The following is a 144,179-nucleotide window of genomic DNA, read 5'->3' as shown; positions in this document are numbered from 1 at the left end:
AAATGGAAAATCTGGGTAAATGATAAGGAACTACAGATGCAAGCATAAACAGAGTACAAGAGACAGAAGAGAGAATCTTAGGAGTTGAAGATATCATAGAGCAAATAGATTCAAAGAAAATGTAAGATCCAACTAATTCTTAACACAAACTATCCAGGAAATCTGTGACACCTTGAAAAGACCAAACCTAAGTATAATAGGGATAGAGGAAGAAGAAGTCTAGTTCAAAAACACAGAAAATCAATTCAACAAAATCATAGAAGAAATCTTTCCCAAGCTAAAAGTACTTACCTATATAAAACACAAGAAGCTAATAGAACACTAAATAGACTGGACCCAAAAACAATTCCCTCAAAACATAACAATTAAAACATTAAACATACAGAATAAAGAAAGAACATTAAGAGTTGCAAAGGAAAATGCCAAGTAACATATAAAGGCAGACCTATTCAAATTTAGCCCAAGTTCTCAGTGGAAACAGTGAAAGACAGAAAGTCATGGTCAGGTATTATGCAGACACTAAGAGACCACAGATGCCAGCAAATACTAACATATCCAGCAAAGCTTTCAATCACCATAGACAGAAAAAACAAGATATTCCATGACTAAACCATATTTAAGCAATATCTATTCTCAAACTCAGCCAAACAGAAAGTACTAGGAGAAAAACTCCAACCCAAGGAAGTTAGATAAATCAACAAAAACACAGGCAATAGATATTGCCACACAAGCATATTCCTAAGAGAAACACACACAAACACAATATCACCACTACCAACAAAAACAAAAATAACAGGAACTAGCAATCACAGGTCATTATCATCCTTTAATATCAATTGACTCAATTTGCTTACAGAAAGACACAGGCTAAAAGATTGGATACAAAAACAGAATCCATTCTTCTGCTGCATACAAGAAGCAAACCACAACTTCAAACACAGACATTACCTCAAAGTAACAAGTTGGGAAAAGATTTTCCAATCAAATGGTCTGGGGGGGGGGGAGTTGGTGTAGTTATCCTAATATCAAAATAGACTTTAAACTAAAATTAATTAAGAGATGAAGAAGGTCATTTCATTTTCAAAGGAAAAATCCATCAAGATGAAGTTTGTATTCTGAACATCTATGCCCTAAATACAAGGGTACACTCATTTGTAAAAAGAACCATTGCTAAAGGTTAAATCACACATCACGCCCCACACACGAATAGTGGGAGACTTCAGTATCCCACTCTCACCACTGGACAGGTCTGCCAGACATAAAGTTAATAAAGAAATAAAAGAACTAACATGTTATGGATCAAATGGGCCTAACACACATCTCTAGAGCATTCAACCCAAATACAAAAGCACATACCTTCTCAACACCCAATGGAACCTTCTGTTGAAAGTGATTTCTGTCCCACCTGGTCCCGCAGCCATTCAGTCCTAAATAAACATACAGAAGTCTATACATTTGTTGACAGAGATTTCCATCCTGCCGATCTCACAGCCAATCAGCTCCCTCAAAACACAGAGGTCTACATTAATTATAAACTGGTTGGTCTATTAGCTCAGGATTCTTAGTAACTAGTTCTTACATCATATAGTAACCCATAATTCTTGTCTATGTTAGCCATGTGGCTTGGTACTGTTATTAGTGAGGCATTCTCATTTTGCTTCCTCTATGTCTGATTTCCTCTGTGACAGTGCAGACCGTTTTTCCTCTTCCCACAATTCTCATGTTCTTGCTGCCCTGTTTCTATTTCCTGCCTGATTGCCCCACTAACAGAGGTAATGGATCAAATGGACTATAGAAAATTCCACCCAAATAGAAAAGAATATACCTCCTCGGTATCTCATGTAACCTTCTCGAAAATTGATCACATACTTGGTAACAAAGCAAACTTCCACAGATATAAAAAAAAAGTTTAGTAACCACCTGTGTCTTATTGAATCACCATGGAATAAAGTTAGAATATAACAACAATTCAACCCCCAGAAAACCTACAAACTCATGGAAACTGAACAGTCAACTACTGAACCACCCCTGGGTCAGGGAAGAAATAAAGAAAGAAATTAAAGTCTTCCTTAAATTCAATGAAAATAAAGATACAAAATACCCAATCCTATAGGACACTATGAATGCAGTGCTAAGAGGAAATTTCATAGCACTAAATTCACAAATTAAAATAAGATGGAGAAAACTCACATTAGAGACTTAACAGCACAGGTAAAAGCTCTAAAAAAAAAAGAAGAAGAAGAAGCAGACTCACCAAGGAGGAGAAGAAGACTGGAAAAATCAAATTGAGGGTTGAAATCAACAAAATAGAAACACAAAAAACAATCCAAAGAATCAATGAAACAGTGCTAGTTCTTTGAGTAAAATCAACAAAATTGACAAACCCCTATCCAAACTAGTTAAAAGGAAGAGAGAGAACACGCAAAATAACAAGATCAGAAATGAAAACGGAGCCATAACAACAGACACTGAGGAAATTCAGAGAATCATTGGGTCTTGTTAAAAAGCCTATATGTGACAAAGTTGGAGAATGTAAAAGAGATGGACTTGTTTTTAGATAAAATACAAATACCCAAATTAAATCAAGACCAGGTGCGCAGCACACAATGCCTGTCTGCACTCTATGTGCTACCATACAGTTTGTGAGCTAGGAGCAAGGGGCTAGAGGTTAAAATACAGAAACACACACAGAGAGAGACAGATATGGACCTCTAGTCACTGGTAAGAAGCCCTTTATTCAATCTCACCCAGGAGGCTTAGCACCTAACAGTCAAGTGGGCCAACAGGTGAAAACCTTATCCTCTGATTCTCAAGGCCAAGAAGACAATGCGTGCTTGTGAAGCAGAGCTGGTAAACAATTTTGACACAGCCTATAGTAACTCAATTCAGAAGGAAAGTAAAGCTCTCTAGCAAGAAAGAGCAGCTCGAGGCCAGGACTCCTATTGGTCCCAACCACAGGTGAACAATTTAGATAGACCTATAAGTTGTGAGGAAACAGAAACTTTTATTAAAAAAACCTCTCATGCCAAAAAAAAAAAACCCAGGACCAGATGGTTTTAATGTAGAATTTTACCAGAAATTCCAAGAACAGCTGATACCTATACTCCTTAATGTGTTTCACATTATAGAAACATTAAGAGTCTTGACAAACTCTTTTTTTGAAGCTGCAGTTACCCTGATACCTAAACCACACAAAGACTTAAGCAAGAAAGACAAATACAGACCTATCTCACTCATGAACATCAATGCAAAAATTCACAATAAAATACTGGCAAACCATCTTTAATGAGGTCTACTGCCCTCTTTTGGGTACAGAAAGAAGAGCTGGAGAGATAGCTCAGTGGTTAAGAGCATTGGCTGCCCTTCCAAAGGTCAGAAGTTTGATTCCTGGCAACCACACAATGGTTTTAATGCAGAATTTTACCAGAAATTCCAAGAAGAGCTGATACCTATACTCCTTAATGTGTTTCACATTATAGAAACATAAGAGGCTTGCCAAACTCTCTTTTTGAAGCTGCAGTTATCCTGATACCTAAACTACACAGAGACTTAAGCAAGAAAGTCAAATACAGAGCTATGTCACTCATGAACATCGATGCAAAAATTCTCAATAAAATACTGGCAAACTTTCCAGGACAGGCTCCAAAGCCACAGAGAAACCCTGTCTTGAAAAACAAAAACAAAAACAAAATTCTGGCAAACCATCTTTAATGAGGTCTACTGCCCTTTTTGGCTACAGAAAGAAGAGGTGGAGAGATAGCTCATTGGTTAAGAGCATTAGCTGCCCTTCCAAAGGTGAGAAGTTCGATTCCTGGCAACCACATAATGGCTCACAACCATCTACAATGAGGTCTGGTGCCCTCTACTGACAACAGACGGGAGAGACAGGAGAGATAGCTCAGTGGTTAAGAGCATTGCTTGCTGAGTTCAATAAGGACCAGGGCCAAAAGGACCAGGACCAGGACCAAAAGGACCAGGACCAAGACCAGGACCAGGACCAAAAGGACCAGGACCAGGACCAAAAGGACCAGGACCAGGACCAGGACCAAAAGGACCAGGACCAGGACCAGGACCAGGACCAGGACCAAAAGGACCAGGACCAGGACCAAGACCAGGACCAGGACCAAAAGTGCCAGGGCCAGGGCCAGGGCCAGGGCCAGGGCCGAAGGGGAGCATCAGGCTACTGAGTCAGGAAGATCAAAGATTTAAGTCTGGGCGCCCTGGTCCTCACCATACTCCCCCCTTCTCTTCAGTGGATTGATTAAGTTAGGGGAGAGTCACTGTGGCAGGGCTGGAAGGGACTGGATGAATGAGGAAGGCACAGCAGCGGAGGGGAGTAGCTAGTGAGGCCCTCAGCACCACTGGGGTCCACTGAAGCCTAAGTCCTGTCGCCAGTGCTGACCCTTCCAGGAGGCGGTGTCAGACAGCTGCCCTGCACCTAAGGCAGTCTGTGCTCTGAAGACTGCCTTCCCGGGGGTTGCTCACAAGCCTTCCACCATTCCAGGACCCCTTTGTTCTTGAACTTTCTTCCCCACCTTCAGACGTTATTCTCACAGGCAGGCACAACCATACAAATTCCTACTTTTTTTTCCCTTTTATTCTTTTCCTTCTTTCTGTTTTTGTTTTTGTTTTAAAGCAGTATTTCACACCACAGCCCACAGTATAGAATCTCCAATAGTCCCATTTTACCTTCAGTCTAAGCTCAGTTTCCATCCCCATGGGACTCGTCCTATGGCTCCTCACTTTCTGGTCCTTCTTACCTTTCCTGCTCTCCCATAAATAAAATGCATTTACGTTCTCTTCCACCAGGTGGCAGACTGCTCATGCCTGAAGACTCCTCAGCTAAGCAGGGGCTAGCACACCTTGTCCACTATGGAAGACTCTGGCGATGGTCCTGGGTGGGGTGTTTGAAATCTTCTGTCCTTGCTCCCAAGCTCGTATAGTCTACCTTCTGGGGAGATGACATCAGATACTGGTGTTCATTTAGGAAGGTGAAGGTTTGCTTCTGTTTTTGATATTTTTTTCTGTAAATGGCAGGCACTATTCTCACTATATCAATCTTTCATCAAATACTCGGGTCTGCATTCAGTGTGACAGCAGCAGAAGGAAACAGGCTGATGAATGGGACAGCAGATTTGTCTTCTGCCCTTCTTCTGACCCCAGATTAGGGCATATCCATGTCCTAGTATTGGTGCTCATCCCCACAGGGCGCCATCAAATGCACTGCCAAAGCTGCGTGTTTCCCATCAGCAGAGGGTTCTATGCAGCCTGTGATGTCTGGGATATCTAGAAATGACATAAGAAAGGCTCCTTTGTCTCTCCACAGCTGCCCAGTGGATTCCTTGGATTTTAATAAAGTCAGGTATGGTGCTGTATGGTTTTACTGTCAGTACTAAGAAGGGAGATGCAGGAGAACCCCGGAGTCAGTGTCAAGTCTGTCTGTCCTGCTTGGTGAGTCCCAAGGCTTTTAGAGACCTTGTCTATCAATACTGCTGTGACACACTTGGAATAAGGTATAAAAATGTTTTCCTTCTCAAATCTGGAAGTGTGAGTTTAAATACTTTCTTCTAAGACATTTATAGTAGTAGTAGTAGTAGTAGTAGTAGTAGTAGTAGTAGTAGTAGTAGTAGTAGTAGTAGTAGTAGTAGTAGTAGTGGTGCATACTTGGACGTTATTACTTCAGGGATGCTTTCTTTCAATCACCTTCATAAATCCCTGTTCCTGCTTTAGCAAAAACAGTTTCCTCTCATCAAACTTCTAATTGGATTTTTCTTATAGACAACTGATACATATTGTATCTGATCCACCAAACTGCTGAGTTTGTGACCTTTGGTTCACAACCACAGAGCTAGTTTTCAGCTCACAAGGGCTCAAGTTCATGTCCACCAGTCTTCCAGCAGGGGTACTTAGTGAGAAAGATTCCAGGCATTAAAGGACAGATTCAAGTCTTAAAAGTGGTAGAAAGGAGAAAGTTGGGGGAAACCACAGTGATGGAAGTAACAGGTGGTAGAAGAGGCAGAGAGGAGAAGGAAGAAGAAACTGGTTGAAGGGGACAGGAGAGGATGTCCCCAAACCCCCAACAGCCCACCTCAGAGCAGAAGTTTTGGGATGAGAGTAGGGAAGGGGGGGAGGTTCTTATTTTTTTCATTTTTTTTTACTTTAAAAAAACATTTCTTCATTTTTTAGTATAATTACATAGAAAACGTTTTTAAAACTTCCTTTAAAAATTATAATTTTAGATTTCAGATCTGCACACACAAAGGAGAGTACATATGTCCATGCCCCTCTAGATCTTTCCTACTTGTTTGTGCAATCTGCTGAACAGAACAGCTCTAGGATATTGTGTCTTCTCTTGATGTTAATCTGGGAGACCAGGGGCCATACATGTGCTGGGGAACAACTTCCTGAGGAAGAGGAGAGAGATCAGGGCATAGAGAATGTCACAGGCAGAGATCTCTTCTTGAGAATGACTTAGGGATGTGGTTTAATGGGAGAGAATTTGAGATATGATGTTCAAAATTGCTGTGTGAAGCGGCCCAGTGGGAACATGGTGAGTACTGTGCTCACAGGTGGCAGCTCCCTTCCAATGACAAGTTGCAGCATAGTCCAGGAGGCCTTTCCTGAACTCGAGGCTCCATGTGAATTTACCACGTGTTCTATGATACCTCCTTTCCCTGTGTTCAGTAGATTTTCATTTTCAGGAACAGATACTATCTGACAGATTTAATTTCTCAACACTTGATAAAATTCACTAACAGTACTTGTGAGATGAATTCCCCCTAGTGTTATGTTGTGCATCTGAGGGGTCCTCCCACTCCAAGACAGTCAAAGATGGCACGGAAATATGGATCCAGAAGCTGAGTGATGTCTTGACTAGAGGCTTCTCTTCCTGCCTATTTACTCTTCATAGGGATTCTGAGTGTCACAGAATCTTGAGTCCTGTGGCTTTCTGCTCCCTCTTTGTTCCTCACCTACATGTTTCTCTCACAGATACACACTCTCTTAGTTGTGACATCATTGTCAATGCTCGGACCACACGTGGGCAGTCCTGCTGTGAAGGGCAGTGCTCAGTGGATGGAGAGCCTTTACTTCAATATAAGGATAACAAATTCACACCTTTGGGTGACCTGGGAAATGCAGCCAATGGAACTAAAGTGTTGAAAGATATGAGACAAAGATTGGAATACTTGAGACAAGAGCTCAGAAAGATGTTGGCTAACTCCAAACAAGAGATTACCAAGATCGGTGGTAAGTGTGGGATCGAGTACTGGGGCAGAGACAGGTGGCAAGAGAGAGGAAGGGGAGAGCACATGTGGGAATGGGATGGTGAGTGTGTCTGTGTGAGGGAGCTGAGCATTGGTCCAACTTTGGAAGCATGTGGTACCCAGTGGGTAACAAAGGACAAGTCATATGGAGATGACCCTGGCTCATAAGCCAGTGGGAAAATCTTGACCTATGGAGAAGTGATGGATCTATGAGAGTGAAGCATGATGCTATTGTGTGTGGTTCACAGGTCAGCCCACTTTACAGGCCACCATGCTTTCTCAGTACGAACACGGACAAATTGTTGGTGCCTCCTGGAGGTTTAACATCAGTGGAAAGTACTGCTTCATCTTCAACACAATGAATATGAATTGGATACTGATTGGTCGTGAAGCTGGTGTTATCATGAATACATGGAAGGATCATGAACAATTCATAAAAGATCTCAAGATAATCTCCACAGCAGACTGCAGGCAATGGCTCAATGAACTCTTAAAGTACCAGAAGGAAAAGCCAAGTAGGTATTACCAAGATTATCAGGGGCCAACTCCATCACATTTGATAGACTGGGTGAAAGATTTCCTGGCTGTCTTCCTGTCTGAGATTCAGTGATGACCACAAGGATTCCTCTTCCTCATCTCATGCCCCTGTATTTCTCATTTCGCACTAACTATTGGCCCAGATACTACATTGCCTGCTACTAGGCCTTAAGTCAGCATGCATCACTATAAACTTACATCTTTTTGTGTATCACACATAATAAAAACCAAAAGACAGATATTGGGGTTAAAGCTAAAGATCAAAAAAAGCAAAGCAGCCAAGACACTAGAAAGATCTTACCTCTATCAAGACTCAGACACACAAGGACCCTCCTGCAATGCTCTCCACCAACCTCAGACTCCATACTCCCGTCAGTTCCTGTCTCTTCTTTGTATTCCTCTCTCCCCACAGCCATATCATTCCTGTCTCCACCTCCTGAGTGCTAGGATTAAAGACATGTCACTTCCTGGTACTGGGACTGAAGATGTGAGCCACCACCACTTAGATCTGTTTCTGGATTGATCATGTGTAGCCCGTGGTGGCCTGAACTCACAAAGATCTGTCTGCCTCTGTCTACCAAATCCTGACATTAAAAGTGTGGCTTCCCTTTGCCTGCAGATCTTCAGGCAGCTTCATTTGTTAAAACACATATACTATACAACTACACTTTCCTTCTCACTGATAGCTGACCTTGTACCAGCTCCACATCACTGTGAAAGGCTTCACCATCTTTCTCTGGAACAATTAAACGCCACCAATTGTGCCACCATCCAGAAATTTCTATCACATTAAGTATGTCATATTGTTTAATGCTTTGATAGACATTTGCTTTCTTTGGTAAGGAAATAAACTCTGCAAGAACATTGTCCACACAGCTCCACTCCTCTATCTACTCATGAATTATGAACAGTTATTACACATGAGGCCCTCAGACTCAATGGAAAGAGAAGGTGCTGATGGAGTTATGTTTTTAGCTTATCCCAAATATTCCTGATTTTTTTTAAGGACCAACATCAAGGGCCATGGATATCACCCAACTTCCATCCATCACCCAGCTTCCATATACCATGACCACCACCCAGATTCTGTCTTCCAATCAGTTTTCCAATAAGAAAATATTTACCATCATAGCTGTAGTCAGTGCCATCATCGTCCTACTTGTCATCATTGGCATTTACAAGTATGTGAAGAGGAAATCTCATCCCCAAGGAGGTAAGGATCAAACTGGGGTCTCACTCTGGTTCTTGGTAGGGTTAGTCTGCTGAGGACATGGAACAGGTGTCCCACTGGGTATTGGGGATGTGAATACCGGTCTTCATTCTTCCATAGAAAGACCCTTACCTATTGGGTCATTCTCCCACGCCCTTAACACTGACCTGTTGACTGTCTGGTTATCAGTTCAATATACTGTCTTCTGCTCAGACAATGAGAACTGAATGTAACAAGCTTCTGAACACATCACTTGCATGCACTCCTGTCCTGGCCCCTAGAGGGACCCTTACCATGTACTCATCCCAAACACAATTGCAAAGGAGTTTTCACACAGTCAATAGGACTGCCCATATACTCTTTCTGCCTCACTTCCCTCTGTGCCACATGCAACTGAGAGGGTGCTGACCCCAAAAATGGGTCTGTCTGAGAAGAGCTTGGGTAGTCTGTACTCAAAACCCCTTCATCTGTCAGGGGTCATGGGACATTGAGGTACAAGTTAATAGGTGACTTGCAGCCTTCTCTGTTGGGGTAAAGGGGTAAATGCTTTCAGAATCTCAGTCTGGAGCTTTGAATCTCACTGCAAAACCTTTCCAGACAGAAATTTTCAGCTGCCCATGAACTGTCTTGTCAACCGCCACAAGCCACAGATTCAAGAGAAGACAATGGAGCCAAACAGAGAGTTCCCAAACCAGGCCACCAAAATGTTGTCCCAGGAGGATGAACCCAAGACATGGGAATAAAAGAATTTACTAAAACTTACATCTACATCACCCCATCTAAGAGTCAGGAATCTCATTTAAAAGGGGGAAGAAAGGATGTAAGAGAACCCTGTGTTCCAGCCATGACAGGGCTGCTGCACTGCTGAATTCTCAGCAGCTCTGAGCACTTGCATGATCCCTGCACAAGAGCAGACCTGTCAGCCTTCCCTTCATGGAGAGAGAGGGGCTCATGAGTCTCCAGAGCTCCTTAGAATTTATCTGCAGTTAATGGTGCAGGAGTGGAGGTAATATTTTATCAGTGGTGTGGCCCCTATTTAGGAATCCACATTCTTATAAGTAGCTGATCACCGAGCTTCTACAAATAACCCCAAATGGAATCATTGGATAAAATAACTTGTAAGAAAACCTCATATGAAAATAGAGGTAGTGCGGGAGAATTGTCTGTATCTGTCAATCATGTTATAAATAAACGCTGATTGGCCAGGTAGGAAATATAGGCAGGAAAAACCAGAGATACTGAACCTGACAAAGCAAACCCTGACATGGTCTGGTTTTATTTCTTTTATTTTTATCTCCTTTTATAAATTATCTAATCAATATCCTAGGGGTCTAAACACTCCATAGTGAAGGAAAGAATATGTACTTGTCAATTTATTTAATCCTGGAGTAACTGAGAGGTAGTTCTTGAGTAAACTCCATATTTTGTTGTTGTTTTAATATTATGCCCATTAGCGTTTTGCCTTCATGCATGTCCATGTACCACTGTGGCCTAGGGAGGTCAGAAGAAATCTTGGAATCCCCTGGAACTAGAGTTACAGGTGATTGTAAGCCACCATGTAGGTTCTGAGAATAGAATCTCCTAACCACTGAACCATTTTTTTGTTGGTACTTGATCTGTCCACCTAATAAGTCAAATTTGGTCTCTTTTAAAGTGGTTCACTTTTAATGTTTTTAAGTAAATTTTGATTTTATGTGCATAAGATCTTGACTGCACTATGTATGTGTATGTGTGTGCTTGGTGCCCTGTCGTGAGCCACTCCACGTTGGGCTGCCATAAGTCAGGAGCCATCTTTTAGGGGTGACTTCTGCCACAGTCCAAGTCATGGTGGATTTGTAAATTCCAGGGCAGGGATGTGAGAATTAGAAAAGTTAGGTAGGAAGAACAAAGATAAGAAATAATCACAGAGACATAGGACAGCATTGAGAGAGCCACTCAGTCTCCTGCATACTGAGTTCTGAGTCCTGAGTTCTGAGTTCAACTGTGTTCATTGTTCCATACACTTTGTACCCCTGGGCCAGCCACTTTCACACTCCTGTTCATCTCTTTTGTCTTTAGCTCATAAAATGCAGCCCACATATGGGCTAGCTAACCGTCTATCTATATTTAGGATTTTTGTATTCTATTAGCCATGCTTCACCCTCCACCTTAAGCAGTTAGTGCATCATCATCCCTCGTCTTCCAGCTATGCTGGTGCCCTTCTCCTGGGTTCTTCTCACTGTGCTTCCCAACAGGGCCTTTCCAGCATCCACAGACAGCATGGACTCTGCATGCTTCCCCTGGAAATGTTTGCTGTTCCATCCATTTTGGCATATGCACTTCTCTGAGATTTTTGATCCTCGCTCTTTTGCTACCACATTTAACTAGTCTAGATTTTTCTTTTGTACTTTAGTGTATGCATGGTAATCCTCTGACCAGGTTCATGAAGCCATCCTTGGAGCAGTATGTCCAGGGGATCTAACATGTGTTGTTCTGGCTTCATTCTGCAACTGTGAGAAAACATTCTGAGCACAAACAACTTTATTATTATTAATATTAGTGGCATTAATAATAATAATGGGTGCATTCTTGGAAGTCAGTGTTGCTTTCCTTAAATCATCATAATTCACTGTTCCTCCTTCAGCAAAATCAGTTTCCTTTCATCATCCTTCTAACTGAATTTTTCTCAGAAATCCATGATGCATATTCTATCTGACCCATCTAAAGTGCCCAGTCTGTGACCCTTAGCACAGTCACACAGCTAGTTCTTGGCTCCAGAAGGCTCATGTTCATGTACAACAATTCTTCGGTGAGTTATACTGAGTGAGACAGAATCTCAGCCATTAAAGAACAAATTCAAGCTTTAAGAATGGGAGAAAGAGGAAAGTAGAGTTGGGGAAAGTGTAGAGAGAGAAGAAACAGGTGGTAGAAGAGGCAGGGAGGAGAAGGAAGAGGAAGATGACAGGAAAGGATGTCCCCAAACATGCAGCAGTCTACCTCTGAATTCAAAAGTCACAAAATAATCCCACACCACTTCAGAATTATGAATAATAAAAGGTTATTTATTTAAGGGAAAACTTAGAGATCACTGTCCTAGATAACAGTCCTCTGTGCGCACAGGAACAGAGTCTAGCAGCTGGAAGCAGGAGATGAAAGCAAGAGAGCAAGCACACATTTACAGCTGCTTTTACAGTATCAGAGACCATGCTCAAGCGGGTTGGTGTCTTAAAGGCTATTGGCTGAAGGAGCAGAATGTGCTCCCACAGCACCTCCCCCCTTTTATTTAAATAAGAGACACCCAATACAAAACTATATACATGAAGAACAGATATCAAGCATAATTAGAATTAAAACCTAATGAACCATATTAAGTAAGGAATGTATGCTAAATGTTTTAATAAACATTCTATCCTAAGGAGTCTAAGTCTTGTATAGGAATTGGCTTGGTTAAATCATAAGAGTACAGTAACTACAACTATCTAAACTTCAACCCCACTGAAGGCCTGAGAAGGGAGAAAATATTACTTGAGCAGACAGAAAGTACAATCAAGCAACTTCCAAAGAAAACAATATATGACAGAGATAATCAGCTACCTGAATCAGCTACCCAAAATGTAGAAGGAGCTGCGGGCTGCATTCCTGCTGCCTAGCTCCCGGCTGCCTGGCTAGCTTATGCCCTGAAATAATTACATGGAAACTGTATTCTTTTAAGCACTGCCTGGCCCATTAGTTCTAACTTCTTACTGGCTAATTCTCATGTCTTGATTAACCCATTTCTAATAATCTGTGTAGCACCACAAGGTGGTGGCTTACCGGGAAAGATGCTAGCCTACATCCATCTCAGGTCGAAGAATCATGGCGTCTGACCCTCTTCCCTTCTTCCCAGCATTCTGTTCTGTTTACTCTGCCTACCTAATTTTCTGTCCTATCAAAGGGCCAAGGCAGTTTCTTTATTAACCAATGAAAGTAACACATAGACAAATGACCTTCCTCCATCACAAAGTCTCATTTGCAACTTTGAAGCAACCAAATTTAGCTAAGGCATAGCATAACTGACAGACCTTTTTCAGAACCATCTTGCTCTGTCTTGGCAAGATTTGAGAGTCCTGCTTATCCATTTCCGAATACTATGTAACTTGTCAGTGGTTGAGGTATGGGAAGTTCCTTGCCCAAAGGCCAATTGTGCCAAGAAGAAAATAAACTCTGTGTGGAGTGTCTTCAGAGCTCAACATTCTCTTGGAAATAGAATGGTGCTGTCCGGAACAATCATATCTCATGTAAACAGAACCCAAAGTTATTTAAATGTTATGTTCTATAGATTCTTGAAGTGGTTGAAGATTGTCTATCTAGACAGACTATAATTTCTATGTATCTAAAGAACCTAATTGATCTGACTGTAAGTACAACAAACATGAATAATATTTGACCTATAATATTTAATACCTGTATAAATTAAAGTCCAAAGCTTCATGTCAGGATATTAAATAATCTGTAAACAATTATGCAGCAAATGAGGACAATGACCTCAAAATGTAAACAATGTACAAGTATCTTGATCAGAGGCAGGAGTAATATATAATGCAATAAGAAAATATATCCTAAAAGTTGTATCAATATACATAATGTCCTAAACAGAGGTAGAAACAAGCATATATACAATCAGACAGAATAACTTTGCATAGGTGTACAAATAATGTAAACAAAAATAACAAATATAATTTGAACTTGTATCAATATACAAAAACTATACCAATGTAAATTACATAAATAATAGCTCACAAGTATTCACTCTATTACCTACTATTATTATCCTTTTTTTTTTTAAGAACAAACGTAGTTTTTACCCCAACCCTCTATCTTGTACACGTAATAATCAACAACCCCTTAAAGGGTGTTCCCAACCATAAGGACAAACTTTTTTGGGATAAGGAGTGTTATCTTCCGGAATTGCTTCCCACTATCATGGGGGTGGTGTTCTATTAATGGGAACCTGCAAAAGTAAAGTGATAGTTAAGTTTCAAAATTATTGTCTAGTATAGTTGCAAATTATTTCCAAGCAATCAATAGGGTTTTTCCAAAGCTCTTATTTGGCAAGAACGTCATGAGAAGGTACACCATGTTAGCAGCTGGTACCCAAATACCTGGTCTTACAGTAGCATTATCAACATATGATGTTATCTCAACCAGATGGAGTTATTGCTGTGGGGCCCAAAATTCTTCCTGGAAACTTCAAAGATTACTGCAGTAAAAGGATCTGTAGGAAAATCTACTGTTCATCATGGGAAACTTAAACATCATTCATATAAACATACATTCAACAAAGAATATGATATAGATGAAATAGAGATGAAGAAAGTAAAATTTTTCCTACAGTCTTCCTTCTGTCCCATACCATATGGCTCCCAATATGAGACAAAAACTCTGAATGTACCTTTTAACTACAAGCTTGGATTTAAATAAATACAGAGCCATTGTCCAACACCAAAACCATCTGAATACATCTATCTCTGTGTGTGCACGTGTGTGTGTGTAAATGTATGTGTATCCAGTACCTGGCCTCATAATCCATATTCTGTTTTCTAGATGATCCTTAATTGATAGTTGTTTTTCCTTCTGTCAGCATTCAAACATCCAAGATCTCTTGAATTTTTGAAGATGTGTATTCTCCTGTAAGGACAAGAGCAGAACCCTGCCCCAACCCTATATGCTTTTCTTACCACCTGTATAGTTGTCACCATTGTGGATGAGCTGCCATTTCTCTCTTTCGAGAGGTTTCTCCTTTTCAAAGTGAATCTTTATTAATTTTGATGGTATACATAGTTTTTCTTCTCCGGTGGGAACAAAAGCAAAACCCCTTTCTCAATGTAGCACATCTCCTGGTTTCCATTGTGAGGTCAACACATCCTTGAAATACACTGGTTGATTCAATTCAGAAGTTTTTTTCCATTACCCAATGCCCCTCTGCTGCTGCTGTTCCTTTCTCATTAGTATTAAGAAAATTCAAGGTTAATAAAGCATTATTAACCTATTATAAACCTATTTTGGGGGGTATTTTCCATCCCTTGTTTGTTCAGCATATCCTTTATACTGCAAGTTGACCTTTCTATAACTGCCTGAGCCATAGGATTATTTGGTATGTCTGTAATGTGCTTTATATTATAATAAGAAAAAAACTGTTTCATTTTTTTAGATACATATGCCAGATCATTGTCTGTCTTCATTTGTGCAGGAATGCCCATGATGGCCATAACTTTTAATACATGCATGATTACTGATCAGTCTTTTCTGAGCTCAAGGCAGTTGCCCAATGAAAACCTGAGTATGTGTCTATGGTGTGGTGTACATATTTTAATTTACCAAATTGTGCAAAGTGGAACACATCCATCTGCCAGACTTCATTCCTTTGAGTACCGTTAGGGTTACTCCCTACAGGACAGTTTGGTTATAGAAAGAGCAAGTAGGACATCTCTTTATGATCTCCTTGGCTTGTTGATATGTAATGGAAAACACTTTCTTTACCCTTTGCTATTGACATGATGGTTTTTATGAAATTCAGAGTTCTGCAACACACTTCCAATCAATAATTGATCAATTTCTGTATTACCTTGTGCTAGAGGACCTGGCAGACCCATATGGCATCAGACGTGTGTTATGTATATAGGAAAAAGCCTATTCCTGATTATGTCTTGCTCCTGGATGAATAATGAAGTCAATTCCATATCATCTGGTATAAATTCAGCAGTTTCAGTTTCAATATGCAAGACAACTCGTTCTGCACATTGTGAATCAGTAACTATGAGAGGTTCTTTAAAATCCCTTAGTACCGTAAGAATAACATATAATTCTGCCTTCTGAACAGAATTATAAGGGCTTTGTTTCATCTTACTAATTCTTCTGATTTGTAACCTGCCTTCCCTGATTTATTTGCATCAGCATAAAATGTACAGGCTCCAGTTATTGGTGCATCATGTACAATTCGGGGAAGAATTCAGGAAGTTCTCTTTATAAGGTAAAGTCTAATGAGCTCCCACAGCACACCTCAGCAGAAGTTTTGGGGAGGAAGGTGGGAAAGAGGGACTTTTTTTAACATCTCTTTTTTGTTTTTTAGTATATTTATATTACAAACTTGTTAAAGAGATCCTTTAAAATTACTGTTTATTTTAGATTTCAGTGCTCTCTCTCTCTCACACACACACAGGAGTGTTCACATGTTCATCCTCACTAGGTATTGCCTGCTTGTTTATACAGTCTGCTGAACAGATCAACACTAGGTTGTGGTGTCTTCTGTTGATGCTAGGGAAAGTCTAGGAGACCAGGGGCCATAAGTGTGCTGGGAAACAACTGTCTGAGGAAGAGGAGAGAGATCGGGGCTTCAAGCAGGTCTTTCTAATGCTGTAAAACTTTAATACAGTTCCTCATGTTGTGGTGTCTCCAACCATAAAATTAGATTCATTGCTAATTTATAACTGTAATTTTGCTACTGTTATGAATTGTGATGTAAATATCTAGTATAAAGAATGTGCAACCACAAATGGGTCATGACTCATAGGTTGAGAACAATTGCTACTATGCAGAAGGTTAATGTCTGACTGCATGACAAGGTATATTGCACAAGAAACTAGTTTTTAAGACAGACAGCCTCTCACTCAAGTTTTAACACAAACGAGATTTTCTTCAGAGTAATTTGTAAATCAAGTTGCCTTGCTTGGGAAGGGCTTTGGGAGGTTTCAGTTTCTAATTACTGAACCATTACTATTATGATGACTAACAAGAGAAAAGTTTTAAAAAATAACATAGTGAAAGACAATTCTTAAAAGCAAGCACTGCTGGGTGTGGTGGCACAGTTGACCCAGCACTCAGGAGGCAGAGGCTCCTAGCTCTATAAGGTTAAGGCAGTCTGGACGACTGGCTTGGACCAGCCAGGGCTACATAGCTTGCTGAAAGCATAACATTTCTGATAAGCATAGAAAAAGCAACAAGAAAACTTCTGTCCACTTGAGCAATAATTAAAAGTCACTTCAGCCACAAACGCCTACTTTTCTTAACTGTGAAGAGAGCTGAGAACACAGGTCAGCCAGGTAGGTGAACTGACCTCAAAGAATGAGAGTCTCCTCTAGGAAGGGTAGGGCCACTGCTTCACTCTTTCCTGAGAACAGAAGAAAGGGGTGACCATCCTACGTAAAATCAGAAGCCATGATGTTTCAAGACGCATATACCAAAGGTAAACCAAAATACACAAATGTGCCATTGCAGCTGAGGACCTCAGTACTCCTCTCTCGGTAATGAGAGAAGTTCATAACAAAGACAAAAACAGGACTGGTACAGGCCAAGCCACGAGTATATTGCTAACATTTCTAAAATTAGTTTATCTTGGAAGAGCAAAATAAAAGCTCTGATGCAATACATGTGGGACAGCCACCAAACAGGCTCTTTATTGTTCTGGGTATTGTTGTTGCTGTTGAGTCAGAGACTCACTACATAACGCTAGCTATATTGGAACTCACTATTGTAGACTAGGCTGGCCTTGAATTCGAAGAGATTCACCTGCCTCTGTCTCCCAAGTATTGGGATTAAAGGAGTGTGTCGCTATGAAAGTTCATTTTTGAGTCATCAAACAGAGTTTAAAAAAATAAAACGTAGGAGGCATAAAAACCATAAAATAATAAAATAAAACAAAGCGCACTATCTGAACACAATGGCAATAAATATGAAATTAATAGTAGGAAGATACTTGGGGAAACTTCAAACACTTCAGTCTCAGAGAACATGCTTTCATATAGCTGTGTGTTAAATAGGAAATTGATAGGAAAACTAGGATATATCTTTTAAAAATAAAATTATTTATTTTTGTGTATGAGAATTCTATTTGCATGAATGCCTCCATGACAGAAGAGGGTATCAGATCTTATTATAGATGGTGTGAGCCACAGTTTGGTGACTGGGAATTGAACTCAGAATGTTTGGAAGAGCAGCCAGTACTCTTAACAGCTGAGACATCTCTCCAGGCCTGGAAAACTAGAAAATATTTTAAAATGAGAAAAAAACCACCAGGCTTTTAAAAAAACAGTTAAAGGCTTAATACTATAGCAACTGGGTAGAACAACTTAGCAATTATCTTGGAACAGTTCTGGTAACACAGACTTCTGATAAATAGATGATAAAATTTTTCAAAGGTGAAAAGCTTTCAGATTGAACATTCTCTAGAGCCTGATTTGTAGGCTGAGTCCACTAGTTCGATGCTGGCTGCCCAGACTCGAAATAATCACACAAAAACTATATTAACTGCATCACTGCTTGGCCAATGACTCTAGCATATTCTTAGCTAGCTCTTACATTGTAAACTAACCTATTCTTATTATTTTGTATCTTACTATGAGACTTGTAGTTTACTTGTAAAATTCTGGTGTCTGTCTCCTTCAGTAGCTACATGGATTCTCTCTGACTTTACCTTTTTCTCCCAGCATTAAGTTTAGTATTCTGCCTAACCCTCTTCTACACTGTCATGGGCCCAAAACAGTTTCTTTATTAACCAATGATAATAAACATATTCACAGCATACAGAGGAGAATCCCACATCATGTTATTATGGCTAAAACCCACCTGACATGTCATGAGAACTCACACCTTCCTATGTGTCAACAAGCAGAGGAGCAAAGTGACAGGAGCCTTCTGGGTTAGGGTGACAATAATTTGACCACAGAGACAGATTGATTGGAAACTCAGAGAACATTTTCTAAAACTGAAAGTCGTGTTGATGAAGTCATTTCAAATGTAGAATGGGTAAAGCTAAAGAAAACATAGAATCTACAGCCCAGAATTAGTTCTAAAAATAAATTGAAGAGACTCAAGAGAAAAATGAACACCATGCTGTAGGGAAAAATAGAAAAATCATTTTCTCACATCAAGAATCAGAAATTTATGATAGGGAAGCAACTGTAATATATCACTGGAGATAATTGTGTAATTACTATATTAGTACATAATATACTGTCTATTAATATAATAATATATAGCTATATAATTAAATAAATAATATAGTGAAACTATAACATATGCCATTTGAGAGACTGGGGAGAAGCATGAACACTAGGCTGTAGGTAATGATGGAAAAACCACTTTCTCACCTCATCACACTGAAATTTCTGATCGAGAAGCAACTATGAAATATTACGCGACTCAGATGAAGGTGAACATAAAAAAGACAAATGTACACATATAACTGAAGTCTATACTAAAAGCAGAATTTCCCCGTGGTGGACAGATGCAGTAGTGGTCCCCATGCAGAAACTAAGAACTCAGTTCTGGACACATGAGCCATAACCAAAGGGCATCGATTGAAGTATGGGGTTTCTGGTGAGGACGAGCCCATTCTTTTCCCACGTTCCTCCTCATTACACAGTGGACGTCTCAACAGAGGCCCAGCAGCATTGCTAGACAGCGCAACTCGTGGAGGCAGGTAATGTGTTCTGAAAGTTTTCAAATTATAGGTCCTGGAGAGGGGGCAGATTACATACAATGATTGACAGGCTTTCTCCTCATGACTCAAAAGAGGATAGGTGAAGTCATCTCTTCAGTTTCAGTGCATGCTTGTCTTTCTGTCTGCCTGTCTGTCCATCTGCCAAAGGTAATTTTTTTTTGGCATAGAGAAGACAAGCACAAAAGTTGACTGGTCCTCTAGAAAAAGCAATGAGCTGTGACATTCCACATGCTCAGAAAGTTTTAAACATTCCCTGTTTTGTGTACTTAGTCAGCCCAGATCTCAAAAAAATTCATGGAGACTTATTTTTCATTATAAATGCCCAGCCTTAGCTTGGCTTGTTTCTATCCAGCTTTTCTAACTTAAATTATCCTACATTTTGTCACTGGGATTTTTACCTTTATTCTGTATATTTCACTGTTCTTCTTACTCCATGGTTGTCTATGTGAATGGCTGGCTGGCCTCCTCCTTTTGTCGCTCCTCAATCTTTTCTCTTCTCCTTTTTATTCTCTCTGCTTGTCAGCCCCAACTTTCTAACTCCTGCCTACCTATTGATCATTCAGCTCTTCATTAGACCAATCAGGTGTTTTAGACAAGGCAAAGTAACATAGATTTACAGAGTTAAACAAAAGCAACATAAAAGAATGCAACACATCTTTGCACCATTAAGCAAACATTTCTCAGCATAAACAAATATAACACATCTTAAACTAATATTCCATTACACCAATCATGTGCATAGCAAAACTAATGTAGTTTTCAAATCAGCAAGGAGTTCATTGCCAAATCTCAAAAGTCAACGGGCAACAGAGGGAAGCTGTGCATTCATCTCCTAGGTCTGCTAGAACTGTAAAACAAAAGTACTAGAGCTCTGTTCAGATGGGGACTAGTTGGCTGGGCTCCTCGAGGTTCTAGCTGAAGCAATGATGCCCGTGTATCCACCTGGTGCCTTGTGGAGCTGGGCAGGTGGGCCTCATTATGATAAGCAAATATGGTAAGCAGAATGGTTCATGCACTGTGGAAAGAGGCAGAAAGGAAGAAATGAAGATGGTATGGAGTGGGCTGATGTTGGAGGCCTGCATGCCACCTAGGGCCATGGTGAACCTGGTGAGAATTAGACAAAAGTGGGAAGTCTGCTCGCATCCTGGGCCATGGTGATGTATGGGACAAGCTGTGGCCAAGAACCATGTCTGGGTCTCTTATAAATGGAGACTGCTCTTGTATTTCCCAGCTGCCCAAGCCCAAATAATCAAACAAAAATTATATTGATTATACCACTGCTTGACCAATGACTCGGGCATATTTCTAGCTAGCTCTTACATCTTAAATTAACCCATTTCTATTATTTTATATTTTATCATGAGGCCTGTGGTTTACCAGTAAGTTCCAGGCATTCTTTTCCTTTGGCAGCTATATGACTTCTCCCTGGTTCCACTTTCTCTCTCCCAGCATTCAGTTTAGTTTTCCTGCCTAGCTCTAATCTGCCATATTATATGCCAAAGCATCTTCTTTACTAACAAATGGTAATAAACATATTCACAGCATACAGAGGGGAATCCCACATAATCACTCCTTTTCTGTCTAAAAAAAAAAAAAAAAAAAAAAAAAACAAAGAATGCCAGACATTCTGCATGACATAGAAAAAAGTGACTGACAAACTGCCAATACAGGTAAAACAGTCTTTCATAGTTCCTGCTTCATGGAATAGTCTATAAGATACCATTGGCCTGTGGGTTGGAAGATTGATTTCCCTATGTTACAAAAGCACTCTGGGTAACTGTGACACACCACACCCATCTGAGCTCTATGCGCCACCATACAGTTTGTGAACCAGGCAAGGGGCTGGATATTGAAACACACAAAGACTCACAGACAGAGACACAGAGACATGGGTCATCCTTGATGTCAGAATGCCCCAAGAATGCCCCCTTTTTTGTGTCCAGGGGCAGCTTATATGGGGATAGCCATGCCTTAGCCAAATGCACCAGAAACCACTCCCCTGCCATCAGTAACTCCTGATGATCTTGTGCTCAGAGCAGCTGCAAGCATTACAAGTTGTTTAGCAAAAATTCAGGATCTGGGGGTTCACAGCTCCCAACAGGTAACTGTCTAGGCAGCAAGATGCCTCTGTCATTTCTAGAGTTTTGAAAGTTGCTTACCAAGCACTTCCTGCTTACCTAGGTAATATTATATCCTTCTGGGGCCTTTGATGGAGTTGAAGACAAGATGCTTCTGATTATAGTTCTCCTTAGCTATAATAAAACAAATTAGATATCAAACTTTAGGAACAAAAGATAAGATAATTTCCTTAATTTGCCAAATAGTAAATGAACTAAACACTATAACTATGATTTTTGGTTGATAACTGTTCTGTTATATGTAATTTTATTATGTTATACTTAAAACCTTCCTTTTTAATTAGACAGAAAAGGGGAGAAGACGTGGGATGTCCTTGATGTATTGCTGTTATTGATTGATAAATAAAGCTGTTCGGCCAATGGCTTAGCAAAGTAAAGCCAGGCAGGAAATCCAGAGTTATAGAGGTAGAGTAGGTAGAGTCAAGGTGACCCTATACAGCTCCCAAAGAAGGCTGCTGAAAACTTACCAGTAGGCCACAGTCTCGTGGTGACACACAGATTAATAGAAATGACTTCGTTTAAGATGTAAGAGCTAGCTAGGACTATGCCTTAGCTATTGTCCAAGCAGTGCTGCAATTAATATAATTTCTGTGTGATTACATGAGTCTGGGCTGCCAGGAAATGAACAAGCAGTCTCTGCCTGTAGTCCGTGGTTCTGCAGTACATCCCTGTGTTGAGGTCCATGACTCCTGTTACCATCGAGGGTCATGATGATTTCCAGTGGTCTGGGCCATCTCCTAGAACTGTGTTAGGGCCCATGGTCCTGCCACAGCTGAGAGGTCTATGTTGATATACATGGCCTATGTTGCTATCAAAGGCCACATAAAGCCTGGGGTTTGGGCCCAAACCTGTGGCCTCGTTGCTGTCCAGGGTCATGATACTTCTAGTGTTATCCTGATCTGAGTGACTAGGGCTACCATTTAGAGCTAGAATGTTCCCAGGGCCCAAGCTACTACCAAGGGCCATGTCTGAGTTTGTGATTCAGATGCAGCTGGGGTCTGTGTTGATGTCTGTGGCCTATCTCATCTCATGGGGCCTTAGAAACCGAGTAAGATGAAATCAAGAGGGCCATGCTGAGTCAGGCCCACCCTTTACTGACCCTGGGAAAGCTGGCCTTGCCTCTCTAGACACTACAGCAAAAGAAATGGCCCTGACCTTAATAGGAGAGCTAGCCCCTGCAGTCAGGGGAGACGGCTTCACCCCTCACCCCAGGTAAAGCTGAACTGACCATGAGGGCATAGACATAGAGGAGCTAATTCCCCCATCTCACCTGAGGCAGGCAGCCACAGTGACCTGGACTTACAAGCTCAGCTACTACTCAGGCCCACAAACAGATCTTGGATTGACCCACCTTAATATCCACCCCATCTAGGAACTGCTGGAGCTCATGAAGAGACAAGTCCTGTGGAACAATACCTGCGGGATCCCCAAGACTTGGGGCAGCCACAGGATATCACAGAGGAGTTCTAGAAAAGTTGCCAATGATAATGGTGTACCAGAAACCAGAGGCCTTGAACCAGACCAGTGACTCATTGCAGTGAATGTTTGTTAGGAAAGCTGATAGGACCAAAAGGTCTACTGTGTGACACACCGAGGCCTCCAATACCACCAGGGTAAATGAAGAGATGTTGGGGATGTGGGAAATGAAGGAGAAGCAAAGAGAACTTTGTGCTTGTTGGTTTTGTTTTGTTTTGTTTCAGTTTGATTTGTTCTTGTTTTTGTTTGCTTATTAGCTCACATACTTTGTTTTGTTTTCTTGGGGATGTGTTGGAGGGGTTATGGCCAGATGTGTAGGGGAACAGGAGGTGAGTGGATTGGGGATACATGATGCAAAACTTCCAAAGAATCAATAAAGAAGTTAAATTTAAAAAAAACAGTGCTCCAAATAGACCCAGGTTCTATTCTGGGTCTGCTGAATGACCTGACTAAATATGATTGTCTTAGGCCTTGTTCTGTTGCTGTAAAGAGACACCGTGACCATGTCAGCTACAGAAGTCATTGCTTTATTGCTGTGAAGGAACACCATGACCATGGCAACTCTTCAATTTTGTGTGTGTGTGTGTGTGTGTGTGTGTGTGTGTGTGTGTGTGTTTGTCTGTGTTTGAGGGGTAAGTAAGGTTCAAGACTATGTTGCTCTGTGTTACAGCTCTGGCTGTCCTGGAATCCACTTTTGTAGATCAGGTTGGCCTCAAACATCAAGGAGATCCACCTGCCTCTGCCTTTCAGTGTGCTGGAATTAAAGCTATCACCCAGCTCAACCTAGGAAACTCTGATACAGGAAAACATTTCAGTGGGGCTGACTTACAGTTTCAGAGGTTTAGTCCATTATCTCATGGTGGGGAGCAGGGCAGTTGACAAGCAGATGTGTTACTGGGGAGGGAGCTGAGAGTCCTACATCTGTATTGACAGGCAACAGCAAGAGACTGAGACACTAGTCCTAACTTCAGCATTTGAAACCCCAAAGAGCACCTCAGTGACACACTTCTTCCAACAAGGCCACGCCCGCTCCAATAGCGCCAAACCTAATAATGCCACTCCCTTGTGACCAAGCATCCAGATCTATGAGCCTCTGTGGGGCTATGTTGGTCATTCTTATTCAAGCCACCACAAATATATACTGAGGTCTAAAAAAGAAAACATGAGAGGCTGGAATGATGGCTCAGTAATCAAGTTCGCCAGCTGCTTTTCCAGTGGACCTACTACATTCAAATGCAAACACCCACATGGTGCTCACAACAACAGTATGTATAGCTGGAGTTACAGAGAACTGCAGTTCTAGAGAATTTGATACCCTCTTCTGTCCTCCAAGGGCACCAGGCATGTACATGGTGTACACACATATATTCAGGTAAAACAACACACATACACATAAAATTACAAATTATTTTTTAAAAATTGTGTGAACTTTTATCCTAGGCAAAATCCCAAGGTCTGATGGCCAGTTTTCTTGTGTATAAATGTTATTTATTTGAAAAAACATTAACAAATGAATCTCCCAAACTCAACTGAAAGGATGGTTACAGGGTTAAAGGGAACTGTGAGGCAATATATGCTTACATTAAACTAAGGAAGGCGTCCAGTTAACAATATTAATTTATACTCTAAAGACAAAGAGCAGAGCAAACTAACCTATGGAAACCAGAAGAATAAAAATAAGAATTAGAAAAGAATCTTTTTAAAAAGTAGAAAATACAGATACACTAAAAAAAAATCAATGAAGTAATAAAACTCAATGAAGACATTTGTTCCTTTATCCCTTGTACTCCCTGCCCTCACTTGGACATCAATGGGCCAGAAAAGTTGAATGATACTCTAATCAATCAATGTGATGCACTAAATGAAGAGGATAAAAGGCAAAAGCATCATCATCCCGTCAACAAATGCAGAAAAAGAAAAGGTGTCAAAACTCAACACACTTTCTGACAAAAATCTGTCAGGAAACTAGGTATGAAAAGAATGTACACACACACACACACACACACAAAGACTTACAGTAAAATACAGAGAACAGTATAGTTAACAGTGAAAAGCTGTAGCCAGGAAGGTGCCTATTTTCACCTGTACTCATTATGGCACTATAAATCCTAGCTAATTGTGCAAGAAAAATAAATAAAAAGCATCAAGACTGGAAATAAAGAGGTTGAGGAATCAAGATAGTAAACTTGGGAAACCCTAAAAAGTTTAGTAAACGATGCCAGGAGTAATAAATTGTGCATAAACTTGTAGGATAAAAAGATCAGCATGGAAAAATTAGCTTCATTTACATAGACTAGCAACATTTAATCAGAAAATTAAATTAGAAGAACTGTTTTGCTGTCGGTAACATCAGCAATCTCATCCAAAGGGGTAAAAGAGCTGAGGATGGAAAACTGCAGAAACTGAAAGGGACACAGCAATTTGGAGACACACTGTATTCACTGATTGTAAGAAATAGAGTTACAATGTTCATACCAAACAAAGTGACCTACAGACTCTGTTATCTCTCACAAAATCCTAATAGTATTCTCCATAGAAATAAAAAACAGCCAGGCATGGTAGCACACATCTATAATCCCAGTACTTGAGGGGCAGAGGCAGATGGATCTCTTTGAATTTGAGGCCAGACTGGTAAACAAAAGGAGTTCCAGGACAGTCAGGGCTACACAGAGAAACACTGTCTCAGAGAAAATAAAAGAAGAATGCACTGCCAGCGAAAGCAAGGACAAGCAGACAAAGAGCAGAGCTTCCTTCTTCCTGTCCTTTACACAGGCGGCCAGCAGAAAGTGTGGCCCAGATTAGAGGTGGATCTTCTCACCTCTACCTCAAAAGATCTGTATTAAAGCGGTGTCTTCCCACCTCAAAGATCAAGACTAGAAGTGGGATTTGTCAACATCAAATGATTTAATTAAAAAATTAATTACTCACAGATATGCCTAATCATTTGTGTTTTAGTTTATTCCAGATGAATTCAATTTGCAACCAAGAATAGCTATCACATCCACCAAGACATTTTAAGAAAACTTTTAAAAGTAGAAAATCAGACACCAGCACTAAAGCGCCCAGGCTTAGGCCTCTCTTAGTCCATGTGTCCTTCATCTCAAACACTGATGAACCACTGATGCTCTGAAGAAACAACACAATAAGAAAAGTATGGAAGATGCTGCAGAACATTCTAAACTTCTGCCCAAGAAAGGGAGGGGGGCTCCAGTAACAGATTGCTATGAGGTAGAGCTATTCTCACTGAGAGCTTCTACTTCAATGTCTAAATTCAGTTGCAACGACCAAGGTAATGCTATCTCATCCCAACTTTTCTGTGTCTGCCTAGATACTTCTCACTCTTTCTCCAAGAGCTACATCCACCTTGGCAATGCTTTTCCACTGTCCATAACCCTAACTATAGTCCAGATATATTAACCAAAATAATTGGGGTTTGTGCAAGACTAAACATAAACCTAAAACAGTTAAAATAAAATCAATGATAAACAGTTGTGGAGTGTCTGGGAAATACTGCTGAGCTTTGAAAAAAACTAATATTACTAGGCCATGTCAAATACCTTACTGCAGTAATCCCGCACCTTGAGCACTGATGTCATTGAGATTTTGTCTTTTTAAAACACTGTACACTTCAGCTTGGCCATCAAGAGTCTTTGGATGAATGAGCCCACTCTCGTTCTGTCCATTACTTAAAAAGACTCAGAATTTTTGATTGATTTAATCATCGTCATTGTCAATGATTAGCTCTCATGGATCATTTCATTTAGAGGCCCCAGTTTGACCTCTGTGGTGTTCAGCCTTGTTCCCTGCCTTCCCTCCCATGAGGAGGTTACAGGGGAGGTATCCACTGACAAACCTTTCAGGGCAAGAATTCTGGGGTGATAGCAATTTCCCCAAACATGAAAACGGATAAAATCCTTCTGAAACACCTAGGAAATAGGTCTCTGTACTGAATTTAGTTCTGGTTCTGATTACAGAGGAAAGGGACAAAGAAGACTTTTTGGGATTAGGAAAGAAAATTGTGAGGAGAACTTCTTCCTCCGTCCTCCCATGCTAAAATGGTTCACTATAGTGGGGGAAATCTGTTAGTTTGTCTCCGCCTCCCATGAGAGACAATTTCAGTTTCAGTTTTCTTGAATGAGTGGATGGCAAACTCTGAGTGCTTGAATGCATGGCAGGAACATTTGGCTCAGAGAGCTGTTGGATTTCTTCATTTTGTTGATGGTGTTTCTGTTCTCTAGCTCTAATTGACTGGGATTCTGATGAGTTTTCTAGACTCTGTCACTAGGTGGCACCGTCTGCACACTGTTGTTTGCTCTGTTTGGTTTATCTTTTAGTCCCTGGAGGATACAGCTGGTTTCTTATGATTCCACCACAAGGTGGCACCCTCTATAGTTTGCTCTTTGTAATAATCTCCCTTCCTCTGGGGGACTGGAAATTTTCAGTCATATCAACTCACGTCTGGAGCCACACACCCCCACCTTGTATTCTCAGTTGCTCCTTCTCCTCCTTATTCTCACTTGTTCCCACAGCAGGGGAGCCGTGGAAGATCTCGCCTGTCATCTTCTCTTCATTGCCAGTGCTAATGGATTTGTCTACTTAAACCAGTCACATAAACTTTCCTCTAACATGAAGACCACCAATTCCAAATGCTCACTACTTTCGTGTATGTTAAAGAACTTCTCCCAAGGGATTGGGGAAGAGTTCCAGGAAGGCTTGCACTAACTGTGAGACTGGCTGAGCCTTCTGGGCTGTGGAATGGCCATTCATGTAATGGTCCCTGGACCCGGCTACTGCAAAGTCAATTTGCTCAATGTCATAGGACCCTAGGGTACCTTGATCAACTTCCTTATATTGATAAATGACTGACACTTGTTTAAAACTCACTTTAGCTTGGTTTTACGGTTGTGGCTCTAGAGATTATTCTAATGTTTTGGTTTTTAAAAGCTCCCTTCCTCCAACCTCCAGCCACCTGTCCTGCCCCCTTCCTAGACTGAGACTTTCTGTTGGGTTCCCTACACCCTGCCTACAGCCCATCTTCCTCATCCCCATCGACCCCACTGCCTTCAGATTCATCTTCCTCTTCCCAACCTCAGGTCCCCTATCCCAGCCCACACCACTCTATCCACCCCTGAACCCTACCCCAATTCCTACTTTACCCACCTCCCGTTCCTTATTTCTAGCTCACTTTCATGTCTCTCTCTGTCTCTCTCTGTCTCTCTCTCTCTGTCTCTCTGTCTCTCTCTCTCTCTCTGTCTCTCTCTCTCTCTCTCTCTCTCTCTCTCTCTCCATCACCATCCCTCCAGGTAGAGATATTCCATTTCCCCAATATCCCTCACTGCCTCTGCCTTCCAGCTTGAGAATCTGCCACACTCTAAACCCAAGCGGCCCTCCCCCCAGCCTGTTTTTATGCTGCAGGAGGTGCCCCTCCTTCCTGGTCCAGGAGCCACTTAGAGGAAAGATATTGCTTGTTTCTGGTTTGGGGATGTTTTGTTTGGTTGGTTGAGCTTTGTTTTTGTTTGTTTGTTTTTCTCTTGTGGTTTTCAAGCCCTGGCTGTCCTGATGCGCACCTTTGTAGGCCAGGTTGGTCTCAAACTCACAGAGATCTGCTTGGCTCTGCCTGCCGACCACTGGGACTGAAGGTGTGCCACCTCCACAACCTGACTGCTCAGTCTTGAGCTATGTTCCTTTATGTTCAAGTCTGTTTAACTGGAAAGCCCATCCTCAGCCCCTTTGCTAATAAGACCCAAACCCTAACTGCTTTCCCAAAGTCCATTCTCCTAACCACAGCCCCACCCAGGGTGGTTGACACCAACTCCTTTGGTTTTTTACTTCACAGTAAAGGGAAGTCACAGGGGCAGAGGAGAGGCAGGAAAGGCCCTTGCACTCAGCCACTGGTAGGAATGCTAAGTAGATAATCACTTCTGAGTGAACTTTCTCTACCAAACACCCCTGGACCCTCAATAAGCACACAGGGTCTCAGGCCCTGGACACTGTTTTACCAGTACTTTATCATTGGATCAGGGTGCAACTCATAACCTCACTAGTTTCTCTAAGACTACTGAGGCTCTTCAGTGCCTAGAAGTCTCCAAGGGCATTTCTCCAGCAATTACAGAAGTTTGCAGAATTTTTACCCCTTTTAATCTCCTGGCTCTGGACAGTGCTAGTAGTCACTCAGTCATCCCTGGATATCACCAAAAAACAAAAACAAAAAACTCCAAAAGCTGAGAACTTTGCATGGATAAATACCTTCCAGCTCCGCAAAGTGACCCAAAAGTTTTTCAATAATCAAAAAAACAAAAGCCAGATGCTGATCAAGTAACAGGCAAAGATTCCATTGGCAGCTTCCTGTTGCTTCTGTCCAAGGCAGAGACTCCCACAAATAATGGAGAAAAATAGGAAACCTGACAGGGACCAATATGGCTGCTGTAAGAAAAGGGAACAACGGAGGAATGGCTGTCCTATTCATCTTTCCAAAGCCAGGAAATTTTGGGAATAGAAAATCACCTTGAAGCACACTTTACACACTATTTTATTGCTGTGACAGACACTGTGAGCATGGCAGCTCTTGTAAGAGAAAACATTTCATGGAGCTCGTTACAGTTTCAGAGACTTACTCCATTATCATCATGGCAGACTGCATGGTGGCATGCAGGCATGCTATTGGAGATGTAGCTGAGAACCACCCCCTGATCCACAGGCAGTGACAGCAAGATGAGGTCAAGCGTGGGCTCTTGAACTCTCAAAGTCTACCCTTAGTGACACGCTGCCTCCAACAAGGTCACACCTCCTAATCCATCTAATCCTGTCAAAGAGTTCTATTCCCTGGTGGCTAAGTATTCAATATGTGAGCCATGGGGGCCATGCTTATTCAAACACCACAAAGGGAGACTGTGAAAGTCTTAGATCCTGTATAGGGGAAGAAATTGCCTCTCTGGGGAAAACTGATTGCTTAACACAGAGAGATGTGCAAGGAGCCGTTGAGTAAGCCCCCAACTATAGTTCCACCACCACCTTTTGGTCTTTGTAGAAGTGGAATCAGGAACAATAACTAGAGAAACAACCTCAGTCAAGGAATAGTCTACACAATCTGAAAGAAGAGAAAAAAGGTCTCTAACAAATTTTCAAAACTGAGTTGTGCCTTAGAACAAGAAGGTAATAGGAGGAAAGAGGTTGTAGAATTGCATCATAGAACTCAGAAAGCTGAGAGTCTTGACTGCTCAGGAGCATCTCGGGGTAAGAAAACAGAGACCAAAGATGCAGAGCAAACTCACAAGCACTCATGGGCAAGATGGCTCCATGGGAAAAGCACTTGCCCCCTAGCATGATGTGCTGGCTTGTTTCTTGTCAACTTGACACAATGCTGAAATCATCTGAGAGGAGAGAACCCCTATGAGAAAATGTCTCCAGAGATCAGAATACTGAGATGTGGGCAAGCCTGGAAGGCATTTCTTTTAACTAGTGATTGATGTGGGAAGACCCCAATCCATTGTGCATGTTGCTTGTGGTCCTGGATCCTATAAGAAAGCAGGCTGAGGAAGCAATCCAGTAAGCTGCACTTTTCCATGATCTTTGTATCAGCTGCTGCCTCTGGGTCCAGCCCTGCTTTATTGTCAGCCTCAGCTTCCTTCAATAGACTGTGATAGGAGATGCATAGTCAAATAGACCCATTCCTCCTCAAGTTGCTTTGGTCATGGTGTTTCATCACTGCAAAAGAAACCCTAAGACACCAGGCAAGTGAATTCCAGCCCCAGAATCCACTGGGGGATTAGGTCACTGGCAGAGGAAACAGATCTGCAAGAGGCTCAAAAGAGCAGAGCAGTGGAGATTCTGTGGACAGAGCATCTTAACTCTGGACAGATGGACCACAGTGGCTGGCCTTGTAGTTGTCTGCAGCAGGACTTGTGAGAGCTTGACAGGGTGCAATGCAGACAGGTTCTAGTGGCCTTTTGTTCTGTGGGAGGATGCTAAGGTAGAGCCAAACTCCCATATTTATAGTGATATTTTGTTTGTGTTTAACAAATAAAGCTTGCCTAAAAGGTGCAGAGCTAAGACACTAAAGGACAGACAGTGGTAGCAAACACCTTTAATCCCAAGACTTGGGGGACAGACAGATCTTTGTTAGTTCAAGGCCACCCTGGGCTATACAAAATTGATACATTCTAAAAGAAAAACAGAGCTCACATAAAGGTGATCCCAGGCCTTTAATTCCAACACTAGGGAGGTAGAGACAGAATTGATATGGCTGGGAAAAGAGAGGAATATAAGGTGTGAGGAGACAAGCTCAGTGCAGTCTGAAAAGTACTGCAGTTTGATGCAGTCAGTCTGAGGAGGCAGTCTGAGGACAGGCTCGCCCCTGTGGTCTGAGCATTTATAGAGGTCTAGTGGCTGGCCTTTTCCTTCTCTGATCCTTCAGCTTTCACTCCTCCCTCCACCCTCACCCCATAGCTGACTCTGAGGTTTTATTATTAACACCAATTGGAAACCATGCAACACGTGTTGGTGAGAGACTACTGAAAAGGCTTGTTTGTCTGGGAACTCCAGATGCCCTTGATTGTCACCGTGATAAAACATGAGACAGATATAGTGTCAGGATCTAGTGAGGGTCTGTGACAAAGGAGGGCTGCAGACTCTGAGGACCCAAGAAGTGTATTATGGATAAGAGTGGGCAGAAATAGAGTCTTAGTGTGAGCTTCCTAAGACCTCCCAGGAGTTAGATAATATGATAGGGACAAGGGACAGGGCAGGGGGCTTAGGGAGGGAGAGGGAGGGCAGTGCAGAAGAAGGTGGAAGGAGGGTAAAGGGGAATATCAGAACTGATACAATTGTGTTGCTAGGGAAACCCAGAAAATGAGGTCTCCTTAAGGAAGGTAAATATAAGAGAAGGAGCAAGGGAGGTAAAATAACAATATGATGGCTGGAAAAGTCACAAGGATTCTTAACATTAACTATTTACCTAAAAAAAGCAAATGTAATTCAGGGTATAACTATGCATATGTAGTTTTAATGAACATTTTTTTTCATGTGTGTTGATGGCATTTCCTCCAAAAGACTACCTAACAAAACCCCAATACTAGGCAAAAGGACCCTCTTTTGAGTTGTTGGTCAGGGCTGTCTAAAAACTCCCAAAACATGCAGCCCATTGCTGTTGCCCTTGTTTACCAGCAGCGTTGGAAGGTAAGACCCTACTGCTGAAGACACCATGCACTTTAGAGACAGGGCCCTGAGGTCCCTGAGCTGGAACTGACCTAAAGTCACCTCCCTGAGGGACTAGTTTCTTAGTTCCAAAAGGTGCCATGCAAGCTTCCAAAGGAGGGGGGGGGCTTCCAACAGTCCCACCCATCATTCGATGCCTATGGACCACATCAATGAGTAGCATGCCACAGTAACCCTTATAGGTACAGAAGTGGCACATATGCATTGGCGGTAACCAGCATCTCTCTCATTGAATTTAACACCTGCTCAGCCAGAGGGACATCACGCCTGCATAGTACTGGACAGCTAGCTAACTTCTCAGTGCTGACATCATGGTTATTGGGGGAGAATCCACAGCCACTCATTTACTAAACCAGCATAATCTCTAACAGCAATCTATAAGCATTTATCCTTTAACACAAGGGTTAATGTATTCTTCACCCCCATTAAGGAAACTTCTCTTTGGAGAGGATGGAGACCTCTATAGAAAACCACAGTCAATCAACATGCAGAGTTGTGGAGCCAGTCCCAAGGGATGCTTCCTCAAAATATCCCACACCTAAGGCTCAGGGCACAATGCAGAAGAGGGGATACAATTCCAACATGGGTCCTGAGGAAGAGCAATCAGTGCTCTTAACCTCTGAGCCATCTCTCTAGGCCCCAGAATCTGTTCCTAATTGGAATAATTTTGTGATTGCCAAACTTTTTAAAGGTCTTAGGTTCCAATGTCACAAGGTTATGGAGAAAAGCACAGCCTTGCTTGATGTGGGAGTGTCATATATCAATCTGTTGATTTCATTGGCTAAGCAATAAAGAAACTGCTAGGCCCATTGGATAGGCCCACCCTTAGGTGGGTGGAGTAAACAGAACAAAACGCTGGGAGGAAGAGGAAGTGAGCTCAGACTCTACAGCTCTCCTCTCCGGAGCAGACGCCTCAGGAGAGACGCCATGCTACCTGCTCCAGGGAAGATGCACGCTATGAAGCTCCGACCCAGGATGGACTTAGGCTAGAATCTTCCCGGTAAGCGCACCTAGGGGCGCTACACAGATGATTAGAAATGGGCCAGAGCAGTGTTTAAAAGAATACAGTGTCCGTGTAATTATTTGGGGCATAAGCTAGCCGAAGCCGGCGGCTGGGGTGTTGGGGGACGCAGCCCCGCCGCCCATATTACTACACTTGCTGACAAGATAGTAATTGTCTTCCCTGTGTGGGGGCATGGGGATAAAGGAAGGAGATGGAAGTGGGGGGGGAGAATGACCCAAGCTGTAAGGGGATGGGGAGTGCTGGGTCCCTGAGCCAAGAATCAGGACAACAATAAACATGAAGGTGGAGGACAGGATTGAGGGGAAGGAACCTGGTGGAGAAAATGAGTCTGGGATTGAGATGTAGGGAGAGGGAAGGCTGTGGGAAGTGCAGAAGGACCAGCTGGATCTTGGAGGAGAACTGGCCAACAGCAGGGTGGGGTAGGGAGGGTGAGGGAGACACTGGGGTAAAGAAGGTATGTGTCATAGAGTCTGGAGAGACTCCTGGGTGTGACTCCAAGTTTACTCCAACAAGACTTAGAAATTCATGTAGCTTTTTGGTGTCATGCCAAACCTCTTTTTGCTTTGGTAAATTTCCAATGTAGGGAAACTAGAAGGTGGAGCTGTTTTCTGTGCCGGAGCAAGAAGTTTAAAAGGCTGGGGATTGGATGTCAGCCTCTTATCTGTTGGCTGGTGAGGCGGGTGTGGCGGGTGTGGCGGGTGTGATGGGTATTTGAAGTCCTTTAAAGGGAAAGGGAGTACTCCCTGCTCCCAGAGAGTCCCCTGGCACCTTTGTGAACTCTCTGCAGGGCAGCACAGACCTCAGCGCTTCTCTCCACAACTCTGGTTATTAAACCTGTGAGTGCAGCAGCCATGCACTGTCCTTCCACCCAGGCTCTGTGCTTTCCTGTTCTGCTGATCTGTCTGATGTACACGCTACCCACCGGTGAGTTGCCTTGCTCTAACCTGAGGGGTGCGGGGAGGAGGATGGAGATGGGAGGGAAGTGGCTATTGAATCCCAAGGTAGCAGTCCTCCTCTGGGAAGCTCCTGGACCCTCAGAAAAGAGGCACTTGCAGAAAAGCTGCCCTTGAGACGCACTGTCCCTTGTCCTGCTCCTGTCATGCTCAGGGGAGGAGCGAAAAAGTTCCAGACTGGGACCAGTCAGGAAGACAAGATGCCTGGGGACACAGTGAGCATTCCTCCATGCTGAAGTCCACAGGAAGCCTAAACCAAGTCAGGAGGTCCAGAGGTGATGGGCACAGTGCCAGACACTGTCAAGAAGCTCAGACAGCTCCCTTGGATTTAAAGCAGTCTGCTCTGAAGACTGTCTTCCCAGGGGATTCCTCAGAAGCCCTCCTCCATTCCTGAGCCTCTTTGCCCTGGAACTGTCCTTCCCACCATTCCACCCTTTATTCCAGCAGGTAACAAAGGGTGCTTCTTGGAACACAGCATGCACAACCACTGTAGTAATATGGAGCGGAGGGGCTGGGTTGCGTCCCCAAACACCCCAAGCCGCCTGCCCTGCCCGGCTAGCTTATGCTCCAAATAATTACACGGACACTGTATTCTTTTAAGCACTGCTCTGGCCCATTTCTAATAATCTATGTAGCGCCCCTAGGTGCGCTTACCGGGAAGATTCTAGCCTAAGTCCATCCTGGGTCGGAGCTGGGGCATGGTGTGCGTCTTCCCTGGAGCAGGCAGCATGGCGTCTCTCCTGCGTCTGCTCCGGAGAGCGGAGCTGTGGAGTCTGAGCTCACTTCCTCTTCCTCCCGGCATTCTGTTCTGTTTACTCCACCCACCTAAGGGTGGGCCTATCCAATGGGCCTAGCAGTTTCTTTATTGCTTAGCTAATGAAATCAACAGATTGATATATGACACTCCCACATCACTTCCCCTTTTTCTGTTTAAACAAAAAAAAGGAAGGCTTTAACCTTAACATAGCAAAATTACATATAACAAAACAGTTATCAAGTAAAAATTACATCAGAAACATTTATACATATAACAAAATTGACCGTAAATCTCTATCAATAAAGCAAAATCTATACTAATGCAAATTATTCATGTCTATATCATATCCCCCTTTAAATGTAAAAGAACATTTATAAACTATATTTGGGAACATGGGCGCAGTTTTTTCTCTCCAAACTGCTTCCTGCTGAATGGGGGCGTCGTTAATTAGGTCTTTCATGGTATAACCTGTGTGCTAGTTTCATCTCAGTTGGCTGTTGAGCAAAGCAATTTTCTGAAGATGTTCACAGCAACCCTTCAGGAGGACGTGGTCCATCATACCAAATTGGAATAGAAGAAATGAACAGGGTCTCATCCTCTGTGAAAACAAAAGAAGACTCTCTCCAAAGCATCATATCCTTAGACCCAAATTCTGAAATCGTAATACCCTTATATCCATTCTGGTTTAGCTTGGCAACCCATGTAATGAAATGTCTCTCTGTACTTAGCTCCTTCACCGTCAAAAATTTTAAAGAAAACACAATGTACATAATCCAGACTCTCTGTGAATTTTCCATCTTTACGCGGCTTATTTTTATTTATATCTATAACTATCTGTACTCTGTCTCTTTAAAGACTTTACTTTTACTTTTTTCTTTTTAAACCATTAACTTTATTCTCTGTATTCTTTTTCTTCTCTCTCCCAAGCCAACGTACTCCAACAGTGTGACTCATTTAGTGGTCTGAATCTGTCCTATTGTGAATCTGCAATTTTTTACTATCCAGGAGCACTTTTGATTTGCGCCTTTAAATCATTAGGCGCTTAAGAATCTAAGCTGAGACATTCCTAAGTTAACTTTTTGCTTTTTGAGCGTATATCTGTGGACCAGGCTGTCTTTGAACTCTCAGAGATCCGCCTGTCTCTGCCTCCCAGGCATTGGGATTAAAGGTGTTTGCAACTACACCTTGAACTCACAGAGATCTGTTCGTCTCTGCCTTCTAGGCACTGGGATTGAAGGCGTGTGCTACCACACCTTGAAGTTTACTTGAGGTTTACTTTAAGAATTTTAACTTTTAGTCTGCATATATTTTTAACACACAGTAAACCATTCAGAAATTTTCTCTGTCTTTGAATCTCTCTTTACTGTATATCTCTCTTTTTCTGACCACAAGAGCCTTTAATTTACCAAGCAATATCAGTAGGACTAAAGGCGTGGCTTTGCCAGCTAGATCCAGTCCATTCCTTAGCTTTCCAGCCTCATGGCGGAAATACAGGCTGCAGCCATGTTTATAGCATTTTAAGGTCCCTGCCAGCCAGCGAACTACAACAGACAACACTCAAGTCCTCTCTCTGTAGCCGGCCCTCCTGCCTCAAACAGTCAGAGTTTGCCTTGGCAGGATGGCCCAGAAAGCCGGCATTTTTAAACGGCACAGCTTTTTTCCTGCTACGGCTGAAAACCGAAAAGCATGTGTTCAGCTTTTCATCAACACTGTTTAAGTGTTTTGTGGCAGGACCTCTTAATGAGCCGCAGAGTTTTGCAGCTAAAGCTGAGTCAGGAAGCCTCTTGAGGCTACCAGGTAGGAGCGGCACTCAGCACTTTAATTCTGAGACTGAGCGTGCAGCACAGAAATTCTTTTCATCCAAGTTACATCCAGATCTGACACGCAGAGCACTACGCAGTCTGAAAACACATCTCTGTATGGCAGCAGAAATCCGCCATGCTCTTCCGCCTGCCTAAGCCTGATTCTGCCTTCTGCCCAGGAGCAGGCGTGGAGCTCTGAGTCATCGTCAAGGTCTCAGAGCACTCTCCTTCAGATCCCAAGCGGGAACACAAACATAAAGCCAGAGTTTGCACTGGCGGCACAGCCCCAGGAAGCCACGCTTTAAAATAACGCAGCTTTTTTTCTGCTGCTGTTGCTGAATCAGGAAATCTCTCTACAGCACGCCACCAACAAACAGCAAAAATCTGTGTTAAATGCTCTCTCCCTTATTTTTAAGCCTTCTCAGGTTTTTTAAGTGGGTTTAGTTAGCCACACGTCTGGGCGTCATTTGTAGTAATATGGAGCGGAGGGGCTGGGTTGCGTCCCCAAACAAACCACCCTCTTTCTTACTTGTTACACTTTTATTCTTGCTGTTGCTTTGTTTTACTGCAGGACTTCACACCATAGCCGACACTAAAGAATTTGCAACAATTCCTTCTCTCTCTAGGTCTGTCAGGTGCTAGGATTACAACTTTCTCCCATCAGCCTTCAGCTTCAATTCTATGAGACTCATCAACCGCCAGCCGGCTCAGCGCCCTTCCCTGTTCATATACCCTTTCCCACTCCCCATCCATAAAGTGCCTTTCAGCCCCTTTTCCACCAGGGGACAATCTGTGGATTAGCACCTCAGCTCTCAGGGCTGACTATAGTGGATTCCAGCAATGATACTGGGTAGGGACATGTGAAAGGCTCTGCCCTGGCATCCTGGGCCCATGTAGTCTACCTCCTGGGGAAACAGCATCAATTAATGGTGGTCCTTTATGCAGGAATAGATTCGTGCTTCGTGTTTTTGTTTGTTTTGTTTTTCTGTAAACAGCAGGCACTAAGTATCTTCCACATGGCAAGCTTCACTAAATCTGTCTTGCATCAAATACTCAATTCAACACTTAGTGTGGCAGACTCAGAAGGCAGCGAGCTGATGAACGGGACAGCAGATTTGGTCTCCATCACTCTTCTGACCCCAGATTAGGGTCTACCCCATGTATCAAAATTGGTGTCCATCCCCCCCCCCCCATTCTCCGAGTGTGTTCTAATGTACTGTGCAAGCTCCATGTTTCCCAGTCAGCAGTGGGTTCTATGCTGCCTGTGACATCTGGGTCAGCTAGAAATGACAGGAGGGGGGGCTGGCTTTAGGGTTTATTGATCTCTCCATTGCTGTCCTATGGATTCCTTGGATTTCATGCCCATAGAGGACACTCCTCAAGGTCCAAAGTACTTGCTGAGGGAGAGGTGGCAGCTTACTTCAGAACTAACCTGAATTACTTCTCTAGATGAGGTAAGAGTTCCACAACCATCTGGGGAACTGGAGATGTTCTGTCAGAAAAAGTCCTTGTCTCTCCCTGCTAGGCAGCTTTCAACATACAAGTGGCCTGTTATATCCCTGCAGCGATGTCTCTCTTCTGGACATCTTGTCGAACTGTGACTGGTCTACCTAATAGCCTAGAGGTAAAGTGCTCACCTAATGACTTCTGCCTGGAGCCTGATGGGCCTTCTGATAGCCCAGACCCAGAGGCTGCTCTTTCCAGGGCCCAGGGCCAGGCCAGGAGCCACAGTGAATTAGAGTGTATTTTCCCTGCTGCAGGTGAGTCATGCTGACTCCTGCCCAAGCAAGGCGATTCTCCAATTAGACACTGCCATGAACCAGTGTGATTTCCTAGGACTGACACCTCAGACTGACAGATTGTCCTGGTCAGAGGGTCCTAGAGGCAGGTCCGGCCCTGCTCTTCATGCATATGTCATCTCTGCTGCTTTCAAGCTCCAAGAACAGAGCTGAGCAGGTGTAACAGAGACCATCTATCCTGTGAAGACTTCAGAACTGATACAGTAGCTGTGTTAGTCACAAAGGCCACGGTCACACACAGAAGGAAGGGTTTGGGATCTTAGAGTTTCAGAGGACAAGAGTCCGTCACCTCACCATGGAAAAGCTTGACAATTAGCATGCATGGTGTCTGGAGCAGCAAGCTCAGAACCCACATATTTTTAGATTGGTTTGGTTTATTATTACTATTATTATTATTATCATTATTATCATTTTAGTGTAGCACATCTCCTGGTTGATTACACTTTGCTCTGTTTGCTTGTTTTTTGAGACAAGGTTTCTCTGTGAAACAGTCCTGGCTTGTTCTGGAACTACTTCTGTTACCAGGCTCACCTCGAACTCACAGTAATTCTCCTACCTCTGCCTTCTGAGTCCTGGGATTAAAGGTCTGTGCCACCACTGCACAGCTGGTTTGGTTTTTTTAAGATAAGGTCTCCCTATATAGTTCTGGCTATCCTTGAACTCACTATTGAGAACAATATGGACTCAAACTCGCAAAGATCTGCCTTCCTCTGCCTCTCAAGTGCTGTCATGAGAGCCATGTGATACCATGCCCAGCGCAGAACACACATCTTAAACCTCAGGCAAGGTCTAGAGGTGGAGAAATGGGAATGAGTTTTAAAGCCATATCCCCAGTAACATACTTCCTTCAGCCAGGCCACATATGTTCCTGGTGGCCTCAGAGGTCAAAAGAGATCATTGGATCTTCTGGAACTGAAATTGCAGGTAGTGTTGAGCCACCATGTGTGGTTGCTGAGAATCAAATGTGGATCCTCTGCAAGAGCAGACAGTGCCCACAACCACAGCACCACCTCTTTAACCCCAATGGTTCAGTTAAACAATGGGCACAGGAGCCTGGGATTTTCATAGACAGCAGCTTTTAGCTTCATGATTATCTCTTCTGTCTTTAATTATTAAAATTCAGTCACATGTGGGTTGGCTAACCACTTATCTGTATTTAGAGTTTTGATAATCTGTTAGCCATGACTCTCTTAAGCAGTTAGGCTTCAAGTTGGGTCCCCCTACTCATAAACAGACCACTGTCCTTAATGTTACTGCCTCTTGACCACTGCACCTGGTGGGATTTTTCTGTGCCATATTATCTGGGATTCAGGAATACAGTTTCCTAACCCCACCCTCAGCCTTGAGCCATCATCATCACCATCCCTGAGCCTCCAGCAATGCTGGTGCCCTTCTCCCTGGTTCTTCTCACTGTGCTTCTCAGCAGGGATGCTCCAGTATCCACAGACAGCATGGACTCTGCACTCTTCCCCTGGAAATGTTTGCTGTTCCATCCACTCTGGCACATGCACTTCTCTGAGATTTTTCATCCCCACTCTTCTACTGCCAGATTTAACCAGCCTAGATCTTCTGTGTCCTATAGTGTGGGCTAGCCTCTGACCAGTCCAGGAAGCCTTCCCTGGACCAGTGCAGTAGACAGGGGATCTGGCGCGTGTTGTTCTGGTTTAATTCTGTTGCTGTGATAAACACTGTACCAGAAGCAGCTTAAGGGGGAAACTGATTTATTTGACTCCTATTTCTAAGCCCGGATGGAGGTCAGGGCCCACGTGCTATTCCACACAGCATTATCTAGGATCAAGAAATTTGCTTAACTGTCAGAGAGGAACAGCAGGAACCATGGAGGATGCTGCTTGCTGTCTGGATCACTAGCTCCTGCGTAGCTAGATTTCTTATTCAGCCAGAGACCACCTGCCCAGGGAATGGTAATGCCCACAGTGTTTGGACATTACTACATCATGAAGAGTCAAAACAGTCCCTCAATGCACACTCCCCTCGTAAGTGAGTCTAGGCTGGATCAAACTGGCAAAGATGTTCAAGTCTATGATCTGAGAGTACAGATCAGTAAAAACTGTGTCCTTGCAACCTCTGTTCCATCCTACCCTGCTCCATTCTGTCCCCACCCCACCCCCCCACCCCCAGCTTCAGGCACCATCCTGTCTCCACACGGTCTCCATGAGCAGCTTCTGGAGATTCTACAGGATGAACAGATCCGGAGAAGACATCCTGAATTTTCCTACCATCACTGACAGGGCCCACCACAGCAAGATCATGTGATACCAGATTAGAGAATTGTTTTGGTAGGGAGCAGGGTTTGGCCACACCCTGAACTGCATCCTCAAATAAGAGAGAATGACAAAATATACTTTACTTAACACAATGCAAGTTCAAGTTTCATTTTATTTACTTATTTCTACATTTTTAAAGACTCCCTTTTCCAGAGGACTTTCCTGTTCCACAGGCAGAGACTGTCTCTGCGCCCCTGCTCCGCATCCCTAACCTCACTGCATGTTTCCTTCACAGATGCTGCTTCTCTTTGCTACACCTACACTGTTAACATTTCAGAGTCTGGACTGCACCACAAAGTCCAAGGACAACTGGATGAAAAGACTTTTATTACCTGTGACAGTACCAACTGCCATGCAATTAGTGGTCTGGGGGAAACACTAAAAGCCATACAGTTCTGGGAAGGACAGGTTGACACTCTGAAAGACGGAATTGACCTGGTCACTGACCAAGCACTTCTCATGAAACAGGAGATTGATACAATCGGAGGTGAGTTTCAAACAGCCCCATAGTCCTGGGTATGAAGCTCAGTAACAGAGTGCTTGCCTAGCTTCCATGAGGACCTAGGTTCAATCCCCACTGTTACAAAGTAAATGAAAGAACAATTAGATGCCCACCTGAGGGAAAGAACAGGATTTGTGATGGGTTAGGGACATTCATTGCTTTCCTGGAGGATAAGAAATGAATCACTGTTGGTCCCTCCCACCTCAGAGGTCCAGCAGCAAGGCTAAAATGTGGAGGGTAGAGTAAGGTCAGAGGATGGGAAGGGAGGAAGGTGGGTAGACAGAATTCATCAAAGCCAGAGGCTGATCCCTTTCCAATGGGCACAGAGCCCCTCTCTCTGCAGGCCAAGAAATGCTGTTGGTATGAAGCAGATGAAAATTCCTATGCATCCTGTGACCTATACCTCAATGGACAGAAAGTGCTGTATCTTCACCTAGGCACTGGAAAGTGGACTGAAGTTGACCCTGGATCCATGCAGATGAAAGAGATGTTGGAGAAAAACAAGGATTTAACAGACTTCTTATCCACGACCTCACAGGGGGACTGCAAGGCCTGGCTTAAGGAGATGATAAAGTCACACTTAGAAGAAAAGCTGGAGCCTACAGGTAATTGGGAAGAAGCTCTCTAGAGTTGAGGGGTGTGTGTGTGTGTGTGTGTGTGTGTGTGTGAGAGAGAGAGAGAGAGAGAGAGAGAGAGAGAGAGAGAGAGAGAGAGAGAGAATCTAATCACTATGCATTCTTGAGTTTTTGCTCATTTTTTCCGTCAGTCATTTCATTTCTCAGCCTCTCCAATCGCATTAATTAATTATATTGTTCTCACTGTGGTTCTTGCTGGCTGTCACAGTCTGAGCATCCTTCTATTTCCTGGCTATTTCCTCATTTCTAGACTCACTGTTGCTTTTCTCACCTGATCTTTCTTCTTCCCTGACACCGTCCTCACAGGTCAATCTCATGCCTGCTCTCCTGCCAGCAGTAACGATGAGGCCCCATCAATACCCTGCTTCCCCTACCATAGCTCCATGAGTCCTTTGTGGTCAGGAAACATGCCCTCTCTCCCTTCCTACTTGGGACCCACCTAACAGCTGTTGCATAGCAACAGGGGTGGAACTCTCTGTGTTGCTGAATTACCAGAGGACCCAGAAGCTATGGTGAGACTTTATCTTGATTTCAGTTCTGGTCAAAGACACAGCTGGTATTTTCACTTCAGCCTCACAAATCATTACCCCAGATGTGGACCAGAATTCATCCACGACCATGAAGCCCAATGCCTTTGTCTTGCTGTTCACCTTAGCCCTCCTGGTTCTCTTAAAATATCTGCAATGACAGGTACTGAGGGCGGGACTGGGAGTGGTGTAAGGGACAGATGGGTGAGGAGTGAAGAAGCAAGGGTGAATTCCTAAAGTCAGGATCTTGTCCCTCAACTGTAGCATCTTATTGAGAAAGGAGGCAAGAGGTCTGGAGTTCATGTCACCTGCTAGCAATAGCTTTGCATGCTCAGCCTTGATGGGACAGGAATCATGTCACAGAGCAGCAGGAATGAGGAGGGAACACAGCAGGTGTGTGCTCAGAGCAGGCTTCCAATCAGGGGGATCCCATGATGCAGATGTGGAGACAGCAGAAACACAGAACATGGCAGTTCCTCTTAATATATAGAAGAAGAGGATTCAACCCACAGGCAAAGTTAAAAAGATAAAAATAAAGAGATGGCCCAGTGACAAGAACAAGCGCTGTTCATGCATCAGACGCAGGTTCTGTTCCCAGCACCCACGGGGCAATCACAACCATACAGTTCTGGGTCCGAGGATCCAGCCCCTTCTTCTGAACAGACTGCAGGCATTCACACAGTGCACTTATAGGCATGCAGGCTCACACGCACAGATAGAAACTAGATATAAATCAAGCAGCAGCAACAGCCTCTAGAATCCCGGGACTAGTGTCCCCACAGGAGACCAGTGGACTGAGCTAGTACTCGAGTCTGCTCCCATCTGGGCTGCTCAGATGGACTTGGTTGGACCAGGACAATCACAGGCATCAGGCCCTGAGTCAGGAAGCAGAGATAGTCATCACCACTCTATTCTGAACTTCCGGGTCTGCATCATTCCCCGTGACAAGGGAAAGCAGGAGGAAGACAGTAGGGGGTCCAGGATGGAGAGCCCAGGGGTGATGGAGGAGGGGACTTAATGACCCTCAGTGAGGGTGGCTGTGGGGTGGTGATGACTGGTACAGGACACCCAGTAAAACTGACCCAGGCTCTCCTCAGACCCCTCAATAGATGTGTTTCCTTGCTGCAGGTTGAAGATGCTCCAGAGAAGTCGTGAGAGTTCATCTGGTGCCACCACTCTCCCTCTCCATCAGCCTCCACCAGATGAATCAGGGTGCTGCGGACACAGCATTTCATGGTCTTCACTCTGTGCTAATTGCTTAGAGTCTTTTCTTATCACCTTGTACTGTTTCTCTTGGTGCTCCTTAGTGGGAATTGCCCTCATTGTGAAACTACTTTTACTAGAGATCTCGAGAGAATGTGGTTATTACCGATCCCTAGCATAGGAAACAGGATAACTAGATCTCCTTAGTGGGAATGTGAAGTTTTTACTCTTGCATATATAACTGGCAATAATCAAATATCTCAGATATCAAAAGGAAACCTCTAACAACTAATCATAGGGAACAGAAGTTGAGGACCAGTTGTTTAGTAGAAATCACTGGTAACTGTACCAGGGCACACTTGACTCAATGATGGAAGCTCCATCCAAGCTGTAAAACTCAGCATATAGGAAGCACTACCTGCCACAACTCGAATAAAGTCCTAGTCCATCCAAGTCTCTGAATGGATTAATCTTGCTTTAGGCTTCTGTCCTTCCACTTCTGCCAACTCTTCTGTTAACTGAGATATGTCCATCCAGAACTTGGTTTTGTGTTTAAAAGCTCTACCTAGAGGTTCAGTGCTACACTGGGACCCTAAACACCCAGTGTAGTTAATGATCAACTAATAAAGAGTTTCTATTGACTTAAATCCTTGTCTGAGCAGTTTTCTCTAGTGAATACCCTACATTTCTGGAAGTTCCTGTGGAGAATCCTGAGCAAGACCTCAAGACACTGGAGAGCTCAGGGTCCCTTGGAGCAGGGAAGACTGTGGTGGTCAAGACGCCCCTAGGGCAGTGGTCCTCAACCTGTGGGTCACAACTCCCTTTGGGGGTTGAAGGGCCCTTTCAAAGGGGTCACACACCAGATACCTTGCATATCAGATATTTACATTACGATTCAGACCAATAGTAAAATTACAGTTATGATGGAGTATCAAGAATAATTTTATGGTTTGAGATCAAAAACAATATGAGAATCTGTCTTAATGGGTCACAACATTGGGAAGATTAAGAACTATTGTCCTGGGGCTGTGCAATCTGAGTTCTAGGTCCCCAGGGCTCCCTTTGATTAATTGTTGCCTAAGGCTTCAGAGGAGTCTGACATCTCCACCTCAAAAGGAAATAAAATTAGAATGTCACCTCTAGAGGTATGTCCAGTTAAAGTGACATCTTTTTGGACACACAGGAGAGGTCCAACAAGGCCACTGGTCCAGTGTCAGAAGCCTATGGGATGTCACTAGATTCCCCCTGTCTGTTCAAGTGTGTGGTGGTCATCAGTGGTTGTCTTTAGTCTCTGTGTGTATCTGGGTGTCTGTGTTTCTGTCACTTCTTGCTCTCTCTATTAACCAATGCTTTCTCTGGTATGAGAATCCCCTGGCTTAAGAATCTTCTGTTGTGGACCCAAATCTTTTTTGGTTCCACAATGTCACCTAGACAGAAACACAGAAACAAACAAAACAACAAAAACAAGAACCTTCCACCTGTCTCAGTCCCTGAGAGGAAGCCCTTGCTAGGTTCATTGCTTGCCTCCTGCTCATGGTCAAGGTTGGTCTCTGTGAGGATAAGCCAAGTTTCTCATTCAAACCCCTTTGCATCTAGGTACAGGTTAACCAATGACTTGCAGACTTCTGTATTGGTGTACAGGGCTAATTACTTTCAGACTCATAGTCTGGAGCTTTGAATTTTACTGCAAAACCTTTCCAGACAGAAACCTTCAGCTGCCCATGAACTGTCCCATCAACTGTCACAAGCCACAGAGGAAACAGAGACCAATGGAGCCAACAGAGAGTTCGCCAACCAGGTCACAAAAATGTTGTCCCAGGGGGGTAAGCCTAAGGCATGAAGGTAAAAGCGGTCACTAAACCAGACATCTACATCATCACATCCAAGGGTCAGGAAACCGCTTACAAGAGGGGGAAGAAAGGGTGTAAGAGAACCCCGTGATCCAGTCATGGCATGGCTGCTGCATTGCTGAACTCTCAGAAGCTCTGAGCACTTGCATGATCCCTGCACAAGAGCAGACCTGTCAGTCTTCCCTTCATGGAGAGAGAGGGACTCATGAGGCTCCAGAGGTCCTTAGACTCTATCTGCAGTTAATGCTGCTGGAGCTGAAGAAGCATTTTGTTCAGCGATGTTACCCCTAGAAAGAAGCCTATGTTGCTATCAATAACTCCTCGCCCTTGCATCTATAAATAACCCCAAATGAAATCATGGGACCCAAAAAAATTTTTAAAGAGTGGAGGGAGAGTAATTGAGATGAGAAAGCAGCTAGGGAGTGGGAAAGGGACAGGAGATGGAATAGAAGGGTTGATATGACCAAAATACCTTATACACACATATGGAAACAATTTCTATGTGTCATTAATGTGCTAGAACACTGTCTAATACTGTTTAGCTTTTACTTTTAATATGTATGAGTATTTTCCTATATGTATGTGTGTATGTAACGTGTGTTCTCGGTACTTGCACAAGTCAAAAGTGGGCATCAGATTCCCTGTAACTGGCAATAATATCTCAGAATATAAAACCAAGCACATTGTTTTAATGATCATGTATTGTTTTATTGCAATGGCCAGTTAAGTAATCATTTGTAGACCTGATAATTATGATATATTGAGATTTGTTGTGTAGAAATAAACAAGCATAGATGACTATTGATCTATAATTTGTAATACCTATATAACTTAAAGACTAAGACAATAAACAACTGTCCAACAAATGAGGAAATGACCTCAAAGTGTAAACAATGTATAGGTATCTTGATCAAAGGTAGAAATGTACATTGCAATATGATAAATATGTATCAACATATAAAAATGTTTTGAGGGCTGGAGAGATGGCTCAGCGGTTAAGAGCATTGACTGCTCTTCCAGAGGTCCTGAGTTCAATTCCCAGCAACCACATGGTGGCTGAAAACCATCTGTAATGAGATCTGGTGCCCTCTTCTGGCCTACAGGCAGGATACTGTATAAATAAATAAATAAATAAATCTTTAAAAAAAAGAAAGGTTAAAATGTTTTGAGCAGAGGTAGAAGCATGCATGCATACCGTATTCAATATAATTTAACTTTGTATCAATATACAAGAATCTATACCAATGTAATTGCCTATAAATAATACATCACATGTATTCACTCTATTACTCACTATTATTATTTGTTCAAGTAAGATCACACTAATCTATTTTCCCATCCAATTTTCCCTTTTTTTAATGATCCCTGAGCCTATAAAATTATACCCCAACCCCCAACCCTATACCAATTATATTCACCCCCTAAAAGATGTCTCTTACCCTGAGAACAAACTTTATTGGGAAAGGGGATGTATATATGCAATGAAAGGTATGATAAAGACAAAAATAGACATGAAGAAAAGTAAAATTTTTTCTAAATTCTTTTTTCTTTCTGTCCCATACCAGATGGCTCTTGACATGAGATAGAAACTCTGGGTTTTTCTTTTAACAATGTGCTTAGATTTAGAGAAGGACAGAGCTGTTGTCTGACACCAAAACCAGCTCTATATATTTATATATATTTTATCACCTGTTCTTATAAGTCATACTCATTTTTCTTGATGATCCTTATTGAATAGTTATTTTTCCTTCTGTCAGCATCCAAACATCCAGGGAATTTTTGAAAACCAGTATTTTCCTGCAAAGACAAAACCATAACCCTGCCTCAACATATATGCTTTCTTTACCAACTGTATGGTTATCACCATTGTGGATGAGCTGTCATTTCTCCTTTTCAAGAGGTTTCTACTTTCTAAACTGAATCTTTATTAATTTTGATGGTATCCATTGTTTTTCTTCTCCTGTGGAAACAAGAGTAAAACCCCATCCCCAATGCAGCACATCTCCTAGCTTCCATTGTGAGGTCAGCACATCCTTGAAATAAACCAGTTGGTTTAATTCAGAAGATTTTTCTATTATCCAATGTCTCTCTGCTGCTGTTGTCCCTTTCTGATTAGCTTTAAGAAAATCCAAGGCTAACAGGGCATTTTTCCATCACTTTCTATCTGTTTAACATATCCTTTATAGTTTGATTTGTTCTTTCTATAACTACTTGACCAGTAGGATTGTGTGGTATACCTGTAATATGCTTAATATTATAATAAGCAAAAAACCACCTCATTTTCCTAAAGACATATGCTGGACCCTTATTTGTTTTTATTTGTGCAGGTATACTCATGATGGCCATAACTTCTAATAAATGTGTGATTACTGAATCAGCCTTTTCTAAGCTTAAAGCAGTTGCCCACTGAAAACCTGAATAAGTATCAATGGTGTGGTGTACATATTTTAATTTTCCAAATTATGCAAAGTGGAAACATCCATCTGCCAGATGGAATTTTAGAAAGAAGAATTTGAAATTAACTTTGATTTTCTTGGGGGCATGGTCTTAGGTTACCACAAAACTCCTGACCTTTCTTTCTCTTGTAGTCTGTCTTTGGCCTTTTCACTTTGTCTTATTCAAGAGTTGGGAAGCAAAGGGACAAGCTGAAATTCCTGTCTGCTAATGAAGTTGCCCTTGAAGCAGGTTGAGTAAATCAGTCCTCAGGTGGTGGTCTGAGGTAACCAATAGCTCTCACTAACCAGACAGTCCCTGCTGCACACCCCTGAGCCAGTGCCTGTGTAGGCAGCACAGGAAGCTTATTTTATAAACTCATTTCAACTCTGCAAGCTTAGCACCTGTGTCCCAAAGCACATATCAAGCCATGTACCTCGATTTGAGAGTTAGAGAGCTGGTCTTTACAGTAACAGAATAAATATGTGGTGATCCGTTTCTCTAGGACAATTTTATGGGCCTGAGGAAAGAAGTTCCTCAGTTTAAGAGTTTATTTTCTGAAACTAGTTTAAAGAACATTTGTTAGGTGAAAAAAATTCAATCAAGGATAATCTTCCTTTTTAGGGGAAGGCTTTTTAATATGGAATTTCCATCTGTGATATATTTAAATTCTAGGCCTCAAGCCAACTATAGCAGAGAAGGACCCCTGTTCTCTTCATTAGAGGCAAAACAAACAGTACAGCTGGAGGCGGAGCTTTCCTTTACTTCCCCACTGCTTTCCCTTTCCCCTCAGAGACGTGCTAGGCTTGCCTCACCATCTCTGAAATCACACCTTACTTCTTTATTCCCTTTCCCTTCACAGAAGACTCTCCTGTTGGCATCAACATACTCATAGCAACCTTAGTGACTTTGAATCATTTCGTCTGCCCCTAACCATGTAGAAAAGGAGAACCATAAACTCCCACAAAGCCATTTTGCAGATCATCCATAAGAGAAAACTGTCAATATTGAAATACAATACTAGCTTGGCTTGATCCAGAATTGAAGCTCTGACAAAGCCAGGGTTTGCTATTTAGGAGAGCCCAGCCATCTTGCCTGACCACATTAAGCTGGTGGTCCCATCTTATATCCTAGGCACTTCACCAGGGATTTCTAAATTGAGGTAGAACTCCCAGCGTCCCTAGAACAGAGGCCTAACCCGCTGATGCTGTCAATAGAAATCCCATTTAGGATGTGGAACAAACGCACAAATTTCAGACTTTATTATGCATTCTTCTAGCCTCGAAATGGGCAAATTAATCTCCATACAAGCTTAGAACTTCATTTCTTATTTTCTTGACCTGTGGTATGTATGAATTCAGCCACTGGGTAGCAATTGGTGTGAGACCAGAACCCACTCTTTAATGGTGAACGCACACATTTAACCAGCACCTGGTGGATTCGCTACTCTGAGAATTGCCTTTGGAAAAAAGAAAATGGCAAAAGCACACAAAGAAATCTGTAATCTTCTCATTCTTAGGAAGAATGTTAGGGCCATTCTTTGGCCCAGCTGGGAAGCAGCAGCAACAGGAATGGCGAAGGGATGCACCTGAACCGGTGTTTGCCAGTGGCCGCCTTGGCCAAGCCTCTCCATTGCTTCTTTCCAGAAGTCAAAGATATAGCAGCCGTAAAGGGGAAGTCCCGCCTGAGCCAGCCTGGCAGGGGAGGGCGGCAGTGGCAAGGGCACCTCAGCAGTTTCACCCTCCCCAGTGTTGACTCACCTGCACATGCATTGTGTGCAGCGCGTTTGTAGCCCTGGGTCTTTCCTTGGAACTTCTTGTCAGATGAAAGGAAACGGGGGGGGGGGGGGGGAGAGACAGAGACAGAGAAAGAGAGAGACAGAGAGAGACAGAGAGACAGAGAGAATTTGGGTGTGTTTCGGGGTGAGAAGTGGCTGATCGGATTTAATTTTTAATTAATCTGCAGCTTGGACCGTGCCAAAGCCATTCATTGATTTTTTTCCCCCTAGAGAGGAAAGGAAGGGCTTGGGAAAGAGGTCAGACGACAGGAAGGAGGGAAGGCGTTTCTCCCCAAGTTCTTTGTGCCTCTGGGAGGGAGAAGAAAACTTAATCCCGGGGTGGGGGTGGGGGGAGTGGGCAACTGAGTTGGGGAAGTCTGTGGCCATCTCAGTCTGAAATAAGGAGTGCGAAAGAGGAAAAAAAGGGAGAGAAAGGGGGAAAAACGGAGGAGAGAAGAGACTTGTACTTTTTTCCTCCTTTTGGGTGTGGCGGACCTTGCGAAAGGGAACCGGCCACGATGGCTGCACTGGACCTTTGCCAGCGCGCAGTTGGCGGGATATTTTTGCTCCCCCTACCCTCCAGCTTGTCACTTTGGTTTTTTTTTTTTTTGACACTGGGCGCAGAGTGCGGCGGGGGGGGGGGGGTGGCTGGGGCTGGGACTACTGGGTTTTGCTGTGGTGGGAGGACAGGAGCCCGGGGAGCCGCCTGGAGAGCCACGGAGCGAGCGCAGGAGGTTCAAGTGCGGGAGATCAAAGCAGTGGGAAAGAGGCCGGGCCACTTTGCTTCCCGGCTCGGCTATGAAGAACGGACCGATTGAAAGTGGTATAGGGGCCTCTCGCCCGCCTCACGGGCGCGCACAGCCGATCCGCGGCGGGACCGGTGGGCGAGAGTTTGCCTGTGCTCTACCCGCTCGCCACACCCGCGCTCCCCGCCGCCGACTGTGGAAGAGTTTTCTACAGCCTCCAATTTCCGCCGTTTGGGGAAAGTTACATGGGAAAAAAAAGAATGAAAGAAGGAAGGAAGGAAGGAAGGAAGGAAGGAAGGAAGGAAGGAAGGAAGGAAGGAAGGAAGGAAGGAAGGAAGGAAGGAAGGAAGGAAGGAGGGAAGGAGGGAAGGAAGGAAGGTAGATGCTTATTAAGGGGGTGCGGCAGGCGCGGGCCCGGCTTTGGGGTCCCCGCAGGGAGGCGGGCGCAGGACCGGCACCAGCGCCTTCGCGGCCCGGTTCTTCATGGTGCAGGGCGGGCAGCGCGGGCAGTGCAGGCACCGGCAACTGGGAGAGGCGACAACGGTGGCGGGTGCCCGGCGCCTGCAACTTGTTTAAAGTCGCCCGAGGTGGCCAAGGCCTTTGAGCCTGGTCCACCTCGCGCTGCTTACGGGAGCCCGCTCGCGTCTTGGGCAGGACGAGGCGGCGGCGGTGGGTGCAGTCGCGGAGGGGAAAGGAGAGGCCGGCGGGGTGGGGATGGGAAAGCGCAGGAGCCAAGGCATCCGCCCCGCACCCAGCCAGCCGCCCACCAGAGAAGGAGGCAAGATTGAGAGAGCGGTGGGCCAAGGGGCGCTCTGGCGGAGTGAAAAATTTAATTGCCTCCTGAGGGTGGAAAAAAAAGCCAAGAACCAAAATAAAAGGGGGGAAGGGGATTCTGGGGTTCAAACCCCGCGATCCCGGCCTACCTTGCGGCCCTTAGAGAAAGTTGATCAACCCAGCAGTTTGCTCTGCACCGAACCCGCACAAGACAGAGGTGTCTATCCGTCCTTTCTGTCTGTCCATGCTTAGTGCCAGCCTGAAAGAGGCTGCACTGCCAGGTCGCATGAGTCAGGGCTCTTGCCCCACCCTTCCATTTGCCCTACCCTTGCAAGGAATGAGATCATCGCTTCTGATTACCTTCTCTGTCCTGCAGCCATCGCCCAGCTTTCTTTTCCTCCTCTTTCCTTGCTGATTTTTCTTTTTTCTTTTTGTTAGGGGGAGGGGGCAAAAAACGGAGTCTACTTCTGCAGCTTCCTTGGGTGTCTTTTACAAGGATTGCCCCCACCCTCCTTCCGCCCTGCCTTCTGCATCTCTTGGCCTGCTCTTTTGCCACCTGGGGCCACAGGCAGAAATTTGCATTTGAAGTTACCCAAAGTGCCCAGGAACAAAAATATATTTTAAAAAAACTGTTCTAAGTTAAGGGAAACTGAGGCGACAAATAAATGTGTGTGTGTGTGTGTGTGTGTGTGTGTGTGTGTGTGTGTGTGTGTGTGTAATTCTCTATTCTGTTTTTGTAGGTGGTTGTCTGTGATGTCTTTATTGTTGTGGGGAGCCCTGGAGGCATTGTACTGGTCACCTCAGTTGCATGGAATTTTGCAGGAGTTTTTAAAAAAACACTGACTGGAGTAGAGAGCCTTTCTCCAGGAAGTTTCAAGCATAACAAAATAGAGAGCTGGCAAAACTGGCCAAGGGGGCTTCTAGTGGTAACACGCATCTTAAGTTCCCCAGGCAGAGAGCGAAATTTGTGTAGCACTGACTGCCTGGAACTTTCCCTATAGACCAGGCTGGCCTCTCACTCACAAAGATCCTCCTGCCTTAGCCTGAGTGCTGTGATTAAAGGCCTGTGCCACCAGGGCCTGGCTGTTGTTGGATTCTTAATTAGCATTTCAGCACCCCCTTTTCTACTGATAGCAATTTCTTTCTTTTGAATTGAAAAAGTGAGAAAACCAGAACAAAGCAGTTATGAATGGCGGCCTTTATAAATATACAATGGTAGGGAAGAGCTGGGAACTTTAAATGTCTGTGGAGTCTGAGCTACAATTTTTTTTTTATTTATTATGTATACAGTTTGCCCGAAGAGGGCACCAGACCTCATTACAGATGGTTGTGGTCCACCATTTGGTTGCTGGGAATTGAACTCAGGACTTTGGAAGAGCAGGCAATGCTCTTAAACACTGAGTCATCTCTCCAGCCCCTGAGCTACAATTTTATAGCTAAAATTTATAGCAGTGTGGGGGAGAGGAGTTAATTAATTAACATGTAATTAACATTTAAGTGTCTCCTATGGATTAAATCCAAGAAGACATTACTTACTTCTGCCAGATACCATGGCTTAGGAATATAGCACAGACTTGTGGATTTTTGAAAACATTTCTATGGGTATATATACTTTTGTGTAGTTTTAGTCTAAAAAGATCTCTTTGCTCATCTTGGAGGGAACTGGCTTAACCCCAATAAATAATCCAGGACCTACCTTTAGGATCTGGACCATTTGATGGGGTTAGTTTAGAATATATCAATAATGCTTTCTGTTATTTATTCTTTTTCTACTCTTTAATCTTTCTCCTTTCCCTCTGACTTTCCTTCCTCCTCTGTCTTGAGTACTAAAACGTCTGCTAATTGGGCTGGAGAGGTGGCTCAGAGGTTAAGAATCCTGGCTGCTCTTGCAGGCTGCCTGTGTTCAATTCCCAGAAACCATATTGTGGCTTACAACATCTGTAATGAGAAATGGTGCCCTCTTCTGGTAGGTGAGCATATATGCAAGCAGAGCACTGTATACAAATGAGATAAATCTTTAAAAAAGTAGTTTGCTAATTCTTGGTTTGGCAAAAGTAGAAAGAAATGAAAGTTAACTTTTCTTTTAAATTTTATTTATTTATCATTAGTATTCCTCTCTCTTTCTCTCACTCTTTCTCTTTGTGGTGTGTTTGCGTGCGTGCGTGTGTGTGTGTGTGTGTGTGTGTGTGTGTGTGTAATAGCCATGATCCTATAGGTGACTCACTAGGTCGCTGTTACCATTTACTTCTGGGATCTTCTCTCAATTCTGTCCAGGCTACCTCACATCATAGTAGATGGGGGACCCAGCTCCTGATGGACCCCTGAGGCTGCATTGTCACTGGTATCACAGGACCAGAGGACCCCTCTCTCCCAGGGCCAAAGACCATGCCAGTAGCCACTTTGAAATTCTGGGATTGCCACTGCTGTCACTGTATAAGCTTGCCTTCAAACTCTGGGGTCTCTATTGTGATTCTTTCTGATTGCCGCCAACAACTTTACATAGCACCCTACCATACATGCCTCAATGTCACAGATTGTCCTCAGTCACAACATAGAGGACATGCATCTGGCCACACTCACCATTCATATATTATCCATGTGGGCTTTAACTTACAAGGGCAGAAATAAGCATTTTAACAGAGATTACCTGTGTAAAACCCTTTAGCCATTAACAGTAGAATCTAGAGGCCATATTCCTGTCTAAATGGAACAGTGACCCTGGGAGAAGAGCTGCACCTGCTGTGGGTGAGGAGTCCTCCTTATATGAATGAATCCTTTTTCTCCTCCCAGAAAAGACTCTGGGATCTCTGAGAAGTAGTTCTGTGGTGGACACTGGGCCCAGGAGGCCAGCTTTGTCCTGCATGTTAGTTCTCATATGGTTAATTATCAATTTCTGGCAGCATGTAACTCGCTGACCATCTGTTTGCCTGTAGAATCTGTATGTTCTGTCACTTTGGGGGCACACACCCCACCCTGAGGTCAGAGCCTGGGTTACATACACATCACAAATCATATGAACCCTTGTTTCTCCATGATGCTGTCCCCTGACCATTCCACTTTGGTCTACTATGTCAGGACATTTCTGCCCATGTTCCTGACGTCTCATTTCAGGAACACCATCTGCCTTCCCTGCCCTGGCCTTGTACAGTTTTCATCACTGGGCCTATGCAGAGGCCCATGTCCTTCTCCCTGGGCAATCTTTCCATGTTTGACATACAAGAGTCCTCGATGCTCTCCTATGGAACAGAGTGGACATATTTCATATCACACCCCCTTTGGCACGTGTACTCTTCTTAGTCTTTACTCGCACCCTTCATTACCAGTTTTAGAAATTCTTGATTTTCTGTTTCATGCAGTATGGACCAGCCTCTGACCAGGTCCCTGAAAGCCACTCCTGGGGTCAGTGTCAAGCCTGTCAAGCCTACTTGTAGAGTCCCAGGTCTCTTAGAGACCTTGTCTAATCAATACTGCTGTAGCACAGTTGTGAGAGGTTATAGAAATGTGTTTTTTACTAAAGTCTGAGGGTCTATGATGCAGGAGGGCCTTCTGTATTTCTGTTGCTTTTATTGGTTAAATAAAGAGACTGCCTTGGCCTTTGGTAGGACAGCATCTTAGATAGGCAGAGTAGACAGAACAGAATGCTGAGAGAAAGAAGCACAGTCAGGCAGACACCATGATTCCCCTTCCTGAGACAGATGCTGGCTAGACTCAGGCTGGTAAGCCACGACCTCGTGGTGACATACAGATTATTAGATATGGGTTAGTCAAGATGTAAGAGTTAGCCAATAAGAGGCTAGAACTAATGGGCCAGGCAGTGTTTAAATGAATACAGTTTCCGTGTAATTATTTCGGGTAAAAACTAGCCGGGGAGCCAGGATCCCGGCGGAAGGCAGCCCACTGCTTCTTTTGCAACAGGTCTATATATAAATACTTTCTTCTAAGACATTCATCATCATCACCTATTATTATTATCATTATTGCTATTGTTAATAGCACATAATACCACACCCTGCTCTAGGTCAAGAGAAGGTGAACATGGGTCGGGGAAGAGAATGGAGCATTGGGAGTTGGGGTTGGAGAGACAAGATAAAAGGGGAAAGGATGAGAGGAACCAGCAGAGCAGAGAGGAGCCTAAAGCTGGGCAAAAAAAGAAGGCAGGGACCTGGCTGTGGTTCTATACAGTAGGTGTAGAACAGGACAGAATCGGGGGAGAGAGGGGAGGGGGGAGAGTGGGAGTTGAGGCCAGCCAAGCTTGGGGACCTGGTACGGGGACCTGGACGATGTGAAGAAATCCCACAGTCACTGATACTTCCTCTCTGGCTGCAGGCACATGATTGCGGCATAGGCCCACACAATTGACCTTATTCCTTGAATTTCTGCCCTGCTTCAGCTGCCTAGGATCTCTGAGGCTGCAGTCAATTTTTGTGGGAAGGGATCACATTGAGTGGGAGGCCTGGGGACACAAGAGCCAGGGCTCATCTTCTGCCTGGGTGTCGTGGTCTGTGTCAGAGAAAGGACCTGAGCCTCCTGAAGACTCTCCTGGAAGCTGACATAACCATAAAACCTCTAAAAAAACAAAAGTGAAGGGGTGTGACAGACAGACCAAACCCCAAACTGCCTGAGGTCACAGCCCAGATTTTGAAATTTCTATGAATGTCATCAGCAGGACGCTGGTGTCTACTACAGTGCACTTCACATCTGAGGCTGGGTTTAGAGAAGGGAACCCATGGCCTAGCCACAGCTCATTAATTTCATCCTGGCTCTGCTCCCACTGGCTCAAGCTCCCATGAGTTTGGAGGATTCAACAACAGGGGACAGAGGGGCACAGGATCCAAGATGAAGGGTGTTCCTAGCTGAGCTGATGATCCTGGGCCTCCACCCCCATCTTGAAATCCCTCAGACTCCTACTGGATAAGCATACAGTCTATACCCTGGGGTTTGCTCTCTACTTCACCCCATACTCACGCTCTGAGAAATCTCAGAGGCTTTCAGAGAAGCTGAGAAGTTTCAGAACAAATACAACATTATGATGAGACCACAGTAGAGGAAACAGAAGTTCACTATGGCTCAACCGAAGTCACTGAATCTCTAAAACCATAGATGTCGCAGGGACAGGAGTCACACCACCCCAGTTCCCTCCTCCTTCTCCTCATTTTTTTCTCACTGTATAAGCCAGGTTGCCAACATGCACCAGTTCCCTCCATCAGCCTTCTCAGAGCTGAGGGCAGAGGTCACCACACACAGCTTCACTGACTACTTCATACACTAAACCAGCACCCAGTTCACCATTCTTATGTCATCCCCTTCCAAATCCTCCCACCCAAGAAGGTGCTTTATCACCTACTCAATCAGCTGGTACTGCAAGGCCCTGCAGAGGACAAACCCAAGAAATCCATGTACCCTCACCCAAAGAACCTAAAGTAGGGAATATGGGGCAAAGTTTAAATCACATAGGATGCTGCCAGTGGTGCTGAGTAAGGCATAAGGATGCCTGTGTTCTTTCCTCCCAGACCTCCCAGGCTAACTCCTGGACAGACAGTAGAAATGGGGTCCATTTCAGCAGGCATTGCATAGTCTTTATTTACAGAGCACATAATAACATTGACAACTCGGCAAGCCACTCCCTATCTACATCAATCACTCTATCCCAGCTTCAGTGTGAAAGCAGCTCAAGAGATTGCAGGACAACTAGAGACTGCATTTGGCCTTTGTACTCATCTTCTGACCTCAGATTGGTAGCATCCTGTATCCCGGTACTGGTACCCATTTCCCTGAGCACTGTCTCCAAGTGATGCCAAAGCTGTGAGCTAAACAACCAGGAATGGCCCTGTGCTGCCTGTGCCTCTGGGTCAGCTGGAGATGACATGGGGAGTTCCTGGTGTTTGTGCTCATTGTGCTCTGCAGTCCGGGAAATGAGGACGCTCCTGAGTCAGAGATGCTTGCTGGGGGAGAAGGGAAACCTCCTTCACTTCTTCTGGGATAAGATTCCTGCAACCATCAGGGCAACTGGATATGTTCTCTCAGACAAGACTCCTTGTCTCTCCATGCTAGGAAGATCTCAATGTGTATGATCACCATGTCCCTTCTGGATATGTCTCACTTCTGGAATCTTGTCTGACTGTGATCTGTTCACATAACAACCTATTGGGAAAGAGCTCACCTCATCGTGTCTGCCTGAGGCATGATGGGCCTTCTTATAGCCCAGGACCACAGGCTGCTCCCTCCCAGGGCCCAGGACCATGTCAGTGTATCTTCCTTGTTGCAGGTGCTCCTACCCAAGCAAGGTGCTTCTCCATGAACTCCATCCAGGAGTCATTTCCTAGAACTGACACCTTGAACTGACAGATTTTTCTAGGCACAATGGAGAGGCAGAGATCTCAGTACTGCTCAATCCAACTTACAATCTGACAGTGAAAGCTGGCAACTGCTGACATAGAGCCACGGTCTTGTCACTAAAGAATACTTGTAGTGGTATCAGTACTAGAGACACTTCTTCTTTGTGGTGACCTGGGCTGGGTCACCCCACTGATGGAGCATCTTGCTGTCATTCACTGTTCCCCCTGGAAACACTCCCACAGACACAGAGCATCCCAACCATTCTCCATATCTGCTAAGCCAGTCAGGCCAACAATGGAGTCCACAGTCACTACCCCGACCGTTTTATCCTTTGTGTTTTAACTTATAGTGCCTAATATAGAGTAAACACAACAAGGATAGAGGGGAATGTGTTACAGTAGTGTTGCAGGAGTACCCTGATTTATTGGGAAGCCAGGATATACTTATAGCCACAATAGAACAGGTCTAGAGGGGTAGAGCCTCAATAGGACAGCTCTGGATGGGTAGAGTCTCAATAGGACAGCTCTGGATGGGTAGAGTCTCAATAGGACAGCTCTGGATGGGTAGAGTCTCAATAGGACAGCTCTGGATGGGTAGAGCCTCAGTAGGACAGCTCTGGAGGGGAAGAGTCACAATAGGACAGCTCTGGAGGGGTAGAGCCTCAATAGGACAGCTCTGGATGGGTAGAGTCTCAATAGGACAGCTCTGGATGGGTAGAGTCTCAATAGGACAGCTCTGGGGGCTAGAACCACAATAGGAAAGTTCAGCCCTGAAGGTTAGAGCCACAATAGGATAGCTCTAGAAGCTGGAGCTGCAATAGGACAGTTCAGAAGCCTGGAAGAAAGGTGTCCCGACTATAGGGAAGCCAGGCTACCTGAAACTGACATGCAGTCCAGGATGGTCTTCCAAAGGACATAGGAATTCTGCTCTTCTCCTGGAGAGCCTCTATACAGCCGAGCTCTGGGCCCTTAAGGGAACATTCTAGCAGAGCTATCTGCTTCTTCTCCTGCCCAAGATGTTTCTTCTGCTAACACTCTGTTAAAGGGAACCCCCCTGCAGAAATGTAGCAATCTCCTCTGGCTCTGGTGAAAATTTGTTACTTTTTCCTGCCTGGCCTTGCTCAGCCCCCTTTCAGGAGAATCCTAGCAAGGTTGTTCTATCTGTTCCACCTTGCTGAGGGCCCCTAGAAAGGATCTCAGCAAGGTTTTTCATCTCAGTCCCCTTAAGGATGTTCCAGTCAAGTTCTTCTGGTCTGTGCCAGCAAATGAAAGTCATCACCAAAGACTCTTTTGAGAAAGAATTATTTAAGAAGGAGGAATCCAGGAGAGTGGCTGCTTCTGCCAGGGTGGGAGTAAAGGCAGCTCTCAACTGAAGTGGTGAAGAGGCTTATATAGGACTTCTAAAGGGTGGAGTTTTCCCTAGGAAAAGGGAGATTGGTTAGTTTTTCCCTGCTCAGGGATTGGTCAGTTTAGCTGGTCGGTTGCAGACAGGGATCTGACTTCATGGCCAAACTGTGTTCCTTTCACTGGTCCTTTTTAGCTTTTTTACTTTAATCTTAGGGTCAGGGTATATTTTTTCAGTGGCTCTGATTCTAGGGACAAAGTGTGTTTCTTTGACATTAGTTTCAGTGCCAGGGCATAGGTCTTTAGTTCTTGGTTCAGGGATAAAGACGTTTCTCTCCCTGATCCAGGTCTCAAATACAGGGTGTGTTTCTTTCTCTAACCCTGGGTTCAGAGTCAGGGTGCTGAGTGATTGTTTGCTTTCCTGTTCCTGTTGTCCCTTTTACCCTACAATGTAGGCAGCACTGATGTGAAAAACACACATTGCATACAGACACCACTCACAGCCTCCCCCACCCCTGCCCTACTGTTCCCTCCTCTCCCAGCAACTCCCATTCCCTTTTCATGTATTCATGTTATGCCATCCTTCTTCATCTCTGCCTTATACCCTCTCTCCCATATCCTGGACCTTCTTTTATTTCCTGGTAACTCCCCACACTTACACCCCATTAGATAACTATGTTTAACTTTTAGAAGCTGGGATACACGATGAGTTCAAGGTCATTTAAGATACAAATCTGGGGAGAGGTGAGATTTCTGGGATTCACTAGCCAGAAAGCATAGCCAACTCAGAGAGCTGAGACCTGTGAAGGATACTGTTTCCTAAAGCAAAATGGATGCAACCTGTGGATCCACACTAAGGTTAATCTCTGCCCTATAAATATAACACACACACACATACACAGCCCTTCACAAACATACAGTTCACCTACAAAACACACTTAAAAGTGACAACAAATACAAAAATTTCCTACCAAGGATCTGGACTTCTCTTATGTAAAAGCCTCTTGTAAAACAGAAAAAAAAATTATCTGATGAGTGCTTTACCTGTGTGTGATTCTCTCCACCATGTGTGTGCAGTGCCCATGGAGTGGGACAGAACACAAACCTCCCTACTGGACTTCATTCATTTGGGGGCATCTTCAAACAGAGGGTGGGGGCACTGACTCATGAAGGAGGCCATCCAGCATAGGCCTATGTCCTAAAATGCATGATATCCTTAGTATTGGGGACAGGAAGCGAAAGTTTCTTTTTTTCTTTCTTCTTTTTTTTTAACTTATTTATTATGTATACAGTATCCTGCTTGCATGTATGCCTGCAGGACAGAAAAGGGCACCAGATCTTATTACAGATGGTTGTGAGCCACCATATGGTTGCTGGGAATTGAACTCAGGACCTTTGGAAGAGCAGGCAGTGCTCTTAACCACTGAGTCATCTCTCCAGCCTGGAAGCGAAAGTTTCTAACATGAAGGTTGTGTAGTGATGTTACAGAATGTAAATTCAGAGGTTTGGAATGACCATCACTTGGGAGCTCTTGACTAGCCTCAAAATGTTTCTGAAGGGTGAGTGCTATAATCTGGTTAAAGTATTTTCCACATAAAATTACTTTGGCTTCAGCATATCTAGGAATGGACATTGCATGCTGACAAGGATATAAATGGACTTTTGATATTTAAAACACATAGAAAAATAGGGACTTAGATAATTCCCTTGTTTTGGACATCAGGAGAGTGGTGGACCTACATCTGAAAAATACATTGGTATTTCCATGCTCTGGCATGAGGCAGAGTCAGATAAACAAGAGGAAGAGCAGGAGGAGATTAAGCAATGCTGGGAAGAAGCATAAAGTACTTGGCAATTCCCCAGTGAATGATTAGTGGAGGGTGGAAGGCAGGGCAAAGAGGCTTCTATTAGCATGTTGCCTTTCTGGGGATAAAGTGGTCTGATGTGAGATTCCTCCTGTATATTGTGAATATGTTTTATTACCATTCATTAATAAAGAGGCTGCTTTATTTATAGCATAGTAGAATAGAACAAGGCAGGAATTCCAAGCAGAGATACAGGAAAAAAGAAGACAGAGGCAGAGAGATGCCATGTAGCTGCTAAAGGAGACAGACACCAGATAGACAGTTACCAGTAAACCATGAGCCTCACGATAAAATACAAAATAATAGGAATGTGTTAATTTAAGCTGTAAGAGTTAGCTAAGAGTATGCATGAGCTATTGGCAGTGTTGTGATTAATATAGTTTCTGTGTGATTATTTTAGGTCTGGATGGATGAGGACAAACAAGCAACCTCCAGCAACAGTGGTCCAACGTACTGATGACAGCACCAATTTATATGAAGGATAAAATTGACATCTAGCTGTAATAGCATTTCTGCTTGTCTGTGATGGTGTTGTTCCAGGTTTGGGGTGGGGGTGCAGTTTTTAAAGTCCTTATTCTGACAGGTCTGCAATATCTTCACTATCTCCACTATGTGGGGCTACAAGAATTAGAGACAATGTTTCCACAGTGACTTTGGGAACAGAGATACCGTGTATTGTATCCAACTTTATGCCAACCCCATTTCTGTTGGCCTGCCCTCACCAGTGCAGGTTTCCATGTGTGGCATACTCTCCAAACCCTTGACTGTAATAGGCCTTCTCTGATTGGTTGTCCTTCATAGACTCCTTCTAAGATAATGGGCCATCATACACCCAGGATGTACATCTTTCTTATTGCTCAGGGCACACCTCCATCGCTCTCGTTACCATTGTTTACTATTGAACAAAGTTCCACATGTTACTCTTGGTCATCTTTTCATCTTCAGCAGCTTAGAGGTAGGGCCGGTGGGCATGGCAGCAAACACCTACTAGCCCAGCCCTTAAGAAGCTGTGTTAAAAGACTGCTATGAATCTAGCCAGCCTGGGTTGCAGTAGAAGACTTTAAACCAAAACCAAACCAAACCAAACTCCAAAACCTAGTTGGAAAAAAAAAAGACTATTGAATAAATACCTATTTAAACACACACACACACACACACACACACACACAAAACAGAAATAGAACTGCCACCTAAAATTTTCTAAAGAATGACTTTGAGATGGATGGAGTATTAGAAACAGAAATTGGAAATTAATTTTGATTTTCTTGGGGGCAAGGTCTTAAGTTACCACAAAACTCCTGGCCTTTCTTTCTCTTGTAGTCTGCCTTTGACCATTTCACTTTGTGTTATTCAAGAGTTGGGAAGTAAAGGGGAAAAGATGAAATTCCTATCTGCTAATGAAGCTGCCCTTGAAGCAGGTTGAATTCAAGGACTAAAATAAGTCCTCAGGTGGTGGTCTGAGGTAATTAATAGCTCTCACTAACCAGACAGTCCCTGCCGCACACCCCTGAACCAGTGCCTGTGCAGACAGCACAGGAAGCTTATTTTATGAACTCTGCAAGCTTAGTTAGCACCTGTGTCCCAAAGCACCTGTCAAGTCATGTACCTCGATTTGGGAGGTGGAGAGCTGGTCTCTACAGTAACAGAAGAAATAGGTGGTGATCCCTTTCTCTAGGGCAATTTCAGGAGCCTGAGGAAAGAATTTAAGAGTTTATTTTCTGAAGCCAGTTCAAAGAACATTCCTTAAGTGAAAAAATTTCAATCAAGAATATCCTTACTTTTTAGGGGAAGGTTTTTTAATATGGAATTTCTATCTGTTATATGTTCAAATTCTAGGCCTCTGTAGCCTTCATTAGAGGCAAAACAAACAGTACAGCTGGAGGCGGAGCTTTCCTTTCCTTCCCCACTGCTTTCCCTTTCCCCTCAGAGAAGTGCTAGGCTTGCCTCACATCTCTGAAATCACACCTGACTGCCCCCCCACACCTTTCCCTCCACAACAAACTCTCCTGTTGGGATCAACATACTTATAGCAACTTTAATGACTTTGAATTGTTTTGTCTGCTCCAGAAGCTTGTAGAAAAGGGGAACCTTAAACTCCCCCAAAGCCAGTTTGCAGCCCATCCATAAGCAGAAAACTATCAATATCGAAATACAATACTAGTTTGATCCAGGTTTGATGCACTGACAAAGGCGGGGTTTGCTATTTAGGAGAGCTCAGCCATCTTGTCTGAGTACATTAAGTGGGTTGTCCCATCTTATTGGGTAGGCACTTCACCAGGGATTTCTAAGTTGAGGTAGAACTCCCAGTGTCCCTTAGAACAGAGGCCTAACCCGCTGAAGCTGTCAATAGAAATCTCATTTAGGATGTCGAATGAACAGGCAAGTTTCAGACTTTATTATGTATTCTTCCAGTCTCGAAAAGGGAAAATTAAACTCCATACAAGCTTAGAACTTCATTTCTTATTTTTCTTGCCCTATGGCATGTATTCAGCCCCTGGGTAGCGATTGGTGTGAGACCAGGATTCGCTGTTCTGAGAATTGCTTTAGGGAAAAGAAGAAGAAGAAAAAGGAGGAGGAGGAGGAGGAGGAGGAAGAGGAGGAGGAGGAGGAGGAGGAGGAGGAGGAGGAGGAGGAGGAAGAGGAGGAGAAGAAGAAGAAGAAGAAGAAGAAGAAGAAGAAGAAGAAGAAGAAGAAGAAGAAGAAGAAGAAGAAGAAGAAGAAGAAGAAGAAGAAGAAGAGGTGCAAAAGAAGACAAAGACTTCTATAACCTTCTCAGTGTTTCCCCTTTGTTAAGGTCATTCTGTGACCAGCTGAGAAGCCTCAGAGACAAGGATCACAAAAGGGTGTTCCTGAATCAGTGTTTGTGGGCGTGGGTGGCAGCCTCAGCCAAGCCACTCAGCAGCAGCGGCGCCAACCGTAGTAGTAAATGGGACGCCCGCGGGTTCCACCAATGGGGTGGCAGTGGAGGCAGCACCTGGGGGAGTTTACCTACTCTCCAGTTCTGGCAGGCTGAGCACTTCTGTTCCTGCAGCCTTGAGTCATTCATTTGTCGGGAGGACGCTTGAGACAGAGAAAAAGAAAAGAGGAAATTTGGGGGTAAGAAGCGGCTGATTGGAGCTAATTTCTAATTAATTCACAGCTCCGCCCCGTGCCAAAGCCATTCATTGTTTTTGTTTGTTTGTTTTTTAAATTTGGATGAGGATAAAAGTTCCAAGATCTAGAGAGGGAAGAAAGTGCACCCTTGTCTTGAGAAAGAGGTCGGGGAGGGGAAGGGGTTTCTTGCCCACTTCTTTGCGCCTCGGGGAAAGAGGAGAAAACTTAATCCCCTGGTGGCAGGGAGTGGGCACGCACGAGTCTTGGAAGTGAGTGGTGGGGGAGTCTGTGGCCATCTCACTCTGAAGTAGCAAGAGCAAAAGAGGAAGAAAAGAGAGAGAAAAGAGAAAAAATGGGGGGGGGAGACTTGTATTTTTTTCCCTCCTTTTGAGCATACACGGGGAAGGGTGTTGGGGGCCCTGCGGAAGGGAGCCGACCTAGGCGGCCACATCGGGCTATAGCCAGAGCTCGGGCAGCAGGATGAGTTTGGTCCCGCGCCCGGCCCTCCCCTCAGCTTATCACTTTGGTCGCTTTTTTGACACCAGCGCGGAGGGGCTGCCGGGGGGGGGGGGGGGGACAGCGGCGCCAGGTTGGGGGGCGGAGGGCGAACGCGGCAGTGCCGCAGCCTCTCCGGGGAACACAGTCGGCCAGAAGCAGGGAGCGCGGTGCTTCAGGAGGCGATCCTGGGGAGTCACTACTCGAAGCAATGGCGGCAGTGAGCCCCGGCTCACCGCCCCTGGGGCCACCTCCTCCCTGTGGCCTGGTGCCTGGAGCGCACCAGGAGAGCAAGCAAGCTAGCGCGGGAAATCAAGGCAGTGGGAAAGAGGACGGGCCACTTTGCTTCACGTCTTGGCAGCGGAGAACGGACCGATTGAATGTGGCAGAGGCACCTCTAGCCTGCAAGGTTGTGTGTGTGTGTGTGTGTGTGTGTGTGTGTGTGTGTGTGTGTGTGTGTGTAAAAGCGTGTGAGCGTGCCGAAAAGCCTCCCCGACTCGCACCGCGCACACGCACCCTCACTCTCACGCACACCCGAGCCGTCACAGGGCCTGCGGCCAAGAGTTTGCATGAACTCTCACAGCTTGCTACCTCTCCTGCTCGTCGCCACTGTCGCCTACTGTAGGAAAATGTCCTAGAGATCATCTCCATTTTCCACCATTTGCGGAATGTTGCACTGTAGAAAAGTAAGAAAGTAAGTAAGAAAAAAAGCCTTTGATGGATTTTATTTTTCGGCTCGCTTTTTAAGGGAGCGCGGCCCGCGGCGCTGGCCCGGCACTGGCGTCCTCGAGTGGAGGAGGACGCTAGTCAGACCGAGCATCCACGCCTTCACCGCTGCGTTCTTCTCTGTGCTGCGCCAGCAGTGCGGGGCGCCGGCGAGCGTGTGGGAGAGGCTAGGCTAGGCGGGGGACCCAGGTGTCTGCAACTTGATGACAACGGCTGGCAATCCGCGCAGCTGTCCTAGTGCCCAGCGCCGGTGCCCGCCCGCACCTCCGCCCCTTTGCTCTTCCTTCTGCACTCACTGACTGCTGTCTGGCCCGGGCTTGTCTTCTGTGCGCTGCCCGCTTCCGGAGGGAAAACTCGACCTCACCCTGGGGTGGGAAAACAAAGTCAAAAAAGGGGGGAGGGGGTCCTGAGAGAAAGTTGACACTATTCCACTGTCCGCTGATTTCAAGACAAGATCCTGCAAACCTATTGGGACTTATAAAAACTGGTGTTGTACGAGCTACTTTTCCAGAGATGTGTATGCACTCATGTACACATATGCACGCGCGCGCGCGCGCACACACACACACTCGCCCCAGAAAGAGAACCTATGACACACCAAATTATCGACTGCACCAAGGTCCTTGGGGACCGCTGGATTTTATTTGGTTTTCTGTTGCTAACAGGGGTTTAGTAAGGAGTTACTTACAGGAGCTGGGATGGGTCCACAGCAGTTGTCTCCCTGCAGAGCCCGCCTCAGCACAGGCTGTGACTCGGGGGACAGCACAGCAGAAACTGCACAGCTTCTATGCCTCAGGACAGGTCTGGGTCCTTCTCTGAAGCTGGTCAGGGTCTCTTCATTCTACAGCCTCGATGGTCCTCACTACCTTTAAGATTCAACTTCTTCAGATGTAGGAAGTTTCTCATTTCCTGCTTCTGAGGAGCCTTGCCTCTCCTCTGTAGAAAGTGCTGCTGTAGGAGGAAAGACTAGAAGCAACACAAGACTTGTCATCAAGGCAGAGGACTTTAGCCCACAGACAGACGAAAGATTAAATCAAGTCCCAGTGGTCAACTCTGCAGAATACCCACATTATTGATTTCCAATCTCTTCTTTGTTTATAATAAATGAGATTTTCCTTTAAGTTCAAAGTGGCAGCAGCAAAAAGCTTGTTTACGCTATAAACCATCTTCAGGTTTCCTCAGGAAGGTTTTCTTCTGCAAAAAAACACTTCACAGCTTAACACTTCTGTCTCCAACCAATAAAAAGAGCAGAAAGTAGACCAGGAATGTGTCTCTAAGTTTCAGTTTCATCTCTGGTGTATCACTCAGAAGTCACGTGATTCTCCAAAGTAACCTCATGTTGTGGTGACCCTGAATCATAAAATCAGTTTCATTGTTATTCATAACTGTAATTTTGCTACTGTTATGAATTGTGATGTAAATATCAGTACGCAGAATATCTGATATGCAACCCCAAAAGGGTCATAACCCATAGGTTGAGAACAACTGCAGCCATGCAGAAGGTTAATGTCTGACTGCAAGACAAGGTATAAGGCACAAGAAATTGGTTTTTAATGCAGACAGCCTCTCACTCAAGTCTTAACCCAAAAGAGATTGTCTTCAGAGTAATTTGTAAATCAAGTTGAATGCTTGGGAAAGGGCTCTCTGTGGGGCTTCAGTCTCTAATTACTGAGCCATGAGTATTATGAGGACTAATAAGACAAAAGATTTTAAAAATAATGTAGTGAAAGACAATTCTTAAAAGCAAGCACTGCTGGGTGTGGTGGCACAGTTGACCCAGCACTCAGGAGGCAGAGGCTGCTATCTCTATAAGGTTAAGGCCAGTCTGCATGACTAGCTTGGGCAGCCAGGGCTACATGGCTTGCTGAAAGCATAAGATTTCTGCTAAGCATAGAAAAAGCTACCAAAAAAACTCCCATCCCTCTTGAGCAATAATTAAAATAATTTTAGCCTAAGACTCCTACTTTTCTTAATTGTGAAGAGAGAATAGCCCTGTAGCATAGAGAGGGCAGAGCAATGGGAGCAGACAGATGAACTGCTTGAGGAGGGAGCTCTCTGACACCAGAGATGCAGGACAAGGATGGGAGCTTCTAAAGCAGGAGAGCCATGGCACACTGGATGGCTGATGGAACAGTGCTCAGAAGCCCTTGTCATGAGCATCATTCTAGCTGCAAGGAGACTTAACATTGCCAGGAGCATGTCAAGAGAATCCCATAATCTTTCAGAGATCAGGGAACATATTAAAAATAAGATGACAGATGATAGATGGCTAGATGGTCTCCTCCAATACTTACAGTTCTAGACAGTCTCACTCTGCAACCCTAACTCTCCTGGGACTTGCTGTGTGGACCAGGCTGACCTCAAACTCATAGACCCCCGAGTGCTGACTCACTACACCTGGCTCATTTGGAAATTTCAGCTCTCCAGAGAAGCCTTATGCTGGCACGATCTGCCATTCAAGGAAATTACCTTCATTTTCTTTTAGAAACATTCTACAGAAGAACCAAACTTCTCTCACCATAAAATCACCAGGCACTTTGGCCTCTTGGTTCAGACTCCAAGCATGTTTTCCTTGTCCTCCAGTTCCCACAAGTTAACAGGAGTCCTGCACAGTGCACCCATATAAAGATGAGAAAGCCCCTGCCAACTTGATAATATAGGATCCTGAAAGTTTATCAATAACATAGCATTCAGAGCAGTGGTTCTCAATCTTCCTGATGCTGCAACACTTCAATACAGTTCCTCATATGGTGATAACCACAATGATAAAATTATTTTCATTGCTACTTCATAACTGTAATTTTGCTACTGTTATGAATCATAATGTAAAAATCTGTGTTTTCCAATAGCCTTCAAAGGGGCTGTGACCTACAGATTGGAAACCACTGATCCGAAGGAAGGGGGTGTACACCACTGAAATACCTGTCCAATGGAAAAGATTATATTCATTTCTCTCCACGACTCTGTATGTTCTCTGAAGCACTTGCATCTGAACTCACCTTGCCACTTGCTTTGTTTCTGGGGATCACCCGGACTTTGAGAGGTGAGAGCTACTGGGAGATCTTTAGATCAGTGGGAGCTGTCCTTGGGGGCGATTGTAGTAGTCATCTTGGGGCCTTGGTGCTCCCTAAATAGCAACAGGAAGTTGTTAGAAGACCAAACTTAGTACTTGAATCACTCTCAGGGCAAGACTCTCCCTTTTGCATGTTCCAGCCCTGTGTCAAGCTGATGCTGTGAGCTGTATAAACCTCTGGTCTTTATAAAGAGTTAGCCTCTTTCCAGTATTTCATTATAGTGAAGGAAACTGCAAGACGACATAAAATAATTATTTAATGATAGACAGGCTAGCCATGGTAGCACAAATCAATACTCTCAGAGCTTAGTGGTGGCAAGAATGAGGCAGGAGAATCAGTTCATGACTAGCCTTGGCAATAGAGGAGTTCATGACTAGTCTTGGCTATAGGGGAGTTCATCACTAGCCTTGGCTATAGGGGAGTTCATTGCTAGCCTTGGCTATAGGGGAGTTCATGGCTAGCCTTGCCTATAGGGAAGTTTATTCTTCCCCATTTGTCAATGGGAATTTATTCTTTAAATTGCCATTTTCATATTTTTAAAGTTTTATTTACTGACATTCTGCACATATCTTGACCTATATGTAATGGATATTTTGAATGAGGGACTCCGGATATAACAAGGAAAATATCAGCAGTTCAGTGTCCACATAACTATGTTTCCTACCCACGCTTTGCCCAGTCTGGTACTCCATCTGATGATGGCTTCCTATGTGTTGCATGACCACAGAAACCCTAATGATAGAATGTAGTAGACTCAAACCTAGCTCTCCACATGTGTTTCTTTAAGGGATTAACATCAGTTTTGTTGTCATTTCTTCCCAATTTTTGCCCCAGGACTAAAGAAGTGTCAGGAAATGTGAACTCTAAGGATCCAGAAACCAGCAACAGCCAGCACACCAGAGGCAGCATTGTGCTCCCAGGCTCTGGAGAGTCCAAGAATGCTCTCAGGCCAGTGTGACAGGGAGAGCCCCTAGGTCATTTCTCACATTTTCATGTAAATAAGATGTGTCTGGCCTCCAGAAACCCTTTGCCTGAAAAATCTGTCAATTCCCAAGAGCACAGGAGTACATTAGAGTGTCTTCTAACCTCTGATTCCAAGTTCCTCATGGACACAGCAATTCCTGACTCCTGAGAGAAAGTAAACACAAAGGATCAAATGTCAAGAGACTGGGATCTGTCTTCTTTGTTCTACATTCTGCTCTCTTCCTCCAGACCTGAAATCATTCTCTCCTTCTCTCCTCTAACAATGACATCTTTGAATTCCTGAATCCTCACTGCCCTGTGCTTTTCAGTAAAATTACATATTTAGACAACTGAGTTTGTACCTATTTATCTACCAATATATGTGTGTTGTGTGTGCATACATATGCATATATGAACGTATATGTATCTATGAAATGTGACTATAGTAATCACTAAAGAAATCCATGGCGAGACTATCATTACTAGAAATCCACAAAAAGGAGCTTTGAAACTCAAACCAAAGCAATGACACCATAGTCTAGGTGACATTTGCCCTCCTGCTCAAAGGATAAACAGTGTGACTCAACAGAAAAAGTATAGAAAAATATAACTTTCAGGAAATGAAAGTGCATCAATTTCAAGATGACTAGGTAAAGTCTTTTTCGGTAGCTGGGGCCATCCCTAAATTAGAATGTAGTATAGATATTAGTATCCAGTTAAGCATAACTGTGTCCACATTGAAGGTTCCCTCTAGCAACCATTTGGAAATGGTCATGACAGATAAAAATAATTTTATGTAATCATTACTAACAAATATGAATTACAGTAGCAATTTTAGGAAGACATTGTTACGATACAAAAATGCTATAATGCCCTTAGCTTTGCATCCCGGTGTTCAGGAGTCTGCCCTACTTCCAGTCTTCATGGTCTCAGCGGTCCTTTCCAGTCTCCTGAGACACACCATCTTTATCAAAGCGTTGATAGACAGCCCACTGTCCACTCTGAGCTGCACCCATGGCTTTTAACTTGCTTGGGTCTGGAGCTCAGAGGTACTGACAATTTCTATGAGCATTATTTTCTTTACTGAATTGGAAGAATGGGTACTTTATTGCACAAAATAGTCCATGGCATCCCTTCTGTAAGCTTCTGGGACAGCTGAGGGAATGTAAGATTCAGTCAGGCAAGTAAACACACTTGTAATACTGAGGAAGCATGGACCACAAAGAAAAAAAATAAGTTATTCTAAAGTCGAGTGTCAAGAAAGAAAGAAAGCTCTTTCCACTTTATTTAATGTTTTCCTTATGTTTCCTCTGAATGGTGCTTGTTCCCTCACAAGCTTTTTCTGCCCACTGACTCCAACACTTCTTTTCTGGTTTGGCTCAAGAGCCTGAGTTCATTGGGTTTGTTTATTTACTTATACTGACATTCCTAAGGAACAAATGTTTGCAGAGCGGACAGTGAGAAGTGAGTGTCTTTCTGCATACCTAGTTCCCTGAACTTTTCACTAAATTGCTTTTTTTTTTTTTTTTTTTTTTTTTGCCTTTTGCAATTTCATCCTTTCCTGCTCAAGTATCCTGGATTAGAAAGGCAGTCTCTGGAGTCCTCTTCAAAGGGGGCCTCTCATAGCTTTTAAATCCTCCACGTTTTATGATGCAGATTTTCTGAATCTGGGGTATTGAGCAAGAAAGAACGAAAGCTGATGGGGACAGACACAAAGGAATACAGTGACTTCTCTACCAGATAATCATTATTGGAATCACGTGGGCACCTGTGATTTTTCTAGTTCAGAGAAAACAATCATTTACCAGTAGACATTTACCACTATGCATAACTGATGCATAGTGTCTGCTCCCCACCCCACAGTGTGTGTGTGTGTGTGTGTGTGTGTGTGTGTGTGTGTGTGTGCATCTCATGAGCTCATGCAGCTCCCGCTACTTGTGGGATGTTCAGAAAAAAAGTTTTACCTCAGAAAAAAGAAATGTGTGGTAAATGGGAATTCTTACAAATAAGTTTAAAAAATTATACTCTCAACAAGATTACTGTTTTCTCAGATATCAAACTTGCGGATATTATGCCTGCTTTCAAATATCAAATACAAGTAGGGAAAATAATAGACATTTAATAAAGACTTAGCAGGAAAAAAAGCCAGCCTCATAGATGTTATATTTTAAAGCTTTGCAAAAAATGTCTGTTTGAAGTTTCCTGAATTTTATATCCAGGCCATTTTGTGTTTTCAACTCCAATTTTGGGGCATATAAGAAGCATACAGGTAAAAAGGTTTCAGAGATTAGTAACCTTGGGTATTTTGAAAGATTACAAAATGGGACAGGTAGGGACTACGACCTTTGCTTCTTCTCTAATTTGTGGGTAGATAAATGGAAGGCAAGCCTGCACATCTCACTTTGTTTTCAAAGTGGTCTGCTTGCCATCCAGCCTTGCACAAAGCCTTGCACTGCAGAACCCTTCGGATACTATTAAGTACTCTCAGGGCAGGTTTACATTAAAAATGCCTTGAGGTTTGTAACCTTCAAAGAAATACATCAGTAAGGACAGAAGAGTTTATGGGTTTGTGCTACTGGGGAAGACTGGACTTCAACAGTGGATAGCACCTCAGGGCCCTGTCTTCTCCCCAGTGCTGTGTTGGACTGGGAACCTGGTTTTTCTGCTGCTACTGCCATGAGTCCACCACCCCCACCCGACTTGCACTGGAAACAGAAGCAAGAAATGGACCTTTTTGAACTCCCCCCAATAGGGGACAGTCTTTCCACATAGTATTCCCAGGCTCTCAGATGAGAAGCCAAAATGTACAAAGGATCCTCTCAAGAACATTGGAGACAAGAGAGAGAGCCTAACGGGAGAGCTGAATACAGGGGGGAGTGCCTGAGAGGGGGAGGAAACTTTCAGAGCCACAGCAAAGGCTGAATTTGGAAGACAGCCTCAGCAGGATAGCTCTTCCATGCAGAAGGTCCCCAAAGCACACAACTCTGGGTCCTCCCCTTGAGATCAGGTAAATCACCTTCAAGATGAAGCATAAAGCCCACCTAATCACCTCTTGGGATCACCTGCCCAGCACCTGATCACAGCTACTTTCATTGAAATAAAAATAAAATAAAATAAAAATAAAGTAGGGCGGGGAGACAGCAACAGAGAGAAACCGAGGTAGGCTAAGGAGAGCTTGAGAGGAATCTGTGACCAGAAAACCCAGGAAACAAGCGACCCTGGAAAGAGAGGCAAGGCTGTTGCCCAAGACTGGTAGCTAGAGTGAGGAGGGGTCTCTGAAAAGCCAAGGGACTGGGTGACTACGATTTGGAGCGCCCTGCCAGAGGCCAAGGACAACAGAACCATTGGGGCTTGGGGTACTTGGGACAGCTGGATCAGAAACCTCAGTGCACCCAGCCCCAGTGCACCCACCTAACCCGGTCCGAATTATCTCTCCAAGAGCCTCCTCCATGGCTGCCCTTCTTAGGCAGTCTTTGCGGTGTCCAGAGATGCTCCAGCACAGACCCAGGACCCCTTAGGCGCCTTTTCCCTCTGCCAAATCGCAAAGCCTGTACTTTTCCAGCACCCTTTTTCCCTCTTGAAAATGAAAGTTACTGAGGTCTCTTGGGGTCGTTGCAGTTTCTCCGAGCTCCTCCGCCCTCCGCAGCTATCCCACTCTCCCCTTCCCTTCCTCCCATCTCGTATGAGGTGCCCCCCCCCAGCCCTGCCCAACACTGGGGTGACTCCTCAGGAACGCCAGAAGCACCTCCGGTCTCTCCAGCGCCCCTTGGCCATGGCCACGAAACCTGTGGCGTCAGTTCCCCGATGCTCACAGGTAGCGAACCACTCCAGCAGCCACCACAGCCTCTGAGCGCCAGGGGTCACTGCTCTCGGGGATCATGCCCACCGCCCTGCACAGCCAATGCTAACCTCCTGGCAACCACCTGGAGTCTCCTGCAACTTTTGCTCAAGTCAAGACAGTCACCTCAGAGCAACTGGCAGTGTTGCGACATTTTGAGAATATAGTTGTTTGGGTTTGTGTTAAGCATTTGCTCCCTTCCACCGCATTCACTTAGGGTCTCCTTGCTTGTCCAGAGTCAGCTGCCAGAGGAAATAGTCCTTCCAGTCTTCATCCTATGCCTCCCATAGGAAATAACAGTTCAGGCAGGGGATCTCCCTCTCAAGGCAGAGCTGGTGTCTGTGCACCCTACACTAGCCTGACTCCCGCCCCCTTGTAATTAGGGATCTGGAAATGTTTGTTTCTTGCTTAGATTCGTTCTAGGGATCTGTGCTTTCCTTTTGAGACTCCCACGGAGGCCTAGAGCCCCAGGCAGCTGTGATGCCCATCCAGCCTTCGGGTGGCTTGATACTGGCCCAAGGCGACACCAGCACAAAGGGAGTTTCCGCCTGGCTCAGGGGAGCTTTGGCTAGGTCCCAAGGTTGCTTTAAGGTAGGCAAGCATCCTGGGCCATATCTGGGGGGGGGGGGGGCACCTGAGCTGCCTCTCTCCCTGAAGTGCAAGTAGAGTAGGGGCACTGGGCCTTCCATGACAGCCTGCAGAGTTGCCCTGCATCCCATGCTCTGGGGTCTGAATGGAGAGGAATTCCGGAGGTTTGGAACTCCAGTTACCTTCTTGCCTTGCCACGTGAGGCTTTGGCCATCTCAATCTTTCAAGTGGGTGCCCCTGAGACAGGCACACACAGAGAATGTGGTCCCCTGAGCTCATCTACTCACTGCTCTTTACTCAACTACCTAGAAGAGTGTTCTGTCCAGGCTGCGTGGAGAGCTTTTTCTGTTATTAGTTGGAGCCATACTTGGCAAAATACCATTGATACTAATTATTATGCACTACTATTTTCTCTTTAAAAAAAAGAAGAAAGAAAAAACCCACAGTGCTTTAAAACAGAAATCTTGTATTTTTAAATATCTGTGTATTACAGTAAATAAACAAAAAACGTACTGATTTGGATTGATATACGGTGGTCAACGATGATAAAATAAATTTATTCAGGATAAAATGTAAAGTCTTTACTCAAAAGAAGCTACCATCCAGCAAGATTTTCCAGCAGCAAGTCCCAGATCTGGACCCTGGATGCTAATTTACAAAACCTAGACTCCATCTTTAATCTCCTTTCCAACCTTGTGAGCTTTTTCCTTGGAAGCTTGGTAAAAACCAAACTTCTAATTTTGGTTTGCATATTAATAAAATCTAAGCATCATCTTATCATTACAATCGCAATTCCTTACTAATGCATGACATTTTACAAGATGTCGTTTGGATGGCATTGATCTTGCTTCTGCAGAGAATGGGGTTAAGAATCAAAACCCAAGCAGCCTCCCAGAGAGTCAGTGAATGAAGCTTGTCTTCTCCCATGAATCTCCCTGCCCTTCATAATTTATACTATGCTCTGACCCTGCCATAGAGAGGGTATCAGACTATTAAAATAATTAACTTTATGATCTCCAGATTGTCATTTTCCCAATATGTTTAGAGAATAAGCTATTCTGCTCAAATAGCATAATCTTGATAACTATTGCTACAACGTGGACAAATGTCAAATATTGCACACCAAACTTGCTCAACATTATTTGATTATCCAAAGGGCTCTGTAGGATGATACTGCACCAGAGGGTTACTGTCAGAAGCAGGCCATCGGGGACCAAGATGCTCTTCAAATATGAGCATCTATTATTTCTTCTTAGTGTTTCACACTATACACCAGGCATGTTTTAGAAATTCACTATATTTCTAACAATTAAAAAACAGTTACTACACTCTTTAGAAAAAACGTGAATAAGAAGGAAGAATACAAAAAAATAATTACACTGATAATATACTTAGTGGAATATGTTGATCACCGCTTAGGACAGTGCAGCAAATGCTGACTTATGGTGTAAGGTTCTGATGCACTCTTGGTGATTTTACAGCTGATACTGGAAGACAAGTTAACAGACAAAAGAAGAACACACTGACATTTTAAGATCTTAATTTGAAGGTTTCATTTGGAGGTTGGGAACAACACATTTTTTTTCCTCACTAGACTACATTCGTCACCTATATGCCTTAGTTTTGAGAAAAATAGCTGGACAGAGATATGAGAAAAATCTGTTGGAGACAGCATATCTAAGGTATAGCATATAGTATGAATGAAAATCAAAGATAAATTCAATTTCCTAGGAAGTGGTGGCAACACAAAAAAAGAAACAAAATGAATTTACTTCATAAGTTTTAAGTGAACCACCTTTGAACTAGAAAGGTTGTTCCCCATAATAACTTGTTGCTACTCTAATTTAAATCTGTGTTTACTGCTCGGTGGTGGTGGCGCATGCCTTTAATTTCAGCACTCGGGAGGCAGAGGCAGGAGGATCTCTGTGAGTTCAAGGGCAGCCTGGTCTAGAAGAGCTAGGAGCTAGTTCCAGGACAGGAACCAAAAAGCTAAGGAGAAACCCTGTCTCAAAAATAAAAAAAAAAAAAATCTGTGTTTGCTGAGTCAGTAGAGTGATTTTCCTAAGCACCTGAAAAATGGTAATTTGAAATACTGTCATTTTAACTCCTGTCACTCTAAGCATTGAGGATATAAGAGCAAGTGAAAAGGGTACCACGAACATTTCAATATCCCTTTGAACATGCACTGTGAGCAGTAGCTAAGCTTGTAAGTCAATAGGCTTTACTGAGCCATTTCTCCATTAAAGAGTTCTATGGTTTTTAATGTTCTACAACTTAGGTCTCCAGAAAGAAATGAATTGAAAATACAACATGCAGCAAAATTTGACTTTCAAGTTGTTCTAGGAAAACCTTTGGTAAATTACTACAAAATGACTTTATTAGACATTTGATCCTTTTAGATTATTTGAATCTGGTTAGGGATCTCTAGTTTGCTACTAAATAATTTTCTAGTTAAATGTCTAATTGTTAATCATTCATGATAAAGCATTTCAGAACCTTACGTAAAGTAATATTGACATATTACTCTGAAATTACAAAAATGAACTTTAAAAAATACAACTATTACAAATATTGTAATTTACTACTTTTTTGTCCTTATCTTCTTTTAAAGCACCTTGCCATAAACTAGGGAAAACTCCATGTAAAAACCAGGTGGAAGTCTGGGCTTGCTGTCAGAGCTCAGTGTGCTTGTTAAGGGGGTATTTGGGAAAATTTGGGTTTCAAGGAGTCCTAGGCCAAATCCCACAACCACAATTGCCACAAGTAATTTTACTGAAGAAAGCCAGGCTCCTTGGGAGGAGGGTCATCACAGCATGCTTGAGACATTGCTCCTTCCTTGCTCAGACCTAGTTCCTTGTCCCTAAGGCTTGGGAGCAATCAAGAGCTACAGAAAGCAGAAAACTACCCAAAACAATGCTTTCCCACCAACTTTCTTCTCACTAGGTTGTCACCCATGGCATTCACGAGATGGAAATGCGCCACCAGTGCAGTACAAATCACAATCCTCATGAACCACCTGTCTGTCTGCAATAGTGCAAAACCACACAGAGAAGGACTGCTGTCACCTTGGCAAGTCTGCCTCCTCCCTTCCCCAGCAGATAAAAAGAGCCCCAGGAATTCAGTCTTTGTAAGAAGAATTATCTGAGGAGGAAAGAAAGGAAAAAAGAAAAGCAAATCTCTATAATCATCCTCAGGCCAATTTAGACATAATATTAGCAAAAGGACTCTCAATGATAAGAAGATGGTAATGCATGATGATGGCGGGGGAGGAGAGCTAAAATCTGCACTTAGAACAGGCTAAGGGCGATTAGGACTCCTTGTACTTAATTAAACTAACCCCTTTCTGAAGCCTGGTGTCAGATAAGCAGAAATTATCAATGAAGAAGTGGAGCTATCATTTGAAAGTTTCAGTATAAGAAACAGAAAGACTGTTAAATCTTTCCATACAACAGCACAGAGGGATCTGCACACAATAATCCAGGGGAGAGTTTGTTTGGAAACCATAGCCATATCTGGAATACTCAGGGTGTCCTATTGCCTTTTGGGATGGATATTTAATTGAATAAAACCATAAAGATCCCAGGGCTCACTGTCCTTAACGTTGCCAATTCCTTCCTAATCTAGAACGAATTCCATATATTCCTTTATTCCTTTGATATTAGGCTACTAGATCTTTGTTTAATCATCTGGAAACAAATACCACTATTTTAAATAGGCAGATGAATTCATTTGCTGGTCAGATTGTTTTAGCAACCGGCAATCTCCAGGTATCTTGGCAGATGTGTTGTGTTCTCATACACGTAATGAGATGGAATTAGCTGCTTCTCTTTGCAACTTAGAAGAGCCATAGAATTCATTGGATTTCTTGGGAATTTGCCAGCAGTCTAGTAATAGAAAAATCCAGTTTTTCTCTCCCAGTTGAGCTGCAGAAGGACTTTGAATGATTCCTACTACCACGGCCATCTTCAGAGTCCAGAGACCCATGAGAACGATTTGTCAATAATTTTTATATACCGTTTGTGATCTAAAGAAAATGTTTATAATTCTGCAAATTTGTATGAAATCATTTCTAGAGAAACTAATTTATGAGCTATTGGGGAGAAGCGATGTAATTGAACACAAGCATGTTGCATTTATGTTGTCTCAGTGGATGGTAATTCTCTCACAATCAATGTATGAAGCTTTCCTGCTGGTTCCACATAGAAACTGCCTTTCAAATCACAGCTCAGAATGAGTTCAATGATTCACCAATATCCAGCCTTTGAAAACTATGTGTTTTCTCTTCTTTAAACATGGAACCTGCGGTTAAGTCATTTTTACAAAAGCAACAAACTAAAGTGGTTTTTCAAATATTTTACTTGACTTTCTTTTGATGCTGAAGTAGCTTTTGCTAATATAAGCTCTTTAGAATCGAGCAGGAAGCTCCCTAAAATTCTAGGGCTGCTTAAAATTATATAACCAGAAATCTCCTTTCTCCCCAGCTACCAGCCCTCTCCTTCTGGGAGTATGTCAGCAATTGTTCACGATTCATCCTGACAAATGTTCTGGTGTAAATATTTAGAGAAATCCTTTCCATTTAGAGATTAGATAAAGTATAAGTAACTGTTTTGAAATGATAGGTCTTTATTAATGGTTGCAAGAGCAGACCTTATTTCATCTAATGCATAGATGCCAACACCCTCCCTTAAGACCGAAGAGAACAGAACCAAAATCAAACCAAAATGGATCGGTGTCTCCATGAGATGTAGGAATCACTTTTCCCGCGTTCCCTAGGCGAATGCCCAGAATTTAGGGTTTAAGACGTACACTTGCATGAGATCCCAAGTGATCTCAAAGTGCATGCAAGTTTCAGACTTTATTATGCATTCTTCCAGTCTTGGAAAGGGCAAATTAAACTCTGCACAAGTTTAGAAGTTTTTGTTTCTTGCCCTGTGGCATGTGTTCAGCCCCTGGGTAGCAACTGGTGTGAGACCAGGGCCCACTCTTTAGAGGCCACCACATGGTGGATTAGCCATTCTGAAAACTGCCTTAGGAAAAAAGAAAAGTGCAAGAGTAGACAAAGAAATCTAGAAACTTCTCAGTCTTTCCCATTTGTTAGGGCCATTCTGTGAACAAGCTCCAAAGCCCCGGGGAAGGGATATACCTGAAGCAGTGTTTGAGGGCGGCCACCTTTGCCTAGCACCTCAATTTCTGCTTTCTATCAGTCAAAGGCATAGCTGCTGTAACGGGGAAGACAGAGTGAGCCTCCCTGAGGGAGCACCAGCACAGTTCTTCCTCTCCTGAGTCTGTTTTGGAAGTGCACTTGAGCACTGTGCTCACAGCCAGTGGACCATTTGTCAGGAAGATGCGTGAGATGGAGAAAAAGAAAAGATAAAATTTGGGGGTGAGAAGCTACTGATCGGATGTAATCTCTAATCCACAGCTCGGCCCCGTGCTAAAGCCATATATATATATATATATATTAGGTCTGGGTAAGGATGAAAGTTCCAAGAGCTAGAGAGGGAAGCTCATCCTGGTCTTGGGAAAGAGATCAGGGAGGGGTAGGATAGAAGGGGTTTCTCTCCCACTTCTTTGTGCTTTGGGAAAGAGGTCAAAACTTAATTCTGGGCGGGGGGGGGGGTGGACAAGTTACTTGGAAGCGACTGGTGGGGGAGACTGTGGGCATCTCAATCTGAGTGCGAAAGAAGAAAATAAAGAGTGAGAAAAGAGAAAGGAAAAATGAGGGGAAAAGAAACTTCTACTTTTTCCTCCTTTTGCGTGTAGAAGGCAAGCGTGTGGGGCCCTGCGGAAGGGAGCTGACCAAGTTGGCTGCGTCGGGCTGTGACAGGTGCGGCAGGATGCGTCAGCCTTCCCACAGGCAGTTTGGCTGCTTTCATTGACGGCAGGCACAGGGTGGCAGCGGAGAGCGCTGCAGAGCCCAGCGCTGCAGAGCCCAGCCCTCCCCCGGGAATCGAGTGCAGTCAGCCTGAGGTAGGTGCGCAGGCTTAGGGAGGGAACCCTGGGGACGATCGCGGTGGCAAAGTGGTGCCCGGTTGGCGGAGAGAGGTCACGAGCCGCCACGCGCCGCCCCTGCTGCCCCAACCGGCCTGGCTCGCGTGACTGTAGCGCAGGGCTTGCAGCAGAAGAGGGAGCGAGCGAGCGAACTACAGCGGGAAGTTCAAGTGCCAGAGCAGTGCGGAAGAGGCCCGGCCGCTTCACATCCCGGCTCGGCTGCGCAGAAGGGACCTGTTGATTGCGGTAGAGGCGCTTCTCGCCGGCTCATCCGTGTGTGTCCGTTTATGTCGTGTCCGCGTGTTCGTGTGTGTCTGTGTGCGCTCTCGCGTGCACAGCCGAGCCACGGCAGAGCAGGCGGCCGAGAGTTCGCGTGTGCTCTCCCCGTTCGCCACCTCTCGCGTCTCAGACTGCGGGAGAATTTTCTAGAAATCAGGGGCGCGGTTGGCGGAGTCCGCACCGCTTAGGGGTCCCCTCTTGTAGGAGGGCGCGGTCCGGTCGGAGCACTCGCGTCGCCGGGGCAGAGCTCTTCTCGGTGCCGCGCGGGCGAGCTTGCGGGTGGGACAAGCCGCAGAGGGGGCCGGGGAAGTTGACGCCGTGGGGTGAGGCGGGGGTGAGTATTTGGAAAGACTGGAGCCCTGGCATCAGCGCCCCCCCCCCCCCCCCCCCCGCCAGCCGCCGAACAGAGGAGGAGGCAAACTTGAGGGAGCGGCAGGCCAAGGAGCGCGCTGGAGGAGGGAGAACTTGATCGCCTCCCCGGGTGGGAATAAAAAAGACAAAAAGGGGGGGGGAGTTTTGGGTCCGAACCCCCCTTCCATCTCTGGCCACTGCGAGGCCCAGAGAGAAAGTTGATCCGCCCAGTGGCTTGTTCTGTGCCCAGCCCTCAGGAGGCAAAGGTATCTGTCTATTCGTTCTGTCCCTCTGAACTCTTATTTACAATGTGTGTGTGCTAGTGTGTGTGTGTGTGTGTGTGTGTGTGTGCTAGTGTGTTTGTGTGTGTGTGCTAGTGTGTGTGTGTGTGTGTGTGTGCTAGGGTGTGCGTGTGCTAGGGTGTGCGTGTGCTAGGGTGTGTGCATGATTCTGCTGTGGGTGCATGGCATGGGGAGGCCAGAGATAAGCTGGAGTTGTTACTTGCCTTCCTGTATAGGTCTCCATCTTTTTTTTTTAAAACCTGATAGCTTTCTCTGAATCTGGCTCACTGATTGGCTAGATTGGCTGACTAATGAGCTACAGGGCTCCTTAAGTTGCCACCCTACCTTAAATGCTCTAGTTACAGATCAGGGTGTTTTTGTGGGAGTGCTCAGGATCTGAACTCAAGTCTTCCTCTTCATGCTTTTGGGGCTGTCACTTTAGTGAGCTCTCTCCCCGACCCCTTATTACTGGATTCTTTTCTTTTTTACAGGGGTGGGTGGGAGGGTGTGTTCTGAGGCAGGGTTTCTTTGTGTAGCACTGACTGCCCTGGAACTTTCCCTATAGACCAGGCTGGCCTCTCACTTACAGAGATCCTCCTGCCTGGGCCTGAGTGCTGTGATTAAAGGCCTGTGCCACAAGGGCCTGGCTGTTGTTGGATTCTTAATTAGCATTTCAGCACCCCCTTTTCTACTGACAGCAATTTCTTTCTTTTGAATTGAAAAAGTGAGAAAACCAGAACAAAGCGGTTATGAATGGCGGCCTTTATAAATATACAATGGTAGGGAAGAGCTGGGAACTTTAAATGTCTGTAGAGTCTGAGCTACAATATTGTAGCTAAAATTTATGGCAGTGTGGGGGAGGGGAGTTAATTAATTAACATGTAATGAACATTTAAGTGTCTCCTATGGATTAAATCCAAGAAGGCATTACTTATTTCTGCCAGATACCGTGTCTTAGGAATATAGTATAGCCTTGTGAGTTTTTGAAAACATTTCTACGGGGATATGTAGTTTTGTATAGTTTTGTCTAATAAGATCTCTTTGCTCATCTGGAGAATGCTGGCTCAACCCCAGCCAATAATCCAGAACCTACATTTAGGATCCGGACCCATTTGATGGGGGAAACCACAGCTGGGTTAGAATATCTCAATAGTGCTTTCTGTTATTTATTCTGTTTCTACTCTTTAATCTTCCTTTCTCCTTTTCCCTCAGGCTTTCCTGCCTCCTCTGTCTTGAGTACTAAAGAGTTTGCTAATTGGCCTGGAGAGGTGGCCCAAAGGTTAAGAGTTCTGGCTGCTCTTGTAGTGGTCCTGAGTTCAATTCCCAGAAACCACATGGTGGCTTACAACCATCTGAAATGAGATCTGGTGCTCTCTTCTGGTGTATTCATGCAAGCAGAGCACTGTATACAAATGAGATAAATCTTTAAAAAAAATAGTTTGCTAATTCCTGTTTTTCAGAAGCAAAAAGAAATTAACGTTAACTTTCCTTTTAAATTTTTTTGTTATTAGTATTCCTCTGTGTGTGTGTGTGTGTGTGTGTGTGTGTGTGTGTGTGTGTGTGTGTTTGTGCATTATATTAAATGTTTGGCAGTCAGAGGACAGCTTTGGAGTTATTTCTTTTTAAAGATTTATTTATTTATTTTGTATACAGTGTTCTGTCTGTCTGTCTGCTTGCTGGCCAGAAGAGGGCACCAGATCTCATTACAGATGCTGTGAGCCACCATGTCATGTTCTGCTGTGCACTGACTTAATTAGTGCAGTTAGAGAATTCATAGATCCAGTCCTGGGGCATGTGTGGGTGATGCTGCAGAGACAGTGGATAGGAACAGTCACCAGGCTGTGCAAACATGAGCACAATTCCAGGGAGAGGAGACCCCAGCTTGCTGGAGTAGTCAGTGCAGTACCTGTGTGCTGAGCTGAAGACAATGCTTATTAGTCTTCATTTGAGCAGCCACTGTGGCTGTGCACAGCAAGCTACAATGGGAATGAGAAAGCTGAAATCTGTGATGCAATATATCGTCTTGAATGGGTTACTGGGCCTCCTTCAGCCTGGATTTTCCCCTCTGAAAAATGGGAATGTCAACATTGGCCTTTCTTTCTTTCTCTCTCTCTCTCTCTCTCTCTCTCTCTCTCTCTCTCTCTCTCTCTTTCTTTCTTCCTTCACTTTCCTTTTTGTAAAGGAAGGATTTTGAGCCCTGAAAAAAGGTCTTCAACTGTGTGGTGGTCATTTGACCTTGTCACTGTAGCAGGCTTTGTGCCCAACAAGAGTAAGACTGCTTCGTGCAGAGCCTGGTGACTCAGTTACCATCTTCATAGTTTGTATAGCATATGTACCAGTCAGAATTTTCTAGCCATGTCTATCTTTTACTCCACTTTCCTTTCTTTCTTATTTTTGTGTTTGAGACAGCACCTTGGATTTGTAGCTCTGACACTCACTGTGTAGACCAAACTGACCTGGAACTCACAGAGATCCTCCCACATTTGTCTCAGGAGTGTTAGGATCTGAGTCATGTACTATTATGCCTGCTGTTGTCTGTCTATCTTTCCTTATTATTTAAATTTTTATTATGTTTATTTGTTTATACCATGAAGTAGTAGTGCTCACCTTTCAACACAGCAGGCAGGAGACAGAGACAGGTGTATCTCTATGAATTTGAGGCCAGGCTGGTCTACAGACCTAGTTCCAGGACAGCTAGGACTACACAGATTAGCCCTGTCTCAAAAAAAAAATCTAATCAACCAAAACAAACAAACAGAAAACAGGTTTATCTGTCTGTCTGTCTGTCTGTCTATCTATCTACAGGTCGGTCTATCTATCTATCTATCTATCTATCTATCTATCTATCTATCTATCTATCATCTATCTATCATTTGTCTATCTATCATCTATCTATCAATCAATCTATCTATGTATCTATCATCTGTCTATCTATCATCTATATATCTATCATCTATCTATTTATTACTTTATATGTATGTGTGCTTTGTGTGCATCTAATTATGTGTGTGTGGGTGTAAGCATGTAAGTATGACCGAAAGTGGGTGCTGCGAGTCCACCTCAGGTCATCGGCAAGAGCAACAAGTGCTCTTAACTGCTGAGCCAATTCTCCAGCTCCAGTGTCTTTTATTTCTTGTGAAAAAAGATATTGGTTGTTGAACAGAAGAACAGCACTCTATCATGCTGCTGGTTACAAGGCCTGAACTTTGTCCCAAATGAACAGAAGGGCTAAATGAAAGAAATGTTAAAACTAATCCTGCTGGTGGCAAGGGTAGGGTGAGGGAAGTGTGGATCAGTGTGAGGGGAGTTTGTTTACTGTCATTAGCATTTTGGTGATGTCCCCAGAGTCTGCCTGGAAAGGGGGGTGAGAGAACAGGTGACTGGGGAGGTGGTAATGGGAGTGACTGGGGAGGGCAGGGACTGATTCCTGAGAATGACTGCTTTGAAGGAGCATTTCAAATAAACCCCCAGCTGTTCCTGTTAGATGTCCTTGACGCTGTAGTGCTCATTATCAATAACACTCTAAAATCAAGATAGATAGATAGATAGATAGATAGATAGATAGATAGATGATAGATAGATAGAGAAATACTATGTTATTATTTTCATCCCAATGATCTGAACCTGACAAAACAAATCCTGACATGCTCCAGTTTTATTAGTTTTATTTCATCTCCTTTTTATAGATTATCCAATCAATATCTTGAGCATCTAAACACTCAGTAGTGAAGGAGAAAATATGTTCTTGTCCATTTATCTAATCCTGGAGTCACTGAGAGGAGGTAGTTCTTAAGTAAACACTATGGTTTTGTTGTTATTTTAATGTTGTGCCTTTGGCATTTTGCCTTCCTGCATGTCTGTACCACCACATGTGCCTAGGGAGGTCAAAAAATGTCTTGTAATCCCCTGGAACTGGAGTTATGATCTGGGTCCTCTGCAAGAGCAGCCAATACTCTTCACCACTGAACAATCTCTTCAGCCCATGGTGTTTTATCTTTAGGAATCATGGATTGTCATAGATAAGATAGCGAAGGTTTCTGGTCGATCGATCAGGACAGTGACATTGTAAGAGAAGTAGCTATATGTGGTATGTGACAGTAGAACCCATGGAGTCCCAAGGACAGATAGGTCACAGAGTCTTCCTTCAAGCAGTATTCATAGTAATAGGAAGCTTACAGAGAGAAAGTGGGAAGTATCCTTCAATGCATTGGCATGGGAAACCACTTCCTGAATACAACACCAGTAACACAGACACTGTGATTGACAATTAATAAATGGGTCCTCATGAAACTGAGAAGCTTCTGTAAGGTGAAGGACACTGTCAATAAGACAAAATGGCAGCCTACAGAATGAGAAAATATCTTCACCAACCCCACACCTGACAGAGGGCTGATCTCCAAAAAGAATGCAAGAAAAGAGACATCAAAATACCAAGTAATCCAATGTTAAAGTGGGTACAGATTTAAACAGAGAATTCTCAACAGAATAATCTTAAATGGCCAAGATACTCTTAAAAGAATTGTTCAAAATCCTTAGTCATCAGGGAAATTAGAATAAAAATGACTCTCAGATACCATCTTACACCTGTCAGAATGGCTAAGATCAACAAAGCTAATGACAGTCTTTGCTAGAAAGAATGTGGAGTAAGGGGATCACTCCTCCACTGCTGATGGGAGTGCAAACTTGTACAGTCACCTTGAAAATCAGTATGGTGTTTTCTCAGAAAATTGGCAAACAGTCTACCTCATGACCCAGTTATACCAATCTTGGGCATATACTCAAAGGCTCAATCATAGTGTAGGACACTTGCTCAACTATGTTCATAGCAGTGTTATTCATAACAGTCGGAACCTGGAAACAATCTAGATGCCCCTCAACCAAAGAATGGAAGTGAAAATGACAGACATTTACACAACGGAATATTACTCAGCAGTTAAAAAAAAGTCATTGTGAAACTTTCAGGCAAATGGATGGAACTAGAAAAATATCATCCTGAGTGAGGTAACCCTTACCCAGAAAGACAAACCTGGTCTGTCCTCATTTATAAGTAGATATTAGCTGTAAAGTAAATATAACCAAGCCACAACCCACAGAACCTGAAGAGCTAGGTAAAAAGGAGGACCCAAAGAGAGGTGCATGGATTTCCCTGGGAAGGGGAGAAGTAAATGAGATCTGCTGGGTAAGGAGAAAGTGGTGGGGGGATGGAGGTATGGAAACACGAGGAATTGGTTTGTGCAGTTGGGAGCAGATGGACAGGGAGGATAATTAAAGAAGTCTCTTGATGGGGGGACCATTTTGGGGCTGAGGAGAAAGCTGAGGCCAGGGATACTTTCTGCAATCCACAAGTATGACCCCAGCTAAGACTCCTAGCAATGGTAGAGTGACCGCCTGAAATAACCTTTTTCTGTAAGCAGATGGTGAACACCCCTACCTGTCATCAGGGAGCCTTCATCCAGGATCTTATATAAGCAGATGCAGAGATCCACACCCAAGCACTGGACTGAGATCCGAGAATCCTTTTGAAGAGAGAGAGGAAAGATTATATGAGCAAGGAGGGTCAAGGTCATGATAAGGGAACCCACAGAGACAGCTGACCTGAGCATTTGGGAGCTTGCCAAGTCTGAACCAACAGAGTGCATGGGACTGACCTAGGCCCTCTGCTTGTGTGTGACAGCTGTGTAGCTTGTGGGGCTCCTAGAAGTGGGATCAGGACCTGTCCCTCTACTTCAGCTGGCTTTCGGTAGCCCATTTCCTTCTCCCAGAGGCTTTTCTCGGTTCTGCTTGGCCCCACTGGCCCAGTTTCTCTCTTGCCCACCAGTCCACAGCCACTTATAAAATAATCCCTCCATAACCTGTAGACCCACATTCTCTCCAGTTTCCTCTGGACACACAGCCCTTAACCCTCCTTCCATCAACCAAGAGATGGCAGCACTTGCACTAGTACACACACTGTGTGTGTCAGAATCACACTCTGTAACTCAGACTGGCTTTAATTTGCAGCATCCCCCTTCGCCAGGCTCCTGAGGTCTGGGTTTGCAGTCTTGTCACCACTAATATTGAGCTCACTTCCAGGCGCTACCCATTAAGAACTTCCACACCATTTTACCCAAAAAGAGGCTTAAACACTCTTTTCCTGAGGCCTGAGGAAACATCACGCCAAACCCATGCCCTCTCAGCCGCAGAAGCCGAAGCAGGAGAACAGGGCTTGTTTCCACAGCAGGACAAATGTAGAGGTGCTCAGTGGGCCCCAGGGAAGCTCCAGCCCTTGTATCCTCAGATAGTGATGTCTATTTGGGGTGAGTCTAGTTTTCTCTAAAGGGGTCACTAACTATGTGCATCTTGACAAGTCGCACCATATCTACCTGCACATCAAAGCCCCGTTCCACCTGGAGTGTGACAGCAGCAGAATGTCACATGCAAATGGACAGGAGACTAGATGTGGCCTTTATCTTAGTCTTCTGACTCCAGATCAGAGGATAGTCTGCATTCCAACACTAGTGTCCTTTCCCGAAGCTACTTCATCAAGTCCGGACAAAGATGCCTATTTCACGGTCAACAAAGCATCCTTTGCTGCCCGTGGCTTCTGGGAACTGAGATGAGAGGAGATGGTCCTGGGGTTGTGGTCCCTGCTCTCTCCTTTGCTGTCCAGTGCATCCCTCACTCAAGTGATAAAGTGAGATGATGCTGAGGTGATAGTTTAGGAGACGATTGATCTCAGTCATTCTTTGTGATAAGGTATAGATTGAAGTCTATGACCTGGAGGAGAAGCAAAGCTATGTCAGGCAGACCTCTGTCCCTTGTAGGATAGCTATGATCCTACAGGTGACTCACTAGGTCACTGTTCCCATTTACTTCTGGGATCTCTCAATTCCGTCCAGTCTACCTCACATCATAGTAGAGGTAGGACTCAGCTCCTGATGGACCCCTGAGGCTGCATTGTCACTGGTATCACAGGACCAGAGGGCCCCTCTCTCCCAGGGTCCAAGACTGTGCCAGTGGCCACTTTGCAATTCTAAGACTGTCTCTGCTGTCACTGCGCAGGCTTGCTTTCCACCTCTGGGGTCTCTATTGTTATTCTTCAATTAGTTACCACCAAGAACTCCACGTAGCATCTACCATACACGCCTCAGTGTCACAGATCGTCCTCAGTCACGACATAGAGGACATCTATTTGGCCACACTCACCATTCATGTATTGTCCATGGGGGCTTTAACTTATTAGAGCAGACCTGAGCCTACAAACCCTTTAGCCATTCACAGTAGACTCTAGGGGCCATATGTCTGTCTAAATGGAGCAATGACCCTGGGGGAAGAGCTGCACCTGCTGTGGGTGAGGAGTCCTCCTTATCTAAATCCTTTCTCTCCTCCAAAAAAGGACTCTGGGATCTCTGAGAAGTGGTTCTGAGGTGGACACTGTGCCCAGGAGCCCATCTTTTTTCCTGGCTGACAGGTCTCATATGATTAAGTATCAATTTCTGGCAACATATAGCTCACTGACTGATGTGGGATTCCCCCTGTATGCTATGAATGTGTTTTATTGCAATTGGTTAATTTAAAAGCCTGCTTTCACCCAGAATATAGCCAGTATGTAATATATATATATAAAGCAGAGTCAAAAAAAAAATCCATGTAACCACCACAGTGGACAGATGCTGGATGTCGAATGGACCTTACCAGTAGGCCACAACCATGTGGCAATATATAAATTAATAAATTGGATTAATATAAGATGTAAGGGATAACATAAATATGTTCAAGGTATTGGCCCAAATGTATTGTAATTAATAGAGTTTCTGTGTGGTTATTTTGGATCTGGGCAGCCAGGAAAGAAATAAGCAGCCTCCAACAACACCTGACCATCTGTTTGCCTGGAGAAACTTTGTCACTTTGGGGGCACATGCCCTAGCCTGAGGTCACAACCTGGGTTATTACACATCACAAATCATCTGAGCCCTTGTCCCTCCATGATGCTTTCCCTGACCACTCCACTTTGGTCTACTACATCAGGAGATTTCTGCCCATGTTCCTGACGTCTCATTTCAGGAACACCATCTGCCTTGCCTGCCCTGGCCTTGTATAGTTTTCATCACTGGACTTCTGGAGAGGTCCATGTCCTCCCTGGTATTTGTGCCCATTTTGCTCTGCAGTCCCAGGAAATGAGGACACTCCTGAGTCAGAGATGCTTGGTAAGGGAGAGGGGTAACCCCTTTCACTTTCTCTAGGATAAAATTTCCTCAACCACCTGGGGAAAGTAGATTTCTGGGAGTCAAAAGTCTTTGTTTCTCCCTGCTAGGCAGCTCTCAACATACATGACCACTATGTCCCTTCTGGACATGTCTCTCTTCTGGACATCTTGTCTGATTGTGATCTGTCCACATAATAACCTAGGGAAAAGAGCTCACCTCATGTTTTCTCCATGAGGCCTGGTGGGGCCTCCTGATAGCCCAGGACCACAGGCTGCCTTTTCCCAGGGCCAAGTAGCATATGAGGAGTCACAAAGAAATGTAGTCTATTTTCCTAGCTGCAGGTATCTGGCTGGCTTCTGCTCAAGCAAGGTGATTCTCCAGTTAGACACTGCCATGAGCTCTTTCCTTGCACCATTTCCTAGGACTGACAGATTGTCCTGGGACCAATGGAGAGACAGAGAACTCAGTACTGCTCAGTCTAACAGACTGGGTGCTTCTGCAGTGACAATCTGACAGTGAAAGCTGGCAAATGCTGACATAGATCCATGACTTTGTCACTAAAGTATAGCTGTGGTGGTAGCAATACTAGATAACTTCCTCTTTGTGATGACCTGGGCTGGGTCACCACACTGATAGAGGGTCTTGCTCTGATTAACTCTCCCCTCTAGAAACACCCCCACAGACACAGAACATCCCATCCATTCTCCATATCCACTAAGCCAGTCAGGCCGACAATGGAGTCCACCATCACTACCCGTTACAGTTTGTCCTCTGTGTTTTAACTTACAGTGCCTACTATAGATAAACACAGCAGGGAGGCAACACTGACATAAAAACACACAGTGCACTACAGACACCACTACAGCCTCCCCCACCCCTGCCCTACTGCACCCTCCTCTCCCAGTAACTCCCTTTCCCTTTTCATATATTCATGTTCCGCTGCCCTTTATCTCAATTTTAATACGAGACTGCTTGTTCATTTCCCGGATGCCCAGACCTGAATAATCACATGATAGTATATCAATTGCAACACTGTTTGGCCAATGACTTAGGGGCATTCCTTACATGCCAAATTAGACGACATCTTTTAATCTCTTCATTGTCACAAGGCTCTGTCTTGTCAATATACTTATGGCGCCATTCTTCAGCAGCTACATGGTGTCCACTTGACTCCGCCTACTCTCTCTCTATATCTCTGTTCAGATTTCTTGCCTGGTCTATATTCTGTCCTGCCTTAGGCAGTGCAGGTAAAGTCTTGATATTCCAGTGCCTTCTGCAGAGACCTAGTTAGGGCACCGACTTTATTATTTCTCTGTTTTTCCTGAGTCTATTGCCAAAGATTCCTGAGGGCTCAGCTGCGGGTGAGTGAAATGAATGAGCAGAGGGTGTGGAGTCTGGAACAACAGTGTCCTCACCTCGCAGGTCACAGTCACACTCTCCATGTGTCCAAGCACAATGGGGCTGTCAGTACACTGGGAGGGAAGAACAAAGCCAAAGGCTCTGGGGGGGACCCTGAAAGAGATGTAGGTAAAGATGGAACTAGGAACCTGCATTAGCTGGACCATGGGTAGGCTTGAATTCATAGCCCAGGTGGCCAAAATTTTTGTGAATTTTCAGGAATGAATTTCTGGCTGGACTCTTCTGCAAACCAAACTGAATGTTGCACAATTCTTTCCATAGCTCCTCCTGTTGGCACCTGGCCTCAGGAAGAAATCATGGCAAAGGCTCTGACCTCACTGCACAGTAATTCCCAGCATCTGTGCCTTTGGCTTCTATTGATCAGTCTGAGGACCACTCTGCTGGCTGGTGAGTTACCTGAATCTCAATTAGAGGGTATTGGGGGATGGGAACAGACAGGGTTCTAGTCTTGACATACTCCTAGGATAGCTGGAAGCTCTTGGTTGTCTCCTTCCCCTCTTCATCACCACAGTGAGGAGACCCCTGGTTCTCCCCTGCCCTACCCCACCCAGTCTTCAGTGGATTAAAGAAGTTAGTGGAAAATTTGTATCTGGAGGGTAGAGCAGGGACTACATGAATGAAGAGCTTGGTGACAGAAGGGAATATCTGGTGATGCTCTCCACACTACTGGGGTCTGCAGGATGCATAAAACCCAGTCATGTGCAGGATGTGATGAGCACAGTGCAGATCCCTCCAGGAAGTGATCTCAGACAGCTCCCTTGGACATTAGGCATGCTATACTCTGAAGACAGCCTCTCAGGGGACTCCTCAGGAGCTCTTCACCATTCTGGGACTCTTTGCCCTTGAACTTTCTTTCCCACCTTGCAAGGCAATTCTCCAGAGGATCACAACAGGTGCACCCAGGGACAAGGCGGCCACAACCACATACATTCTTACATTTATTTTTCTGTTTTGTTTTTCTTTCCTTCTTTTTCTTGTTGCTGTTTTGTTTTAAAGGCAGAATTTCACACCATAACTCACACTAGAGACTTTGCAGCAATCCCTTCTCTAACCCAGTCTACCAAATGCTGGGATTACAGCTTTGTGCCACCAGGCTCAGCTTCAATTCCCCAGTGACACTTAAACCTCTCCAGCCTGCTCAGCTCCCTTTCCTGCCCATCTAGCCTTTTCTTTTAGCCCCTCTTCCACCAGGTAGCAATCTGTTCTCATGCCTAAAGATACTAAGCTAAGCAGCTAAGAAGAGACTGGAACACCTTGTGTACTGTGTAGGACCTTGGCAATGGTCCACTGTAAGGACCTACAGTAGTTTCTTTCCTTGCTCCCAGGCCCATGCTCTCCACCCCCTTGGAAGATGACTTCAGATAATGGCGTTCATTAGGCAGGAGTGGGTTCATGTTGTTTGTATATGAAGCCAGTGATTATTTTCAACCTGGCAAGCCTCATGATATCTCTCTCTACCAAAGATTCAGTTCCACATTTGGTATGAACCTCAGAATGCAACAACCTGATAATTGAATCACATTTGTCCTCTAACCCAGATTGGGGTATATCCATTCTTGGTGTCCATTTCCACAGAGTGTCTTCAGATGTGAAGAAGTACAATATAAAGAAATCCCATACTAGCTTAGAAGTGAGTATAATAAAAGGATATATATCACAGTCCTCTGCATGAACAGGGGAAACAGGAACGGAATCCAGCACCCAGAAGAGAGAGTAAGCAAGCACTTTACATTGGCATTTATAGTATAGGAGGCCACATCAACATGGGCTGGTAATTTAAGGCTACTGGCTGAAGGAGTTCCTACAGAACAAATGTACTACCAAAGCTGCATGATTCTCAGGGAGCAGTACGTTCTGTACTACCTATGACTACTGGGTCAGCTAGAAATGACAAGAAGCGGAGCAAGCCTTTAATCCTGGCACTCTGGAGGCAGAGGCAAGATCTCTGTGAGTTTGAGGTCATCCTGGTCTCAAGAACTAGTTCGAGGACATGCTCCAAAGCTACAGAGAAACATTGTCTTGAAAAAAACCATGAGGAGACCCAAAAATATGAGCCTATTTCCACATTGACCATTGGTCAGAGAGTTGGAACTTACCTCTATTTCTTCTAGGTTATTGTTTTTCTACCTCAAACAAAAAACCCACCTAGATTTAGAACAGAGTGTTCTGCTCACTCAAGGTTATTGTAAACAGGTGTGGCTTTCACCTTGTATTTCAGAAATATAGAAATAGATATGTGTCTACCTCAAACAAAGTCTAAGGATCCAATCAAGATTCCAGCTTTTTTAAAAAATGTATTTATTTATTTATTTATTATGTATACAATATTCTTTCTCCGTGTATGCCTGAAGGCCAGAAGAGGGCACCAGACCTCACTACAGATGGTTGTGAGCCACCATGTGGTCGCTGGGAATTGAATTCAGGACCTTCGGAAGAGCAGGCAATGCTCTTAACCTATGAGCCATTGCTCCAGCCCCCAGATTCCAGTTTTTTAAAGGGGATAGCATTGGATTCTACCCAGGGAGTGGTTCACCTACACAGAGAGGAAAGAATCACGGAGACATAGGACAGCATCTGAAGAGCCAATTGATCTCCTGCATACTGAGTTTTGAGGCCTGAGTTCTCCTGTGTTTATTGTTCCATACTCTTTATAACCCTGGGCCAGCTACTTTCACAGCACTGTTCATCTGTTTGTCTTTAGTTATTAAAATGCAATCACATATGGTTTTGCTAAGCATCTATCTATATTTGGGGTTTCTGTATTCTATTAGCCATGCTCCATGCCCTGCATTAAGCAGTTAGGACACAGGCTGTATCTTCCTTACTCAACAGTGACCCACTGTCCTTTGATGTTACTGCTTCCTGACCACTCTACTGGGTGAGCTTTTCTGTACCATATTTGCTAGGATTCAGAAATACCTTTCTCTAAGCCCACTCTAGCCTTGAGTCATCACCATCCCTGAGCTTCCAGCAATGCTGGTGCCCTTCTCCCTGGTCCTTCTCACTGTGCTTCTCAGCAGGGATGCTGCAGCATCCACAGACAGCATGGACTCTACACACTTCCCCTGGAAATGTTTGCTGTTCCATCCACTCTGGCACATGCACTTCTCTGAGATTCTTAATCCCCACTCTTCCATTGCCAGATATAATCTGCCTAGATTTGTTTTATATTTTAGTGTGGGAATGGTGATCCACTGACCTAGTCCAGGAAGTTATCCCTGGATAAATATGTCCAGGGGATCTAACGTGTGTTGTTCTGGCTTCATTCTGTAACTGTGAGAAAACATTCTAACATTAAGCAACTTTATTATTACTAATATTAGTAGTATTAATAATACTAATGAGTGCATATTTGGAAGTCGGGGATGCTTTCCTTAAATCATCATCATTCACTGTTCCTCCTTCGGCAAATTCAGTTTCCTTTCATCAACTTCTCACTGGGTTTTTCTCAGAAATTCCCGATGCATATTCTATCTGATCCATGTAGAGTGCCCAGTCTGTGACCCTTAGCACAACCACACAGCTAGTTCTCTGCTCCAGCGGGTTCCTGTTCATGTCCAACAAATCCCTCAGTGAGGTGTACTGAGTGAGACAGAATCTCAGCCGGTAAAGAAGACATTCAAACCCTAAGAGTGGGAGGAAGAGGAAAGTAGAGTCGGAGGAAACCATGGGGAGAGAAGAAACAAGTGGTAGAAGAGGCAGTGAGGTGAAGGAAGAGGAAGATGGTTGAGGGGGACAGGAAAGGATGTCCCAAAACCTGCAGCAGCCCAACTCATAGCAGAAGTTTTGGGGAGGGAGGAGGGAAAGAAGAATTTTTAAAACATCTCTGTTTCATTTTTTAATGTAATTATATTGCAGACTTGTTTTTAAAACATCCTTTAATATTCTGTTTATTTTAGATTTCAGTGCTCTCTCACACACAGGAGTGTTCACATGTTCATCCTCACTAGATCTTGACTACTTGTTTGTGCAGTCTGCTGAACAGATCAACACTAGGGTTGGTGTCTTCTGTTGATGCTAGGGAAAGTCTGGGAGGCCAGGAGCCATAAGTGACCTGAATAACAACTGCCAGAAGAAGGGGAGAGATTTCAGGGCTTTGAGCAGGTCACAGACAAAGATCTCTACTTGAGAATGAGTTAGGGATGTGGTTAACAAGGGGGAACCTGTCATCTGATGCCCAGCATTGTTGTGTGAAGTGGCCCAGTGGGAACACGGTCAGTACTGTACCTACAGGTGGCAGCTCCCCTCCCATGACAAGTTGCAGCATAGTCCAAAGGCCTTTCCTGAACTCCAGGCTTCATGTTGAATTTACCACATGTCCTATGATGCCTCCTTTCCCTGTGAGTTCAGTGGATTGTCAGTCCCAGGAATAGATACCATCTGACAGATTTTATTCCTTAACACTTTATAAAGGCTATTAAAAGTACTTGTGAGAAAAATCCCTCTGGTAACACGGTGTACATCTGGGGATCCCACCACCCAAAGAAGGTCAAAGGTTGCATGGAAATAAAAACCCAGAAGCCAAAGGCTTCTCTTCTTGTCCTTTTGCCCTTAAGATGGATTCTGGGTGTCATTTTGTTTCACAGAACCATGGGTCCTATGACTTTCTGCTCCCTCTTTGTACTTCATCTCCTTGTTTCTCTCACAGATACACACTCTCTTACTTGTGATGTCATTGTCAAGGCCCGTACCACACCTGGGCAGTCCTGGTGTGAAGGGCAGTGCTCAGTGGATGGAGAGCCTTTCCTGCAGTATGATAATGACAACAAAGCCACACCTTTGGGAGACCTGGGGAAGGTGGCAGATGCCACTCCTGTGTGGACAGATTTGATGCAAAAGCTGGAATACTTGGGGCAAGAGCTCAGGAATATGTTGGCTGACTCCATACAAGAGATGACTGAGATCAGTGGTAAGTGTGGGATCTGTACTGAGAAAGAGACAGGTGGCAAAGAGAGGAAGGGGAGAGCACATGTGGGAATGGGATGGTGGTTGTATCTGTGTGAGAGAGTTGAGAATTGGTCCAACTTTGGAAGCATGTGGTACCCAGTGGGTAACAAAGGACAAGTCATGTGGAAATGATCCTGGATCACAAGCCAGGCGGAAAGTCCTGACCTTTGGAGAAGTGATGGATCTATGAGAGTGAAGCATGATGGTATTGTGTGTGGTTCACAGGTCAGCCCACTTTACAGGCCACCATGCTTTCTCAGTATGAACAAGAACAAATTGTTGATGCCTCCTGGAGATTTAACATCAGTGGAAAGTACTCCTTTATCCTCAACACAATGAATATGAATTGGACACTGATTGATCGTGAAGCTGGTGGTATCATGAACAAATGGAAGGAAGACAAGCAATTAATAAAAGATCTCAAGACAATATCCACAGCAGACTGCAGTTATTGGCTCAAGGAACTCTTAAAGCACCAGAAAGAAAAGCCAAGTAGGTATTACCTAGATTATCAGGGGCCAACTCCATCACATTTGATAGATTGGGTGGGTCATTTGCTGGTGGTCTTCCTCTCTGAGATCCAGTGATGACCACAGGATTTCTCTATCTCTCCTCATCTCCCAATATTTTGCATTCCCTACGAATCAATGGTCCAGACATAGCATGGCCTACTAATGGGCCCCAAGTCTGCATGCATCACTGTCAACCTTCAGTCTTATCTGCCTCGCTTATAGCTGCCCTTTCTCCAGCTCCACATCACCCTGAGAGGCCTCACTACCTTTCTCTGGCACAATTAAACTCCAATTGAGCCACCATCCAGAAAGTTTTAACAAAAGTAAGTTGATGATTGCAAAGACATTTGTTTTCTTGTTAATGACATAAATTCTGCAAACATCATCCATACAGCCTCACGCCTCTCTCTACTCAGGAATTATAAACAGTTATTATACATGAGTCTCTTGGGCTTCCTGGGAAAAGAAGGTGGTGATCCAGATGTGCTTTTGGCTTTATCCAGAATTTTCTTGGTTTTTCTCTAAGGACCAACATCAAGGACCCCAGATATTACGCAGTTTCCATCTACAAGTCAGTTCCCCAGTAAGGAGGAATCTGTTGTTGTTGTCAGAGTGCGAGCCATCCCAATCATAGTCCTGGCTGTCTTTGTTTGCATTTGCATTTGCATTTACATGAAGAGGAAATTTCACCCCCAAAGAGGTAAGGTCCTGGCTGGGGTCTCACTCTGGTTCTTGATAGGGTTAGTTTGCTGAGGAAATGGAACAGGTGTCCCACTGGGTATCAAGGATGTGAATTCTGGTCTTCATGCTTCCAAAGCAAAGACCTTGCCCATTGAGCCATCCTCCAAGCCCTCAGCACTGACCTTTTGACAGTCTGGTTACCAGTTCAATATACTGTCTTCTGATCAGACAGTGAGAACAAGCTTCTGAACGCATCACTTGCATGCACTCCTGTCCTGTCCTTGAGAGGGACCCTTGCCATGTACTCATTGCAAACACAACTGCAAAGGTGTGTTCACACGGTCAACTAGGACTGCCCGTCTACTCTTTCTACCTCCCTTCCCTCTGTGCCACATGCAACTGAGAGGCTGCTGACCCGAGAATGGGTCTGTCTGAGAAGGGCTTGGATGGTCTGTACTCAAAATCCCTTCATCTGTCAGGGGTCATGGGACATTGAGGTACAAGTTAAGCGGTGACTTGCAGACTTCTCTGTTGGTGTACAGGGATAATTATTTTCAGACTCATAGTCTGGAGCTTTGAATCTCACTGCAAAACCTTTCCAGACAGAAACCTTCAGCTTCCTATGAATTGTCCCATCAACTGTTACAAGCCACAGAGGAAAGAGAGACCAATGGAGCCAAACGGAGAGTTTTCCAACCAGGAAACCAAAATGTTGTCCCAGGAGGATGAGACAAAGGTATGAAGATAAAAGCAGTCACTAAACCAGACATCTACATCCCCACATCCAAGGGTCAGGAAACCTCTTAAAAGAGGGGGAAGAAAGTCTGTAAGAGAATCCTGTGTTCCAGTCATGACATGGTTGCTGTACAGCTGAACTCTCAGCAGCTCTGAGCACTTGCATGATCCCTGCACAAGAGCAGACCTGTCAGCCTTCCCTTCATGGAGAGAGAGGGACTCATGGGGCTCCAGAGCCCCTTAGAATCTATCTGCACTTAATGTTGCTGGATCGGGAGAGACATTTTGTTCAGTGGTGTGACTCCTAATAAGAAGCCTATGTTGCTATCAATAACTCCTTATCCTTGCATCTATAAATAACCACAAACGAAATCACGGGGCCAATTATTTTTAAAGAGTGGAGGGAGAGTAACTGGGATGAGAAAGCAGCTAGAGAGTGGGACTGGGACAGGAGAAGGAATGGAAGGGTTGATATGACCAAAATACCTCATACACATATATGGGAACAGTTTCTATGTGTCATTAATGTGCTAGGACACTGTTTAAGGTTGATTAGTCTTTACTTTGAATGTGTGAGTATTTTCCTGTGTGTATGTGTGTATGTAACGTGTGTACCTGCTGGACCTTGCAGACGCCCGAAAACGGCACTGGATCCTCTGGAACTGCAGTTGCCGGTGCATATGAGAACTAGAAATTGAACCCAGGTCCTCTCCAAAAGCAGCAAGTGCTTTTAACTACTGAACCATCTCTCTACCACTCTGATAAATTTTGTAAAACGTGTATAAATGTTTGAATATTATTAAACAGAGCGAAGGTCTTACACCAAAATTCACAATACAGTTAAATGTCTCACAATATAAAGCCTGCCTGTTCTCTCTGATGTAGAATCCTAAAATGATATAACTCTATAAACACATTGTTTTTGTGGCTAGTGAAATATAATTGGAGCCAAACAGAAAAGAGAGTAAGAATAATGTGAGTATGCATAAGTGTCTATATTGTAAGATTATGGATTTTGCATTAGTGGAGAAAGAATTGATTATTAATACAATTAGAAAAACTGGGGAAGGTAGATCATTGTATGTTAGCAAGGATAAAACAAGATGTAGTTAGATTGTACATCGTATTTATATGGGAATGAAGGATAAAACAAGATGTAGTTAGGTTTTACATCGTATTTATATGGGAATGAAGGATAAAACAAGATGAAGTTAGATTGTACATCGTATTTATATAGGAATGAAGGATAAAACAAGATGAAGTTATATTGTACATCGTATTTATATGGGAATGAATGATAAAACAAGATGTAGTTAGATTGTACATCGTATTTATATGGGAATGTAGGATAAAACAAGATGTAGTTAGATTGTACATAGTATTTGTATGGGAAGACTTAGAAGCTGTAATGATGTTTGATTTTGTATGTTAAATGAATTTTAAAAGTATTATTAAAATAAAAAACAAGGTTCTCCAATAATAAAAATTAAAAAAAAATTAAAAAACCCAACCACATTGTTTTAATGCCTGTGCACTGTAATGATCATTTAAGTCATCATTTGTAGCGATGTCCTATTGAAGCTTGGTGAGAGGGACTCACAGGTGCTCCTAACAAAGATGCCCGGTAATATAGGAATAATGAATAAAACTGGTGAATGTAAGGTATGTACTGGATAGTTTTGTGTCAACTTGACATAGCTAAAGTCATCTGAGAAGGGGGAACATCAGTTTAAAAGTACTTCCATCAGGAGGATGCCTATATGTTTTTCTTTGGGTTCTCCTTATTTAGCTTCTCTAGGATCACTAACTATAGGCTCAATGTCCTTTGTTTATGGCTAGAAACCAAATATGAGTGAGTACATCCCATGCTCCTCTTTTTGGGTCTGGCTTACCTCACTCAGGATAGTTTTTTCTATTTCCATCCATTTGCATGCAAAATTCAAGAAGCCCTTGTTTTTTACTGCTGAGTAGTACTCTAATATGTATATATTCCATACTTTCTTCATCCATTCTTTCATTGAAGGACATCTAGGTTGTTTCCAGGTTCTGGCTATTACAAACAATGCTGCTATGAACATAGTAGAGCATATACTTTTGTTGTATGATAAAGCCTCTCTTGGGTATATTCCCAAGAGTGGTATTGCTGGGTCCAGGGGTAAGTTGATCCCGAAATTCCTGAGAAACCGTCACACTGTTTTCCAAAGTGGTTGCACAAGTTTGCATTCCCACCAGCAATGGATGAGTGTACCCCTTTCTCCACAACCTCTCCTGCAAATGCTATCATTGGTGTTTTTTATTTTAGCCATTCTGACAGGTGTAAGATGGTATCTTAAATAAGAAGAACCCAAAGAAAAACATATAGGCATCCTCCTGAATATTAACCTTCATCAGGCGATGAAAGGAGAGAGAGACAGAGACCCACATTGGACCACCGGACAGAAATCTCAAGGTCCAAATCAGAAGCAGAAGAAGAGAGAGCACGAGCAAGGAACTCAGGACCGCAAGGGGTGCACTCACACACTGAGACAGTGGGGATGTTCTATTGGGAACTCACCAAGGCCAGCTGGCCTGGGTCTGAAAAAGCCTGGGATAAAACCGGACTCGCTGAACATAGCAGACAATGAGGACTACTGAGAACTCAAGAACAATGGCAATGAGTTTCTGATCCTACTGCACGTACTGGCTTTGTAGGAGCCTAGGCAGTTTGGATGCTCATTTTACTAGACCTGGATGGAGGTGGGGGTTCCTTGGACTTCCCACAGGGCAGGGAACCCTGATTGCTCTTCGGGCTGAGGAGGGAGGGGGACTTGATTGGGGGAGGGGGAGGGAAATGGGAGGCGGTGGCGGGAAAGAGGCAGAAACCTTTAATAAATAAATAAATTTAAAAAAAGTACTTCCATCAAATCAGTAGGCAAGCCTGTGGGGCTTTTTCTTAATTGCAGGTCAATTGCAGATGGCCCAGCCCATGCTCATAGTCCTTTTCTATTAGAAAGCAGGCTGAGCACGCTATGAGGAACAACCCAGTAGGCACCACCCAGGCTTGGCCTCTGCATCAGCTCCTGCTTCCAGATTCCTGATCTGTTTGAGTCCGTTCCTGACTTCCTCACCTGATGAACACCAATTTGGAAATGGAAGCTGAATAAATCCTTTCCTCCCCAAGTTCCTTTGGTCATGATGTTTCTTCACAACAGTAACCCTAAAGAAGTCAAGGTGGTAGCAAGACATGGACAGGGGTTTTGGGGAGGATTTGAGAAGGACTTTGGATGTATGAGCTGGAAAAGTCATCAAGTGTTGAGAGATCACTGGGCCATTCCTCACGAGCTGGGGAGACAAAGTGTTGAAAGCAGTGCAGGCAATGGAGGCCTGGATGGGAAGTCTGGGAAAGCAGGTTGTTATGAGAACCACAGGATAGAGACATACTTATCAATTTATTAAGGGGTGCTATGGAGAAAACAGACTCCCAGGTTCAGGACAAGGTACACCCAGTTGCAAAATCGTTCTGTTCTACCCAAGGGAGCTGAAAACCAGCCCCACACTGCTTCAAGCTGCCTGATCTGGTCTTCACAACTCTTTAGAGCACGTGTCCTTGTCTCTCTCCTTTCAAGAAGTAAGGCCCTAAAGCCCTAACCTAGGTACCTCAAAGTCATTGGTGGAATGAACCCCACAACAGCAAACTCTACTAGGAAATCTGAATAAAGAATCAATGGTTCTGGGTAGCTGCAGTTGAAAAAAATCAGTTGTGATTCACAAGGTACCAGAAGTGCTAAAGTGAGTCCTTGGCTCTGCTGGGATACTCAGTGCTGATCAGCTGGAGTTGAGAAATTCACAGGGATTACACAGATACCAGCATCTTAGAGGTGAGGTCTTCAGGAGAGTGTTTCCTGAGAGTCAGCACACACAGGCGGTGTTCCAGACATGGCCAAGATTGTGTGTACCTTGTGCTGGCAGTGGAACTTGACAGTGTAAGAACCACCCAGGATGTGCTAGTCAAAGGTGTGAAGGTGTCATGGGGGCTAGGTGCTGTGTAGCAGGACTGGACTCCACGGAGAGAGCCCAGGATGGGCTACCAGACAAGTGCATTTGTAGTGGGAGACCCAAGCATTTTGGAGATCCAGTCCCATGGGGTGACCCCTAAGAACAGCAGCAGTGGAGTGAAGCCAGCCATAGCTAAGAAGACCAGCTGTGTGTGCCACAGAGGGCGAGCTGCAGAAGTAACTCTAGAGTTGATGGTGTGCAACACATAGTTCAATCATGGACCCTGTGTCCAGCGTCTCACTGGGGACTCTATCACTGGGCCTGTTCTCCAAAAGAGTTTCTGATGAAGATAGATTCCTAAAGGTAGACTAAGAGCAAAGTCTAAGGAATTGCAGAATATGAGCTTGCAGGAAGAAAAAAGGATTAAAAAAGTCCCAGGTGAGCAACCTGAGACACAAAAGTGCATGTCATCCTCAAAGAGCGGCAGATATGGAAGCAGCCTTGATGTGTGTTCTATTGCTGTGTAGAGATTACATAACCATGCAACACTAATAAAGAAAGTATCTGATTGGGACTTGCTTACAGTTTCAGACGTTTAGTCCATTGCCATCATAGCAGGGAGTCTGACAGCATGCTGCAGACATGGTGCTGGAGAAGGACCTGAGAGTTCTACATCAGGACCCACAGATACAGGAAGAGAGAGCCATTGGGCCTGGATTGGGGTATGGAAATCTCAAAGCCCACCCCCAGTGATACACTTCCTCCAACAAGGCTACACATACTCCAAACAGAACACACCTCCTAATCCTTCTATGTAATGCCACTCCCTGATGACTTGGCATTCAAGTACATGAGGACCATTCTTCAGACCAGCACACAGGAACCCTCTCTTCAGGTTCCCTCCAGTGTTCTTCACTTCCACTCCAGAATGTAAGCCTGATCCTTGAGAGGCTTTGTAAAGTTTGTCCTTCCCTCCATTTCTACAGAGCGTCTTTTACACAGCCAGCATCCACACACCCAGGATGACAACAGCTGTGCAGACAAAGCCTGCCACACTATTCCACTGTCTGCTGATATCAAACCAAGGCATGATCGCACAAACCTATTGGGAATTACGAAAACTGGTATTGTACCAATTGCCTTTACCTGGAAGATGTGTATGCACTCGTGCGCGCGCGCACACACACACACACACATGCTCCAGAAAGAGAACCTATGACAGACCAAATTACCAACTGCACAAAGGTCCTTAGAGACCACTGGATTTAATTTGGGGTTCTTAACAGGGGTGTGGTGAAGAGTTACTTACAGGAGCTGGGATGGATGCACAGCAGTTGCCTCCCTGCAGAGCCCGCATCAGCTCAGGCTGTGACTCAGGGGACAGCACAGCAGAAACTGCACAGCGTCTATGCCTCAGGACATGTCTGGGATCTTCTCTGAAGCTGGTCAGGGTCTCTTCATTCTACAGCCTCGATGGTCCTCACTAACTTTAAGTTTCAACTTCTTCAGATGTAGGAAGTGTCTCATTTCCTGCTTCTGAGGAGCCTTGCCCCTCCTCTGTAGAAAGTGCTGCTGTAGGAGGAAAGACTAGAAGCAACACAAGACTTGTCATCAAGGCAGAGGACTTCATCCCACAGACAGACGAAAGATTAAATCAAGTCCCAGTGGTCAATCTGCAGAATACCCACATTATTGATTTCCAATCTCTTCTTTGTTTATAATAAATGAGATTTTTCTTTATGTTCAAAGTGGCAGCAGCCAAAAGCTTGTTTATGCTTTAAGCTGTCTTCTGTTTCCTGAGGAAGGCCTTCTTCCACAAAAACCACTTCACAGCTTAACACTTCTGTCTCCAACCAATGAAAAGAGCAGAAAGTAGACCATCCGTGGGCCTATAAGTTTCAATTTTTGTCATCTCTGGTATCACTCATAAGACATGTCATTCTCCAGAGTAACCTGGGAGCTTCAGACATTCAAATCTGAGAACAAATCAAGTACTGCTACCTGATGTATGAGCACACTACACAGGGCACTCTGCTCTAGACCAGTGTCTCTCAAGCTTCCTAATGTTGTTACTCTCTAATACAGTCCGCATGTTGTGGTGACCCTGACAATAAACTTAGTTTCATTGTTAATACATAACTGTAATTTTGCTACTGTTATGAATTGTGATGTAAATCTCTAGTATGCAGGGTATCTGATGTGCAACCTCCAAAGGGGTCATGACCCACAGGTTGAAAATATCTTTTGGGTTAAGATTTGAGTGAGAAGATGTCTGCATTAAAAACTAGTTGCCTGTGCAATATACCTTGTCTTGCAGTCAGACATTAACCTTCTGCATGGCTCAGCTGTTCTCACCTATAGGCACACAGCTGGTCTACTTTCTGCTCTTTTCATTGGTTGGAGACAGAAGTGTTAAGCTGTGAAGTGGTTTTGTGGAAGAAGGCCTTCCTCAGGAAACAGAAGACAGCTTAAAGCATAAACAAGCTTTTGGCTGCTGCCACTTTGAACATGAAGAAAAATCTCATTTATTATAAACAAAGAAGAGACTGGAAATCAATAATGTGGGTATTCTGCAGATTGACCACTGGGACTTGATTTAATCTTTCGTCTGTCTGTGGGATGAAGTCCTCTGCCTTGATGACAAGTCTTGTGTTGCTTCTAGTCTTTCCTCCTACAGCAGCACTTTCTACAGAGGAGGGGCAAGGCTCCTAAGAAGCAGGAAATGAGACACTTCCCACATCTGAAGAAGTTGAAACAAAGTTAGTGAGGACCATCGAGGCTGTAGAATGAAGAGACCCTGACCAGCTTCAGAGAAGATCCCAGACATGTCCTGAGGCATAGAAGCTGTGCAGTTTCTGCTGTGCTGTCCCCTGAGTCACAGCCTAAGATGAGGCAGGCTCTGCAGGGATGCAGCTGCTGTGCATCCATCCCAGCTCCTGTAAGTAACTCTTCACCACACCCCTGTTAAGAACCCCAAATTAAATCCAGTGGTCTCTAAGGACCTTTGTGCAGTTGGTAATTTGGTCTGTCATAGGTTCTCTTTCTGGAGCATGTGTGTGTGTGTGTGTGTGTGTGTGTGTGTGTGTGTGTGCGCGTGCGCGCGCGCGCACGAGTGCATACACATCTTCCAGGTAAAGGCAATTGGTACAATACCAGTTTTCGTAATTCCCAATAGGTTTGTGCGATCATGCCTTGGTTTGATATCAGCAGACAGTGGAATAGTGTGGCAGGCTTTGTCTGCACAGCTGTTGTCATCCTGGGTGTGTGGATGCTGGCTGTGTAAAAGACGCTCTGTAGAAATGGAGGGAAGGACAAACTTTACAAAGCCTCTCAAGGATCAGGCTTACATTCTGGAGTGGAAGTGAAGAACACTGGAGGGAACCTGAAGAGAGGGTTCCTGTGTGCTGGTCTGAAGAATGGTCCTCATGTACTTGAATGCCAAGTCATCAGGGAGTGGCATTACATAGAAGGATTAGGAGGTGTGTCTTGTTTGGAGTATGTGTAGCCTTGTTGGAGGAAGCGTGTCACCGGGGGTGGGCTTTGAGATTTCCATACCCCAATCCAGGCCCAATGGCTCTCTCTTCCTGTATCTGTGGGTCCTGATGTAGAACTCTCAGGTCCTTCTCCAGCACCATGTCTGCAGCATGCTGTCAGACTCCCTGCTATGATGGCAATGGACTAAACGTCTGAAACTGTAAGCAAGTCCCAATCAGATACACTTTTATTAGTGTTGCATATTTGTGTGGTTTCCACACAGCAATAGAACACTAACCAAGACAGCCTCCATTTCTGCTGCTCTTTGGGGATGACATACGCTTTTGTGTCTCAGGTTGCTTAGCTGGGCCTTTTTTTAACCCTTCCTTCTTCCTGTAATGTAGTCAGGAGCAGCTGCGGGCTGCGTTCCGGCGCCCGGCTGCCCGCATGGCTAGCTTATGCCCCGAAATAATTACACGGAAACTGTATTCTTTTAAACACTGCTTGACCCATTATATCTAGCCTTTTCTTGACTAACTCTCACATCTTGACTAACCCATATCTAATAATCAGTGTAGCAACACGAGGTGGTGGCTTACCGGAAGATTCTAGCATATGTCCATCTTGGGCTGGAGCTTCATCGTGTCTGACCCAGAGAGGAGAGGCATGGTGATTGCCTCACTTCCTCCCAGCAATCTGTTCTGTCTACTCCACCCACCTAAGGGCTGGCCTATCAAATGGGCCAAGGCAGTTTCCTCATTAACCAATGACCTTCCTCCATCACTGCAAGGTCTTACATTGTGCAGTTCCTTAGACTTTGCTCTTAACCTGCCTCTATAGGTGTAAATTCCCCAGAAACTCTTTTTGAGAACAGACCCGGTGGTGGAGTCCCCAGTGAGACGCTGGACACAGGGTCCATGATTGAAATATGTGTTGCACATCATCAACTCTAGAGTTACTTCTGCATCTCGCCCTCTGTGGCACACACAGCTGGTCTTCTTAGCTATGGCTGGCTCAATTCCACTGCTGCTGCTGTTCTTAGGGGTCACCCCATGGGACTGGATCTCCAAAATGCTTGGGTCTCCCACTACAAATGCACTTGTCTGGTAGCCTATCCTGGGCTCTCTCTGTGGAGTCCAGTCCTGCTACACAGCACCTAGCCCCCATGACACCTTCACACCTTTGACTAGCACAACCTGGGTGGTTCTTACACTATCAAGTTCCACTGCCAGCACAAGGCACAATCTTGGCCATGTCTGGAACACAGCCTGTGTGTGCTGACTCTCAGGAAACACTCTCCTGAAGACCTCACCTCTAAGATGCTGGTATCTGTGTAATCCCTGCGAATTTCTCAACTCCAGCTGATCAGCACTGAGTATCCCAGCAGAGCCAAGGACTCACTTTAGCACTTCTGGTACCTTGTGGATCACAGTTTGATTTTTTGACTGCAGCTACCCAAAACCATTGATTCTTAATTCAGATTTCCCAGTAGAGTTTGCTGCTGTGGGAATTCATTCCACCAATAACTTTGGGGTACCTGGGTTAAGGCTTTAGTGCCTGAATTAAAAGGAGAGAGATGAGGACACGTGCTCTAAAGAGTTGTGAAGACCAGATCAGGCAGCTTGAAGCAGTGTGTGGCTGGTTTTTTAGCTCCCTTGGGTAGAACAGAACGATTTTGCAACTGGGTGTATGTTGTCCTGAACCTGGGAGTCTGATTCCCCATCGCACCCCTTAATAAATTGATAAGTATGTCTCTATCCTGTGGTTCTCATAACAACCTGCCTTCCCAGACTTCCCATCCAGGCCTCCATTGTCTGCGGTGCTCTCAACACTTTGTCTCCCCAGCACCAGAGGAACGGCCCAGTGATCTCTCAAGACTTGATGACTTTTCCAGCTCATATATCCAAAGTCCTTCTCAAATCCTCCCCAAACCCCTGTCCATGTCTTGCTACCACCTTGACTTCTTTAGGGTTACTGTTGTTGTGAAGAAACATCATGACCAAAGGAAGGGGTTTATTTAGCTTCCATTTCAAAATTGGTGTTCATCAGGTGAGGAAGTCAGGAACGTACTCAAACAGGGCAGGAATCTGGAGGCAGGAGCTGATGCAGAGGCCATGGCTGGGTGCTGCCTACTTGATTGTTCCTCATAGTATGTTCAGCCTGCTTTCTTACAGAAAAGGACGATGAGTATGGGCTGGGCCATCTGCAATTGACCTGCAATTAAGAAAAAGCCCCACAGGCTTGCCTACACTGATTTGATGGAAGTACTTTTAAACTGAGGTTCCCCCTTCTCAGATGACTTTAGCTATGTCAAGTTGACACAAAACTATCCAGCACATGCCTTACATTTACCGGTTTTATTCATTATTACTATATTACTGGGCATCTTTGTTAGGAGCACCTGTGAGTCCCTCTCACCAAGCTTCAATAGGACATCCATACAAATGATGACTTAACTGGCCATCACAGTGCACGATCTTGGGTTTTTAAATTTTTTTTAATTCTTATTATTGGAGAACCTTGTTTTTTTATTTTAATAATACTTTTAAAATTCATTTAACATACAAAATTAAAAATCATTAAATCTTCTAAATCTTCTCACACAAATACTATGTACAATCTAACTACATCTTGTTTTATCCTATATTCCCATATAAATACGATGTACAATATAAATACATCTTGTTTTATCCTTGCTAACATACAATGATCTACCTTCCCCTGTTTTTCTAATTGTATTAATAATCAATTCTTTCTCCACTAATGCAAAATCCATAATCATACAATATAGACACTTATGCATACTCACATTATTCTTACTCTCTTTTCTGTTTGGGTCCAATTATATTTCACTAGCCACAAAAACAATGTGTTTATAGAGTTATATCATTTTAGGATTCTACATCAGAGAGAACAGGCAGGCTTTATATTGTGAGACATTTAACTGTATTGTGAATTTTGGTGTAAGACCTTCGCTCTGTTTAATAATATTCAAACATTTATACACTTTTTACAAAATTTATCAGAGTGGTAGAGAGATGGTGTAGTAATAGGTGCAGCGGCGGTGGGGCTGCGTCCCCAAGACCCCAGCCACCTGGCTCGGCTAGCTTATGCCCCGAAATAATTACACGGAAACTGTATTCATTTAAACACTGCTTTGGCCCCTTCCTATCTAGCCTCTTCTAGGCTAATTCTCACATATTAATTTAGCCCATTTCTAATCATCTGTGTAGCGCCACTAGGTGCGCTTACCGGGAAGATTCTAGTTCAGAGCTTCATCGCGTGTGTCTTCCCTGCAGCAGGTAGCATGGCATCTCTCTTGCGTCTGCTCCGGAGAGGAGAGCTGTGGAGTCTGAGCTCACTTCCTCTTCCTCCCGGCATTCTGTTCTGTTTACTCCTCCCACCTATCTCCTAACCAATGAGAGCCAAGCAGCTTCTTTTATTTTAACCAATGACCTTCCTCCATCAAGATGGTTCAGTAGTTAAAAGCACTTGCTGCTTTTGGAGAGGACCTGGGTTCAATTTCTAGTTCTCATATGCACCGGCAACTGCAGTTCCAGAGGATCCAGTGCCATTTTCGGGCGTCTGCAAGGTTCAGCAGGTACACACGTTACATACACACATACACACAGGAAAATACTCACACATTAAAAGAAAAGACTAATCAATCTTAAACAGTGCCCTAGCACATTAATGACACATAGAAACTGTTTCCATACATGTGTATGAGGTATTTTGGTCATACCAACCCTTCCATTCCTTCTCCCGTCCCAGTCCCACTCTCTAGCTGCTTTCTCATCCCAGTTACTCTCCCTCCACTCTTTAAAAATAATTGGCCCCGTGATTTCGTTTGTGGTTATTTATAGATGCAAGGATAAGGAGTTATTGATAGCAACATAGGCTTCTTATTAGGGATCATACCACTGAACAAAATGTCTCTCCCGATCCAGCAACATTAAGTGCAGATAGAGTCTAAGGAGATCTGGAGCCTCGTGAGCCCCTCTCTCTCCATGAAGGGAAGGCTGACAGCCCTGCTCCTGTGCAGGGATCATGCAAGTGCTCAGAGCTGCTGAGAGTTCAGCAGTGCAGCAGCCCTGTCACGACTGGAACACAGGGTTCTCTTACACCCTTTCTTCCCCTCATGTAAGTGGTTTCCTGACTCTTGGATGTGGGGATGTAGATGTCTGGTTTAGTGACTGCTTTCACCTTCATACCTTTGTCTCATCCTCCTGGGACAACATTTTGGTTTCCTGGTTGGGAAACTCTCCATTTGGCTCCATTGGTCTCTCTTTCCTCTGTGGCTTGTGGCAGTTGATGGGACAGTTCGTGGGCAGCTGAAGGTTTCTGTCTGGAAAGGTTTTGCAGTGAGATTAAAAGCTCCAGACTATGAGTCTGAAAGTAATTATCCCTGTACACCAACAGAGAAGTCTGCAAGTCACCGCTTAACTTGTACTTCAATGTACCATAGTCTTGACAAATGAAGGGGGTTTTAAGAACAGGCCACGCAAGCCCTTCTCAGACAGACTCATTCTGGGGTCAGCAGCCTCACAGATGCATATGGCACAGAGGGAAGCGAGGCAGAAAGAGTAAACGGGCAGTCCTAGTTAACCGTGTGAACACACCTTTGCAGTTGTGTTTCCGATGAGTACATGACAAGGGTCCCTCTCAAGGACAGGACAGAAGTGCATGCAAGTGATGCGTTCAGAAGTTTGTTACGTTCAGTTCTCACTGTCTGATCAGAAGACAGTATATTGAACTGGTAACCAGACTGTCAAAAGGTCAGTGCTGAGGGCTTGGAGGATGGCTCAATGGGCAAGGTCTTTGCTTTGGAAGCATGAAGACCAGAATTCACATCCTTGATACCCAGTGGGACACCTGTTCCATTTCCTCAGCAAACTAACCCTATCAAGAACCAGAGTGAAACCCCAGCCTGGTCCTTACTTCTTTGGGGGTGAAATTTCCTCTTCATGTAAATGCAAATGCAAATGCAAACAAAGACAGCCAGGACGATGATGGGGATGACTCGCACTCTGACAGCAGATTCTTCCTTACTGCGAAACTGACTTGTAAATGGAAACTGCGTAATATCTGGGGTCCTTGATGTTGGTCCTTAGAGAAAAACCAAGAAAATTCTGGATAAAGCCAAAAGCACATCTGGATCACCACCTTCTTTTCCCAGGAAGCCCAAGAGACTCATGTATAATAACTGTTTATAATTTCTGAGTAGAGAGAGGCGTGAGGCTGTATGGATGATGTTTGCAGAATTTATGTCATTAACAAGAAAACAAATGTCTGCGCAATCATCAAACAAGGACATACTTACTTTTGTTAAAACTTTCTGGATGGTGGCTCAATTGTTGTTTAATTGTGCCAGAGAAAGGTAGTGAGGCCTCTCAGGGTGATGTGGAGCTGGAGAAAGGGCAGCTATAAGCGAGGCAGATAAGACTGAAGGTTGACAGTGATGCATGCAGACTTGGGGCCCATTAGTAGGCCATGCTATGTCTGGACCATTGATTCGTAGGGAATGCAAAACATTGGGAGGTGAGGAGAGATAGAGAAATCCTGCGGTCATCACTGGATCTCAGAGAGGAAGACCACCAGCAAATGACCCACCCAGTCTATCAAATGTGATGGAGTTGGCCCCTGATAATCTAGGTAATACCTACTTGGCTTTTCCTTCTGGTGCTTTAAGAGTTCCTTGAGCCAATAACTGCAGTCTGCTGTGGATATTGTCTTGAGATCTTTTATTAATTGCTTATCTTCCTTCCATTTGTTCATGATACCACCAGCTTCATGATCAATCAGAGTCCAATTCATATTCATTGTGTTGAGGATAAAGGAGTACTTTCCACTGATGTTAAATCTCCAGGAGGCATCAACAATTTGTTCTTGTTCATACTGAGAAAGCATGGTGGCCTGTAGAGTGGGCTGACCTGTGAACCACACACAATACCATCATGCTTCACTCTCATAGATCCATCACTTCTCCAAAGGTCAGGACTTTCCCACTGGGTTGTGATCCAGGATCATTTCCACATGACTTGTCCTTTGTTACCCACTGGGTACCACATGCTTCCAAGGTTGGACCAATTCTCAACTCTCTCACACAGATACAACCACCATCTCATTCCCACATGTGCTCTCCCCCTCCTCTCTCTTACCACCTGTCTCTTCCTCAGTACAGATCCCACACTTACCACTGATCTTGGTAATCTCTTTTTTAGTGTTAGCCAACATCTTTCTGAGCTCTTTCCACAAGTATTCCAACTTTTGGGTCATATCTGTCCACACTTGAGTCCCATTTGTTGCATTTCTTAGGTCCACCAAAGGTGTGGCTTTGTTGTCATTATCATACTGCAGGAAAGGCTCTCCATCCACTGAGCACTGCCCTTCACACCAGGACTGCCCAGGTGTGGTACTAGCCTTGACAATGACATCACAAGTAAGAGAGTGTGCATCTGTGAGAGAAACAAGGAGATGATGTACAAAGAGGGAGCAGAAAGTCATAGGACCCATGGTTCTGTGAAACAAAATGACACCCAGAATCCATCTTAAGGGCAAAAGGACAAGAAGAGAAGCCTTTGGCTTCTGGGTTTTTATTTCCATGCAACCTTTGACCTTCTTTGGGTGGTGGGATCCCCAGATGTACACCGTGTTACCAGAGGGATTTATCTCACAAGTACTTTTAATGGCCTTTATCAAGTGTTAAGGAATAAAATCTGTCAGATGGTATCTATTCCTGGGACTGAAAATCCACTGAACTCACAGGGAAAGGAGGCATCATAGGACATGTGGTAAATTCAACATGGAGCCTGGAGTTCAGGAAAGGCCTCCTGGACTATGCTGCAACTTGTCATGGGAGGGGAGCTGTCACCTGTAGGTACAGTACTGACCGTGTTCCCACTGGGCCACTTCACACAACAATGCTGGGCATCAGATGACAGGTTCCCCCTTGTTAACCACATCCCTAACTCATTCTCCAGTAGAGATCTCTGTCTGTGACCTGCTCAAAGCCCTGAAATCTCTCCCCTTCTTCTGGCAGTTGTTATTCAGGTCACGTATGGCTCCTGGTCTCCCAGACTTTCCCTAGCATCAACAGAAGACACCACACCCTAGTGTTGATCTGTTCAGCAGACTGCACAAACAAGTAGTCAAGACGTAGTGAGGATGAACATGTGAATACTCCTGTGTGTGAGAGAGCACTGAAATCTAAAATAAACAGAATATTAAAGGATGTTTTAAAAACAAGTCTGCAATATAATTACATTAAAAAAATGAAAAAAGAGATGTTTTTAAAATTCTACTTTCCCTCTCCCTCCCCAAAACTTCTGCTATGAGTTGGGCTGCTGCAGGTTTGGGACATCCTTTCCTGTCCCCCTCAACCATCTTCCTCTTCCTTCACCTCACTGCCTCTTCTACTACCTGTTTCTTCTCTCCCCATGGTTTCCTCCGACTCTACTTTCCCCTTCCTCCCACTCTTAGGGTTTGAATGTCTTCTTTAATGGCTGAGATTCTGTCTCACTCAGTACACCTCACTGAGGGATTTGTTGGACATGAACAGGAACCCGCTGGAGCAGAGAACTAGCTGTGTGGTTGTGCTAAGGGTCACAGACTGGGCACTCTACATGGATCAGATAGAATATGCATAGGGGATTTCTGAGAAAAACCCAGGTAGAAGTTGATGAAAGGAAACTGAATTTGCTGAAGGAGGAACAGTGAATGATGATGATTTAAGGAAAGCATCCTTGACTTCCAAATATGCACTCATTAGTATTATTAATACTACTAATGTTAGAATGTTTTCTCACAGTTACAGAATGAAGCCAGAACAACACACGTTAGATCCCCTGGACATACTGCTCCAGGGATGACTTCCTGGACTTGGTCAGTGGATCACCATTCCCAGACTAAAATATAAAACAAATCTAGGCAGATTATATCTGGCAATAGAAGAGTGGGGATCAAGAATCTCGGAGAAGTGCATGTGCCAGAGTGGACGGAACAGCAAACATTTCCAGGGGAAGTGTGCAGAGTCCATGCTGTCTGTGGATGCTGCAGCATCCCTGTTGAGAAGCACAGTGAGAAGGACCAGGGAGAAGGACACCAGCATTGCTGGAAGCTCAGGGATGGTGATGACTCAAGGCTAGAGTGGGGTTAGAGAAAGGTATTTCTGAATCCTAGCAAATATGGTACAGAAAAGCTCACCCAGTAGAGTGGTCAGGAAGCAGTAACATCAAGGATAGTGGGTCACTGTTGAGTAAGGAAGATACAGCCTATGTCCTAACTGCTTAATGCAGGGCATGGAGCATGGCTAATAGAATACAGAAACCCCAAATATAGATAGATGGTTGGCAAAACCATATGTGATTGCATTTTAATAACTAAAGACAAACAGATGAACAGGACTGTGAAAGTAGCTGGCCCAGGGGAATAAAGTGTATGGAACAATAAACACAGGAGAACTCAGGACTCAGAACTCAGTATGCAGGAGATCAATTGGCTCTTCAGATGCTGTCCTATGTCTCCGTGATTCTTTCCTCTCTGTGTAGGTGAACCACTCCCTGGGTAGAATCCAATGCTATCCCCTTTAAAAAACTGGAATCTGGGGGCTGGAGCAATGCCTCATAGGTTAAGAGCATTGCCTGCTCTTCCAAAGGTCCTGAATTCATTTCCCAGCGACCACATGGTGGCTCACAACCATCTGTAGTGAGGTCTGGTGCCCTCTTCTGGCCTTCAGGCATACATGCAGAAAGAATATTGTATACATAGTAAATAAATAAATATATTTTTTAAAAAACTGGAATCTTAATTGGATCCATAGACTTTGTTTGAGGTAGACACATATCTACTTCTATATTTCTGAAATATAAGGGCTGGCTATTAGCCACACCTGTTGACAATAACCTTGAGAGAGCAGATCTCTCTGTTCTAAATCTAGGTGGGTTTTTTGTTTGAGGTAGATAAACAATAACCTTGAAGAAATAGAGGTAAGTTCCAACTCTCTGACCAAAGGTCATTGTGGAAATAGGCTCATCTTTTTGGGTCTCCTCGTGAATTTTTTCAAGACAAGGTTTCTCTGTAGCTTTGCAGCATGTCCTAGAACTAGTTCTTGAGACCAGGATGACCTCAAACTCACAGAGATCTTGCCTCTGCCTCCCGAGTGCCGGGATTAAAGGCTTGCTCCGCTTCTTGTCATTTCTAGCTGACCCAGTAGTCATAGGTAGTACAGAACGTACTGCTCCCTGAGAATCATGCAGCTTTGGTAGTACATTTGTTCTGTAGGAACTCCTTCAGCCAGTAGCCTTAAATTACCAGCCCATGTTGGTGTGGCCTCTTATACTATAAATGCCAATGTAAAGTGCTTGCTTACTCTCTCTTCTGGGTGCTGGATTCCGTTCCTGTTTCCCCTGTTCATGCAGAGGACTGTGATATATATCCTTTTATTATACTCACTTCTAAGCTAGTATGGGATTTCTTTATATTGTACTTCTTCACATCTGAAGACACTCTGTGGAAATGGACACCAAGAATGGATAAAGCCCAATCTGGGTTAGATGACAAATGTGATTCAATTATCAGGTTGTTGCATTCTGAGGTTCATACCAAATGTGGAACTGAATCTTTGGTACAAAGAGATATCATGAGGCTTGCCAGGTTGAAAATAATCACTGGCTTCATATACAAACAACATGAACCCACTCCTGCCTAATGAACGCCATTATCTGAAGACATCTTCCAAGGGGGTGGACAGCATGGGCCTGGGAGCAAGGGAAGAAACTACTGTAGGTCCTTACAGTGGACCATTGCTAGGGTCCTACACAGTAGACAAGGTGTTCCAGTCTCTTCTTAGCTGCTTAGCTTAGTATCTTTAGGCATGAGAACAGATTGCTACCTGGTGGAAGAGGGGCTAAAAGAAAAGGCTAGATGGGCAGGGAAGGGAGCTGAGCAGGCTGGGGAGGTTTAAGTATCACTTAGGAATTGAAGCTGAGCCTGGTGGCACAAAGCTGTAATCCCAGCATTTGGTAGACTGGGTTAGAGAAGGGATTGTTGCAAACTCTCTAGTGTGAGCCATGGTGTGAAATCCTGCCTTTAAAACAAAACAGCAACGAGAAAAAGAAGGAAAGAAAAACAAAACAGAAAAAGAAATGCAAGAATGTGTGTGGTTGTGGCCGCCATGTCCCTGGGTGCACCTGTTGTGATCCTCTGGAGAATTGCCTTGCAAGGTGGGAAAGAAAGTTCAAGGGCAAAGAGTCCCAGAAAAGTGAAGGGCTCGTGAGGAGTCCCCTGAGAGGCTGTCTTCAGAGTATAGCATGCCTAATGTCCAAGGGAGCTGTCTGAGATCACTTCCTGGAGGGATCTGCACTGTGCTCATCACATCCTGCACATGACTGGGTTTTATGCATCCTGCAGACCCCAGTAGTGTGGAGAGCATCACCAGATATTCCCTTCTGCCACCAAGCTCTTCATTCATGTAGTCCCTGCTCTACCCTCCAGATACAACTTTTCCCTAACTTCTTTAATCCACTGAAGACTGGGTGGGGTAGGGCAGGGGAGAACCAGGGGTCTCCTCACTGTGGTGATGAAGAGGGGAAGGAGACAACCAAGAGCTTCCAGCTATTCTAGGAGTACTTCAAGACTAGAATCCGGTCTGTTCCCGTTCCCCAAAACCCTCTATTTGAGATTCAGGTAACTCACCAGCCAGCACAGTTGTCACAAGGCAGATCAGTAGAAGCCAAAGGCACAGATGCTGGGAATTACTGTGCACTGAGGTCAGAGCCTTTGCCATGATTTCTTCCTGAGGCCAGGTGCCAACAGGGGGAGCTATGGAAAGAATTGTGCAACATTCAGTTTGGTTTGCAGAGGAGCCCAGGGAGAGATTCATTCCTGAAAGTTCACAAAAATTCTGGCCACCTGGGCTATGAATTCAAGCCTACCCATGGTCCAGCTAATGCAGGTTCCTAGTTCCATCTTTTCCTACATCTCTTTCAGGGTCCCCCCAGAGCCTTTGGCTCTGTTCTTCCCTCCCAGTGTACTGACAGCCCCATTGTGCTTGGACACATGGAGAATGTGACTGTGACCTGCGAGGTGAGGACACTGTTGTTCCAGACTCCACACCTTTTGCTCATTCATTTCACTCACCTGCAGCTGAGCCCTCAGGAATCTTTGGCGATAGACTCAGGAAAAACAGAGAAATAATAAAGTCGGTGCCCTCTACTAGGTCTCTGCAGAAGGCACTGGAATATCAAGACTTTACCTGCACTGCCTAAGGCAGGGCAGAATATAGACCAGGTGAGAAATCTGAACAGAGAAATAGAGAGAGAGTAGGCGGAGTCAAGTGGACACCATGTAGCTGCTGAAGAAAATGCCACAAGTATATTGGTAAGACAGAGCCTTATGACAATGAAGAGATTAAAAGAAGTCGTCTAATTTGGCTTGTAAGGAATGCCCCTAAGTCATTGGCCAAACAGTGTTGCAATTGATATACTTTCATGTGATTATTCAGGTCTGGGCATCTGGGAAATGAACAAGCAGTCTCGTATTAAAATTGAGATGAAGGGCAGCGGAACATGAATGTATGAAAAGGGAATGGGAGTTACTGGGAGAGGAGGGTGCAGTAGAGCAGGATGGGGAGGCTGTAGTGGTATCTGTAGTGCACTGTGTGTTTTCATGTCAGTGTTGCCTCCCTGCTGTGTTTATCTATAGTAGGCACTGTAAGTGAAAACACAGAGGACAAACTGTAAGGGGTAGTGTTGGTGGACTCCATTGTCGGCCTGACTGGCTTAGTGGATATGGAGAATGGATGGGATGTTCTGTGTCTGTGGGGGTGTTTCTAGAGGGGAGAGTTAATCAGAGCAAGACCCTCTATCAGTGTGGTGACCCAGCCCAGGTCATCACAAAGAGGAAGTTACCTAGTATTGCTACCACCACAGGTATACTTTAGTGACAAAGTCATGGATCTATGTCAGCATTTGCCAGCTTTCACAGTCAGATTGTCACTGCAGAAGCACCCAGTCTGTTAGACTGAGCAGTACTGAGTTCTCTGCCTCTCCATTGGTCCCAGGACAATCTGTCAGTCCTAGGAAATGGTGCAAGGAAAGAGCTCATGGCAGTGTCTAACTGGAGAATCACCTTGCGTGAGCAGAAGCCAGCCAGATACCTGCAGCTAGGAAAATAGACTACATTTTTTTGTGACTCCTGACATGCTACTTGGCCCTGGGAAAAGGCAGCCTGTGGTCCTGGGCTATCAGAAGGCCCCACCAGGCCTCATGCAGACAACATGAGGTGAGCTCTTTTCCCTAGGTTATTATGTGGAGAGATCACAATCAGACAAGATGTCCAGAAGAGAGACATGTCCAGAAAGGACATAGTGGTCATGTATGTTGAGAGCTGCCTAGCAGGGAGAAACAAAGACTTTTGACTCCCAGAAATCTACTTTCCCCAGGTGGTTGAGGAAATTTTATCCTAGAGAAAGTGAAGGGGGTTACCCCTCTCCCTTACCAAGCATCTCTGACTCAGGAGTGTCCTCATTTCCTGGGACTGCAGAGAAAAATGGGCACAAATACCAGGGAGGACATGGACCTCTCCAGAAGTCCAGTGATGAAAACTATACAAGGCCAGGGCAGGGAAGGCAGATGGTATTCCTGAAATGAGACGTCAGGAACATGGGCAGAAATGTCCTGATGTAGTAGACCAAAGTGGAGTGGTCAGGGGACAGCATCATGGAGGGACAAGGGCTCAGATCATTTGTGATGTGTAATAGCCCAGGTTGTGACCTCAGGCTGGCACATGTGCCCCCAAAGTGACAAAGTTTCTCCAGGCAAACATATGGTCAGGTGTTGTTGGAGGCTGCTTATTTCTTTCCTGGCTGCCCAGATCCAAAATAACCACACAGAAACTCTATTAATTACAATACATTTGGGCCAATACCTTAAACATACTTTTAGTGATCCCTTACATCTTATATTAATCCAATTTATTAATTTATGTATTGCCACATGGTTGTGGCCTACTGGTAAGGTCCATTCGACATCCAGCATCTGTCCACTGTGGTGGTTACATGGCTTTTCTTTTTGACTCTGCTTAATATATATATATATATATATATATATATATATATATATATATATATTACAGACTGGCTATATTCTGGGTGAAAGCAGGCTTTTTAATTAACCAATTGCAATAAAACACATTCATAGCATACAGAGGGGAATCCCACATCAGTCAGTGAGCTATATGTTGCCAGAAATTGATACTTAATCATATGAGACCTGTCAGCCAGGAAAAAGATGGGCTCCTGGGCACAGTGTCCACCACAGAACCACTTCTCAGAGATCCCAGAGTCCTTCCTTGGAGGAGAGAAAGGATTTAGATAAGGAGGACTCCTCACCCACAGCAGGTGCAGGTCTTCTCCCAGGGTCACTGCTCCATTTAGACAGACATATGGCCCTTAGATTCTACTGTGAATGTCTAAAGGGTTTGTAGGCTCAGTTCTGCTCTTGTAAGTTAAAGCTCCCATGGACAATACATGAATGGTGAGTGTGGCCAAATAGATGTCCTCTATGTCGTGACGGAGGACGATCTGTGACACTGAGGCGTGTATGGTAGATGCTATGTAAAGTTCTTGGTGGTAACTAATTGAAGAATCACAATAGAGACCCCAGAGTTTGAAAGCAAGCCTGTGCAGTGACAGCAGAGATGGTCCCAGAATTTCTAAGTGGCAACTGCATGGTCTTATCTCTGGGAGAGTGGGGTCCTCTGGTCCTGTGATGCCAGTGACAATGCAGCCTCAGGGGTCCATCAGGAGCTGGGTCCCCCATCTACTATGATGTGAGGTAGACTGGTCCTGAACTGAGAGATCCCGGAAGTAAATGGTAACAGTGACCTAATGAGTCACCTGTAGGATCATAGCTATCCTACAAGGGACAGAGGTCTGCCTGACATAGCTATGCTTCTCCTCCAGGTCATAGACTTCAATCTATACCTTATCACAAAGAATGACTCAGATCAATCGTCTCCTAAACTATCACCTCAGCATCATCTCACTTTATCACCTGAGTGAGGGATGCACTGGACAGCAAAGGAGAGAGCAGGGACCACAACCCCAGGACCATCTCCTGTCATCTCAGTTCCCAGAAGCCACGGGCAGCACAGGATGCTTTGTTGACCGTGAAATAGGCATCTTTGTCCGGACCTGATGAAGTGGCTTCGGGAAAGGACACTAGTGTTGGAATGCAGACTATCCTCTGATCTGGAGTCAGAAGACTAAGGTAAAGGCCACATCTAGTCTCCTGTCCATTTGCATGTGACATTCTGCTGCTGTCACACTTCAGGTGGAACGGGGCTTTGATGTGCAGGTAGATATGGTGCGACTTGTCAAGATGCACATAGTTAGTGACCCCTTTAGAGAAAACTAGACTCACCCCAAATAGACATCACTATCTGAGGATACAAGGGCTGGAGCTTCCCTGGGGCCCACTGAGCACCTCTACATTTGTCCTGCTGTGGAAACAAGCCCTGTTCTACTGCTTCGGCTTCTGCGGCTGAGAGGGCATGGGTTTGGCGTGATGTTTCCTCAGGCCTCAGGAAAAGAGTGTTTAAGCCTCTTTTTGGGTAAAATGGTGTGGAAGTTCTTAACGAATAGCACCTGGAGGTGAGCTCAATCTTAGTGGTGACAAGACTGCAAACCCAGACCTCAGGAGTCTGGAGAAGGGGGATGCTGCAAATTAAAGCCAGTCAGGGTTACAGAGTGTGATTCTGACACACACACACAGTGTGTGTACTAGTGCAAGTGCTGTGATCTCCTTGTTGATGGAAGGAGTGTTAAGGGCTGTGTGTCCCGAGGAAACTGGAGAGAATGTGGGTGTACAGGTTATGGAGGGATTATTTTATAAGTGGCTGTGGACTGGTGGGCAAGAGAGAAACTGGGCCAGTGGGGCCAAGCAGAACCGAGAAAAGCCTCTGGGAGAAGGAAATGGGCTACCAAAAGCCAGCTGAAGTACAGAGACAGGTCCTGTTCCCACTTCTAGGAGCCCCACAAGGTACACAGCTGTCACACACAAGCAGAGGGCCTAGGTCAGTCCCATGCACTCTGTTGGTTCAGACTTGGCAAGCTCCCAAGTGCTCAGGTCAGCTGTCTCTGTGGGTTCCCTTATCATGACCTTGACCCTCTTTGCTCATATAATCTTTCCTCTCTCTCTTCAAAAGGATTCTTGGATCTCAGTCCAGTGCTTGGGTGTGGATCTCTGCATCTGCTTCTATAAGATCCTGGATGAAGGCTCCCTGATGACAGGTAGGGGTGTTCACCATCTGCTTACAGAAAAAGGTCATTTCAGGCGCCCACTCTACCATTGCTAGGAGTCTTAGCTGGGGTCATCCTTGTGGATTGCTGATAGTATCCCTGGCATCAGCTTTCTCTTCAGCCCCAAAATGGTCCCCCCATCAAGAGACTTCTTTAATTATCCTCCCTGTCCATCTGCTCCCAACCTGCACAAACCAATTCCTCGTGTTTCCATACCTCCATCCCCCCACCACTTTCTCTTTACCCAGCAGATCTCATTTACTTCTCCCCTTCCCAGGGAAATCCATGCACCTCTCTTTGGGTCCTCCTTTTTACCTAGCTTCTCAGGTGCTGTGGGTTGTGGCTTGGTTATATTTACTTTACAGCTAATATCTACTTATAAGTGAGGACAGACAAGGTTTGTCTTTCTGGGTAAGAGTTACCTCACTCAGGATGATATTTTTCTAGTTCCATCCATTTGCCTGAAAGTTTCACAATGACTTTTTTTTTAACTGCTGAGTAATATTCCGTTGTGTAAATGTCTGCCATTTTCACTTCCATTCTTTGGTTGAGGGGCATCTAGATTGTTTCCAGGTTCTGACTGTTATGAATAACACTGCTATGAACATAGTTGAGCAAGTGTCCTACACTATGATTGAGCCTTTGAGTGTATGCCCAAGATTGGTATAACTGGGTCATGAGGTAGACTGTTTGCCAATTTTCTGAGAAAACACCATACTGATTTTCAAGGTGACTGTACAAGTTTGCACTCCCATTGGCAGTGGAGGAGTGATCCCCTTACTCCACATTCTTTCTAGCAAAGGCTGTCATTAGCTTTGTTGATCTTAGCCATTCTGACAGGTGTAAGATGGTATCTGAGAGTCATTTTTATTCTAATTTCCCTGATGACTAAGGATTTTGAACAATTCTTTTAAGAGTATCTTGGCCATTTAAGATTATTCTGTTGAGAATTCTCTGTTTAAATCTGTACCCACTTTAACATTGGATTACTTGGTATTTTGATGTCTCTTTTCTTGCATTCTTTTTGGAGATCAGCCCTCTGTCAGGTGTGGGGTTGGTGAAGATATTTTCTCATTCTGTAGGCTGCCATTTTGTCTTATTGACAGTGTCCTTCGCCTTACAGAAGCTTCTCAGTTTCATGAGGTCCCATTTATTAATTGTCAATCACAGTGTCTGTGATACTGGTGTTGTATTCAGGAAGTGGTTTCCCATGCCAATGCATTGAAGGATACTTCCCACTTTCTCTCTGTAAGCTTCCTGTTACTATGAATACTGCTTGAAGGAAGACTCTGTGACCTATCTGTCCTTGGGACTCCATGGGTTCCACTGTCACATACCACATATAGCTACTTCTCTTACAATGTCACTGTCCTGATTGATCGACCAGAAACCTTTGCTATCTTATCTATGGCAATCTGTGATTCCTAAAGATAAAACACCATGGGCTGAAGAGATGGTTCAGTGGTGAAGAGTACTGACTGCTCTTCCAGAGGACCCAGATCATAACTCCAGTTCCAGGGAATTACAAGATATTTTTTGACCTCCCTAGGCACACGTTGTGCACAGACATGCATGACGGCAAAACGCCAAAGGCATAACATTAAAATAACAACAAAAACATAGTGTTTGCTTAAGAACTACCTCCTCTCAGTTACTCCAGGATTAGATAAATGGACAAGAAATTATTCTCTCCTTCACTACTGAGTGTTTAGATGCTCAGGATATTGATTGGGTAATGGAGATGAAATAAAACTAATAAAACTGGAGCATGTCAAGATTTGTTTTGTCAGGTTCAGATCATTGGGATGAAAATAATAACACAGTATTTCTCTATCTATCTATTTATCTATCTATCTATTATCTATCTATCATCTATCTATCATCTATCTATCTATCATCTATCTATCTATCTACAGGTCTATCTATCTATTATCTATCTATCTATCATCTATCTATCATCTATCTATCTATCATCTATCTATCTATTATCTATCTATCATCTATCTATCTTGATTTTAGAGTGTTATTGATAATGAGCACTACAGCGTCAAGGACATCTAACAGGAACAGCTGGGGGTTTATTTGAAATGCTCCTTCAAAGCAGTCATTCTCAGGAATCAGTCCCTGCCCTCCCCAGTCACTCCCATTTCCACCTCCCCAGTCACCTGTTCTCTCACCCTCCTTTCCAGGCAGACTCTGGGGACATCACCAAAATGCTAATGACAGTAAACAAACTCCCCTCACACTGATCCACACTTCCCTCACCCTACCCTTGCCACCAGCAGGATTATTTTTAACATTTCTTTTTTTAGCCCTTCTGTTCATTTGGGACAAAGTTCAGTCTTTATAACCAGCAGCATGATAGAGTGCTGTTCTTCTGTTCAACAACCAACCTGAGTTTTCACAAGAAATAAAAGACATTGGAGCGGAGAATTGGCTCAGCAGTTAAGAGCACTTGTTGCTCTTGCCAATGACCTGAGGGTGGACTCGCAGCACCCACTTTCTTTCATACCTACATGCTTACACCCACACACACATAATTAGATGCATGCAAAGCACACATACATATAAAGTAATAAATAGTTAGATAGATAAATAGATAGATGATAGATAGACAGATGATAGAGACTAGATAGATAGATAGATAGATAGATAGATAGATAGATGATAGATAGATAGATAGATGATACATAGATAGACCTGTAGATAGATATATAGATAGATAGACCTGTAGATAGATAGATAAATAGATAGATAAACCTATTTTCTGTTTGTTTGTTTGTTTGTTTTAGTGATTAGATTTTTTTTTTGAGACAGGGCTAATCTGTGTAGTCCTAGCTGTCCTGGAACTAGGTCTGTAGACCAGCCGGGCCTCAAATTCATAGAGATACACCTGTCTCTGTCTCCTGAGTGCTGTGTTGAAAGGTGAGCACCACTACTTCATGGTATAAACAAATAAACATAATAAAAATTTAAATAATAAGGAAAGATAGGCAGACAACAGCAGGCATGATGGTACATGACTCAGATCCTAACACTCCTGAGACAAATGTGGGAGGATCTCTGTGAGTTCCAGGTCAGTCTGGTCTACACAGTGACTGTCAGAGCTACAGATCCAAGGTTCTGTCTCAAAACACAAAAATAAGAAAGAAAGGAAAGTGGAGTAAAAAAAAGACATGGCTAGAAAATTCTGACCGGTACATATGCTATACAAACTATGAAGATGGTAACTGAGTCACCAGGCTCTGCACGAAGCAGTCTGACTCCTGTTGGGCACAAAGCCTGCTACAGTGACAGGGTCGAATGAGCACCACACAGTTGAAGACCTCTTTACAGGGCTCAAAATCCTTCCTTTACAAAAAGGAAAGTGAAGGAAGAAAGGAAGAGAGAGAGAGAGAGAGAGAGAGAGAGGCCAATGTTGACATTCCCATTTTTCAGAGGGGAAAATCCAGGCTGAAGGAGGCCCAGTAACCCATTCAAGACGATATATTGCATCACAGATTTCAGCTTTCTCATTCCCATTGTAGCTTGCTGTGCACAGCCACAGTGGCTGCTCAAATGAAGACTAATAAGCATTGTCTTCAGCTCAGCACACAGGTAGTGCACTGACTACTCCAGCTTGCTGGGGTCTCCTCTCCCTGGAGTTGTGCTCATGTTTGCACAGCCTGGTGACTGTTCCTGTCCACTGTCTCTGCAGCATCACCCACACATGCCCCAGGACTAGATCTATGAATTCTCTAACTGCACTAATTAAGTCAGTGCACAGCAGAACATGACATGGTGGCTCACAGCATCTGTAATGAGATCTGGTGCCCTCTTCTGGCCAGCAAGCATACAGACAGACAGAACACTGTATACAAAATAAATAAATAAATCTTTAAAAAGAAATAACTCCAAAGCTGTCCTCTGACTGCCACACATTTAATATGATACACACACACACACACACACACACACAGAGAGAGAGAGAGAGAGAGAGAGAGAGAGAGAGAGAGAGAGAGAGAGAGAGAGAGGAAAGAGGAATACTAACAATAAATAAAATTTAAGAGTAAAGTTAACTTTCATTTCCTTTTGCTTCTGCTAAACAGGAATTAGCAAACTATTTTTTTTAAAAGATTTATCTCATATGTATAAAGTGCTCTGCTTGCATATATGCTCACTCACCAGAAGAGGACACCAGATCTCATTACCATGTGGTTTCTGGTAATTGAACTCAGGACCCCTGCAAGAGTAGCCAGAACTCTTAACCTCTGAGCCACCTCTCCAGCCCAATTAGCAAACTCTTTAGTACTCAAGACAGAGGAGGCAAAAAAGCCTGCAGGGAAAGGAGAAAGAAAATTAAAGAGTAGAAATAGAATAAATAACAGAAAGCACTATTGAGATATTCAAACTCAGCTGTGGTTTCCCGCATCAAAGTGTCCGGATCCTGAAGGTAGATCCTGGATGATTTATTTATTGGGGCTAAGCCAGAACCCTCCAAGATGAGCAAACAGATCTTATTAGACAAAAACTATACAAAACTACGTATTCCCATAGAAATGTTTTCAAAAACTCACAAGGCTATACTATATCCCTAAGACATGGTATCTGGCCTCTTGGATTTAATCCATAGCAGACACTTAAATGTTCATTACATGTTAATTAATTAACTCCTCTCCCCCACACTGCCATAAATTTTAGCTACAATATTGTAGCTCAGACTCCACAGACATTTAAAGTTCCAGGTTCTGCCCTACCATTGTGTATTTATAAAGGCCGCCATTCATAACCACTTTGTTCTGGTTTTCTCACTTTTACAATTCAAAAGAAAGAAATTGCTGTCAGTAGAAAGGGGGGTGCTGAAATGCTAATTAAGAATCCAACAACAGCCAGGCCCTGGTGGCACAGGCCTTTAATCACAGCACTCAGGCCCAGACAGGAGGATCTCTGTAAGTGAGAGGCCAGCCTGGTCTATAGGAAAAGTTCCAGGGCAGTCAGTGCTACACAAAGAAACCCTGCCCCAGAACACACCCTCCCACCCACCCCTGTAAAAAAGAAAAGAATCCAGTAATAAGGGGTTGGGGAGAGAGCTCACTAAAGTGACAGCCACAAAAGCATGAAGAGGAAGACTCAAGTTCAGATCCTGAGCACTCCACAAAAACACCCTCATCTGTAACTAGAGCATTTAAGGTAGGGTGGCAACCCAAGGAGCCCTGTAGCTCATTGGTCAGCCAATCTAGCCAATCAGTGAGCCAGATTCAGAGAGAGCTATCAGGTTTTAAAAAAAAAGATGGAGAGCTATAAGGGCTAGGCAAGTAACAACTTCAATTTATCTCTGGCCTCCCCATGTCATGCACCCACAGCAAAATGATACACACACCCTGGCACACATGCGCACACCCTAACACACACACACTCACTAGAACACACACATACCCTAGCACACATGCACACCCTAGCACACACACACCCTAGCACACACACACCCTAGCACACACACACACTAGCACACACACACGCACTAGCACACACACGCACTAGCACACACACGCACTAGCACACACACTAGCACACACACACGCACTAGCACACACACGCACTAGCACACACACTAGCACACACACACTAGCACACACACACACTAGCACACACACACACTAGCACACACACGCACTAGCACACACACGCACTAGCACACACACACACACTAGCACACACACGCACTAGCACACACACGCACTAGCACACACACACACACTAGCACACACACGCACTAGCACACACACGCACTAGCACACACACTAGCACACACACACGCACTAGCACACACACACTAGCACACACACACTAACATACACACACTAGCACACACACACACTAGCACACACACGCACTAGCACACACACGCACTAGCACACACACTAGCACACACACACGCACTAGCACACACACACGCACTAGCACACACACGCACTAGCACACACACTAGCACACACACACGCACTAGCACACACACACTAGCACACACACACACTAGCACACACACACTAGCACACACACACTAGCACACACACGCACTAGCACACACACGCACTAGCACACACACGCACTAGCACACACACTAGCACACACACACGCACTAGCACACACACACTAGCACACACACACACTAACATACACACACTAGCACACACACACACTAGCACACACACGCACTAGCACACACACGCACTAGCACACACACTAGCACACACACACGCACTAGCACACACACTAGCACACACACACACGCACTAGCACACACACGCACTAGCACACACTAGCACACACACACGCACTAGCACACACACGCACTAGCACACACACTAGCACACACACACACGCACTAGCACACACACGCACTAGCACACACACTAGCACACACACACGCACTAGCACACACACACACTAGCACACACACACACTAGCACACACACACGCACTAGCACACACACGCACTAGCACACACACTAGCACACACACACACACGCACTAGCACACACACGCACTAGCACACACACTAGCACACACACACGCACTAGCACACACACACTAGCACACACACACTAGCACACACACACTAGCACACACACGACTAGCACACACACTAGCACACACACGCACTAGCACACACACACACTAGCACACACACACACACACTAGCACACACACACGCACTAGCACACACACGCACTAGCACACACACACACTAGCACACACACACGCACTAGCACACACTAGCACACACACGCACTAGCACACACACTAGCACACACACACACTAGCACACACACGCACTAGCACACACACTGGCACACACACCCTAGCACACACGCACACTAGCACACACACACTAGCACACACACACTAGCACACACACACTAGCACACACACGACTAGCACACACACTAGCACACACACGCACTAGCACACACACACACTAGCACACACACACACACACACTAGCACACACACACGCACTAGCACACACACGCACTAGCACACACACACACTAGCACACACACACGCACTAGCACACACTAGCACACACACGCACTAGCACACACACTAGCACACACACGCACTAGCACACACACGCACTAGCACACACTAGCACACACACCCTAGCACACACGCACACTAGCACACACACACTAGCACACACACACTAGCACACACACACTAGCACACACACTCTAGCACACACACACTAGCACACACACGCACTAGCACACACACACACTAGCACACACACACTAGCACACACGCACACTAGCGCACACACACACTAGCACACGCACACTAGCACACACACTAGCACATACGCACACTAGCACACACACACTAGCACACACACACTAGCACACACACACTAGCACACACACACTAGCACACACACGCACTAGGACACACACCCTAGCACACACACCCACTAGCACACACACTAGCACATACACGCACTAGCACACACACACTAGCACACACACACTAGCACACACACACTAGCACACACACAACCTAGCACACATGCACACACACTAGCACACACACACTAGCACACACGCACACCCTAGCACAGTTTAATTTTTCTCAGTTTTCAAGCACACTTGGTGTCTACTTGTTTATATGTTCAAAGCAATTCACACACTCTGATTTCCAAATGCAGTGTTCAGCATTTCTGGCATATAAGAAAAAAAATTAGTTTTAACAAGTGACTCTTACCTTGAGGCAGTGATGAAAGGCAGAACCCTCTGGCAGCCTTCACAACTGCTGTGCACCCCAAGATTCTCCTAAGGATCTAGCATTGATTTTAAAAGAGGAAAAGGAAGGAAGAAATGAAAAATCACAGCCCTCTCCTTAAGCCTTCACATTGAGACTCAACATGCATCAGTCCACAGGGCATCGCTCTTTGTGTTAGAATAAAGTCAACCATATGGGCCAAAATTAATTTTAATCATTCACATCATCCCCATATTCTAAGTTCACACAATAAAATACCTCATTGTAAATAAGAGCTCAGAGGGACAGAACGAATAGACAGATACCTTTGCCTCCTGAGGGCTGGGCACAGAACAAGCCACTGGGCGGATCAACTTTCTCTCTGGGCCGCCCAGTGGCCAGAGATCGCAGGGTTCGGACCCAAAACTCCCCCCCCCTTTTTTTGTCTTTTAATTCCCACCCTGGGAGGCGATCAAGTTCTCCCTCCTCCAGCGCGCTCCTCGGCCTGCGGCTCCCTCAAGTTTGCCTCCTCCTCTGGTCTGCGGCTGGCCGGGCGCGCTGATGCCAGGGCTCCAGTCTTTTCAAATACTCACCCCGCCTCACCCCATGGCGTCAACTTCCCCGGCCCCATCCGCTGCTCGCTCAACCCGCAAGCTCGCCCGCGCGGCACCGAGAAGAGCTCTGCCATGACGGCGCGAGTGCTCGGACCGGACCGAGCCCTTCTCCGCGAAGGGACCCCTGTGCCATGCCCGCGCCACCGGCCGCGCCCCTTTAAAAAGCACTTTCCTGCCCCCGGTAGGAGCCCCCCCCTTCTTTCTTTTTTCCCCCGTGCAACGATTCCTAAATGGCGGAAATCAGAGGCGATCTCCAGAAAATTCTCCCACAGTCTGCGGTGGCGAGCGAGAGAGGAGGCGAATGGGGAGAGCACACACGAACTCTCGGCCCCCTGCCCTGCCGTGCTCGGCGGTGCACGGGAGCGTGCACACAGACATACACGAACACACGGACACGGACACAAACGAACACACAAGGATGCGCCGGCAAGAAGTGCCTCTACCGCAGTCAACAGGTCCCTTCTCTGCAGCGGAGCGGGGAAGCAAAGTGGCCTGGCGTCTTTCGCTCTGCCTCGGTCTCTGGCACTTGAACTTCCCGCTGTAGTTCGCTCGCTCGCTCCCTCTACTGCTGCAAACCCAGCGCGAAGGTCAGGCAAGCCAGCGGAGTGGGGCCGCAGGGGCAGCGCGCAGCGGCTCGTGACCTCTCACCGCCGCCGGGCACCAAGTTGCCACCGCGATCGTCCCCAGGGTTCCCTCCCTAAGCCGGCGCACCTACCTCGGGGCCGACCGCGCTCGTGCGTCCGGAGGAGGGCAGGGCTCGGCAGCGCTCTCCGCTGCCACCCTGCGCCCGACGTCAATAAAAGCAGCCGAGCTGGGTGTGGGAAGGCTGACGCATCCGGCCGCACCTGTGACAGCCCAACGCAGCCAACTTGGTCAGCTCCCTTAAGCAAGGCTCCACACACCCTTGCCTTATACGCGCAAAAGGAAGAAAAAGTAGAAGTCTTTTCCCCTTATTTTTTCCTTTCCCTTTTCTCACTCTATATTTTCTTCTTTCGCACTCGCTACTTCAGAGTGAGATGCCCACAGTCTCCCCCACCAGTCGCTTCCAAGTAACTTGTCCACCCCCCTCCCCCTCCCTCAGAATTAAGTTTTGTCCTCTTTTCCCAAAGCGCAAAGAAGTGGGAGAGAAACCCCTTCTCTCCTTCCCCTCCCTGATCTCTTTCCCAAGACCAGGATGAGCTTCCCTCTCCTTTCATCCTTACCCAGACCTAATATATATATATATATATATATATATATATATATATATATATATATATATATATATATATATATATATATATATATATATATATAAATGGCTTTAGCACGGGCCGAGCTGTGGATTAGAGATTACATCCGATCAGTAGCTTCTCACCCCCAAATTTTATCTTTTCTTTTTCTCGTCATCCTGACAAATGGTCCACTGGCTGTGAGCACAGTGCTCAAGTGCACTTCCAAAACAGACTCAGGAGAGGGGAAACTGTGCTGGTGCTCCCTCAGGGAGGCTCACTCTGTCTTCCCTGTTACAGCAGCTATGCCTTTGACTGCTAGAAAGCAGAAATCAAGGTGCTAGGCCAAGGTGGCTGCCCTCAAACACTGCTTCAGGTATATCCCTTCCCTGGGGCTTTGGAGCTTGTTCACAAAATGGCCCTAACAAATGGGAAAGACTGAGAAGTTTCTAGATTTCTTTGTCTACTCTTGCACTTTTCTTTTTTCCTAAGGCAATTTTCAGAATAGCGAATCCACCATGTGGTGACCGCTAAAGAGTGGGCCCTGGTCTCACACCAGTTGCTACCCAGGGGCTGAACACATGCCACAGGGCAAGAAACAAAAACTTCTAAACTTGTGCAGAGTTTAATTTGCCCTTTCCAAGACTGGAAGAATGCATAATAAAGTCTGAAACTTGCACGTACTTTGAGATCATTTGGGATCTCATGCAAGTGTACATCTTAAACCCTAAATTCTGGGCATTCGCCTAGGGAACGCAGGAAAAGTGATTCCTACATCCAACGGAGACACGGATCCATTTTGGTTTGATTTTGGTTCTGTTTTCTTCGGTCTTAAGGGAGGGTGTTGGCATCTATGCATTAGATGAAATAAGAAGGTTTGCTCTTGCAACCATTAATAAAGACCTATCATTACAAAACAGTTACTTATACTTTATCAAATCTCTAAATGGAAAGGATTTCTCTAAATATTTACACCAGAACAGTTGTCAGGATGAATCGTGAACAATTGCTGACATACTCCCAGAAGGAGAGGGCTGGTAGCTGGGGAGAAAGGAGATTTCTGGTTATATAATTTTAAGCAGCCCTAGAATTTTAGGGAGCTTCCTGCTCGATTCTAAAGAGCTTATATTAGCAAAAGCTACTTCAGCATCAAAAGAAAGTCAAGTAAGATATTTGAAAAACCACTTTAGTTTATTGCTTTTGTAAAAATGACTTCACCGCAGGTTCCATGTTTAAAGAAGAGAAAACACATAGTTTTCAAAGGCTGGATATTGGTGAATCATTGAACTCATTCTGAGCTGTGATTTGAAAGGCAGTTTCTATGTGGAACCAGCAGGAAAGCTTCATACATTGATTGTGAGAGAATTACCATCCACTGAGACAACATAAATGCAACATGCTTGTGTTGAATTACATCGCTTCTCCCCAATAGCTCATAAATTAGTTTCTCTAGAAATGATTTTATACAAATTTGCAGAATTATAAACATTTTCTTTAGATCACAAACGGTATATAAAAATTATTGACAAATCGTTCTCATGGGTCTCTGGACGCTGAAGATGGCCTTGGTAGTAGGAATCATTCAAAGTCCTTCTGCAGCTCAACTGGGAGAGAAAAACTGGATTTTTCTATTACTAGACTGCTGGCAAATTTCCAAGAAATCCAATGAATTCTATGGCTCTTCTAAGTTGCAAAGAGAAGCAGCTAATTCCATCTCATTACGTGTATGAGAACACAACACATCTGCCAAGATACCTGGAGATTGCCAGTTGCTAAAACAATCTGACCAGCAAATGAATTCATCTGCCTATTTAAAATAGTGGTATTTGTTTCCAGATGTTTAAACAAAGATCTAGTAGCCTAAGATCAAAGGAATAAAGGAATATATGGAATTCGTTCTAGATTAGAAAGGAATTGGCAACGTTAAGGACAGTGAGCCCTGGGATCTTTATGGTTTTATTCAATTAAATATCCATCCCAGAAGGCAATAGGACATCCTGAGTATTCCAGATATGGCTATGGTTTCCAAACAAACTCTCCCCTGGATTATTGTGTGCAGATCCCTCTGTGCTGTTGTATGGAAAGATTTAACAGTCTTTCTGTTTCTTATACTGAAACTTTCAAACGATAGCTCCGCTTCTTCGTTGATAATTTCTGCTTATCTGACACCAGGCTTCAGAAAGGGGTTAGTTTAATTAAGTACAAGGAGTCCTAATCGCCCTTGGCCTTTTCTAAGTGCAGATTTTAGCTCTCCTCCCCCGCCATCATCATGCATTACCATCTTCTTATCATTGAGAGTCCTTTTGCTAATATTGTGTCTAAATTGGCCTAAGGATGTTTATAGAGATTTGCTTTTCTTTTTTCCTTTCTTTCCCCCTCAGATAATTCTTCTTACAAAGACTGAATTCCTGGGGCTCTTTTTATCTGCTGGGGAAGGGAGGAGGCAGACTTGCCAAGGTGACAGCTGGCCTTCTGTGTGGGGTTTTGCACTATTGCAGACAGACAGGTGGTTCATGAGGATTGTGATTTGTACTGCACTGGTGGCAATGCAGGGGCACATTTCCATCTCGTGAATGCTTGGGGTGACGACCTAGTGAGAAGAAAGTTGGTGGGAAAGCATTGTTTTGGGTAGTTTTCTGCTTTCTGTAGCTCTTGATTGCTCCCAATCCTTAGGGACAAGTAACTAGGTCTGAGCAAGGAAGGAGCAATGTCTCAAGCAGCTGTGATGACCCTCCTCCCAAGAAGCCTGGCTTTCTTCAGTAAAATTACTTGTGGCAATTGTGGTTATGGGACTTGGCCTAGGACTCTTTGAAACCCAAATTTTCCCAAATACCCCCTTAACAAGCACACTGAGCTCTGACAGCAAGCCCAGACTTCCACCAGGTTTTTACATGGAGTTTTCCCTAGTTTATGGCAAGGTGCTTTAAAAGAAGATAAGGAGAAAAAAGTAGTAAATTACAATATCTGTAATAGTTGTATTTTTTAAAGTTCATTTTTGTAATTTCAGAGTAATATGTCAATATTACTTTATGTAAGGTTCTGAAATGCTTTATCATGAAGGATTAACAATTAGACATTTAACTAGAAAATTATTTAGTAGCAAACTAGAGATCCCTAACCAAATTCAAATAATCTAAAAGGATCAAATGTCTAATAAAGTCGTTTTGTAGTAATTTACCAAAGGTTTTCCTAGAACAACTTGAAAGTCAAATTTTGCTGCATGTTGTATTTTCAATTCATTTCTTTCTGGAGACCTAAGTTGTAGAACATTAAAAACCATAGAACTCTTTAACGGAGAAATGGCTCAGTAAAGCCTATCGACTTACAGTCTTAGCTATTGCTCACAGTGCATGTTCAAAGGGATATTGAAATGTTCGTGGTACCCTTTTCACTTGTTCTTATATCCTCAATGCTTAGAGTGACAGGAGTTAAAATGACAGTATTTCAAATTACCATTTTTTCAGGTGCTTAGGAAAATCTCTCTACTGACTCAGCAAACACAGATTTTTTTTTTTTTATTTTTGAGACAGGGTTTCTCCTTAGCTTTTTGGTTCCTGTCCTGGAACTAGCTCCTAGCTCTTCTAGACCAGGCTGCTCTTGAACTCACAGAGATCCTCCTGCCTCTGCCTCCCAAGTGCTGAAATTAAAGGCATGCACCACCACTGCCCAGCAGTAAACACAGATTTAAATTAGAGTAGCAACAAGTTATTATGGGGAACAACCTTTCTAGTTCAAAGGTGGTTCACTTAAAACTTATGAAGTAAATTCATTTTGTTTCTTTTTTTGTGTTGCCACCACTTCCTAGGAAATTTAATTTATCTTTGATTTTCATTCATACTATATGCTATGCCTTAGATATGCTGTCTCCAACAGATTTTCTCGTATCTCTGTCCAGCTATTTTTCTCAAAACTAAGGCATATAGGTGACGAATGTAGTCTAGTGAGGAAAAAAAAAATGTGTTGTTCCCAACCTCCAAATGAAACCTTCAAATTAAGATCTTAAAATGTCAGTGTGTTCTTCTTTTGTCTGGTAACTTGTCTTCCAGTATCAGCAATAAAATCACCAAGAGTGCATCAGAACCTTACACCATAAGTCCTCATTTGCTGCACTGTCATAAGCGGTGATCAACATATTCCACTAAGTATATTATCAGTGTAATTATTTTTTTGTATTCTTCCTTCTTATTCACGTTTTTTCTAAAGAGTGTAGTAGCTGTTTTTTAATTGTTAGAAATATAGTGAATTTCTAAAACATGCCTGGTGTATAGTGTGAAACACTAAGAAGAAGTAATAGATGCTCATATTTGAAGAGCATCTTGGTCCCCGATGGCCTGCTTCTGACAGTAACCCTCTGGTGCAGTATCATCCTACAGAGCCCTTTGGATAATCAAATAATGTTGAGCAAGTTTGGTGTGCAATATTTGACATTTGTCCACGTTGTAGCAATAGTTATCAAGATTATGCTATTTGAGCAGAATAGCTTATTCTCTAAACATATTGGGAAAATGACAATCTGGAGATCATAAAGTTAATTATTTTAATAGTCTGATACCCTCTCTATGGCAGGGTCAGAGCATAGTATAAATTATGAAGGGCAGGGAGATTCATGGGAGAAGACAAGCTTCATTCACTGACTCTCTGGGAGGCTGCTTGGGTTTTGATTCTTAACCCCATTCTCTGCAGAAGCAAGATCAATGCCATCCAAACGACATCTTGTAAAATGTCATGCATTAGTAAGGAATTGCGATTGTAATGATAAGATGATGCTTAGATTTTATTAATATGCAAACCAAAATTAGAAGTTTGGTTTTTACCAAGCTTCCAAGGAAAAAGCTCACAAGGTTGGAAAGGAGATTAAAGATGGAGTCTAGGTTTTGTAAATTAGCATCCAGGGTCCAGATCTGGGACTTGCTGCTGGAAAATCTTGCTGGATGGTAGCTTCTTTTGAGTAAAGACTTTACATTTTATCCTGAATAAATTTATTTTATCATCGTTGACCACCGTATATCAATCCAAATCAGTACGTTTTTTGTTTATTTACTGTAATACACAGATATTTAAAAATACAAGATTTCTGTTTTAAAGCACTGTGGGTTTTTTCTTTCTTCTTTTTTTTAAAGAGAAAATAGTAGTGCATAATAATTAGTATCAATGGTATTTTGCCAAGTATGGCTCCAACTAATAACAGAAAAAGCTCTCCACGCAGCCTGGACAGAACACTCTTCTAGGTAGTTGAGTAAAGAGCAGTGAGTAGATGAGCTCAGGGGACCACATTCTCTGTGTGTGCCTGTCTCAGGGGCACCCACTTGAAAGATTGAGATGGCCAAAGCCTCACGTGGCAAGGCAAGAAGGTAACTGGAGTTCCAAACCTCCGGAATTCCTCTCCATTCAGACCCCAGAGCATGGGATGCAGGGCAACTCTGCAGGCTGTCATGGAAGGCCCAGTGCCCCTACTCTACTTGCACTTCAGGGAGAGAGGCAGCTCAGGTGCTCACCCCCCCCCCCCCATATGGCCCAGGATGCTTGCCTACCTTAAAGCCACCTTGGGACCTAGCCAAAGCTCCCTTGAGCCAGGCGGAAACTTGCTGTGTGCTGGTGCCACCTTGGGCCAGTATCAAGCCACCTGGATGCTGGATGGGCATCACAGCTGCCTGGGGCTCTAGGCCTCCGTGGGAGTCTCAAAAGGAAAGCACAGATCCCTAGAAGGAATCTAAGCAAGAAACAAACATTTCCAGATCCCCAATTACAAGGGGGCGGGAGCCAGGCTAGTGTCTGCCTTGAGAAGGAGAGCCCATGCCTGAACTGTTATTTCCTGTGGGAGGCACAGGATGAAGACTGGAAAGACCATTTCCTCTGGCAGCTGACTCTGGACAGGCAAGGAGACCCCAGGTGAATGCGGTGGAAGGGAGCAAATGCTTAACACAAACCAAAACAACAGCAACAACAAAAATCAAAACAAAGTAAAAACTCAAACTCAAAGGCTAACGCTGCACTTACTTCTTTACTGGCGTTATCCCCGGGAGGCGTTTTGGCTGATGATGTATTCCATAAAGTTCAAAATGATAAAAAAAAAAAAAATCAAGAAATCAGTCGCAAGTGCATAGTAGCCCAGTGATGTTTCTTTTCTTTCCTTTTTCTTTTGACTGTTAGTTATATTAAATGGATTTTAAAAAAATATGTTCCTAGGTTTTAGGCACGTCTATATGGAGCACTGAAGAACTGGAGCAGCGACTTCTCCACTGAGATCCAACAGGCTTGATGGCAAGCGAAACCCGGCGGGTCGGCAGGGAAACCAACAACTATATTCTCAAAATTTCGCAACAGGGCCGGTTGCTCTGAGGTGGCTGTCTTGACTTGAGCAAAAGTTGTGGGAGACTCCCAGCTGGTTGGAGGGAGGTTAGCATTGGCTGTGCAGGGCGGTGGGCATGATCCCCAGAGCTGTGACCCCTGCGGCTCAGAGGCTGTGGTGGCTGCAGCAGCGGTTCGCTACCTGTGAGCATCCGGGAGCTGACGCCACAGGTTTTGCGGCCATGGCCAAGGGGCGCTGGAGAGACCGGAGTGGCTTCTGGCGTTCCTGAGGAGTCACCCTAGTGTTGGGCAGGGCTGTGGGGGGGGGCACCTCATAAGAGATGGGAGGAAGGGAAGGGGAGATTGGGATAGCTGCCGGGGGCGGAGGAGCTCGGAGAAACTGCAAGGACCCCAAGTGACCTCAGTAACTTTCATTTTCAAGAGGGAAAAAGGGTGCTGGAAAAGTACAGGCTTTGCGATTTGGCAGAGGGAAAAGGCGCCTAAGGGGTCCTGGGTCTGTGCTGGAGCATCTCTGGACACCGCAAAGACTGCCTAAGAAGGGCAGCCTTGGAGGAGGCTCTTGGAGAGATAATTCGGACCGGGTTAGGTGGGTGCACTGGGGCTGGGTGCACTGAGGTTTCCGATCCAGCTGTCCCAAGTACCCCAAGCCCCAATGGTTCTGTTGTCCTTGGCCTCTGGCAGGGCGCTCCAAATCGTAGTCACCCAGTCCCTTGGCTTTTCAGAGACCCCTCCTCACTCTAGCAACCAGTCCTGGGCAACAGCCTTGCCTCTCTTTCCAGGGTCGCTTGTTTCCTGGTCACAGATTCCTCTCAAGCTCTCCTTAACCTACCTCGGTTTCTCTCTGTTGCTGTCTCCCCGCCCTACATTTTTATTTTTATTTTATTTTTATTTCAATGAAAGTAGCTGTGATCAGGTGCTGGGCAGGTGATCCCTAAGAGGTGATTAGGTGGGCTTTATGCTTCATCTTGAAGGTGATTTACCTGATCTCAAGGGGAGGACCCAGAGGTGTGTGCTTTGTGGACCTTCTGTATGGAAAAGCTATCCTGCTGAGGCTGTCTTCCAAATTCAGCCTTTGCTGTGGCTCTGAAAGTTTCCTCCCCCTCTCAGGCACTTCCCCCTATATTCAGCTCTCCTGTTAGGCGCTCTCTCTTGTCTCCAATGTTCTTGAGAGGATCCTTTGTACATTTTGGCTTCTCATCTGGGAGCCTGGGAATACTATGTGGAAAGACTGTCCCCTATTGGGGGAGTTCAAAAAGGTCCATTTCTTGCTTCTGTTTCCAGTGCAAGTCGGGTGGGGGTGTTGGACTCATGGCAGTTGCCAGGAAAAACTAGGTTCCCAGTCCAACACAGCACTGGGGAGGAGACAGGGCCCTGAGGTGCTATCCACTTTGAAGTCCTATGTCTTCCCCAGTAGCACAAACCCATACGCTCTTCTGTCCTTCCTGGCGTATTTTGTTGAAGGTTACAAACCTCAAGGCATTTTTAATGTAAACCTGCCCTGAGAGTACTTAATAATATCTGAAGGGTTCTGCAGTGCAAGGCTTTGTGCAAGGCTGGATGGCAAGCAGACCACTTTGAAAACAAAGTGAGATGTGCAGGCTTGCCTTCCATTTATCTACCCACAAATTAGAGAAGAAGCAAAGGTCATAGCCCCTAACTGTCCCATTTTGTAATCTTTCAAAATACCCAAGGTTACTAATCTCTGAAACCTTTTTACCTGTATGCTTCTTATATGCCCCAAAATTGGGGTTGAAAACACAAAATGCCAGGATACAAAATTCAGGAAACTTCAAACAGACATTTTTTGCAAGGCTTTAAAATATAACATCTATGAGGCTGGCTTTTTTTTCCTGCTAAGTCTTTATTAAATGTCTATTATTTTCCCTACTTGTATTTGAAATTTGAAAGCAGGCATAACATCCGCAAGTTTGATATCTAAGAAAACAGTAATCTTGTTGAGAGGATAATTTTTTAAACTTATTTGTAAGAATTCCCATTTACCACACAGTTCCTTTTTCTGAGGTGAAACTTTTTTTCTGAACATCTCACAAGTAGCGGGAGCTGCATGAGCTCATGAGATGCACACACACACACACACACACACACACACTGTGGGGTGGGGAGCAGACACTATGCATCAGTTGTATTATGTCTACTGGTAAATGATTGTTTTCTCTGAACTAGAAAAATCACAGGTGCCCACGTGATTCCAATAATGATTATCTGGTAGAGAAGCCACTGTATTCCTTTGTGTCTGTCCCCATCAGCCTTTTGTTCTTTCTTGCTCGATACCCCAGATTGAGAAAATCTGCATCATAAAACGTGGAGGATTTAAAAGCTCTGAGAGGCCCCCTTTGAAGAGGACTCCAGAGACTGCCTTTCTAATCCAGGATACTTGAGCAGGAAAGGATGAAATTGCAAAAGGCAAAAGGCAAAAAAAAAAAAAAGCAATTTGGTGAAAAGTTCAGGGAACTAGGCATGCAGAAAGACACTCACTTCTCACTGTCTGCTCTGCAAACATTTGTTCCTTAGGATGAGCACTGGAATGTCGGTGTAAGTAAATAAACAAACCCAGTGAACTCAGGCTCTTGAGCCAAACCAGAAAAGAAGTGTTAGACTCAGTGGGCAGGAAAAGCTTGTGAGGGAACAGTCACCATTCAGAGGAAACATAAGGAAAACATTAAATAAGTGGAAAGAGCTTTCTTTCTTTCTTGACACTCGACTTTAGAATAACTTATTTTTTTCTTTGTGGTCCATGTTACCTTAGTATTAAAAGTCTGTTTACTTGCCTGACTGAGTCTTACATTCCCTCAGCTGTCCCAGAAGGTGCAGAAGGCATGGATGGACTATTTTGAGCAATAAAGTACCCATTCTTCCAATTCAGTAAAGAAAACGATGCTCATAGAGATTGGCAGTACCTCTTGGAGCTCCAGACCCAAGCAAGTTAAAAGCCATGGGTGCAGCACAGAGTGGAGTGGGCTGTCTATCAACGCTTTGATAAAGATGGTGTGTCCCAGGACACTGGAAAGGACCGCTGAGACCATGAAGACTGGAAGTAGGGCACAGTCCTGAGCACCGGGATGCAAAGCTAAGGGCATTATAGTATTTTTTTTAATTTATTTATTCATTCATTATTATGTATACAATATTCTGTCTGTATGTATATCTGCAGGCCAGAAGAGGGCACCAGACCTCATTACAGATGGTTGTGAGCCACCATGTGGTTGCCGGGAATTGAACTCAGGACCTTTGGAAGAGCAGGCATTGCTCTTAACCACTGAGCCATCTCTCCAGCCCGCATTATAGCATTTTTGTATCGTAACCATGTCTTCCCAAACTTACCAAAATTGCTACTGTAATTCCTATTTGTTAGTAATAATTACATAAAATTATTTTTATCTGTCATGACCATTTCCAAATGGTTGCTAGAGGGAACCTTCAATGTGGACACAGTTATGCTTAACTGGATGCTAATATCTATACTACATTCTAAGTTAGGGATGGCCCCAGCTACCGAAAAAGACTTTACTTAGTCATCTTGAAATTGGTGCACTTTCATTTCCTGAAAGTTATATTGTCCTCTAATGACTCTTTCTGTTGAGTCACACTGTTTATCCTTTGAACAGGAGGGCAAATGTCACCTAGACTATGGTGTCATTGCTTTGGTTTGAGTTTCAAAGCTCCTTTTTGTGGATTTCTAGTAATGATAGTCTCGTCATGGATTTCTTTAGTGATTTCTATAGTCACATTTCATAGATACATATACATTCATATATACATATGTATGCACACACAACACAACATATAGGTAGATAAATAGGTACAAACTCAGTTGTCTAAATATGTAATTTTACTGAAAAGCACAGGGCAGTGAGGATTCAGAATTCAAAGATATCATTGTTAGAGGAGAGAAGAAGGAGAGAAAGATTTCAGGTCTGGAGGAAGAGAGCAGAATGTAGAACAAAGAAGACAGATCCCAGTCTCTTGACATTTGATCCTTTGTGTTTACTTTCTCTCAGGAGTCAGGAATTTCTGTGTCCATGAGGAACTTGGAATCAGAGGTTAGAAGACACTCTAACGTACTCCTGTGCTCTTGGGAATTGACAGATTTTTCAGGCAAAGGGTTTCTGGAGGCCAGACACATCTTATTTACATAAAATGTAAGAAGTGACCTAGGGGCTCTCCCTGTCACACTGGCCTGAGAGCATTCTTGGACTCTCCAGAGCCTGGGAGCACAATGCTGCCTCTGGTGTGCTGGCTGTTGCTGGTTTCTGGATCCTTAGAGTTCACTTTTCCTGACACTTCCTTAGGCCGGGGGCATAAATTGGGGAGAAATGACAACAAAACTGACGTTGAGTCCTTAAAGAAACACATGTGGGGAACCAGGATTGAATCTTTTCCATTCTATCTTTAGTGAGTACCAGATTGGGCAAAGCGTGGGTAGGAAATATAGTTATGTGGACACTGAACTGCTGATATTTTCCTTGTTAGATCCGGAGTCCCTCATTCAGAATATCCATTACACATAGGTCAATATATGTGCAGAATGTCAGTAAATAAAACTTAAACATTCAAAAAATGGTAACGTAAAGAATAAACTTCCATTGGCAAATGGGGAAGTATGAATGAAAGGTAGAGCCACTGAGTTCTCTGAGATAAAATAGAGTCACTGTTGCTAAATTACCAGGTATTAGAAAGTTCAATGATCCAATTTCTTTTATGTCTAATATGCTTTTGGTTTTGCTATTGCTTTTATTTGTTGCTATTATTACTATGTTTTGAGGTTGCATCTCCTATAGCCAAGACTAGCCATGAACGCCCCAATAGCCAAGGCTAGACATGATCTCCCCTTTAGCCAAGGCTAGTCATGAACTGATTCTCCTGCTGCATTCTTGCCACCACTAAGCTCTGTGGGTATCGACTTGTGCTACCACGGCTAGCCTGTCTATCATTAAATAATTATTTTATGTCGTCTTGCAGTTTCCTTCACCATAATGAAATACTGGAAAGAGGCTAACTCTTTATAAAGACCAGAGGTTTATACAGCTCACAGCATCAGCTTGACACAGGGCTGGAACATGCAAAAGGGAGAGTCTTGCCCTGAGAGTGATTCAAGTACTAAGTTTGGTCTTCTAACAACTTCCTGTTGCTATTTAGGGAGCACCAAGGCCCCAGGATGACTACTACAATCCCCCCAAAGACAGCCCCCAGTGATCTAAAGATCTCCCAGTCATTCTCACCTCTCAAAGTCTGGGTGATCCCCAGGAACAAAGCAAGTGGCAAGGTGAGTTCAGATGCAAGTGCTTCAGAGAACATACAGAGTCGTGGAGAGAAATGAATATAATCTTTTCCATTGGACAGGTATTTCAGTGGTGTACACCCCCTTCCTTCGGATCAGTGGTTTTTCAATCTGTAGGTCACAGCCCCTTTGAAGGCTATTGGAAAACACAGATTTTTACATTATGATTCATAACAGTAGCAAAATTACAGTTATGAAGTAGCAATGAAAATAATTTTATGGTTGTGGTTATCACCATATGAAGAACTGTATTGAAGTGTTGCAGCATCAGGAAGGTTGAGAACCACTGCTCAGAATGCTATGTTATTGATAAACTTTCAGGATCCTATATTATCAAGTTGGCAGGGGCTTTCTCATCTTTTATATGGGTGCACTGTGCAGGACTCCTGTTAACTTGTGGGAACTGGAGGACAAAGAAAACATGCTTGGAGTCTGAACCAAGAGGCCAAAGTGCCTGGTGTATTTATGGTGAGAGAAGTTTGGTTCTTCTGTAGAATGTTTCTAAAAGAAAATGAAGTTAATTCCCTTGAATGGCAGATCGTGCCAGCATAAGGCTTCCCTGGAGAGCTGAAATTTCCAAATGAGCCAGGTGTAGTGAGTCAGCACTCGGGGGTCTATGAGTTTGAGGTCAGCCTGGTCCACGCAGCAAGTCCCAGGAGAGTTAGGGTTGCAGAGTGAGACTGTCTGGAACTGAAAGTATTGGAGGAGACCATCTAGCCATCTATCATCTGCCATCTTATTTTTAATATGTTCCCTGATCTCTGAAAGATTACGGGATTCTCTTGACACGCTCCTGGCAATGTTAAGTCTCCTTGCAACTAGAATGCTGCTTGTGACACCGGGCTTCTGAACACTGTTCCATCAGCCATCCAGTGTGCCATGGCTCTCCTGCTTTAGAAGTTTCCATCCTTGTCCTGCATCTCTGGTGTCAGAGAGCCCCCTCCTCAAGCAGTTCATCTGTCTGCTCCCATTGCTCTGCCCTTTCTATGATACAGGGCTATTCTGAAATTGCCCTTAGTTCCCATTTTCCCTCCAAACTAAGATCTCTTCACACTCTTTAAAACAGTTAGGACTTTGTCAGTTTTCATGGGGCCAACAGTTTAATTCTAGTTCTCTTTAGTAATATCTGGTAATATCTCTCTCTCTCTCTCTCTCTCTCTCTCTCTCTCTCTCTCTCTCTCTCTCTCTCTCATTTTTGTAAACTGCTTCTCATACCTTCTTGATTTGTAAAGCCTCTGATCAGGTGACTTCTGGATAGAACTGAGAGAAGACTGTTTTTGCATGCAGCCTGGTGACTAAAGGCTGTATTTGTTTTCACAACTAAAAAAATCCACATGGATTTGTTTCACAAACAGGCTCTGTTTTATTCCTCAGCTGAACTTAATTTAAAAAACCCTACTCAGAAAAATTAGGCATTTTGTTTATGTATTATTTATTTTTCCATTGCTAAATTTATTCATTTATTTTTAAATTACTATGATGAATAAAACCCACTTGGGTTCCGCTTCTACACGTTCTACCAGTGAGCAAGCTGGGGGATTACTAAGGAGAGAGTAACTATACAAATATTAATAGTGAGAATGACACCGAAGACAGAAAGGACACATGTTTCTGGATGTTTATAATTTATTGATGAAGAATGCTTTAGACATGCATTAATGAATATATTATTCTGTATCAATTTTTTAAAACTAGGTCTGCTAGAATTTGAAAACAAAAGTACTAAGCACTCTGCTCAGATGAGGACTAGCCAGCCAGGATCCTTAATGCTCCAGTTTTAGCAAAGATATCCACGTATCCACCTGGTTCCTTGTGGAGTTGGGCATATTATCTATTAATATAATACACGATTATACTAGTGGTATAATATATTACAATTGCTTCTCTATCAGAAATTTCTGATTCTTCAGGTGAGAAGATGATTTTTTCATCTTTTCTTACAACATATTTTTCATACTCCTGAGTCTTTCCAATATATTTTGAAACTAATTCTCAACTGTAGTCTCTATGTTTTCTTTAACTTTACCTTTTTCACATTTGAAATGACTTCATCAACACGACTTTTAGATTTAGAAAAATGCTCTCGGAGTTTCTACCAATGTGTCTCTCTAGATACATTATTCTTACCCTAACCCAGAAGGCTCCTGTCACTTTTCTCCTATGCTTGTTGACACATAGGAAGGTGTGAGTTCTCATGACATGTCAGGTGAGTTTTAGCCATAATACCATGATGTGGGATTCCCCTATGTATGCTGTGGATATTTATTATCGTTGGTAAATAAAGAAGCTGCTTTGTGCCTGTGGCAAAGTAGAATAGAGTTAGGTGGGAAAACTAAACTGAATGCTGGGAGAATAATACGGAGTCAGGGAGACACCATGTAGCTGCTGAAGCAGACAGATGCCAGAACCTTACTGGTAAATCACGGGTCTAATGGCAAGATACAAAATAGGTTAATTTAAGATGTAAGAGCTAGCTAGAAATATGCTAGAGTCATTGGTGAAGCAGTGTTGCAATTGTTATACTTTCTGTTTGATCATTTCAGGTCTGGGCATCGGGAATCAAATGAGCGACCTTCACCTGCAATGCCAGGCTCCAAAGAATGTTCAGTCTGAATGCTTTCCACCATCGAAAAATTTCACACTCACTTACTTATTGGAAGTCTGGCTAGAGAATTGGTCCGCAATACCTGCTAAGTTATTCTACCCAGTTGCTATAGGATTAAGCTTTTCACTGTGTTTTTAAAACCTGGTCTTTTTTTTTTCTCATGTTAAAATATTTCCTAGATTTTCAGGCCTGGAGAGATGGCTCAGCAATTAAGTACACTGGCTGCTCTTCCAGAGGTACTGAGTTCAGTTCAGCACCCACTTTCAGTCCAAAGGAATTCAACACCTTCTTCTGACTTTGGAGTTCACCAAGCTCAAATGTGGTAGACAGACATACATACAGGCAAAGCACACATACACATAAAGTAATAAATAAATAAACAAATAAATAAATCTATTTTGTGTTTATTTGTTTTGGTTGATTGGTTGTTTTTGTTTGCTTGTTTTCTTTTTTTTGTCTGTAGCTATGACTGTCCTGGAACTAGCTCTGTAGACCATGTTGGCCTCAAACTCACAGAGATGCTCCTGTCTCTGCCTCCTGAGTCCTGGGATCAAAGGCGTGCACCACTACTTTGCAGCATAAACAAATA

At 44.2% G+C, this 144,179-nt stretch overlaps 2 protein-coding genes and 3 long non-coding RNA genes across 14 annotated transcripts; 3 read left to right on the top strand and 2 right to left on the bottom strand.

Moving 5' to 3' along the window:
- The first annotated feature begins 7,208 nt into the window (after nt 1-7,208).
- On the top strand, nt 7,209-11,100 carry LOC142832595 (retinoic acid early-inducible protein 1-alpha-like). The gene is made up of 4 exons (XM_075943190.1): nt 7,209-7,248; nt 7,514-7,833; nt 10,508-10,558; nt 11,071-11,100. The coding sequence occupies exons 1-4, from the start codon at nt 7,209-7,211 to the stop codon at nt 11,098-11,100; spliced, it is 441 nt and encodes a 146-aa protein (XP_075799305.1).
- A 30,663-nt stretch (nt 11,101-41,763) lies between these two features.
- Nucleotides 41,764-43,833, top strand: LOC142842586 (uncharacterized). Its single transcript, XR_012909406.1, has 3 exons — nt 41,764-42,022; nt 42,588-42,742; nt 43,708-43,833. It is a non-coding gene; the product is annotated as an uncharacterized LOC142842586 (long non-coding RNA).
- A 15,752-nt stretch (nt 43,834-59,585) lies between these two features.
- Nucleotides 59,586-102,819, bottom strand: LOC142835812 (uncharacterized). Of its 7 annotated transcripts, none has more exons than XR_012907936.1 (6): nt 102,350-102,819; nt 86,017-86,101; nt 65,909-68,347; nt 65,086-65,585; nt 63,895-63,966; nt 59,586-62,596 (listed from the first exon to the last, which is right to left on the bottom strand). It is a non-coding gene; the product is annotated as an uncharacterized LOC142835812 (long non-coding RNA). The 7 variants fall into 7 exon arrangements; XR_012907937.1 differs by having other exon boundaries at nt 63,899-63,966; XR_012907939.1 differs by lacking the exon at nt 59,586-62,596 and having other exon boundaries at nt 62,604-63,966; nt 65,086-65,170; nt 65,517-65,585.
- Nucleotides 102,820-103,513: 694 nt separating this feature from the next.
- Nucleotides 103,514-143,944, top strand: LOC142835779 (uncharacterized). Of its 4 annotated transcripts, XR_012907928.1 has the most exons (6): nt 103,514-103,978; nt 118,478-118,784; nt 119,722-119,806; nt 135,564-135,717; nt 140,844-140,970; nt 143,529-143,944. It is a non-coding gene; the product is annotated as an uncharacterized LOC142835779 (long non-coding RNA). The 4 variants fall into 4 exon arrangements; XR_012907924.1 differs by lacking the exon at nt 118,478-118,784; XR_012907925.1 differs by lacking the exon at nt 118,478-118,784 and having other exon boundaries at nt 135,564-135,773.
- On the bottom strand, nt 107,133-127,633 carry LOC142835744 (retinoic acid early-inducible protein 1-alpha-like). Its single transcript, XM_075949467.1, has 8 exons — nt 127,556-127,633; nt 123,980-124,130; nt 115,210-115,335; nt 110,712-110,972; nt 110,181-110,447; nt 109,456-109,623; nt 108,729-108,862; nt 107,133-108,099 (listed from the first exon to the last, which is right to left on the bottom strand). The coding sequence occupies exons 3-8, from the start codon at nt 115,298-115,300 to the stop codon at nt 108,040-108,042; spliced, it is 981 nt and encodes a 326-aa protein (XP_075805582.1). The 5' UTR covers nt 115,301-115,335; nt 123,980-124,130; nt 127,556-127,633; the 3' UTR covers nt 107,133-108,039.
- Nucleotides 143,945-144,179: the final 235 nt, after the last annotated feature.

Source organism: Microtus pennsylvanicus, chromosome 1 (genome assembly GCF_037038515.1).
Source record: "Microtus pennsylvanicus isolate mMicPen1 chromosome 1, mMicPen1.hap1, whole genome shotgun sequence".
Taxonomy (NCBI): domain Eukaryota; kingdom Metazoa; phylum Chordata; class Mammalia; order Rodentia; family Cricetidae; genus Microtus; species Microtus pennsylvanicus.
Note: the sequence above shows the minus strand (reverse complement) of the source record. Positions and strands in the feature narration are given on the sequence as shown.

What these genes read in the sequence shown, in the direction of transcription:
- LOC142832595 (XM_075943190.1), top strand. Translation starts at nt 7,209, where the DNA reads ATGTTGGCTAACTCCAAACAAGAGATTACCAAGATCGGTG. An exon ending in CATCACATTTGATAGACTGG is followed by an intron (nt 7,834 to 10,507) that starts GTGAAAGATTTC and finishes ACTGTGGCCTAG; the next exon opens with GGAGGTCAGAAGAAATCTTG. An exon ending in AACTAGAGTTACAGGTGATT is followed by an intron (nt 10,559 to 11,070) that starts GTAAGCCACCAT and finishes TTTTGTCTTTAG; the next exon opens with CTCATAAAATGCAGCCCACA.
- LOC142835744 (XM_075949467.1), bottom strand. Translation starts at nt 115,300, where the DNA reads ATGGCAAAGGCTCTGACCTCAGTGCACAGTAATTCCCAGCATCTGTGC. An exon ending in GCACCAGAAGGAAAAGCCAA is followed by an intron (nt 109,624 to 110,180) that starts GTAGGTATTACC and finishes TTTTTCTCTAAG; the next exon opens with GACCAACATCAAGGACCCCA. An exon ending in GAAATTTCACCCCCAAAGAA is followed by an intron (nt 108,863 to 109,455) that starts GTAAGGACCAGG and finishes AAACCTTTCCAG; the next exon opens with ACAGAAACCTTCAGCTGCCC.